We start from the raw sequence: 120,803 nt of genomic DNA on the forward strand, positions 1-120,803 counted from the left end.
CCTGAAGACCCCCTTACCTCCTTGTCCTTTGAGAGGGCTCAGGGAGATGTGACTCGTGCTCATCTCTCAGCCCACCTTGACCCTTCTGCCTCTGGCCCTGTGGCTTTGATCCTCAGCTGCCCAAGCACCCCTCATCTCTGCCGTAGCAGTGGCAGGTGAGAAGGGCTATGCCATCAGCATAGTCCACCTTTGCTGCTCTTCTCTGCAGGATCTGATAAGCCCTTTGCTTTCTGTGCTGGCCCCCAAGTCTGCCTCGTTCACCTTGGTGCTCTGGCTCTGGAAAGCATGGACTTAGAGAGGTACTGCAGCTGCAGCTGCCCTCAGCCTCTCCTCTGGTGCCATCTCTGCTGCCTAGAAGCTCGTGCAGTGAATTAAGGGGAAGTGAAGGCAGTGAAGGGGACTTCGAGCTGCCCACCTGCAGCTGGCCCCTTGCGGAGGAGCCCTGTGCTCCCTGCTGATGGAGGCCAGGCTGTCAAACCATGCTTACCAGCCTGCTGCCCCATCCTCTCTCTGCTGCTGATCTCCTCCTGGGCATGGGTTCGATCTGAGCAACCATCAGCCTGACTGTCCGCATTCTGCCTGTGCGAGTTCCTAAGAAATGAGGTATTTCATGTTTGCCTGCTGAGCCCCCACTGAGCGGCACGCGGAAGCCCAGCCTGAGCTATGACTCCCCATGTGCTGTGCTTCCCCTTTTCCAAAGGGTGTGTTTTCAGGGATGGCCAAATATGAAACGAGCCATAGGGCCGAGAGGCAGCGAGCCCATGCCTGAGCACCTGGACATCACCCACCTGCACTGGGAATGTGGTCGCTCCCCTCCCCAGGCGCCTGTGCCTGCAGCCCCTTGTGCCCTCAGCCAGCCCCGGCTCTGCCACAGCGCTTAACATGGGATCAAACGGCACCAGCATGTCCCAGCAGAGCACAGGAGTGTTTGCATGTGTGAGGCTGGAAGGAGCGCAGTGTCCAGCTGTGGGGAGGGTTACTGTAAACATGGAGTGAAGCTGATTTGAGAAGGGATGCCAGCTCCCTGGGCCAGGCTCCGCTACAGCCAGCTGCAAAGAGGTACTGGAGGGCCATCGATGGCTTCCTTGGGTTTGCACGTCTCGTTTGCCAGCTCTGTTAGTGAAGCACAAGCTCCTGCAGCCCTGCCACCGTCAGGGCTCCAAGTGCAGGCTCCTGTGGAGGTGTGGTCTCCTGGGGGTGCCGTGAGTCTCCATCTTCCCTGGGGTGACCCAGCACCTCCAGACAGGAGGAATCCACTTGCATCCCAAGTCAGTATGCTCCAGGGTTGCCTGCTCTAGATTTGAGCACTGCTTGGGCTCTTGGCTGCTTTGTTTATGGCTTTGTTTATGGCGTTGATAATTTTCTCGTGTCAGGTTTAGGCGCAAGCATTCTTTCCGCTGCTGCATAAGAAAGTAATTAGGTGAGGATGGAAAGGACATTCTTCTTCCTCGGAACAAAGAAATGAGCCATGGTTGTTATCGGGCACTCACTGCTCACAGCATCCAGGGCCATGCAAGCTCCTGGCCAAGCAGTGGCTCTGCCCTGGCAGGGTGGGCTGGTGAGCTGGTGGCGTCCCAGGAAGTGCCAAAGCACCCGCTGGTATTTCCTCTGACATCGCTGCCCTGTAAAGCCAGCTGCCAGCGCCAAGGTCAGAACCCGAATGCACTCAGCCCTATCGCTTCTGTTGCGCTTGCTCACCTGCCAAGTTACCTCGCCTCTCCCTCTCTTGCAGGACCCCAGCCAGAGGGGATGTGATCCATCTGGAACTCCGGTCCAGAGCCAGTGTGCTTTTGGGGGACTCATTCCCTGTGCTTCTACTCCTTTCCTGGCTTCTGTGCGCCCTGGAGGGCAGGCAGCAATGCCCTCATCCCGAGGAGGTGGGATGGCTGCGCTCCGAGAGGGCCTAAAAGTCAAGGGGCGATGGGAAGAAGGGAGCTGAAGCCACTGGTTTCAAGTGGGAGAGGCTTTAGGAGTGCAACTGCTGAAGGCCAGGGCGGAGGCAGGAGGTGCTGGGGGAGCTGGACATCTCTGCCACAAAGTCTTTGGGAAGCAGATGGCTTGGTGGGGGCTAGGGGAGGCAGCACCAGCAGTGGAAGAGGCTGGAGGAAAAGGAGCATCAGTGGGACTGGGTGCTGTAAGGGGCTGGGGGTGCAGTGGGCAGGGGGCAACAGCTGGTGCTGGTATGACCATTTCCCTTTTAAACCTGGTGAGTAAGCTGCAGCATCTGGCTGAAGGAGCCCCTACCCCATGGGCTGCTGAAAGACGTGAAGGGTACACCTAAAGCATCACTCAGTGCGCACGCAGAGTTCCTCATGTTCTCCTGCAGGCATCCAGACACAGCACTCAAGGTTGGGACATCAGGTGAGCTGCACCATTTGTCTGCCTGAGCTTGGCATGGGTTGGTAAGTGTTACTGGCCACAAGACCCTCTGCAGGGACACAGGCCCAGTGAGCATCTCCTTTCTGTGAGCACCTGCGTTGCCCTCTGCCTCCTTGTGTGCAGAGATGCAGTGAGAGGTCTTTACCCACCCACCAAGCTCATAGATCCTGCTGCTGTGGGCCAGAATGAGCCTACTCCAAATAGACAGAGCCTGCACTCCTCTGGGAGGACTTGCTCCCTGCCCGAGGTGGCCAAGGGCAGAAGAGAGCAGCAGAGATGTGGCAGAGGACAAGGCCAAGCTCATGTCTGTGGCTGAAATGGGATGTGTGCCCCTGCCTTCGCCCTCTTCCTACCCTTCCCTCAGCCTTTCTCAGTGCCTATAAAGTAGTCATTTGAAGTCATCCCTCAACTTCCAGGTGCCCACGCAGGGGGAGGGATGGACTTCTACTCTAAACTGGCTGGATATGTCTCCTGAAAGATCTCTCTTAGCTGAAGGGCCTGGGGCTTCTAGGTGGGTCCTTGTCTAGCCTGCACCTACACAAGGAAGAGCATAAAGCCCGGAGTTGGCTTGAGGGGATCTGAGAGCTGTGTAGTCAGGGCAGGATGGCAAATAAGGCTCTTCCCATTGCCGTGGCTTTCTCCTGTGAGATGCCATCAAGCGCAGCAAGAGGGCTAGCGGTGCTGATGCGGCTCCAGAAATCCCCGCTGCGGGGGGCAGCGGCGTATCCCCCCAGCCAGCACTTCCACTGCGGCGGCAGCCGGCGGCTCGCTGCGGGCCGAGCGCCGGGGGGGCTCCGGGGGCGCACGCCGACTGCCGGGCAGGCAGCGGCCGGGTCTCCCCGGCCAGGCAGGCAGGGGTTAAGGCTTCTCTGTTGTAGTTTGTTTCCCTTTGCCAAAGTGGGTGTTGCTGGAATGTCTCCTCTCCTAAGGAGGGGGGCCGAGCCGTGTCCTCTGGAGAGGGGGGATGTCAGCATCAAAAAGACACAAAAGGGGGAGGTTTCCAAAAATAAAACCCTCCATCCCCTCCAGGCGCTGCCAGTGCCAGAGGCAGGCGCGAAGGTGCTCGGAGCTGCCTGCGGAGCGCGGGAGCTCGCTGGCAGCCGGGCGAGCTTCCTCCTCCTCCTCCTCTCCCTCCTCCTGCGGGGGCCGCCCGGCAGCCCCGCGCCCCCGGCCCCGGTGGGCGGCGGGTCCCGGCGAGCCCCGGCGCGGGATGGGGCGCTGAGCGCGGGGCGAGAGCCGGCGGTGCCCGCGGCCCCGCACCATGCCCGCCGGGCGCTGAGCGCCCCGCGCCGCCCGTCCGCCCCCGCCGCCGGCTGACACCATGCGGGGCGCCGCCGCCAGCCTGCTCCCGCTCACCTTCGCCGTCCTCCTGGGCTTCGCCGGCTGCCGGCCGGACTCCGCGGCCAGGCTGGAGCCGGGCACCGGGGGCGCGGCGCGGCCTCGGGGCCGGGGGACTGCCCCGGCGGCGACGGGCACGGCGCAGCGCCTGTCCCCGGCGCCCGGACCCCCCCCGCCGGTACGGCCCCTCCCCGCCGCCCTCCACGTGGACCGCGGCTCCGCGGCCGCCGCGGGGAGCCCGAGCGGTGGCGAGGGCCGGCGGCAGCGTCCCGAGGGCGGGCTGCCAGCGCCCCGCGGCCAGGCGGGTGATGCCGGGCTCGGGGGGCAGAGGAGCCGGCCGGACGCCCCCCGCCAGCGGCAGGGCAGCGGGCTGAAAGCCCGGGTCGTGGCCCGGGCGAAGGAGCCAAGCGGCAGAGGGAGGATGGCAGGGTAAGTGCTGCGGCCGGGGGTGGGGACTCTGCTGGGGGTGCGTGGCCTGAGCCCCGGTGGTCCCGGCGCCGGGGAGCCCCGTGTGAAGGGGCCGGCTGCCCGTCCTGAGTCCCGTGCTGCGTCTCGCTGCATCCCACCTTTCCATCCTCACGAGAGCTGCCCCACTGCCTGTGCCGGGACAGATGCAGGGGTGATGCGTGGGGGGCTTGGGCCATGCTGCCCCTCGGCTGGCTCCAGCCCCGGGCTGTGGAGGGGAGCAGGACCCCCCTCGGTGCTCGTTCCTGTGCCGCGCATCTGTCCCGCACGTGTGGTGCACGATCCGTCGGGCGCATGTGTATCCGTGTGCGGGCGCGTGTGGGTGGGTGTGATGCTACGCTGCCGGCTGCCTGTCGCATGGGGATGTGTGGCTGACAAGCGTGTTGGATGTGATGCCCTTGCGCTGACCATCAGGACTTCGGCAAGTCGGGCCGCGGTGGGGTGTCGGTCTGCTGCTCTCTGGGGCTGCCCACTGCCATCCCGGGAAGTGTGTGGGATGGGGGCTGCCAGGGTAGGGAAGCGGGTTGGCCATCGTATGCGTGTGGAGAGGCTGGAGGTGCTCGCTTGGCTCTGCAGGATGGAGCCTGGTTGCTGCCGCTCTTGCTGCAGGTACCTGGCCTCTTGGCTCCTGCCTCCCGTAATGGGCCCCTTGTAAGCACTCCGCGCGGCAGCTTCCCATGGCTTCAGCTGGCTCAGCCGGGGGAGGCTTCCTATGACTTGCCTGGCAGGGCCGCTTCCAGCTCCAGTCTCTGGCTACGGCCCTGTGGAGGTGGAGGGGAGATCATATGGCAAGGCCAGCTGCTCTGCTGCGAGGGGAGCTGCGAGCGGGACGTTTGGCGCAGTGCTGATGTACCCTTGGGCCCTGGGGGCCCCCTCCTCTGCAGTTCCCTCTCTGCTCCCCCGTGGCTGATGCCCCTCATGATGAGCTGCTCGGCCAGCTGGGAAGGGCTACCGAAGCTGTCACGCAGGCAGTTTGGCCAAACCATGCGGCAGCATGTGTCTGCTTTCTGTGTAAGCCCTGCCAGGGGGATGCCGAGGGCCAGATCTGAACATGGGCTGAAATGTCTTCTGCTAACATCAGGTGCGGAGCTTCGCTACAGTACAAAAGGCGGCTCCATCTCTGATGTTTTTCTCTCCCTTATACGCTTCCTTGAAAAATTTCAAGAGATGTTCTCTGTGCCACTCTGTGTGCTTTACTTCAACAATCCGCAGAAGCACCAAACTTGCTCTACTTCCATTACGTTTGATCCCTAAAGTATTTATTGCTAATAGCTAGTCAATGGCAGGTAGGCACTGAGCAGATTTTGGCTTACCCAGTCCATTAGCCTTGGTTTGTCGGCCACCCAGAACAAGAGTCTTGGGAACAGTCAGTCCTGCTCAGTCAGGTTTGGGGTTTTTTGGGCTCAGAAAAATTTTGTAGTCGGAGTGTTGTCAGCATTGCTTTGGGGTCATGTGGCAATTCAGTTAGATTTGAGTCATCTGAGATGTAGCCTGTTTCTTTTCAATGACTACCCTGAACTGTCTCCACCAGGTTTTCAGGCTGCAGCTGCCTCTGGTGACAACAGCTGGCCCGCGCTGCTATGGGGAGCAGGTGGGCAGCCCCACGGTGCAAGCTATGCTCGAAAGAGTGCTGGACCTCTTTGCAAGTAGCCTGCTTTCATCCCTTAATCAAGGGTGTAAACGGGGATGGTTGATCCAGCACTCACACGCTGCTGACCTGTTACCAGCTAGATTTGGCTTCCTGGGGTATCAGAGGGTGCTGCTCCTCCAACTTAGGGGAAGGAAGAGCTGTGCCTTGGTGCTGTGCTCCCCACGCAGGCTGTGCTGTGCTGTCTGCCGCTGCTCTTCCCTGGAAGATGAGGGCTGGGGATGCGGGGCTTGCTCCCATCCCCAGGAACCTGAACTCTGGAAAGCGCATATAATGGTTTGTCATCAGTAGCTTTCCATCTCCTCTGGAGTCCAAATCGGCACTTTTTAAACTTCTCTATGACCTACTGTCTTTGGAGCTTATGAGAAAGTCTAGCTGAAATAATTGTCCGTGAGTAACCACATGGCGTTACTCCTCATGGAAAGCTAACTGCTGCTGCCTCCAGCCATTTGGTGAGACTCTGTCCTTCCACCTCATCCATCTTATTACGCCCCATGCTGCACCGGACACGTTTCCATCCAGGAAATTCAGGGCCCCTAAAAAACTTCATTTCATGATGTTTCATTTTTTTGCCAGGTGGGATATTTTCTGTTCTGCTATTTACACTGAACTCTTACTACTCTCTAGTATGACAACCTTCATTTTCCCTTACTCAGGTAGCTTTGCAGGCTGCACTAAACCCTGGTGCTATTTATTTATACAGTTACTTTGGCTTAAAATCTCAACTTCTGCGTGGGTTGCTTTTCCTGATTCTCCAGTCAGAGTTCTCTGCTGGTACCTCCAGGGGCCTTTCACAGTCCTATGGTTAAAAAACCCGTTTATTAGCACTATATCCTTTTCTGGATAATTATTTTCTCACTTTGTTTGATAGCGGAATACCCAAAATAGAGTTTCTTTCCTGGGGACCATTTGGATGTGTCTGCCACCCTGCTCGCAGCTGACCTTGTTGCAGGTGGGACCGCTCACACCCTTTCATGAGTGCGTCCAACTGCAAGCCTTGCAACAACCGGATTTTAGTATTTGCTCCTGGAGGTTCGTTGTGAGGCGACTCCTGACACCACAGCAAATACTGCAAAAAACGACCATTTTCTAATACTGAGTGAGGAAATCAATCCAGCCCAAAAGCATCTCTGCTTTGCTGTGCTCTGCTTAACTTGCCTGTTTCCCCAGCCAGGAAAGATTTTCCTTGTGAGTGTGATGGGGTAAGGAGCTCCCAAGCCCTGCCGCGTGCCAGCTATGGTTTTACTCGCGTGCTGGATGCATCCCTGATTTGGGCTGTCCAGTCCTGCTGGGAGGATGCTGTAGGGATCTCCCTCCACCTCTGTGTCTCCCAGGATGTGACCCACCTCATTCCTCTGCCCCGTGGCTGGAAGGGTGGGTCCCGGTGATCATCCTCAGGTGATGTACACAACATCAGGAAGGTGGGTAAATGGGGGAGTGGTTTGGGGAAGTCTCCGCTTCTGGTGCCTGGGTGGACAATTTTCAGGGGCGTGTGAGGCTCCCCAGGTAACAGGCTGGGAGTCCCATACTCTCTCCTTCTCCCTCCCGCTTTCTAATTATGCATTCGGCACCCCAGTTCTTTGCTTAATTGCTGTTGTAGACACCATCTGTGGCTATATAGTCCTGCTTTACCCAGGCTTCGTAGGACATAGGTTCTGGCTGCAGTGTGTGTATAGGACTTCTCAGGAGTGGAAGCAGTTAATGCTGATGTGGACTTGGCAGAAAATTTTCAGTGGTTCATCGATGCCAGCAGCCTTTTGCTAATGTTCTTCATTGGGTCTGACTGCAAATATTTCATATGTAGTTGGATGAAGTTCACTGTCCTGCAGTAGAAAGGCAGACCTGATGATCTAATGGTCCCCCTGGCCTTCTGTGAGGGTGCTGTAAGTGACCTGAATGGAGTCAGTGTATCTGGCAACACTGCCGCATGAAGTTGGAAGATGATGCATGGGTTGCTGTTAAAATAAGTGGTGAAAAAAAAATGGTTGTACTGAATGCTTCAGAAATAGTATGTGATCATCGCTGGGGCTGTGCACATGCTGAAACTATGTGAAGCCATGATCTTACTACTGTTTTCTTGTTTTCCATCCCCCTAGTGCTTGTTACAGTTGCTTGGCTCTGGTTTTGGATAACACTTGCAGACTCGAAAATCGTGCAGATTGTTCTCATCTTGGGTACCACTTTGCACAGCGGGGGCCTGATCCTGAAGGTGGCCTCTGGCCGCTGTAACAAAGCAGGTGGTGAAGGACTGGCTTGCTGCAGCTCCTTTGCTCAGCTGCAGGTGGTACAGGCACACCCAGTCAGGGCCATGAACGGTACATCGGGATGTAGGGAGGCTTCACGGCGCTGGCTTCAGCTCTGCAAGGAGTGTCAGGGAGATGTCTGTCCCAGCAAAGGAACAGGCCAGTGAGTACTGCCTGACACCTCCTGCGCACCAAGCTCTCACGACCTGCTGGGGACTATACCTGGGCACGGATGGTGCGTGCTAGCTGTGGAGTGAGGTGCAAGATTGGTTTGCTGTTGCTTACTGCCCGTGCTGTTTGGAGACCTCAGGGCATACCTGGCACTTGAAACAGGGGCTGAGATGTGGATCCAGTGCCTCACCCTGCATTTTGTCAGAAAGGCAAACCTGAAGGCCCATGCCTGCACTAGTGAGCTATACCTTAGGGCTTTCTCTGGCACTGTGGCTATTCAGCTGGCTGAGCTGTTCAGCCCCCTTTCTCTCCAAAAGGGGAAACTGGCTGTTGGAAATGGTCTCTCTCTGCGCTGGTCTGAGCTGGGCTGGGAACTATTTTGGAAGGTGCTAAGTGGCCCATGAGCTTCATAGCAGTCCAGTGCTACAGGCAATCAAGTCCCAGCACCTGGGAACTTCCTCAGCAATGTTTGTTTCATTTCCTAGGAAAGAGGGTGTGCTAGCTGACCTGGCCCTTGGGAAGGTAAATACGTTAATTAACCCATTCCACTTGTAAGGAGACAGAGATAGGAAAGACAGACAGTTTGCCCAAGGCTTGTTCTGGCATGAGTGGCAGCGCTGGGAACAGGGCATCCCCGTGCAGCATGACATAGTGTGAGTGTTCAGTGTGACTTCAGCTTGGGAGACCTGTGTGAGGACTTGTCTTCTGCTCTGCTCTGATCTGGGGCTGTGTTGAGCTTCTTTCCACCAGGAAGAGCTGCTGACCCCTCTATGTGCCCACCCAACCTTTGGTCCCTCTGCACCCCAGGCTGCCTAGGATGAGGGCAAGGGTCCTGTTCCCCTCTCCCTGCTGCTGTGCTGCCAGTCTCGAGAGCTAGGTAAGCAGGAGGCAGCCTGGGTGCTCAGCCTTGCACAGCTGCTGACTGCTTCGAAGTTACGAGCATGGCTTTGGCTTGGTGCATCATGGCACCCAGCAGGTCCCCTTGCTGGGAAGCTCTGCCTGCTGCCTTGGAAAGCCCTGTGTGATGGGAGGTGGCCACTGGCTGTCTGGTGTGTACAGGTAGCTCCCCAGCAGCCACCCCTGGGATGGTGACACCAGACCTGTAGGGACCCTGCTGCTTGTTTTGTTCTCCACAAGTGGCACTGGATGGAGAGCCCCAGGGCTGGATGTGCCCCACAGGTGGCTCACACCTGAGCTGCGTTTTTGCCTGAAGCGTTGGTGATGGCACTGCAGCAGGACAGATGCAATTGCAGGCTGCCGCTCTCTGGGGCACTGTCCCTCCGTGCTGTAAAGGTGCCATGCTCCTTAAAACTCCTGAGATTAGTTCTGAATTCTTTGTAAGGAAGTGAAAGCCACATGGTGTTTGAGACATGTAAATGTCAACTAAAGGCTTTAAGTAGAACCACATGTGCTCAGGACTGGGTCCTACGCGGCAAAGCCCCCATAGCTCTTTTCCCACTTCTGATGCTCTTGCTTACCTGAGACCCCATGCTCGGTGAGGTCCTGCTTACTGGGCTTTCATCAGGAAACAGTTGTGGTCCTTCTCTGCCTTCCACTCCTACCTACATGTTGCTCCTCCCAAGTGCTCATGCCCAGTTCTGGGGGTCCTCCCTGCCTCCATCTCTGCCCACCCTCTCATCCAGAAGGTTATGGAAGGAAGAGACATTCCCATCCAGGCACTCCCTCTGCCCCTGCCTCTGAGGGCACCCCTGCCAAGCTGCTCCCCTCTGCCCATGCTGGGCTGTCCTCGTTCAAGAAGCATCGCCCTGGTGCTGGCATCTCCCTTCACCTGGGGGTTGGCAACTCATGCCTGGAGCTGGCAGTGACACAGAGTGACTCTGTAAATGAGAGGTTTGTGCCAAACCCAACAGGGTTTTCATGCCTTCAGGAGTGATCCTATCCAGGCTTGGGCCCCTCTCTCTTTTAGTCTCATACCTTTCTTCCCATAACCTCTGGCTTGCTGTTGGCATTGAGAGCAGCTAGCAGCATGCTCCCTCCAGCATGCATGTGAAAGATGTAGATAAAATTTGAAGTTTAATCCCATGAAGAACTAATAGCGTGATTCAAGGCCAAAACAGCTTCTCTGGAGAAGGCAGTTATTTTGCCTTACAAGAAACAACCTCTGATTATGGGAGTAAGTTGAGGTGGGAAAGGGCAAGGGCTTTGCTCTTTGAACAGACTGGCTGAATATGATTTGCAAGGTGTGTTTCAGCCATGCCGAGGAAAGAATGGGAGCTGAGACAGTCTAAGCAAAGATGCTTATGCTGCTGCTTGGAGTGGAGTCCCTCAGCAGACCTTAATTACTTAAAGACCTATTCCAGCTCAGTGGTTTTCTCTCTTTACTGATCTGGACATCTTTGAAAAGTTTAAGGTCTTTGGTGGGCTCTTACGCAGTAAGTGAAGGAAAGTTTGCTTTCCTTGGATAGTTTCTGGGGATGTATTATAGAAGAGACCCATAGATCTCTTTGGGCTGATGGACAAAAAGCTGGAAATTGCTGCTGTAGCCCAGCCAGAGCAAATGTGAGTGGATGCAAGAATTACTTTGGCTTGTTCTGTTTGCAGGAAGTCACTCTGAGGGATTTTAAGTGCTTTCTCCCTATAAAAATCTACCCAGGTTAATAAAATGTTGATCCTGAAGGCTGGATAATGCTTTAGGAATGATGTGGCTTCTCAGACCACTTCCCCTTCCCACATGGAGAGATTGTATCTCTGCAGGCAGCTTCATTCACGAACACCAGAATAATCCTTGGCAAACTTGCTACACACCATCTTTGGCTCTCCTAAAACGTGAGCCCCACAGCTTGAGCTCTGGCATTTATGGAGTCTCATCTCATGCCATGTGGATTCAGAAGTCACAAGGATGCTGGTTCAGAGCAGGATCGTCTTCTGACCCTGCTGTGCTCATGTTAAAGTCAATCCAGAAGACAAATGTGCATGTTTCCATGGTTCCTGTAAATTCTGTCAGCAGCTCTGTCTGCCTTGTCCAGCGTTAGAAATAAACCATACTCCCCACTTGGTTTCCAGAGGCTTTCCAGAGTGTTCAGGCTGCCTGTTTCTAACTTATTATCTTCTGATGACTGTACTCTCCCATCTACTTAGAAATGTGAAAGTTACATATTCCCAAAACCTTCCCTCCATGACGAGTAAAGATGCTTGGAGAGCAACCTGCAACTTGTTATTCCTTCTTGTTAGAGACATATAAATATGAGGTGTGACCAGAGGAAGGTTTAGCTTAGCTGCCTGCTTGGGCATTGCAGAGCCCCTCTTGGAGGCACAGCACTGTCTCCAATAGCTATATGTTGGCAGTGATCGCCACCTGAAAACACGTAATATGGGAGAGGTGAGGAGGACGTCATTTATGTAAAGGCAGTCAAAAAGTTGCTGCAGCAAAATGCTGGAATTAACAGCCATGGAAATTATTTGAGCATCCTGGAATTAGTGTAGCACTGTGCGTGTTGGGTAGACACAAATTTTACAGCATCGGAGAGTCCCCAGCCCTGGGGTCGCTGCACCAGAGGCAGGTAACGACCGTGGGACTGGAGTGTTCGCAAAGGGAGAGCAAGTTGGCGAGCGGCCGGTGCGGCTGCTGGCGTGCCATCCCTCCTGGGGTAGGGCTGTGCAATGAACAGCAACAGGCGGCAGCAGTTAGGTGGAGAGTGAAGCGTTGTCTTCGGCCAGAGCAGCTCGGGACATTTGCGGAGGCGAGATGCTATGACCAGGGTTGGAATTGGGCCAAACTTACACCCCAATACCACAAAGTGCCATGAGATCTTTAGGAATTGCAGGCTGCCGGCTTCCAGTTGCCCTCAGGAGGAAAATGGTTCCTCTGAGTGCGGTGCCAGGAACCCAGCCTAATGACAGTTCAAAAGGGAGATACTCCCTGAGGGATCGCTCACACTGCAGCATTCACATCGTCCTTAGGGTTTTCTTTTCCAAGCACTTAAACAACTCAGCCCTTGTCCCATTGGTTTTGATCTCAGCTGCTGGTCCATCTGGAAGGAAATATCAGATGCTGCAGGAAATAATTTTACGGGTGACTCAGAGGTGCTGGCTGCAGAAAGATCTCGGCTTCCCCTTCTCTTAACCACACTGCTTTGTCTCTCTGCTTAGGCCAAATGTCTGCGGCAGACAGTGTTGCCCAGGATGGACCACGGCTCCCGGCACAAACCGCTGCATCAAACGTGAGTATGACAGTCTCAGCTGGTGCAGGTCTTGCAGTGCACCCCTAAAAAGCGCTCAAGTATTGCTGTGATCCCGCACACATCCCTTGCACCACGGCAGGAGATGGACTGCGGGGTCCCCAGGGACAGGGCTGCAGCCTCCCCATGGGGTGCTGGGCTGTGGGTCAGCAGTCGTCACCTGCTGGCAAAGTCTGAGCATGCTGAATAATTATGGCTTTACTTTATTATCATTATTAGTGTCCATCCCAAGCAGGGTCTTGTTGAGGCAGGGCATTGCAACGGCATGTTTGCGGGTGAGTTTCGAGCCCTGGGGTCTCATCGTCTTGCTTGGAGCAAAAGGCAGGTCTGTGAAAATCCCAGGAGGTGGGAACAAGCGGAATAGGGCTGTGCTCATGTGGGTGAGTGTGGCTCATGCTGAGGGGGAAATCAGGGCTGCAAGTTATGAAAGTGCTATTAAGGAAAGCAATTAACGGGCTTGGCACAGCGGCTGGGACAGGTGGGGCTGGAGCATGGTGCAGCATGTGGGATGTGTACAATGGCAGGGGGCTGTGGGGAGCTCCTGCAGTGCAGAAACTGCGCAGCCAGGGCCCTCCTGCCTGCCCACGGAGGGGTTAATAAGGGATCTGCTCCTTCAGACAGCTTTGCGACAGCCCTGGGGACTGAGATCATTTTGGGCTCCCTGACACAGCACTGGAAAGGAAGGGGTTTGGGCAGGCACCAGTGTGACACACGCCAAGGGCAGCTGCACTGTCATCTCCATCCCCAAGTGCTCCAAAACCACAGCCCTGTCCTTAAAACCATACCTGCCTTTAAACATCGGGGTTACACCGCCCAGCCCACCCGTGGGCATTCCGGGGGCGGCTGCTTGCCCCGTGCACCTGCCCGGTCGCAGCCCGGGATGCTCGGAGGGCAGGGAGCGTGCAGGCTATCCGGGTGGGAATGCCCTGCCCAGAATAGCCGAGAGCATCTGCCTTCACTCGAGTGGCAGCAGCTGCCCAGATGTTCAGCGGGGAAAGAGGCTCAGCTTTGTTTGCCGCAGGATCTCCCAGTGCTTTGGCCGTGCTGGGATAATTGCATTAGCGATCGCTGTTCGGGAGCAAGGGGCCAAGGGCTGACTCACCTCCCTTCGCCCGCTCCCCCCTGCCGACAGAAGCCAAACGGTAGAGAGCGTGCTGTGCTGCCAGACAGCGTTCGTAAACAGCGCGGGGCCAGCCATGGCAGCATCTTTCTCTCATTAGGGGTTTTCATAGGAGTGGTAGATCTGGGCTCGCAGCCGCGCAGGCTGCCTAGCCGTGGCTCAGGTGCTGGGCTTTGCTCCCAAGGGTTCATTAAAAGGACGCTGTCAACATGGTCAGGCCTGACAGTGTCCCCCCGACAGGGGATGGTAAATCTCCTGCAGGACTTAGACGGAGGCTGGGGACGTGTAGCCATGGTTTCATACCCAGCTACCTCCCTTGCCTGGCTTTTCTGCTGGAGTTGAAGCTGCTGCAGACGTTTGGCTGTTTAAAGCTGCCAAGGCAAGCTGGCCCATCCCAGTTAGTTTCAGCACCATAACGCTGTTTAGTGCCTGATCCCATGGTCTTTGATATGAGGCGTATCAGGGCAGTTAGTGGGGTAGAAATGCAGCCAGAGGGAGCCTCTTAGCGTGATGAAGCAGGGAAGAAGCTGGCATTTGGATCTCGAGCAGGACCTTGGTTTTCATGGATTTGAGCCTGGGTACAGGAGAGAGGCCAAATTGTTGCTGTAATCTACTTCCCATCACCTACCGAGCGTGGTGATTTCTTCCATCCATGCTTTTCCAGGACTGTCCTCTTGCAACATCTCTGCATATGACTGAAATCAAGCCATGGACAGGTGTCTCTAGCCTTTTCGTCTGTTCCAGCTTCTAGGACTTAAGTGCAGTGAGGACCTGGGGAGTTTTCAGAGAGTCAGTGACTGGGAAGATGAAAAGAAGAAATCCGTCTATTTGGGACAATGACGTTTCCTGGGAAAATGGGAGTGAGCTAAGGGAGTTTAGGAGGAAGACCTTGCCTGCTTGCAGTGGGCTTGGTTTCTACCCACATGCTACCTGGTCATCACACCAAACTGCGTACAGGGGATCCTGTGGGGCTCTGGAGGTCTTCCCACAGGAGGGGACATTAGGGATAAGGAGCTACATCTGAACTTGGGCCCAAGAAGTGCATCCAACCTCCTGCGTGTTTACCTTCATCCTGGGGTGGCAGGCCTTTATGTCCTGGGTTTGGTGGAGAAGAAATACGTATACACAGGCTGGCCAGAAGCCCCCTTGCACTGCCCATATTTCGGGGGCTGCAAGGGGCTGCAGTGTGATAACTTAGCTTATATATATATATATATATAAAATATATAACTGCCTATTGGCTCATCATCCTTCCCCTCTGCTTAAGAGCAAGGGAATCCTCTTGCTCAGCCTCCTGATGTTAGTTTGTCAACCTCCACTTTCACCAGCATTATTCACTACGGTTCTTTGCTGCTTCCCAAGATAGCAGCCTGGGCTGGGCTGGTAATGCAGGGTGAGCTTTTTTTCTGACATGGATATTTTAAAGTTTAAAAGAAACACTTTTAATCAGCATGTTGGGAAGGGCTAAATAAATTCATGCACTTTCTAATCTCATACAGATGGTCTTGCGGTTAAGATACTGGATGAAGGCACAGGGATTCCAGGATGAGTCGCTGACTCTGCTGTGGTCTCACAGTGTGGCTTCAGACAGTCACATTAGCACCTGGGGCTTTTCCACATCTGCAAAATGGAGATGACATTCACATGCTCTCTCCTTTTGTCTTTCCTCTGTGCATTGACTGTAGGGTTTTTTGAGTCCAGACTGTTTTCTATTGAAGTTCTGCTTTCCTTCTCTGTTATTCCCGCATTGCTGTTGATCTCCCTGCCTGTTAGCCTGCACGGATCTCTCACTTGTGTTTAATTATCCATCCCTTTTGGGTGTGCTAACACAGTCAAAGCTTTAAGTTAGAACTGAGATTACATATCGCTCCGCACCAATAAACAAACTTTTCCATGAGAAAGTGGAGTAAATCACCCCAGTGGTACAAGTCCTTCAGCATCTTCCCAGTTTTCCTGTCAATACCTAGCTGGATGGACAGGTTCCCCCTCATTTAAATGGAACTGAGCAGGAGCTGCTTACACTGAAGATCTACATCACTGCCCTAGACCAAGAGCACATGCAGGGCAGCGGGGACACAGTAACTGGATGTCACCATGCAGTGTCATTGCTCAGTCCTGGGCTGGATGAGCCTGCAAAGTGATGGGAGGCTGGACTTGGTGGCCTTCCCCTCTGACAGCCCTGCCTGCCTGGGCTAGGTGAGTGGTCACAGTCATGCCACCGTCATCCCTGCAGCATGACCTTGCAGGGAAGACTCGCCTCATGCACTGAAGACTAGACAGTACCAAACGTGATCTGTGAGGGCACTGCCAGATGCTTTTGAACAAACTAGCATTGCTACTAACTACTTCAAATAGTGTTCCATATCTTATCCTTTTATGAAGAGTTTTGAGATGACCCTTTTTGCTTTCCCTAAACCCAAGCTCCTGGAGCAGGTGATTACATGAGACTATAGTTAGAAGAAGACAGTGGCTGTCTTCCTAACAGAAACTGTTCATAACCCCCACAGCTGGGAAGTGATGTCTCAGAGTAGCCCCTGGGCTCAGAAAGCAAAAAGAAAGGTTCCAAATGTATATATATATATTTAACCATCTTGTTTCTTCTGGTAACGCTATGGTTTTTGGGGGTCTGACTTGTGCTTTCACACACTTGGCACTGGCAGTACTTCCACGAACGATCTGCTCTCCCCACATCGCATAGCTGGACTAGGTGAAAACCAGTGACTTTTTAAAGCTCTTTCAAGCTCTTCCTGAAACTGCAAAGGCAACTGGGAGGGGGATTAATCCTAGAGCTGGAATACTTCAGCTAGAGCTGTTCCCCACCCATCCTGCATGGAGGGACCAGAAGACTAATCCCATTCCCTTCCTCTTCTCTGTATCAGCTGCCTTAGGGGCTTTTTAGAATGACTGGTCACTTATCGCTGCTTTCCTGCTGAAGAGCACAGTCTAACGTGACTACAAACATAGCTGGTGGGTGAGGCTGTGAGAACTGCTGTGGTCCCAGGTCTCAGCATCATGGCTCTGCAGTATTTCAGCACGTGAAGCGGTTGTTTTCAATGGCAGCCTTCCTGGTCTGGTGGTGTGTGTTAAAACAGGCATTGATTAAGAGATAACGGTAGGGACTGGCAGTCTATTTAAATCACAGCTGAGTTTTGTATTATAAATCACATCAACTTTTGGAGTGCCAGACTTCCCAGAGACGGTTAATTCCTGCCTGACTAGGACCCTGTCTCTGTTCCAGGGTCTGCAGTGGTGGCTGATTTATTTTACTGGGGGATTTCATCAAAACCTCTGGCTTTAACCTATACAGCCATACGTGACTTGGGTTTTCCCTTTACTTGAGATCTCCCTCTCTTCCTGAGTGTTAACATAGTAATAAAGGTCAAATGAAGCATCCCAACCAACATATCCCTGATCTAGTTAGGAAAAGGCTGATGGCAGTCCAGTTTTGGGGTGAGGGAAGGGTTGTGCGGGCTATGCTGCTGTGGAAGGACCTCAGAGTCTGCACAAGGACTTCTTGTCCTGCTTGGTGACAGCAGGATGACGTGTTGATGGCACTCGAGGAGAAAACTCTCTGTATGTTTGTTGCCCAGAAGCAGCGTTTCTCACAGGCGTGCTTGGATCTCATGGGGACGGAGAGCCCAGCCAGAGAGGGAAGGATGTGCTCGTGAAAGCCCAGCAGCTGTATGCAAAGGTGGTGGGATGTTAGATGCTCTGCAGCCTCCCTGGGGCAGTCCTGGGGAACGGGCCCTCAGCAGGAGCGGTGGCTGCATGTTTCAACCCATCCACAGGGTTCCCACGTGGCTGGAGGTTAATGTCCACCTTGTGTTGTACAATGAGGTTTCATTACCTTTCAGCCAGCTGGCCCTTTCCTGCTTTGAAGGACGACACTGTTTTCTGGTGCCTTTTCAATTACTCTTGCTCAGAACAACAAGCCTGGTCCTACCAGAGCGAGCTGTGGTTTCCTGGCTCTCGCTGGCTGGGTTATAAACCCAATTTGGCATCTGTTGACTTGGGAAGTGTTAGGGTCCGGCATATAATTAATAGCACTTTCCTCCTAGGGTGCAAACTGAAGCTGATGTGCTGTAATTAGGAACACACACAGGCTCAGAGGGTGATTTGGGCATAAAGTTAATGAACTGTAAGTCCCCATAGCTGCACCCATCACTGCAGAGGAATTTGAGAGCAGAGACTCCAAAATCATCTGTAGAGGGAGAGCTGGAAAGCTCTGCAGGGGACAGACAGGGGGGGGACCATGCAAATCAGACCCCAAAATGGACTAAAGGTAACAGGCAATCCTTTGCTTTGGGATTGAGGTCCTATTCAAGCCCAGAGCGCTATGGGCAGTGCTGGAGGCCATATGCTCTCTGCAGACCATGCTGCTCATTTCTGAGCTTTCTGAAGTGAGTGTTGTTGGGGAAGAGCTCTGCAGCGGGGAAAAGTGGGAACAGAAACAAGTCTCTGGTGGTCACCTTGCATTAGGGACCCACAGCAGCAGTAACACCGAGACTTTGAAGGTCACCTGTCTGCAGAGAGGAGATGGGACCGCTCCAGTTGTGCTGCCCCAGCTGGGTGCCACCACCATGGGACTAAGCTTCGTGTCCACTAACCACCTTTCTGTGTCTCCACAGCTGTTTGCGACCCACCGTGCCAGAACAAGGGCTCCTGCAGCCGCCCCCAGGTCTGTACCTGTCGCTCGGGCTTCCAGGGTTCCCGGTGTGAAGAAGTCGTTCCCGAGCAGGAGTACCACCCGCCTGGTGCTGCTGCTGCCTTCCAGACCCCAACAAGCTCCCTGCGGAGGAGGACCAGCATGGCAGGGCGGGATGCCTCCCTGCGAGGGGCTCAGGTGCCTGTCCTGCGGCACGTCCCAGCTGTGTAAGTCAAACCTGGTTCCCGACAGGATGCTCCCCCAAACCCACAGGCAGCTAATGCCATGCTCAGTCAGGCCACAGCCTCTGCTTCATGAGACCAGGCGCCTTGGCTCCCGGTGGAGGCTTCTCCCTGGGCTCTGGGAGCTTGTAAGCGGGTCAGGTCCTGCTGTCCCTCCAAGGGACTCAGTTTGTCCCCAGCACTGTGCCATGGTCCCTAGGCACATGCAGGAACAGGACAACCTAGTGATGGTCCTGTGGGGAAGGAGGACTGGGAAGCTCAGCAGTTTGCCCTTGTCCAGCTGTTGAACAGCCTTTGTGGTAGCAGCAGGGTGGATGGAGGAGCGGGTGTTAAACTTCTTTCCCAAGAAGATGTGTTTAGTGCAGTATGTCCGTGTAGTACCCACAGAAGAGTACATAGATCTGAGGTGTGCTATTAAGTGCTGGTATGAGCAAAGCGATGATACTCAGAGATGTCTGCTGGCAGACTCTAGTTGTTACTGAGCCATTTGTTCCATATTTTTGTGTCACCTTGCTGTGGTATTGGCCATTTTAGTACCCAGCCAGGTGCCTGCTTATTGGGTACGGAAGCAAAGATGCAGCTGTTGGAGCTCACAGAGGCTCCGTGAGTACATGTTAAACTCAGGGTGACAGCTGTGGCATCATCTGGTCCTTTTGGATGAGGAAAAGCTTATGGCTTCAGCCAACCTGCCTCAGGTCGGTGCTGAGGTGCTCTTGTACTCAAGGTGCAACTCCTCCACACTTTGTGTTTTGCAAAGCCCCACCGGGGTTTTTCTGCTGAAGGAGGTGGTGAAGGTGGGAAGGGTGGCTTTCCCGGGCAAGCACCGCTACTGTGCTGGCAGCTTGATGGGGATAGAGATGAGAATGATGCTTGCTGCTTTACAACAACCTACACATGTTATTTTTCTTAAAAATCACCTCTGCTTTCCTGTAAAGGTCCATGGATGCAGGAGCGAAGTGGCAGGCTGCACCACCCCTAAAAGTCCATGTCTTTCTTGCTGCTACTCACTCAGTTGCTGGGCCAGGTAGACTGGCTTTGTTGGTAGGCACCACAGCAGACAATTTGCATGTGGCTTCCAGCAGAAGTCCCTCAGTCATAGTCAGTAAGTCATTACAGGGGAAAAAAAAATGTTAGGTGTCTAACCAGGAGGTAACTTCAGTTTCTTCTTTTCTCCTCAGAGCTGTTTTGAATTTTTCTGACAGCATCACTTTGAACTGCCTGAGAGGGCAGTTCAGCCTTTGTTTTTCTGTACTCCTGCAAGTTGCTTTTAACGTGCCTGTTGCACCTAAAGTAGCTGTTGCCTTTCTGCCTCTTCTGAAGCAGAGGCAATGCATGGGCTGGAGACATTTCTAGACACTTACTCTCAGCCATCTACAATTTTGGAGGGGTTCAGATGACTGACGAGGAATTGACTGACACGAAGCAGTTCACTGAAGCCAGCATATCTTGATGCCCAAATGAAAGACTATCTGATGGGAACCAAATTCAGGCAAGGCAGAGGTGATGCTGGCAGGGAGAGGTGGCTGAGCCTCTGTCATTGCTGCCCGGAGAGAGGCTTGGTGCCTGAGCGAACATGCAGCCCTTGCATGTGCCTGCAATCCTGGTCATTGCTGACGAGTTTCCCCGCAGCAATGCCACCTCTCTGTGTGGAGGGACTGGAGGGGAGGGAGAGCAGTGCCCTTGGAGATACAGCACCTGTTGAAGGCTTTCCCAGTAAGGAACATGACCTCAGGCTCTGCACAGAGGACAGGGGGCTGTGCAGGCACTGGCAGAGCATTCCTGTCCAGAGAGTCAGACACAGCGTCTAGCGATCGCTGAGCTGGGATTGCTGAATGCCCAGCTGCCTGCTGTACCTTAAACCCTCTGGCACTGTCCCAGGGAAATAGGACTCCATTAAGGACCATGCCGTGCCCTTCCTCCTTCTCTCCCCATGGAGGCCATAGGATGTCACCTTATCCCATGTTTCAATGAGAGCATTTGATGTTTGTCCTTTGCAATAGCTGCAGGTAGAACCCTGGGACGTGTCGACCCCTGACTGCCTTCTGGAGCCATCCTCAGATTTGCCGAGACCGCTGTGCATGTCTCCAGGAGTGAGCTCTCACTGCCCCTCTGGGTGCTGTGCTGCGGGGTGCTGCCTTTCCTGCCCAGGCAATGCTTTGCAGGCAGGTCTGGGGCTGCCTGCACCCTGGCACTGGTCTGCATTGAAATGCCTCACTTTAGCCCCTGGACATTTTCCCGTACAATTCAGTTGCTTGGGTTTTGCCCACAGACCATATAACATATGGCGTGCAACTGGCATGACCTAAAAGTCTTGCTGCTGTTAGATGGGTTGTTTCCAAAATACTGTTGAGTGGCCGCTTCAGCCTGCCAACTTCTGGGCTAGCTGTGGAGCCTGCTGGAGTGAGCATCCTCAGCCGGAGGTGTGCTCTTGCTGCCTTTGCACCTGGGCGTGCCTTCCCGCTGCTTCCCTTGCACTGGTGTTAGTCTTCGTTTGGCCCCCCGGGTAAGTTGGCTCGGTTTAATAAACCAGCAAAAAAATTAACACAGCAAAATGAAGGATAATTTTTTTACCCTTCACTTCAGTGGGCTAAATTGGCTTTTTGAAAGGTGGTGAGGACCAGGAAAATTGGCTGGAATCACGAGGCTCGTGGTGGAGGGAAGGAAAGGAGCGGGCTCCCTTTTGGGGGGAAGCCTCTTATTAGGTTGGTCATTTGTCTAATGAAGCCATACGCTCAGACTTGTCTGAACTTGGAGCCTGCCTCTTGCAGTTACAACATCATCTCTTTCTGTGCTACCGCTAAAGTACTCTCTGTGCTTCTGCATCGGGCTTTCTCTGTACAGCTGGGCTGTAGCAGCAAAAGCAAGGAGCAGATTTGTCTTCCCAGAGCTACGTAGGTCTTGCTTATACTTGCAAGTATGAGGATCTGTTTAGGCAATGCAACCTCAGGGTCACCTTCACTGGAGTTCAGTTTGCTGCCAAATCTGAGAGGAACACCTTGGGCTTTCCAGTCCTTGGTCTTCTCCTGGATAAGGATGGGTTGTGCTGGTGAGACACTGACTTTTTCTAGTCAGCCCACCACGATCTCACAGCGGCTGGCTTGCTTGTCTGATTTGTCAGTAAGGAAGAGGTAGAAGAAATTCTTGGTGGCTCGGTGGACAGAGGACATTGGGTGGTTCCAGGTCAGTGGTTGTGAGAAGACTATGAGATCCAGGACAAACAACCAGTCCCTGATTTCCCTGCACATTCGCATTGCTAACAAGGAGGAGTTGCACAAGAGCGGGAGCTTATAGACCTCTAAACCTCATCTTGCTGTGCCAAGACAGGAAATCAGTTCTCACATGAGTGAATTTGCTTTCTCCTTTTGTTTACTTGTGTGTATATTGGCTTTATTTGTGTTTGTTTGTACGGAGGTAGCAATCAGGAGCTCTGAAGTCATGCACTACAACAGTGCTGTATTAGATGCTGTATAAACATGCAACAAAACCCATGAATCCTCCCTGGAGATCTGCTCTCTAAGCAGAGATGCCTTTGGTCTCAAAGTGTTTTGAACTGAGTCTTCACAGAGAGTTAGGAGAGCAGCCTCCCAGGTTATTCAGGAATTGCCCGGTCCAAAATATCCCCCACTTGCCTGAGTGATGGGTCTGCTTTAGAATTATTTATCTGCAGCTAGATGGACTTACTTATAATGACTGCCCTTTCACCATGGAGAGTAGCCTGGTCTGGGGGTAGGAAGTCTTTAGAAGTCTGGATGAGCCTATAAAGCCTTGGTGAAGGGCATGACCAGGCAGCTGCCTGTTTTCATGGCCCCATCTCTGGTACATATGCTCAGGCTCTCCAGAGCTCACGCCTGGAAACAGAAGCAGCGATGCCTTCTGTGGTTTCCCTGCCAGGAGAGCCCGGGAAGAGCAACTGTGACAGCAGGAGATAAGTTACTGTCTTCTGCCCTCTGCCTTGGTGAGAAGTAGCAGCTTCTTGACCAAGGGTTGTACCAGTCATACACAACTGGTTGTACGGGCTGATTTGTATTTGCAGCTGGTGGATGTGAAGGTTAGCAAATGGAAATGTGGGCATTCCCAGTGTAGCTGTCACAGATGCTTTTCCAGGCATGCAGGCAGTCCTGGGAAGATGTGGACGTGGACATCAGCCTGAGTGTAGTGCTAGGCACAGATATCTGTAGTGCTGCAATGTTACACGTAGTCATCAATGGCTCTGTTTGGAGAGGTACTGGGGAAGAATTACTGCATCCTTGGCTTGCCTATATGGTGCACACTATCTCTTCTTCCTGGGACTAAAGAAAAAAACTTGCCCAGCCTTACCTGAGCTCAGCACTTTCCCAGGGGTAGACATGGCTAGGAGAAGGGCAGCTCCAGGTTTACTTTGCTGACACCAGAGCTGGTGACGCTCCAGCCCTCATCCCTTCAAATACAGGCTGAGCAATGAGTACCACTTCCCGAGCCCCTTCAGCAGGCCATGGCGCAGCAGAGGTTTCAACTCGGGTGTCTGAGGGAGCCTGCGGGGACTTGTTAGCTGCTGCAGAAGCCGGGAGGCCCTCATGCTGTGCTGCTTGGAACAGGGAGTGCTCTGGAGAGCAGAATCCTGGGGGTGTTAGAGGCCCTCCCAGCATGGACTAGCTGCAAATCCTCCCTCTTCTTGATCTCAGCCTGAATCTCTGCCCGGAGAAGCAAAGCCCCGACAACGGATGATTGTGCGGGTGGAGCTGCACCTCAGCCCAGAAGCCGAGCTAAATGAAAACAGCTTTGTTTTCCTAAGGCTGGAGTATCAGCAGAATTCCTGTTTATTTAGCAGGGAGTGGAAAGGGCTTGCACCCCTGCCCTTCACCGTCAGGATGGACAGCCTCTGACCCCAGGCAGCATGTGAGGAGGGTTCTGCTGCTGCCACCTGAGCAGGTCCCTCCTGCAGGAGTGCCAGGCATAAACCTGCAACCAGCGTCTATGCAAGGGAGCCGTGCTGCCCAGATGGGATGTGTGCACTGGATGGGGGCAGCCTGGGGAGCAAGGCATCCTTCCTCTTCACAGAAAAGAAGAGATGACTGGGACCTGCAAAGCATTTTCCCAGCATCCCAGGCAAGGGAAAAGGACATAGCTGTGGTATAAGGTGCTGAGACACTGTGAAGGCAGCTTAATGTGGCTAAGCTCTTGAGGGCAGGGAGCTTCCTCTGAGAGGGCTCTGTTTAGGCGGGGCAGTTGCTGGGAGTTGCCTGGTGTTTTCGGGATGGAAAAGGAAGAAGGCTGAGTTGTGACATGCCCACCCCACTGACTCCTATCTCAGAGCCTCCTCTCCAGCACCCTGGAGGAAACATCTCCTCCCTTCCTGATGAGAGGAAGGGCTATATGCAGCCCTCAAGGAGTTGTGGCAAGCACTCCTGGCCTGGGGACACTGGGAACCTCATGCCAGCAGGGAGGTTCTGCCAAAATCGCTATTCTCTCTCCTGGAAGCAAAGGATGAGGAACAGCAGAAAGCAAGCAGAAGGCAGGATCTTGGGTGTGCAGCAGAGGTTGCTGGATGAAGTATATTTCTTCCCTTTTGAATATTGGCTGAAACCAGCTCCTGTTCTGATGTCAGCCAAGTATCTAGCATGGTCCTTTGCAGAGGAGAGCAGGGCCCATGGCTGGATGTAAACCTCTCCACCCTCGGGTGGCCATACAAAACATGGTGTTGAGAACTGTGGCTTAGCAAAATCAGCTTGATTAGCTTGTTGTCATTGAGGACTAGCAGATAAAATGAAAGTTCATTGCAAGATCACTTGCTTTTTAAAGATGCTGCTCCAAACAGAGACAGATTTGTCTGAATTGTTAAAGCAGGATCTGGGGCCTCTTGTCTTGCCAGCTTTGAACTTTCCACATTTATGAGAAAAAGGCGAGCTTTCTTACTGGCTTACTTGGGTTGCTGCCAAATGTCCGGGACTGTTTGCCCACAATATATGTAGTACTAGAGGGAGGTCTATACTAGCCACATACTTCCTGAACACACCTCTGTACACTTCTGCTGGCTTTACATTTATGAGGGGTACAATTTATTGATACCCAAACAGCAGAGAAACTAAAAGCTGACCCTGGCTGAGAAGCTCCCCTCGTGTAGGTGCATCCTCATGGCACGGGCTGTGCCAGGTTTCCTACTTTGCTTGGGATGGGTCCAGCCCAGGAGATCCATAGTGTGTGATGTTGAATTCCTTGGGTAAAACACTGGTACCAGCCTTGCCTTCTGCCACTGCGGTATCTATATGCCCATTACTTGAATGACATATTTTCCTAGTGCAGATAAGCCCTAACTGCAGCTTTCTACCTTTGACAATATATTTTTCACAGGATGGCCAAGCGTTTACATTCCTTGATCCAGAGCGAACTTTGAGTAGATATCCAAGACCTTGTTAAAAAATTGAAACTAAAAAGCTGGTGCCAGTCTGTGTGAGAATATGTGAGAAGAAATTCCACTCAGGGCAATGAGATCGCCATAAGCTCTAGATCTCGGCCCCCCTCCTGCCTTGACATAGTTGAAAGCCCTTGGCAAGCTGGCTGGGAAGCCTAAAGGAAACACTCAAGCTACCCAAGAGGAGCATAAATGTAATTTTTCTTATATAAAAATACTTCTATTTTTAAATTACATGATACACCTTCTCTAGCCTGGCACCAGCTACAGTTGCTCTACTTTCTAGTGTTTTAAAGCTGTCAGCACCATTCTGGTTTATGTGTTTTATGTATTTACTTTCTAGGGGGTTGCGTACGCTTCAGAGCAGCAGGAGGATAGCTGGCTTTTCAGGCTCCTTTTAAAACTCCAAATATGGGCTTTATATTAGGCCTGTTCATCTGCACCTCCTTGGGAGCCATTCCTATAGCTTAATTCAGGCTCTAGGCTTTGCGAGAAAACGGTCAAATGCACTTTTCCTTCTAACTGAAAGAAAAGTCCTGCTACTGTCAGCTTAGCTTGAGAGTACATGCAAGAGAGCAGGGTGCAGGGCAAATGCATTGTATGTGTGGTGGGTGAGGTAGTACAGAAAATCCAGTTTATAGCCTATTTTATATACTATACATATAGCATTTGGGACCTTTATGACAATACCATTTATAAAGCAGTTGTATAAAAAAGAAAGATGTTAGAAGAGCGCTAACACCACACGATCAAATGCTGGAGAGCTTTTCCCCAATGCCTGAATTAGGATTGTCATCCAGCTTGCTTTTAGCTCCCTTGTGCACATGAATTACGCTGCACTTTCCCATACCTGACTGTGTGCTGCCTTATTTGGTTTAAGCTGGTACTTAAGCAAAATCAAAGCTGTTCTCTTTGGTTTCAAGTGCTTTCCACAAATCACCAAGTGCTGGCAGGACACAAGGGGTGAATTGAAGTTGATCTGGTACAAGGAGCGGTTGAAATGCAGGTGTAGAATTCTCCATGTAAAATATGCTCGCTTTCTTCTTTAGTCAGAAGCATCCTGAGAAATGCTTCCCTGAGCGCTTGGTGCTGGATGGGATTGGTATCCAGTTCTCCGCACCACCTCATTATTGTCTCACTTGCGTGGGGACTCTCTTCGGGGACATACAGAACCTAAACATATAGGCAGGCATTAAGAAGAGATTCAGACTGGAAAAATATTATCTGTTACAGCTGAAGGAAAAAAATTCTCCATGGGAGGAAGAAATATGGAAGAAGGAGAGGCTGAGATTTTGCAGAGTAGGATTGAACAGCAAATTAGGCAGCAGAGAGTAATGCGTTGCGGCTGCATGCTGGAGGCCGGTGGTGCTTAGGACTTTGGAGGCAAAAGCCCTGAGTCTCATGGGTTTTTTTCCTGTGTACCCTGGGGTCCTGCACTGAGTCAAGGTATTCTTTGTCGCTAGAAAAGATCTTGACAAATTGGAAGGAATTCTGAGAACTACAAAAGGAGGGAGGGAGGGAGCTGAGGGGAATGGTTAACAGACCCACATCTGCAAAACTGAGCCAAACGCTGGCCTTGGAGGATGGGGAGCATACTTGGAGGCTGAGGCTATCTAGAGGGGGCAGGTAGGGTGTATTAGGTTGCCTGTGGCCTTGGCAGGGTGGCCATGCTAACTTTTCAGCTACGAGGCTTTCTATGACAGCGAAGTGCCAAACTTTTCCAGGGATGTAATGACAGGTTGATAACGACACTGGAGCTTTGCCTTCTCCATCGCTTTGGAGCTGTGCTGCTGAGGAGCTGGAGCCCTGGCACTGCCAAGGCAGGCGCAGCCCTTCTGCCTGCTCCAGATCCCTTCCCACTGGGGATGCCATAAAGCCTGCTCCTTCCTGCTGGTCCTTGGTGTGGCTACTGAAGGCCACGAGGGAGAGGTGTGAGAGCAGATTTGTGGTCACAGTACTCTGGAAGCACTGGCTTTGCTACCAGGCATCATGCACACGTGGCCAGGAGCACTCCTGGTCCCCAGCCAGGCTCTGACTGGTGAGCAACTGGAGAGATGGAGCCAGTGCAGAACAGTACAGAATAAAAATCACCAGGATGGTCGTTCCCTGGCAGGGCTAAGACTTCAAGAGTGGGCGGCAAAGTGTCACATCCCAGCACAGCTCTCATGGCTGGAGGGCTTCAGGTGAGGGAATCCTATGTGTGGCTGGGGATGGAGAGATGTGAGGGGACCTAACTACATTGAGCTAATAGATCCGAAGGCCAGGGTGTCCTGATGGCTGTTCAACCATTGTTTTAGCTTAAAATATGTCTCAGATCTGCAGCGTTCCCAGGGTGAGTGGGAGGCTTCCCGGCACCTCCTGCTGCAGGTGGAAAACCTCCGCTTCTCCAGATGAGAGGACTACACACATCTCTTCTCCACCCTGTTGCTCTCATGCCCTCTGTGTGTGTGTGCAGCCACCAGCTCTTCACCCCCCTCACACGCCTGCGATGAGAGGCTTTGCCTGCCCTCTCCATGTCCCGTGTAACGCAGGGGGCAGGCAGCTGGCTCCCCTCGCTCCCCGGGGTACGTGTGGGCACGAGGATGAATAGGATAAAGTGTTTCTTAGGGCTTTGAAGCTGGCAGCCCAGTGGAGGGGGTGAGTGTTTCTAGTCAACAAGATGGAAATGAAACTCAAGTGCTTGTTTGCTCCCTGCTGTAGGGGGGAGGCGAGTGACCTCCCCGCAGCTGGCGGGCAGCTTTTCTCTGGCTGATGTCTCTGCAGCAGGTTTCATTAGATGGAGCCTGGTCCTCAGCTTGCAGCTGTTGTGTCTTGTGGAGACAGAGGGCCTTTTGGGCTGGAGACCTCAGTGTGCTTGTGGGCACAAGGGCAGGTTGATTTGTTGCCCTCTCCTCTTGCATGCCTCTGCTCTAAACACAGCTCCCTCCCTTGCCAGGCAGGACCCTGCTGCTCACTGTGCTGGAGAGCACAGGGAGGAGCAGAGGGGCAGTGAGGGCATTGCTGTGGCCAGTGCTGGTGGCTGAATCCTCTGTGGGGTGGTCACGTCGCACAGCAGACAACTCAACTCTCCAACTGTGCCAGCATCTTACGCCCAGTTTTGTAATGGTGCAAAAGCTGTGGCTGTGGGGTGATGCCTGCAGTAAGATGGTGCCACTGATGGAGACCTTCATCTGATGGCAGTTGTTAGGACAATCCTGGATGGGTCTCTTCTCACCATGGTGTGAGAGCAGCTATGCGACTGCCTCTGGCAGCAGTGCTGTGCCTGTTGATCACGGTGCCGAACACCAGCTGCTGCAGGCAGGCAGGGGAGCCAACTGGAGCAGCTTTCTCGCTGTTTCAGCCCGAAGGAGTGTGCGGCTGAGCTGAGGAGAGCAGGGCTGCACAGCCGCCCGTCTCGCCTGCCACTCACCGCACACGCCGCGGGCCAGCCTGGGTGGTTCTGCCAGAGGGGTGGTAGCTCGCCTGGCCTCCCTCCCTGCTTTAGTCTATGGAGTGTGCAAGGTTTGGCCCAGACGTGGCATTTGTAATCAAGTAGCCTGGCCTGGTTCCTCTGCTGGCTCCACTTGAAACTCAAGAGTGGTTGCAGGCTGCATTTTGATTTTTCTGGGAGGCATTGGCCCGCACTTCAGCTCCGGAGACGGGAAGATTGCAAACAGCTCTTCATCATGCTTGGTATTTGGAAATCACAGTTCTGGTGATTTTATGGGTCAGCGCTAAGGTCTGATGGATCCAACCAGGGGTGCGATCTGCCACTCCTAGTGACAGCCTGGTGCCGTGCCCTTGCTCAGGGCATGTTCCTGCAGCCTTGCTGGGCCAGGCAGATGCTGTTCCCATGCTTGGAGAGCTGGACTTCTTCCAGGGAGTCAGTTGCTCACTCCCTAATACATGAGAGCAAAGAAAAGCACTCACAAAGTGGTGGGTGGCATGTGTGGCACGTGTGGCAGGGGAAGGGCATTTAATGTCAGCAGAGAGCAGTGTGGAGATGTGTGAGCAGCCACTTTGGCTAAGGAGAAAATTAGACCCCCAGAGACTGGTTAAAAAGAACCTGTTAGCTGTCTGTGTGCTTAGAGAGGTTCACTTATGTGGTGTCTGGCAACTCCTGAGCAGATAAAAATAGAATTCACAACCCATCTCCTTCTCCCTATGTGTTCTCATGCACTACATGGTGGGCTGGGAGCTGGCTCGGGTGGCCCTAGAGCACTGGCACTGCTCTGGGGGCCAGAGGAAGGAAGATGCCAGGGTGACGGTGGTGGAGAGACTGAACTTGGTAGCATGGGACAGACACCTGGTGACTTCACTGTCTCACAGACTTGCACATCTGTTGCTGCGATTTGTAGTGAGAGATCCAGAGAGATATCAGCCAGCTACTGGCACATATATCAAGCAGAGCAGGGAGCTGGAGTTGCCACTGCAAGGTGGCACAAGAGACAGCCCAGAACGAGAGCCATGTGGGCTCTGGGGGAGCCCCTTGCTAGCCATGGTGAGGGATAGTGGTGGCATCCAGCTGCTGGAATGACATGGCTCCTGGGCTCGTGCCAGCAGCATTGAGTGTGCATGTGGGGCAGGGAGTCTGACATGTGTTCCTGCCTGTGCAAGCCCCGCTTTAACAGTGCTCTTTGTGCCCAAGGCAAAGGGTGTTGTCATTGGCATGTCTGTCCACAGGAGCTCTGGAGGCATCCCAGGGGAGGGAGGATTTCCATGACTTCCTGCTTGCCTGATGACCTGACTGTGTGTGAGTTGTGCCTGTGGCACTACAAGGTGTCAGGTGAACATTCCAGGGGACACCTTGGCAACTGAGATCTGTTGTGGTAAGCAGTAGGGTTGCCACTGGCTTGCATGTCCCCATGAGGGTCCATACGCCTGTGTCTGGTGTCCCATCTGGTATGAGATCTGGTTGCAGGTAACTGTGAATCGGGCACGAAGGTGCCTGGATGGTCATTGCTGTGGCCTTCATGGTACACAGGTCCTGCGTGGCTCAGCCAGGAAGGTCTCCTGCCTGGGCGAGGCTGGTGGCAGCTTCTCCTGGGCAGGAGACCTTCCTTTGCCTTCCACCAAACCCTGGGGAACAGGGGGCATCGGATGCCGGTGTCTCCCTCACTTGTATGGGGGGTACCGGGGCTGAAGGCAGCCGCAGGAGAGATGGTGGGAAGCCTGAAGCGGGCAGGTTTCAGAGCTATCTCTGCTGCTCCTGGGGAGGATAATAAACTGAGCCAGGATTTATGGACATAATGTGGGTGGGCTTGAAGTCAGGTGTCTTGTATGGTGTGGTTTCCCCACTCCTCCCTGAGCCCTAACAGAGCTGTCTTCCTTGTCAGCATGTTTGTGAGCTAATTGATAATAAACTTGAGTGGTCTCTAAGCAATGCCTCTCCTGTGCTCTGGGGCCTGCAGGCTGAGCCATGAATCCCATCTGCCTGCTGGGGAACCTGTTTGGAGTCCAAGAAATGGGAAGTTTCTGGTCTGTGGTCAATTTGCTGCTTTCCAAGGCTGGCTGCTTCTCTCTCCCCCTGTAGACACAGACGCTGGTGTTGAGGCTGCCCATTCTTCTGCGATGCTTTAGTGGAAAATCAGCAACTGCCGAGCATTACAAAGGGGGAAGTGAATCACTGATTTTGGTCCCTGTGGCCCCAAGCAGGGAGGGCGTCTAGCCAAAGGGACAGGCGGATGGACAAGACAGACACCGAGTATATTGTTCGACATTTTAAAACCAGAGGAGAACTCGCCTGTTGTCCTGGCAGGTTATCAGGGGCTGAGCATGACTCAGCCCCCGTCCTGGCTGAGCCCTCTCGCCTTGGAGCCGTGTGTGCAGGCTTCGGGCTGGAGGAGCTGGGGTGGGCTTACCAGTGCCACAGCGGTTTGCCTCCGGGGGACCCTGGTCCCAGCCCCGCAGGCACATGCTGCCTCGCTGGGTGGTTAGAGGCAGCAGCTACATCCCAGGCAGCAGGCTGGTTGTGTCTGGAGAGATGGAGCTTGCTAAGCTCCGGCCCTGGGGTGGGCATTTCTGGACCCTGGGAAGATGGTTTCTTCTCTGAGGTCTGCTTATCTGCAGCTTTGCTTCGGCTAGCGCTGCCCCACTCCGTTGTTGCCCTCCTGGGAATTGCTGTATGGTCTCTGACATCTCTCCCTGGTGCTTAGCAAGGTGTGGGTTTGTTTCCAGCTGGGAGGGTGACTTTCCAATCCCCATCTGGCCAGTCCTTGCCTTGTCTGGGGTTAACACCCCTCCCCGCTGACTGCCCCGTCCAGGATTCACGTTCTCCGCAGCGCCTCGGGCCGCCCACCCCACCATGGTCAGTCAGGCTTTGGCTGGGGAGAGGGCGAGGCAGGCTGGATGAAAAACCAGTAATACCCCTGTGGCACTTGGCTCTGCGTTTCCTTTACGCAAACGCGGAAAAAACACCATTTCCCAGCTCACGAGCGATCTGGCCAAAGTCAACAGTTGGATGCAGAGCAGCCGATAGAAACTAAATCCAGGAAAGACTGAGGTGTTGCTGCTGGGGAGAGGGAAGTGCTTTGAAGACTTTGCCACCTTTGCCTCCAGTCCCAGGGAGGACGGCTGGCCTCAGGTCACTAAGAGAAGCCACAGCTGTGTACCCACCTGGATTCCCTGTGGTTTTTGCTTACCCAGAGAACCACGGTCACCAAAAGAGTTCAGAGGTTTGAAAAATGCTTTCCATATACAGTGAGTCAGAAAAACTGTATTGTCTTCCGGAGCCTGTGGTCTCAGTGACTTTGTTATTGTGATTCTGTGTACTTAGTCTTGAAATGGCAGGCTTTTTTAAAAAAATGGATGATTCAGAAAACAGTGGTCCTCATGTTGACCTGTGTGGTTGCCAGGAGCCTGCTAGCTCGGTCTTCTGCTTGCTGTCCTCAGTGGGGTGAGAGATACCTCTCATCTCCTCTGGGCAGGGAACAGGCATCTTGCAAGTTCATCTGGGGGAATACAACATTTTTGTAACTGTCTCAGTGGTGCCCAGTGACAGGACAAGGGGCAACGGGCACAAACTGCAGCACAGGTGGCTCCACCTGAATATGAGGAAAACTTCCTTGCTTTGAGGGTGACCAAGCCCTGGGACAGGCTGCCCAGAGAGGCTGTGGGGTCTCCTCTGGAGGTGTTCAAAACCCACCTGGATGTGACTCTGTGCAGCCTGCTCTGGGTACACCTGCTTTAGCAGCGGGTTAGACTAGATGATCTCCAGAATTCCCTTCCGATCCTGACCGTTCCGTGATTCTGTGTTTCCTCTAGCCTGCTGTCCCTAAAGCAAATACAGTGCAGAGTGCAACTGATAACAAAACCTATTTAAAACAGAGCCTTTATACACAGACAAAGGTGCAGTGGCAGGTGTGCAGATCCCTTGCTGGATGTCATACAGGTGTTATTTGGATCCTGCAGGAATGTGTAGCACTAGAATGTAAGGAACCAGGTCTCCCTCAGTTCTCCTAACTTCTGTCATGTGTCCTCAGGAGCTTATGGGGAGTTCAGGTCCTTGACCTGCATCTCAGAAGAGAGCAGCTACGAGTGCTTTATTGAGTAGTTTTGAACGGCTGCAGGTGTGGGTCAGCCTGCTTGCACAGCTGCCTTCCAGCCCAAATCTTTTTAAATTTTAATTAATGCCTAATACCTATAGGAGTGAAACTTTCCACATGCTGGTGACTGAGGTCTCTCAGCCAGTGACCTTTCAGCTGTCAGCCCGCTAGAGATCAGCAGGAGCACACACATTCATGCACCTGGAAGGAGATCACTTTTCCCTCTACCTTCCCTCCTTGACCTGTGTTTTCCCCTGGACCGCTGCTGCTGTTAGCTGGACACCACAGAGGTGGGTGCCCCAGGACAGCTCAGAAGGAGAGGTGTCCTAGGAGTCTGCACACTGTTTCTGCCCCACAGGCTGTGCCTGACACGGAGAAAGCTGTCAGCAGCTCTGACAGATGAAGAGCAGGGAAACCAGCTGCTTGGCAGGCGGTCGCCCGTAAAGGAAGAGACCACTGCCTCTTTGCAGAGATCTGTGCTGGCCATGTGCCTGGCTGGAAGAGTGGAAGTGAGTAATACCATGCTGAGGGAGGCTGTAAGACTGAATGAATGTGAAGCCCTGGGACTATTAAGTGTCTCAGAACATAGTGCTTGAGGTGTCAACCTCCTCTGCCTCCTCCCCGAGCAGGTGGAGGCATGGGGAGTGGTAGCACAAGCTCCCCACTCTGCTGGTTTGGAGCTGCCCCGTCTGTTTCCCATCCTCGCTGTTACCCCTAGGACAGCCACACCAGTCAGAGAACTTGTGCTAATGCGGATCCCTGGGAACTGGACAAGCTCCAGACAAATATAAAGATCCACCAAATGGTATGGGATTGCTAATGCCTTCTGGCCAGGTCTGTACTGATGTGGTGCGCTCAGGTTCGTTTCCCAAGACCCTTCAAGCAAGCCAGTCCCCATATGCCCGGCGTGGACTGACTGTGAAGGTTTGGAGAGGAAAAGCTCTGGTTTGCATTCCCTGACCATAAGCCAGCTGCTTGGCGTGACTTGGAGATGGATTGGGACTGACAAACTGAGATGGAAAGATGCCTTTTGCCATTGATTTCTGTGGCCCGGGGTTGGATGGTGTTACTCAACACAGTCCACAAATCCCAGAGCTCATCCGCCTAGAATAGAACCAAATAAACAAATTAATTCAAAGCAAATCTGCTTCCCCCTGCTGTGACACACACTAGAAAGCTTTGCCAACAGGATCCCAGTAGGATGGCTTTTCCTCAAGTGTTGCAATCTATGGAGTAATGTTCTTCCTCCATTTTTCCTTTGGGAAGTTGGCACTGCCCCTCATAGCAAGCACACATAATCCACTTTTCTTTGTAACTGAAATGCTAATGATTGTTTTATTTAAAGCTGTTTATATGTTGGGTTTTTTTGAAACAAAATCTGATGATCCTGGGAATGACAGGAGTTGTCCCTAAAGCCAAAGGGTGGAATTCCTTCAGGCAGGCAATGGGTAGCCTCCAGCCGAGCCCTGATACTTGCACGTAGCATGCTGCCATCCTCAAGGATAGATACGATGTACTTTCAAGCACAAGAGCTGCTATTTCCCTGTCTTATGCCACCAGTCACTTCCACCCAGTGACTCTTCAGAACTCGGGGCTGAAGTTGCCTTCAAGTGACCAGCACTAGGACAGTGAGCATTGCTGGACTGGGGAACTCTCACTTTTTTCCCTTGGGGTGCTTCCATCTATGCAGTAAAAGGCCTTGGAACCCCAGCCACGTTGGGGTCTGTCAGCAGGCATCAAAGAACAAATGTGCCTGAGCTTCCAGGGTTTCATAGCTCTCACCTAGCCTCCCTAGAGCTCCACACGGCTTTTCCTTTGTCACTAACAAAACCAGCAGTAGCGCACCAGGCAACAAAGCAGTAGGCAACAGGCACCAGAAGTTCCTTCACTGGCAGCAGGGCTGAATTAGTAGCTCAGAAATGTGTGAGCAGGTCATGCCTGACCCCCATGGCCATCAGGGGTAGGTGGTACTCCTGCAGAATCTCAGGAGACCTTCTGAAAGAGGCTGGCAGGGACTGAGGTAGGACTGAAACAAAGTTCACTTTTCTGCAATTATTCTGGTTAGCTTTGCAGATTACTGAAAAACAAGCAATGTTTGCTGCCCTCGTCTCAGTTTAGAGCTTGATTTTAACAAGACAACGAACACTTTTATCAGCAGGCATCTGTGCTCTTTGGCCAATCCCACTTGCTCAGTCTCCATCCCTGAATGACCAGACTCCAAACAGCATACGAACCTCCAGCCTGCCAAGCTGGGTGTCTGCCCAGCAGCAGGGGTTACCTGTGCTGCTGCTTCTCAGAACTCCCACTCGTGCCCCCTCCCAGCAGCTCAGCCCTCATTTTCAGGGTTTTCCTTCATTAGAAACAATTAGGTAATGCATGTCCAGACCGGGGACCTCTGTCTCTGAAATAAAACTGTTCATTCTTGGATTCCTACAGCTCAAGGCCAGAAATGATCAATAGATCAATACATAACCTGAAATTGCCTTCAGGACAGCACAGATTATGCATCTTTATCTAGTTATATTTGCCCTGTTCCAGTGATGTCTCATCGCCCAGCAGTATGCTTTCCTCTCCTGAAGCAATGATATGGGGAGCTGGGGAATCCACTGCTGGGGTGTTTTTTGCAGAAGGAAAACAGCTACGGTGCTGCGTGTGGGTGTGAATTCTAGTAGGGAATCATTTGGCTTTGGTTTGCAGATGTTGTTATATGACTTGCCTTTCTCGGTTAGATTACAAGGCTCTTTACACCCAGCATTTTGTTCCTGTGGAGAAACCTGTGCCCTGTAATCAGAGCACCTCTTCATCTTCTTTTTGCTAAATTGAAGAGATGGAATACTTTAGGTTTCTTGCAGAAAGGCATTTTCACCAACCCTCAAATTACTTTTGTCATGTTTTTTCCCATATCCTCTCCGGTTTTTCAACAACCCTTAGAAGATGTGACATACTTAGTTCAGATCAGCACTAGATGTGATATTTTAGCATATATACACCCTGCTGAGATGAGGATGTGTAGGGAGGCAAAAATACCTCCCTGTTCCTGCAGTGTTTCACTGCCCTTATATCAGGGCATTGAATTGACAGTTCATATTTAATAGCTTGTCATTACCCCCCAAAATCGTTTCAGAATTGCTGTTTGCCAGGATTGCCTCCTTCTATCTGCAGCTGCTGCCTGCATTCCTTCTTCCTTGAAGTGCAATTCTGCATTTGGCTCTATTAAAATCCCATATTGCTTGGATGGATTTGCCCTCCGCAGTGATCCAAACTTCTCTGTGCGATTGCTCTGTTCTCATCACGATACACCACATTGCAAATTTTTGTGTCAGCAGCACACATTATCAATGTCGTTTGTATGTTTATTTCAAAATGAAAATATTTATTTCCAGATGAAATCCTTGAATCTTGCCAGGCCTCGTACGGATCACCCTGGAACCCATCTAACTCCCTCCCCGGTGACAACTGCTTCTTGTGTTCTGTCACACAGCCAGTTTGTTATTCATTTCACATGTGCCTGATTGACATCGTACTGCCCTGTTTATTTTTTTATCGGAATAGCATGTCTCTCAGCCTGCCGGTGTGCATGCATGTATGTAATTCTATTGAATTATGAAAACGGACTCCTTTGACAAGTGGTTCTCCATAGACCCCACTGACTAGACCTCACTTCTGTGTGCCTTTCCTTTAGTTCCCAATTAATTGACCCGTGTGTCATCTTTTCCATTCCGTTGTTCAGAGCTGATTTTGGGCTCACTGGCTTACAGCTACCTTGTGTGTTGTGCTTGACCTCTTTGAATACCGGCACAGCATTAGATCCCTTTCCATCTCCCCAGATTTTACTGTTATTCCAAGCTATCCAAGCCAGGAATGTCAGTGAGCCAGAGCTGCTGTAGCCAACTCTCGTTGGATCATCCAATCCTGTTGGGTTTAGAAATCTGTGTTCCCTGTAGACACTGTAACACCTCCGCTGTGCCCACTGTGACAGGGAAGTTTATAAAAACCATAAAATGGGATGGACCTCTCTGGGCACTTTGGTGGGACAGGGCTAGCCTCTTTGCCCCAGCCATTCCGTCAGAGATGGAAGTGTTGGATAGGGTATGCAGAAGACCTGTTGGTGTAGTTTGGTTTCAGAGGCATCCAAGGCTGGGACTTTCAAAGAAACTCAAGGGGTGTACAGGCAGCCAACCTATTTTGGCCCATGGTGTAGTAAAGCCTTTTTCCTTGAGTGAGGAAGACATTTGCTGGTAAGTGCAAAGCATCTTCTTGGAGGTTTAGTGCTGCCAGTCAGTGAAAGGGAATGGGAGCAAGTGCAATGGAGCACAATGTGCTCTTCTGATGGTTTGATTCAAAGAGCTCTGCCTAGCAGTCTACATGGCTTTATGAAAGAGTGTAAGAAGTGTGATCCTGTGAGCTGTTTTCCCCAGAAAACACCAAAAGCCATAAAAGCAGTTACTGCAGAAAATTGTACTCTGCACTTACAGGGCTGAGTTCTTCGTCATTCTCTCATTTGTGACTCTCATGGGCCAAGTTTTGTTTATTTGCTTGGCCTGACTTCTCTTCTGAGTGCCTCACTGGTTCTTCAGTGTTCATTTGGGACTGGGAAGGCAGGCCCTGAGAAAGATCCCACCGCAAGAACAAGTGTATTTGGAGCTGCTTGTGTTTGCTGGAGAAGGGATGTGGTGGGGCAAGGAGCAGCCCTTGAGTGTGATGGGCAGGTGGAGGTTCTTCAAGGCAGCCCGAGTGTCCCTGTGGTGGGGCAGCCTGATGTGTCAGTACAGGGAGGGTATCTTGGTGAGTACTATGCTCTGCCAGGTTCAGGGCATGGGGCATGGTCCTTAGAGTGAAATGGTGCCATTGTGATGACCGTAAGCAGGTGAGGAGTGGGGCCCTGCTCAGGCAGGCAGAGGGCTGTGTCCAGCTGGTGGCTCAGGCAGTGAAGGCTGATGCAGGGTATCCTGGTGGATAGGCACTGTGGGTCAGCACAGTTACTTGTGAGGAGTATCAGTTCATTTTTTCTCTTCCACAGGACTCAGAGCAGAATTGGCTCTCCTGTCTCCCCCCAGCACACAGGGCTGTCACGGACTGTCCGGCGCTACCCAGCCAGCAATGGCCAACTCACCTCTAATGCACTTCCCAGCGGGAATGGACATGAGCAGAGCAGCTCTGGGCCACACATGGTTTCTCAGGAGCATACCTTGTCTGCAAGGGGTAAGACCTCCAGGGCTGTTTTGGGGCTTCTTCTTGGGGTGCCATGGCAAAGGGCAATGATGTGACTGGGGATCTTCGAAAAACCCTGGACTCCCAGGACTGTGCCACTGGGTGGGATGGAAAGGGCGGGTCAGCGTGGGCATTGCTGGGATTAGTGAAGAAAGAGACCCTACCGAAGGAGGACAGATCAGTGGAGCAAAATGCTGGCAGCAGGGGAGAGGATCTAGAGGGATGTGGCAGATGCCTCCCAGAGGTGTTGAACATCACCCCAGCATGCTGCCCTGAAGGAGGATTGCCTCAGTCTGTAGGGACAGTGTTTCCCAGCTTCCTCCTCGGTCTGAGCAGCCCTCGAGGTCAGATTGTGCAACCAGTGTCTAGTTGTTCCCTTTGGCTGCTCCCTTGGCGCCTTCTGACATGAGCGGGGATCAGGCCAGGCTGCTGGGACGTGCAGTTGCTGATCCTCAGTGCCTCCCCAGCTAGGACAGATGCAAGTTGTCTTCTGCAGCTTGGCTCCCCCTGAAGCTGCGAGTCCCCAAGGAGGCACCATGTGGCATCTCAGCCCTTATGAGTAGGGCTTTGAGCCTGACTGAAGCTGTAATCTCAAAGTGGGGGTTGAAATGAGGAGAAGAGAGGCTGAGCACAGCAAGGGGGCTGTCTTGGTGGGCCGGGGTGGAAGGCTTTGGTGTCGAGCCAGCTGGTTCATGGTTACACAATAGTTCTACCTGTTGTCCATTTTCCACAAGCCCCCAAGAGCTCTGAGTGTGATTTCCCCCCGTATCTAATGTGAGGGTGGTGGGGGACCAGCAGGGGACTGCAGGTAACTGTAGGAGGTCAGGGGGTGCTTGTAGGGAGACACTGGTTTTCTCAAGCCCTGATGTCCTCTTTGATGGATACCAGCGTGTCTGTTCTTGTGGAAAGCCTTCCAGTGGTTTAAGGGCAGCCAGTCTCCCGGCTACTGATGTGGCTGGAGAAGAAATATTGTCTAAAGCAGAAAAACGCCCTTTATACTGGAGTTAGTGTGTGTTCACAGCGAGTTATGCCACTCTGACTGGGCAGGCAGAGCACGCTGCTTGCTGTTTTTCATGTGTTGACAAACCTTTACCAATGCTGGTGCAGAGGACAGGCTGGAGCAAGCAAGGGGCAAGGAGAGGCACTACCCCGGGGAGGGACACGGACCCCTCCTTGCTCTGGGAATGCTTCAGAGCTTGACCTGTGAATTACTGGCCCCCTGGCCTGGAGATGCTGCTTCCACTTTGCACTATCCTTGTTTTTTCATAGGGGCCAACCTGACAGAGAAGATTAGGAAGATAAAAATTGTCTTCACACCCACCATCTGCAAACAGACGTGCCGGAGCGGACGCTGCTACAACAGCTGCGAGAAAGGAGACACCACCACTCTCTACAGCCAAGGGGGGCATGACCACGATCCCAAGTCCGGCTTCCGCATCTGTGAGCACCCTGAGGCCCCCAGCCCACCTTCCCGCCTGCTCCCTCACTCTCCTCCTTCTGCCTTTCCTGCCTTTACAGACTGATGGCTTGGGCTCCTGTAGGGATGGGAGGAGATGGCCTCTCTCAGTGCCTTGGAAGACATCTCCTGGGGTCTTTGGGGCTTACTCCATCTCTGTCTCTGGGGGAGGAAGACAGACCGTGCCTCATTGCTCTTTCCTGGGCAAGCAACTTCTGTTTCCATCCCACCCCAGGTAGAGGGGACGCGTGTGTTTGAGTCAGGCCTGCGGCCAAGCCTCACCACCCCCTCCTTCTCAGAGCCAGCTCACTGCTTTCATTGGCATCCAGTCTTGGGGCTGACTTTCATCACCTAATTTCCTCCTGTTCTCTTCTTTCACTCACGTGGCAGCCAGGAGAGCTGGCTGCAGGTTGCACGCTGTTCTTATAAACAGGGCTGCTGAAACCTCTGCTCTCCTTTCAGAGCTTCTGGGATTGCTCCTCAGGTCACTGGGATACCGAGCTTTGGGTTGGGCACGTCCTCTTGGAGCCGGTTGGTGGGAGCAGCCTGCAGGACCTGGTGGGACTTGTCCTCTGAAAGCCTCTGTAACTCTCAAATTCTTCTAATGCTGAGAGAGTGCAAAGTCTGGCTATTGTGGACACTGACTGATGGAGGGTTCATGGGAATTTCTGCCTAGATCCCAGTCCAAAGATGCATCTCCTGCCCCCAAAACTGGTTGCTGGGCTTGAGCAAATGAACTTGGAGCAGAGTGGGAGCTCATCCCCTGGTATGAACCTAACAAGCCATCCAGGGATGTGCAGCAACAGCGTCTCATCTCACACTGAAATGAGTCAGGATGATCTGTCAGGGAATCCCGTGCCTTGCCCAACTGTTGCTTACACTGAGAGACGCTCTGGGTTGCTCCAAGCATCTGATGAGGCCAGAAAAGACGTGACTTCGGTTTCATCTGTGGATGCTTTTTCGGAGCCTGGGCAGATGAATTGCTCCTGGTTCTTTTGTCCCACTCCACACTTCTCCCACTTGAGCTGCTGGCAGGGCCAAGGCTGGCCAGGAGACAGGCTCTGAGGACGTGGCTCTCTGCCCGTTCTCTCCTTCTGCCTCTCCCATCCCCGCTGAGTTCCCTTCTGGGCTGGGAGTACAAACCCTGCCAAGCGGGGAGGGGGCGATGCAGAAGAGAAGGAATTGTGCTGACTCAGCCACATGCAGCTGCCATAGCTCCCGCCCCACTCTGAGGGATCCTGCTGTGCCAGCAACACCACCTTGGCCCTGGGGGGCTGCCCTGCAGGGCGTGGGACCCCCAGGCTGGCTGTGGACCCAGAGCCCACGGGAGGGCTCATCATCTTCAACCCATGACTCCGGTCCTGAGCAGAGCTTGGGGAAAATGGTGGTGCACAGCAGGGACCTCAGGCTGCCTCCAGGCTGCAAGTGCTGACCGTAGCCCAGTGCTGGGCCTGGTCCTTGGGCCACAGGGCTACTGCTGGCCCAGATCCAGGTGCCTGGGCTCCCACGGCCGCCCCTTTGGCTAGAGCCAGCGTCTCAGCTTCTCTGCTAAGCAAACCTCTCTTTGCCTTGCAGACTTCTGCCAGATCCCCTGCCTGAACGGTGGGCGCTGCGTGGGCCGGGATGAGTGCTGGTGCCCCTCCAACTCCACAGGGAAGTTTTGCCACCTGCCGGCTCCCTCTCTGGAAAAGAAGCAAGGAGGGAGAGCCCCCAAGACCCCGGCCAGCAGCTCCATGAAGCACTCCACCTACACCCTGCCCTTGTCCAACCAGCTGGGTGAGCGTGGCCGGCAGCTCCCGACCCCACATTTTCCTCCTGCTTGGGTGCTCCTCAGATCTTCATTAAGAGACCCGAGGAGGCCACTACGTCCTTATGCTTGCCTTTTCAGGCCAGGTGGTTAGAAAAGTGGTTCCTCTGGTTTCTGAAGGGCTCAGGTTGCTGGGGAAAGTTTTTGATGGGTTTGTCCTGGTTCTGGACTAAGTATTTTCCCTTAGATGCAGTTTTCCTCTAGATTTGCTCCTGGAGTTAGTCTACCCCTCCTCCCTTGTGACTTTGTGGATGACAACGATGCTCCTCGGGTGCCAAATTGCTGCCAGATTGTCACAACTGTGGTATAAATTAATCTTTCAGCTTCCCTAAACCCTTCCCTGGTGAATGTCCATATCAACCACCCTCCAGAAGCCACCGTGCAGATTCACCAGGTGGCCAGGGTACGGGGTGATGCAGAGGTGTCGGAGGAGAACAGCGTGGAGGCGGTCCTGGTGCCTCAGCTGGCCGCCGTGCCCTGGTACACCTATGCCAATGGGAATGGCAACAGCATCGCCACAGAGGGTGGCCAGCAGCAGCAGCGAGCCCCAGGGTTGCTGGGGAGGTGCTTTCGGGAGGCTCTCCATGGGCAGGTAAGGGGTCACCTGTGTGTAGATACCTTTCTTCTTCTGGGGTACACATGCAGTGGCTTATGGGCCAGGGAGTGTGGCCTTTCATTGTGTGAAGCTGTTCAGCATCAGCATGGGCATGGGCATCACCCAGGTGCCATGGGCATCACCCAAGTGCCATGGGCATGGGCATCACCCAGGCGCCATGGGCATCACTCAGGTGCCACGGGCATGGACATCACCCAGGTGCCGTGGGCACGGGCAGCAGTGTGTTAGTACTTGGGGGAAAAATCCCTTTTTTTGGCCCAACAGGGAGACCTCGCTGCCTTGCCCTGACCAGGCTGTGCCCTGGAGCAGTGCAGCTCAGACTTGATGGCTTTCACACACAGTCTCATTTGAAAAGGGTGCCCTATTTATAGCAACATTTACAGCCACGCTCTGCGATTATTGTAGGAAGCGTATAAAACATAGGAAAATTCCTTTCCCTCTCAGACGATAAATGAAAGTCTGATTTCCATGGAACGACGCCTTCCTGGGCAGCTCGGTTGGGGCTTGGGAAGCAAACGCACGTGAGGGGCTTTCTCATTCCTGTCCCACAGTCATCGTAATTTCTTATTTTGTCTTTCCCCATATGTTTCTCTTGCGTCACTGGAAAAGCATTGGAGGTTTTTGGCACCCACTGGAACACCTGTGAGCTCCCTTGGAGCAGCTTGTGCTGAGCGAGAACCCCTGGCTGGGCAGCCTGGGACTGAGTCCCCTCCCCACCGCTCCCCAGCCCTTTCTGGGGGGCTGATCCCGGTTCCCATCCCGTCCTTCAGTCACTCCCATCCAAGCCGTTTCTAGCGGGATAAGTTCTCAGCTATTCCCTAGTGCAAAAATAAATGAGATCAACCCCTGGGGCTGGAAAAGCCCCGCTTCTATGTGGGGAGACAGCATCCTTTGACCCTGGGAAGGGATGATGATGCACGGAGATGCTCGTGGATGCCCAGACAGGCTGTGGGAGATGCTTTGGTAGGGGCGAAGTGGGTGGCAGGGGGTACCCTTGGTGTGCTTGCACCTCACACAGCTGGGGTGATGCCGTGCCCGGGAAAGCGAGGAGCCCGGCGGGGAGCACTTGCCTCTCCCCGCTCAGCCGCCGCCGAGCCGATCGGTATGTGAGCGCTGGGCAGGCGGCCACGCGTGCCTGGACTGGGGCCAGCTCTGGCCTGTGGGCTGCAGCAGCTCCGCTCTAATGGGGAAGCCTGTAATCCAGAGGGCCTTGCCAGGGGGGGCGAGGGGGCCGGGAAAGAGAGACTCATTAAGCAGAGGAAAGTGCCTGACCGCAAGCTCCCCGCCGGGCTGGAGTGGTGCACCCATTTTGCTGGCTAATCAGCCAGCCACGGGGCTGATCCCAGGGCTTTGCTGGGTGATATCATCTCTGGTTCATCTCCTGCTCTGTTTGATGTCCCCTTCCCCCTCCGAGGGGTGCAGTCGAGGGAGCCTCATGTTTTTCTGTCTGCACAACTGTTGACTGTCTTAATCTGCGTCTCTGGTCCCACCACATCCCAGTGGGGAGCTGTGCCAAGGGGGCCGTGCCAGCCTCTGACCCCAAACCATCATCCCCAGTGCTGGCTCTGCCACAGCCGTGCCAGCTGGCCGCAGTGCCGGCCATGCATCCCCTCCCCATGCCACAGAAGCCTCACCCTCTGCTCCTCTCTCCACAGTGCACCAACCCCCTGCCAGGGCTGACCAAGCTGGAGGACTGCTGCGGCAGCGTGGGGCTCTTCTGGGGTGCAGACCACTGCCTGGCCTGCCCGCCCCGGCCAGGTGAGTACCGCCACTGCCCAGCATGGCGTGAGGGATGGCCCGCACACTTGGCAAGCCAAAGTGTGGCTGAGGAGACATGGAGCAGAGCAGCCGACCCCCTGCTGTGTGACTCTCCTTTGCCCAAAGCCCCTGTGGACAGGTCACGCAGCCCTGCTGCAGCCCATGCACCGACAAGCAGCATCCTGCTTTGGTGCTGGGTGCAGGCTCAGCGCTTTCTGCCTAAGCTGCCACTGTGAAACCGCAGTGCGGCCGGTGGCTCCCAGCGTGCTAGCCCCACTTGCAGGGAAAAGTGGTAAAAGAGAGCCGTGGTTTTAGGAGGTGCAGTCCTAGAGCGGTGGCGGAGGCTGCAGACTCGGCCCTATAGAGTTACGGGCTTGCTCTGGGCCCGACACGGGCTTGGCAGGGTCTCTGGAAATAACACTACATCAAACAATTGGCAGGAGTGCACCCGGGGTCCGTTCCAGGGGCACGGGCGTCCAGCTCCGTTTCTGCTGTGCTTGGGAGCTGCACAGACTGATCCAGCAGGAGACGGGGATTCCTCTGCCGCTTTGCTCGGGGTGCTCTGTGATGGGCACGGCCCCTTGCACTGCGGCCCCATGCCGTGTTGTGGTGGAGAGGCTGTGCTGAGGGCCTCCTGGCTGGGGGGAGGCAGCCTCGCAGTCACGGTGGCTCTGGCAGCTGGTGCTGGCCGAGTCTGGTGCAGGGCAAGGTGCCCATGTCCAACACAACGCGGGCAGGGGGCTGCTCACCTCTCTGCTGCCTGCCTGCCCCCTTTTGTCACTGCCTGGCTGCTCTTTCACTTGCTTTTGGACCCCATGGTCCAGGAGATTTTGACCCCTGAGGAGAGTGGAGATGTCCAAGGCGGCAGGTTTTGTGCAAGAAGTGTGGTGTCGATGCCTTCTAGCTCTGCCCAGAGGCTGCCCCGCTTGCTCCCACACATGTTCCCAAGAGCTGTTTGCATCTCGTTATCCTCCCTCAATTCAGTTCCTCCTCAGCCAGGGGTAAGGCTGGCTGGAGCCAAATTCCTCACAATCACAGACGAGGTTGTCAGCATCCTGGAACCCAGCGCAGATCTGGGGAGCTTTGATTGCTGTCATTTTCCTGCTCTGCATGGCTCTGCTGTGGCCCCAGGCCACACTGCTCCTTGCTTGCCCTTATCCACATGCCAGCCCCAAGGGAGCCTTGGGCACATGTGGTATGGGGGTGACCATGGGGTCTCCAGGTTCAGCACAAACAAGGAAATGCCCCACACAGGTCTCAGCCCCCGCCTGTTCATCCCCAACCTTTGCATCCCCAGTCATGGCTTTTTCTTCCCCACCCTGCAGCAGTCTCCCTGTTTCTCACCTTGTCTCTGTGCTCCCCCCACTAGGAAGCAGGGGGGCTGCTTAACACTTTGGTTAGGCTACAGATGGCTGCAAAACCTCTGCACCTCCTTTCTCTTTCTCTGTACCAGGATGCTAGGTATCACTCAATGGCTAGAGCTGCAGCAGTCATTTGCTCTGCTGGACTTAGATCTTCAGGCTTCACAATGTGTCTCTATCACAGGCTTCCAAGACATGAAAATAAGCATTAAATACTCCCGTGTGGTCCTTGCAATCAGCCAGCCAGTAGAGCATATGCACTTAAGAAATGCCTCCTAGCTGCCAGCAGGTCCCATTTCCACAGCTCAGCATGTCCTGTGTCCCAGCAGCAGCTGAAACTCAAGTGAGGTTGTCACTGCTGGTCTTCATTGAGTGGACATATGCTTGTCTGGCTTTTTTTCAGATTAATTCCATGGAGATATGAAAAACGTATCCCCATGGATCTTCTGTCTTCCTGTGCCACAAGAAAATCCCATTCTCAGTCCCTCTGGCTTTGGGCAATAAAGGTCCCCTTTGGAGACCAAATGGCTCTTGTTGATTTTGGCAGGAATTCAGGCTAGTTGAAGGGGCCGTTTTCATTCTCTTTAATCGTGTACAAGTATCTTCCTCCTTTGGCTATCTCTGATTGACTGCCCTGTAACCAGCCCCACATGCTGGAGACCACACAGTGCAAGTGAAAGGAGCTGTAAAGGAGACACTTGATGGAGGCAGCCTAAGAGAGCCCGGCTGTTGCGGAGTAAGAAGCCCAGATGGCTGGCATGCTTTCCTCTGGCACGCTGTTTTCACGCACTAAAGATCTCACCCCAGAATAGAGTAAGGGAAACAGTCCTTTCTCCATGATCTTACTGCTCTAATGGAGCCATTGAGCACTGTGACCCCTCATCACCCTGTGCCACCTCTGCCAGGGCTTCCAGGTCCATGCCTGTCCAATGTGAAGGCATCCCTCCACGTTGTTCCTGCCTGTAGACCACATCCCACACTCACATTCCTTCTGTCTCCTGGTCTTGCTGGCTTGTGTTGCACTCACTTAGAGTCACTGGGCTGTAGTTCAGTGAACTGGTGTCTCGTGCACAGAGATAACATGTCCAGTGGATGTTTCCAGCTTTCTTCTTGGCACTGTGGTCTTCGGAGAGAACTTCTCCTTGCACTCGTGTGTCCCGGGGAGGCGTGCACCCGAGTAGACTTGACAGTGCTGGGAGTTTAATTCCAGCAACCAGAGACAGAAATGGCAGAAGCTAGTTCAGTGTAAACACTTACAAATGTACAGAAGTGCAGCCAGGCAAGAGCTAGACAAATGGAGAACTTGTTTGGATTGACTGTCTGCCCGAGACACTGATTGTTAGTAGAGTCTGGATATGTCCGGATGTCTCCATCGACTGCAGCTTTCATGTTTGGGACGTGTTTGTGTGCGGAAAGACATCAGAGAAGAAGAAGAATCGGAGGCAGGCATCTGTCCGAGAAAACCTGCCATGACCAATCCCTGCTACTATTTGTGTTTTGCCCAGCGTCAGAAAAGCCAAGGCACTCGAATGCTTTCTCTGCATCCTGAGACCATGTTAAAAGCTGAGTTCAGAATTAAGGTAAGGTGGGTGTTGACCTGGCCAGGACTCTCTGTAGTGGGTGTTACATTAGTCTCAGAGGCTTCCTTAGGCTCTGCTCAGGCTTTTGGCTGTCTGGTTTGCTGCTGGGAGGGTGTATATTGTTAAGCCCCTTCAGAGAACCGGGCATGGATATGGGTGTTTGAGCAGGGTACAGCAGAAGTCATTGGGAGTTTGCTGATGCTGATGTGAGAGCTGAAGATGGGACGCTACGATATGTCAGAGACAGCTCCGGGAGAAGGGGAGAGCTGAGACCTTGCTCTGTGAGCTGTTGGGATGAAGGCTGTCACCAAATCACGGAGAGATGACCCAGAGACAGGGCCCTGGACAGTGGCAGGACACCTGTATGCTGTTGTGTGGCTGCAGTCCTTCAGCTCCAGACAGAGACGGCTGGTTGAAATGTGCTGCACTGCAAGATAGGATAAATCAGGTGGAGACATCCAATGACCCTCCTGCACCTTTAGTACTCCGAGAATGCAGTGGAGCACTTACTGAGAGGCTAGAACAGAGAGGTAGGAGCATATGGGAGCTGGAAGGTAAAACCTGGAGAAGACTGATAGTGGGAAAAGGCAATTGGAGGCTGAGGAAGCAGCTGAAGTAAAGACACTTGGACATGGCTGGGAGGAAGCTCAAGGACCGGCAGGGTATTTGAGCAGTGATGGCGAGGCAGCTGTGCAGAAGGAATGTCCTGTCCTGTGGCAAGCTCAGGATGTGCAACTAGTAGCAGGCATACTGCTGAGCAGAGCTACTCCTGCTTACCTGCCAGATCAGATACTATTTGGGGTATACAGTGGTCTGTGAAGAGGAACATGCTGGAGTAAGTTCAAGAGATAGTCTGTGGAAACTAAACCCAACAAGACCCAAGCTGCAGGTCGACACAGACCCCAGGGCAAGTGTGGATTTGGACACTGGTTTCCCTGAAGCCTTGGTCCCCCTGAGGCCCATGGGGATAAAGGAAACTGGTAGCAGAGAGTCTGCCCAGAGGAGGTCATAGCCCTCCTCCTCCACCTCCTCCCTGTCCCTGAGATCACACACCATCTGCGACCAGCAGTGCTCCAGGAGAAGCCCATACTGGTGATGGACACCACCTCCAGTACTGCCCAGGAGCTACAAGTTTCACCTTACTATGTGGGTTTGGGGAAATTTCTGGGTGCAGCAGCAAACCTGCATCTTCCAGGCCCTGGTTTGTCAGTGCCCCCTGTCCCTTATTTCAGGCTGCAGTCAGCCTGAGCGTGGGCTGGGCTGCACACCCACCGTCTGTGCTCGCTGCAGATCTTCCTGGGCTGCTTTCTCTCATCCTGCCTATGGGTTTTAACTGCATTAAGAAACAAGTCTTTGAAGGCTATTGTTTTGTTTTTATTCCCACTCCCCGTGTTTTTTCAAGTTTTTTGTCCTAGAGAAAAGTCTGAATTTCACTGGAAAGTTGGATCTCGTAATGTCTGGCTTGGCGGCCGCAGCACTCCCCAAACAGACCTCCCACCGTGAGAGGGGTGGCAGCTCACCCATGGAGCCCTCGTCATCAGAAACACCGAGCGGCTCCTCAAGCCGTGCGCTGTGCCTGCAGGCATCGGAACAGCCACAGGAAGCCCCTTGAAAATCAACCCCCTGGTCTGCTCTTGTTGCGATTGAATTAGGGAGGATACAGGGGAAAAAAAACCCTGGAAATATGGGAAGGAGGTTATGGAGGGGGCTGGTTCTGCTGCCACTACACCATGTGCCACAGGGAGTCAGTCCAGGACGGTAAAGAAGGGCTGGAGGTGGGGAAAGTAACTGAAACCTCTGCAAGGTTGTGGCAGTACCACAGAGAGCAATGCTTGACTTGGGGAAGTGCTGCATTTTCAGGACCTCCTTGTTCTGTAGAGTGCTTGTTTTGCCCATCATTCATGTGCAGCGCTGCGGTCTAGGCACGCAGCAGCACAGTGTTGCAAAAGTGAGGGTTTTTTTAGGTGCGGTGGTATCTTGTCCCAGCTGGAAGCCACTGTGGGACAGAATGAGGTTCCCTCTGTCAAAATGACCCCAAGGGCCGACAGTAATTACCAGAGTCTTTTTCCTTCGAGCACCTTTTTCGCCTTGAAGCAGAGGGCTTAGTTTCATATGGCACATCAGCACGGGTGCATGCCCTCCCCACCCTGGCTACCACAGCCTTTGCTGGGGCACTGGAGAAAGGCTTGCTGGAACCTGCCTGCCACATACCACCCAGAGGAGAGGAGAGCAGTCATGAAAGATCTGGACTGAAGCATTTGTGTCCTTTCCCTCTTGTCTGTTCTGCCTGGGAACAGCTTATCCCCACAGCCCTGCCTACTTCTTGGTGTGGCATGTCCAATGTGTTTTGTCTCTGGAGGCTGCTGTGGGGTCTGAGCTGTTCTGGTTTTCTTCCAGCAAGTTCGGCAGCTGAGGTCCTCTCTGCAGTGGAGGCTGATCATACTAAACAGGCTGAGGTTTGACTGGGTCCACCACCCCCACCACTACAGATGCCACGAGACCAGGCACTCTGCCTCCTTTCACCTCCCACGTGCTGGCAAACCCAGGGCAAGCAGAGGCAGAGCAGCCACCCACCTGAATGCACGCTTTGTGCCCACTGCGGGCATGGGGAGATGCCTGGGGTCCAGCCAGGGTGGAGGTTCTACTGTGGAGCTCATCCAAAGCCTCCAGAAATGTCTGTGAGTCCTGAAAGTGGCAAAGGAGTTTGGCAAAGGTGTCTCAGAGGGATAATGGCCTTTGCGTGACAAATGGAAAGAGCTGAAAGAAACAGGCTAGCTTTCGGCAGCCAAGCATTTCCTCACTTCTCATCTGACTGCAGCCTTGCCTCTTCCCCTTTTAACAGTGATATTGGCTGGCCTAATGCAATGTATTATCTTATCCTACAAACCTTGGCTCGCCCTTGTGTTCAGGCCCTTGTGGCTACCACCACTAGAAGTCTTTTCTTTTCACTTCACCATCAGCCTGAGCTTCTTCATCTCATCTTCAGACAGTTTTTGGGGAGCCAGGACCCTTGGGTAAAGCCCCTTCTCCTAGGAAGTGATGGAAAACTAGTGTAGCTGCTTAAAGATCATCCTGCTAGGCTGCAAAATCCTTCTGCCTGATTTCTGTGCATTCATTATCCTTTTGATTCTGCTGTGCTCAAGTATTGCTCTGGCTGGGGCAGAGGTGCTGGTGGGAGTCCTGGGCCATGTGCTTTGTGCTCACCTTTCTGGGGCTGTGATCTTCCTGCTCCTTTCTGTGAGCCCCATCCCAGTGGGGACCCCTGGTGCCTGAGGAGCTTGCGGAAAGCAGCACTAGGGATGGGATGAAGCAGAACTGGAGGGAGCAATGAGGAGAGCCGAGGGGGGCTGCTAGTGTGCAGATACCTGGTGAGCACACTGCTTCGGCACAGCACCCTTGGGGCTGAAGTGCCCAGGAGGCGAGGCTCTGAAATCACACCCTTGAATCAGGAGCCAGAGCTTCCTGCCTTCAGCAAGCCTGAAATCCTTCTGCCTGACACGTGTAGCTCAGCTGCTCTATCCCCAGCTGCAGGCTCTGGGAGAACCCCTTCCTGGAGAGACTGTGGACAGACAGACAGACCCAGGAGGCTGGGACCCCTCTGGCTGTGGATGCTGACAGATTTCTGCCCTCTTCGATCATCAGATTGGCTTTTTCCCTTTGCTAGTTTCCAGAGGAATAGCCTCCAAAGCTGGTCTCCCACTCCTACCAGCTGCATGGGAGAGGGGTGGATGCTGATCTCCTTTGCAGGAAAGTCAGGTGTCCTAGCCTGGCTTTTCAAGGGGTTTGGCCATCTTTGCTGTAGTTCAGCAATATCAGAGCTCATGGAAGGAAATGGTCCTCTCCTCAAGTAACCAAGTACAAAGCTGAGAGTTAATAGCTTACATCCTCCTGCAGCCACATGCTGTCTTCCCTCGAGGCCAGGTCCTGGCAAAAAGAGAGCAGCCTCCATCCAGGACTTCAGACACCGTCTTGGTTCCCCTTGGTACAGAGAGATCTGCTCACGTTACATTACAGTTATTCTTTCCAGGAAGCACGTGTTTCTTTGCAAAATGCAGGCGTTTGTCCGCAGCCTCACGAGTGATTTGCTGCAGTAAGGAGCTGCAGGTTTCTGCAGGCTGGAGTCATGTGAGTGCTGATGTGGCACGAGACCTGCTTACTCACCCCCCATCACTGGTATTTTCTGCTCTGCCCTCTCCTCAGCAGCATCTGGCAGAGGGATGCTCCAGGATCTGTTTCTCCACAAAGGCTTTTCACAGAGGGAGTGGGGCTCTGACACATATCGTCGCTGTTTGATCTCTGGCACGCTTGGCTCCCCATCGGAGGGCTCACACATAATGATGTTGCTTCATTTGAGTGTCTGTTACCATATCGTGCTGAGACTGAAGACGCTTCCAAGCACAGCTAATGCCTGTCGGCAGCCCCGAGCCCACAGACCACGGTCTAAGAAGACCTGGAATCCCACTGGGGCACTAAGCCTGAAGCCCATGAGCCAGAGGTTTTTCTTCCTTCCCAGAAGGCTGGAAATGTACCCAGCAATTCCCAGTATCACCAGCAACACCCTTACCCCTAACACGCAGACACTTGTAAGCACTTTCTGCTTACAATTCATAACCGAACTGTTGAAGAGGGTGAACAGATTTTTTTTGTCTCAGTCATTCATCCAGCCACTAAGGATCTCTCTGCACCTGGAAAACCTTGTAGCTTCATTTAATGTACCTGGGGAAGTCAAGCTTTCTGTTCTCCTCCCTGGTACAGGCTGGTGAACAACTTGTTCTCCTGTCTTTTATTTCCCAAGTGCCTTTATCCTAGGAGGCTGGTCTCTTGCCTTTCAAGATGTGTCTTAGAATGGCTTTAAACTGCTTTATGGAGTCCAAGTGTCCAGGACAAAGAGTAACAGACACGCCTGTTTTCTATCCCCAGCGTGCTGTTTGAGTTCTTAACCTCTGCAGACTCTTTCTGACCATCTCCTGCCACAAGGATGGTCTCAGTTTGTCCCTGGTTCTCGAACGCTGCAATGCATTGGGAATCTGCCAGATCCCCAGTGTGGCTATTGCCATGGAGGGCTTTCCATGTATGACACCAGGGTGTGAGCTACTGATGCCAGGCAGGAGGAATTCAAGTGGTGGGAATACAGCTGGACAGTCACTTCGCTGATACATGCACTTCTCGTTCCCAAGTGTACAGTCCAGAAAATAAAAAAGAAACCCCACCCTGGGAAAATCCCATCCCTAGGCAAAGCATCCTTCTTTCTACCCCACCCCACGCTTACTCACTTCCCAGCCTGTCACCTCCTGGATTCCTTTTCCCTTGCTCCAAAATACGATGCCTAGATTTGACCTCCTTGGAATTTATGGGTGCCATTATACTTGCTTTTAAAAAATTTGAAGAGGTTTAATTGTGCAGGTTATAGGGCATTTTGAAACCCACAAAACTATTTTAAGCACCAATTTGAAATTCTCTTTGATGAGAGTGATCAGGGCAGGAAATCACATGCAGTAAAAAAGAGGGGAACATGATAAACAGGCCCTGGGCTGTTATTGCAGCATCTTGTCAAGGACCTCTGTCATTCCTTTCACTCTGATCCCCCTTGTCACATGCCACTTGGCTATCCAAGCTGGCCTGGGAGCAGGTGACATAGTGATAGACATGAAGTGCAGGCAGCACCTCTGGGTCATCATGTTGGTACCTGCCAAGCAGCAGAAGACACTGCTTGGGAAATGTGGCTGCTCCCACCTTTCCCTCTTCCCTGGGAGTCATTGGAGACCCATCCAAGGGAGACCTGGCGACCCTTTCCCCTCTGCAAGAAGGGCAGAGACAAGATAGGATGCTGGTGGCTTGTTCTACTGCTGATGTCCTGCACTCTTTTCTTTCTTCCCAGCACACCCTGTGATTGAGAACGGGCAGGTGGAGTGTCCCCAGGGATATAAGAGGCTGAACCGGAGCCACTGCCAAGGTAAGGATGCTGCTTTCATATCTCTCTCTCCCTCCCACATCCACTCTCAGAGCTGTAGTTATCTACACAGGCGAAGTACAATTATCCTGCTCCCTGACGTAGATCTGCAAAGAACACACCTTATAAAAATCTCTGTGTTTTCACCAAGAATGAAAAAAAAACAGGTAACATGGACTACATGACTCAGCTCATAAGCATAGTCATCAGATGGTTGCATCAGCACAAGAAAACTCACCTGTGTAGCCCTACTGACCCAGTCAGGACATGTGCTGCTGCTCTGCTAAGTGTCAGCGCAAAAACACTTCTCCCATAGTCTGAAGCAACAGAAATTCTGTTGCCTGAAAACATTTGGGAAGGTTGTCAGCTTGTTCAGTTACAAGTGGGAAGGTGCCATAAGAGTGATTCCTTCTGTTCTGAGTGTGCCACTTGTCTGTGCTGACAGGCTGCCCTGTCTGCCCCACGCTACTGGGGTCTATCCATTGCTTACTCCCTCAGTCCCTCAGCTCCATATGAGGAAGGTACCAACTCTCCACTTTTCTCTCCGGTTCATGTTTATTTGCCATGTCTTGGACCCACACTGCTTGTGTTTTTCCGTGCTCTGGCTGAAGTGGAATTTTATGGTTCCCTCCTCATGATTCATGATAAGCTGAGAGGTGTCATCTCGAAGATGCAGCAGGGAGCCTGGGCCCCGTCCACGCAAATCCAGGGCTGGCAATCCAGTGACTCATCTCTTTTAGCTGGGACTTTCCACCATGCTTACTTAATTAATGATTCAACCTCCCCACACTGTCCTGAGGGAGAACTTTCAACAATGCAATGGCTTCTATTCTCCTTGGTGCTCAGATCTCATCCCTTAAGTGGCCACAGACAGCGCTATGGGTATGAGGAGCTACCCCGAGACATCGAATAGGAGTCAGAGGAGCAGAGCAGCTGGAGGGACTCATGTCAGCAAGCAGAGACCTGCAGTGCTTGCTCTGGATTTGTGTCCCCTCTGGAGCAGGGAGAGGCTCGGAAGAGCAGAGGGAGATGGCAACATGGAATTGGCTAGGAAGATGTTTTTGCACAGGAAAAAGCACGAACCAGAGAATTGTGCTTCTGCGTGCTCCTTCTTAAGCTGGGCTGGAGAAGTGCTGTTCTGCAGACGTTCTGCTGCCTCAGGGTGCTTTTCCCAGCTCTGCTGTCACAGCGGGATGTGTGTCAGGAAGCCCAGCACCTCACTTCAGGGTCCAGAGTGAGAAATTTAGCTGATAGACTGTGGGAGAGGCTACATGAGGTCTTCTCTTGCCAGCCCAGGTAGGAGGGGAGCCAAGGGGCTGGAGCAGGGCTGATGGTTCCTGAGGCCATTGGCTGTAGGAAAAGAACTGAGCTGGAAAGGAGCTGAGCTCTGGCTTTGCAGGCTGTTGTCAAAGCATGGGTGAGTGATGGGAGGAGGGCCCTGGCAGAAGCCCACTTTCCTCTCTTCTGTATGGACAGAAGGGGTTGTCTGCTGCCTTTCAGCAGGGGAATAAATGGCTCATCTCTGCAAGATGTACTTTTCTTTCCTTGCTGCATCCCATTGACGAGGAACAAGGCTGCAATGAGTCAGAGCAGACTGGCAGATCCAGCTACGGAACCTCCCGGTACTGCTGGGACCAGCAGGAAAGATGGCACTGGAAGTGATAAAGCGGTTGCTAGACATGAGGCAAAGGTTGTCTTGGAGGCTTAGTGGCAGGGAGGTGTGCGTGCACAGTGGTCACTGCGCAGGACACACACAAAGCAGCTGGGTGTCCATATATCCTTGGTCTCTATTGCTGGCTCGGGTCCTTTCTGCTCACCAAACACCAGGGAAAACCAGCCTGCAGCTTTCCACCACAGGCTGCCTGACCCAGCACGTCTGTTTCTGAGGAGCACCGGCAGGCTTGTGTGGGGTGGGAAAAAGCAGCTGAGACAGCGTATGGATCTTGGTTTGTGGTCCCTGAGGCTTTTTCTTGTGGGCTAGCCCCATCCCTGGCATGCTGCAGGGGGTAGGAGCACGTGGCCCCAAGCACACCTGCCTGCTTCTGTTCCCCATGGGGATTTCCACTGCGGGGGGCTCCTCTGCTGCCAGTGAATAGAAGGGGTTGGACTGAGGCTGGGACATAGCCCTGTTTTAAATTAAGCTCATAAAACACAGCCCTTGGTGCTTGTTTGTTTTGTGTTTTCGTTACTCTAATCCCTTCAATCCCTTTGCTTATGCGAAGGCCAAACAATTCCTCCAGTTGGTGTGTTGGAATGACACAGTGCTCTGACCATGCCGGGGAGTGACAGCGATGAGCCCCGAGGCTCCTCCAGAGAGCCCAGACCTCTGAGGGGGGTTCCCAGCACATTTCGGGGTGGCCACTGGCTGCTCTCATGAACTCTGACCTGTGCTTGGTACGGAGCAGGAAACATTGCGCAGCCAAATCCTGTTCCTCCCCAGCTTGCTGCACATCCCAATAGCGTTGGTACTTCCAACTGGCTGAACATCATGACCTGGTCTTGATGGCTTCTGTGTGCCTCAACCATCTATCTGTGGGGCAGCTGGTGGGGTGAGCAGGGGGAGTTTATGAGCACAGGACTAGGGAGGACCTCTCGGGTCACGAAGCCTGAACTCCAGCTGTCATAGCTGGCTCTATGACACCACCAAGCATTGATGCTTCAGCTCTGAAGAATAAGATACTGCTGGGAAAGCCCTTCCTGAGCCTAGCTGCTCTCAGTCAGGCTCTTCGAGTATCTCCATTCTTCCAATTGTCTCAGAAGCCTGCCTCTTCACTCCTTCCATCTTGAGACAGTCTCTAGAGCACCACTGGGTGCTGTCAGGGCACCTGAGGTCTTACTAGGGCCTCATACGCTAGCATTGGGATTGACTTGTGTCTTTGGAAAGTGTCTGGCATGTGCTGCCTAGCATCGTGTTGGCATTTCTTGGTCTTGGCAGCTTGCAGCTGTCCTGTGAGCAGTGAGTGTGCCCAGTGCCTCTCACTGCCTGTTCCCACCTCTTGTAGTATACGTTTCTGTGATTCGTCCCAGGGTGGTACTGAGGTTCATCCCTCTCCTGCCACTCTGTGCTTCCATCCAGCTCTTCCTGCACTGCTGGTGCCTCCTGACACTGCACATTCATCAGCACACTGACCTTTCTAGGCCAGGCTCTTTAGTGAAGATACAAAGCTACATCAATCCATGAGGAGGGCTTCCTCCTCGCTCACCACCAGGAAAGCTCCCCCTATGAACTTTTGCCAGTTTCTGTCTTCTCCAGCTTAGCTCATTGTTCCTACGTGGTGCTGTAGGAAAGGCTTTACCACAGGCCAGACGGGTGAGCCTGGCAGTGTTTCCCTGGGATAAGCCCAGCTCGCTTCCTGAAGGCTGTATCTGATGCGTGCTCCGTCAGGGGCAGAGCAGAGCCTGAGGCAGGGCTTGAGCTTGGCAACTTCCCGCTTGCTCAACCTGTTGCTAGAAGATGACACTAAAGCGGTGAGCCACAGCCTGGCCCACCATCCCTCCACCTCCAGGAGCATCCGTCACCGCCCTCCCTGCAAGCTGGCACTGAGTGTCTCAGCAAGGATCCTCCATGGATGACAGCCCCATAGAAGAAGTACCAGGGACTGGGTGAAAGGACAGGACCTGCAAACAACAACCGTGATGGCTGTAAGAGTGATGCTGTCGGGGTGGCTCATCATAGGGGCCACATCTGTTTTCCATGAGGATCACAAAGCAGAGCAGTCATTCACAAGCCATCCCTGCAGCTGCAGCAATCAAGCTCTGCATCACAGATGTGAAACTGCTGTCACTGTGGAGGTCCCCACCACACTGCTTGGTGCGGAAGCTGCTTTGAACACCAGCCTGGCTGAGACCACCTTGGTCTGCAGCACCTGCATGGGAGGCACTAGGTAGGGGGCTCAGATCACCCTCAGCTTCCTCACATCTCACCAGGCTCTCTCCTGTCCACAGATATCAATGAGTGCTTGATGCAGGGCCTGTGCAAAGATGCCGAGTGTGTGAACACCCGTGGCAGCTTCCGCTGCACCTGCAAGCCTGGCACCATGCTGGACCCGTCCCGTAGCCATTGCATCTGTAAGTGCTCCAGGGAACCCCTCAGTTTGGGAAGGGGCCTGAGCAGGACCCCACGTGCTGTCCCACACTTGTGTGCAGGATGGGTCCCCTTCTTCTCCATGGACATCTCACGGCCACTGCGGAGCTGGAGGGGGTGTGCCTGTGGAGCAGCATCAGAGGATGCAGCCTCCTGGGTTGCAAGAGCTCCCACAGGAGATGGATTGGCTTGGGGCTGGCTCTGCTGGGGGCATGGCCTGATGGCTGGAGCCCAGGGGTGTTCTGGGGAGAGGATGGGGCAGCCCTCGGGACAGGACAGGGGTCACAGACAGAAAAAGGCCAGATGGGGAGAGACCAAGTGTCCCCATTCCCTCTTTGGAGAGGATGGAACTTGGCCTCCAGCACTGACCCTGCTGTTGTGTTTCAGCGGACAAAGCGGTGTCAATGGAGCAGGGGCTGTGTTACCGCTCAGCAGCTGGAGGCGTGTGCTCCTTCCCCCTCTCCCACCACATCACCCAGCAGATCTGCTGCTGCAGCCGTGTCGGCAAGGGCTGGGGGAAGAACTGCGAGGAGTGTCCCCTGCCCGGCTCAGGTGAGATGTGCCCACTTCAGCTTCGCCTGATCTGGTTGGACTGGGGTTTGGGCTTGTCGGAACTTGCTGTCAAGCAGATGGACGCAGGATGATCCAGAGCTGAGCAGTGCAAATGCTGGCCTGTGAGATGGGTATAGCAGCCCAGGAAGCAGACCTGGGTAATACTGGGAAGACAGAGAAATCCCTGATGGAAATCACTCTATACCAGAGGGAAAGCACAGCCATGTCTGTGCCTGGCTTCGCTTGACAACCCTTTTGTCTCTCATACGCTTTCTGCTGGGATGAAAGCCAGGTGAGGATGTTTGGCATATCTCAGCATGAGGTAGCATGGAAGGGAAAGCACTGAAATCCTCAGGGCTGGGAAAAATCTTCAGATGGTTTGTGCAGAGCATCTTGAGTGATGTGTAAAGCACTCAGTGCTGAGGTACCAGGGATTTGGTTTATCTGCTGCCTCGCTCAGCTCGGACCTTCCTGCAGCATGATCTCTTCCTAGCAGTACTGACCCAGGGGAGAGATTTAGTTTATCGCGTGTGGGAGTACCATCCAGTGCCTGCTAAAACCCACCCTGCCCTGTAAGCAGATTCCTTCTGCTCAAAGCATCCACCCACTGCAGCCCAGATGTGTTTCTATAAGATTTAACCCTTAGAAATTTCCAGAAAATGATAGGATGGGTGAAACTGATATCTGCATTCGCATACATGCCTGTCCATCTTCACTCCTTTCTTCCACTTGTTCCACCATCACATCTGGGTGCGGTAAGACAGGTGACACCTGCACCAGTCTCTTCCTTCCAACCTCTGCCCTCTAAAGCTTTGATTTGATTTTCCCTTGCAGAAGCTTTCAAGGAGATTTGCCCAGCAGGACATGGCTACACCTACTCCAGCTCTGATATCCGCCTGTCGATGAGGAAGGCAGAGGCAGAAGAGCTGCCCTTCAGCTTGGAAGAGCACGGGGAGAGCAGCAACTGGTCATTGGACTGGGCAGCAAGGAGACAGCAACTGCAGGACAGCCTGCGTGGGAGCATCCTGGAAGCATTCCCCCACCCTGGCATCTCAGCAGGAGAGGGTAGTGTGGGGTCTACTGCTTCAGGACGCTCCATCTGGGCCCCTAGCAAGGGTGGGCAAATTTCCAGGTCCTGCCATGCCCCCATGGATGGACTTCTGGTTGATAAGGGCTTTCTACATCTGTATGAATACACAAGGTGTTCTTCAGCCCTACTCTTGTTCCTGGGGCATGAGACACCACGTCTTCAAGCCTTTGGAGAAGAATTTGAGTGTTTCAGGCTCCTGCAACCGCGTCCTTGCAGTTGGTGCTGGCTGGCCAGGCTGCTGCCACTGGGACCTCAGGTCTGCGTGGCAGCCCTGGCACTGCAGACCTTGGGCTTTTGGCCAGCCCAGCTGGAGGGAAGTGTGACCAACTGCTTGTGCCAGCACCTGCTGGAGCAGAAGCTCCTGGGGTCTGTGCAGTGCCAGGAAAGGAATCTGGGCACGTTGGCTTTGGGAACAAGCTCTTGTGAAGGAGCGTGAGGGACTGAGCAGCAGTGTCTTAGAGGTGGGGTGAAGTTAGGGCAGCCAAGGTTTGAGGAGGATGCCTACCTGCCTTGTCTCTACTCACCATGCACTGTTTTACTTTCCAGATGACATTTCTTCTGCTGCGCAGGTGAGTAAGGTTTGTCTTGTGACACCTGGGTGCATCCATGGTGGGAAGTGGGATGTCATACAAATAGGTGATGGGAGGTGTGAAATGTGGTCAGAGAGAGCACTGAAGGGACAAAGTAGCTTCAGTTGGAGGGAACAGCATACAAACTGCAAACCCTATCAGCCTGGTTGAGTTGCCATGGCTGAAGGACTGTGCCATGTGCCCACTCAGTCCATGCTAAGAGGCCATGAGCTCAAACCAACAAGAGCTGAGGGCTCTGCTGCACTAGTTCATGGTCAGAGTTGTCTCCAGCTGGTGTTCACCGGGGCTGGGGTAGCACCTGAGGCTGAGGGTGCAGCTGGCTGAGGAGTGGGTGCTCACTCCCTGCTCTCAGCCTGGCTTGGCTGTAGGGCTGATGGGCAGCAGGGGAAGGGGAACTGCTGCAGTCAGCTTGGGGAGTGCTCCTCTCACAGAGCCCGGGGTTGTGATCAAGCCGAGCTTACAGGCAGGTCTCCCCATGCTGGTGTGGTTGCAGCAGAAACTCTAGTGGAGCAGTCAGGGTGGGTGTCTCCGACACTGGCTGTGTGAATGCACCCTGTCTGATGGGAGCAGCCTGGGGGCTGATGTTCTGCCAGGCTTTCCAAGGACTGGGTTTCTTTATTATGAATCTCACCTGAAAAATGTGTCTCTTGATCCCTGCTGTCAGTAGAGGTTTGGCTATACCTCACCTGAGCATCTCTGTGCCCCCTTGCTATAGTAGCCCAGCCCTCAGAATGTACTTGCAGCCCCTCTGAGAGAGGGGCAGCAATGCCATCATCACTGCTTCATAGACGTGAAGTGACTTGGCCAAGCGCACTTGAGAAATCTCAAGACGGGGCAGAAATTTGAACCAAAGCTTCCAAATTTGAAGCAGAGCTAGTCTGGGACTCATGTTGCTCAACTGCCTGTTTTCTTCATCCACTGAGGAAAGATCCTTGGAGCAGAGACCCAAGTTGTGATCCAACATCTCCTTTGGCAGCCATAGGTTTGCCAGGAGGGGATGCTGAGAAAGAGCATCTAGCACCAAGCACCCTTCTAGTAGGTAGCACTCTTGAGTCAGGTCAAAGTGGTGGCTGCCCTCAGCCCTCCAAAGCTGCCAGTGACTGGGGCAGGATTTACTGTGCCCTTCCTGGCCACCTTGTGGAGATGCCTCCTGCCCAGTAGCCGTGCCCTGGGTCTCACCTGCACGGTGTGCTGGCATGGCCCCTCTGCGGGCAGCCCCCCGGGCACAGCCAGGAGCTGTGTTTTGCTCAGGATGATGTGGTCAGGACAGAGTGGCCCTACCAAATGTACCCAGCCGTGGCAGCTTCTGCTCCCAGGACAGTGCCTTGGGGAGCAAGAGGAGCCAGGAGGTGGGTGGGAAAATGTCTCGGGGATGCTGCATCCCAGCTACATGCACATGGATAGAGGCAGTCCTGTTTCTGTCCCTCAGGGCGCTGCTGATACCACCGCAGAGCCTGCCACGCGCAGAGGTGAGCGCCTGGCTGGCGGGAGGGCAGGGACATCATGGGGAAGAGGAGGGGGCAGTGAGGATGGAGGAGGCAGCCCTAGCGCTGGGCAGGACGGGCTCCTGGCTGGGCTGGCTGTGGGGTGGCACGGGGGACACCCCACCACGCTGGGGTGGCTGATGTGGGGCTGTAGGGATGCGGGGAGGTGGTGGATCTCCAGAAAGGTGGAGGAGGCTGTGTTGAATCACAAGATGATGAGGTTGCTGCAGCCACCCTGTGGCCCCTTCCCATGTGCTTTCTCAGGGCTGCAGTTGTGGGGACACCCAGCGTAGGTAAACTCTGGGCAGGCACCTCTAGCTGAGATCATGGGCTGGATCTCATCTCTCTTCTTCCTTAACAGAGGAAGAGCAGTCCTGGCATGGTCCTCCCCAGTCTGGCCCCACCACCACCTGGGATGCTGCTGCTCCAACAGAGATGCCAGCACAGAGCTCAGGTGTGTCTCCACCGCTCTCAGGGATTTCTCTCCTCTCTCTGCCTGGCACTATGGGGATATTACGCCCTAAGCTCTTTCCAGGGGCTCTCCCCCTTCCCCAGCCCGCTTGTCTTCCCACATGCCCCCACTGATTTTCCAAATACAAGTCCCCACCCCACCGCCCTGGGGTGTTATCCCCGCCTGGTCCTGGCTGCTGCCAGCCAGGGAAAGTCGCCTGGCCGTGGGGAGGCACGAGGGCGATCCCACACGCGGGGAGCAGTGTTTGGCTTTCCGGGTCCTTCCCTGCCTGCAGCTCACTTGCCCAGCAACAGTGGCTGCCAGGCGAGGGGGATCACGCGCCCGCTCCGGTGGCTTTGGCCCCGTTTTCCCCCGCAGCGGAGCTGACTCATCGGGAAGGGGGAGCGCAAGGGGAGGCATGTGGCTCCCAGGGCGGCTTGTTTACTGTGCTGGAAACAAGGGCCCTGTTGTTCCAGGGTTGCTTAAGTGTCTGGGAGCGTGGCCCCTGCCCTCCGCCGGGGGCTGGAGCACCTTGGGGAGCAGGCCTGGCCGAGGTACCTTGCTAAGGAATGTCTCTTCCTCAATAGTCTTTTGTTTGGGGTTGGGCTGACCCCCCCTCACCTCTGGCCAGCTCAGTGCCGAGGGGTGTGCAGTGCCCTGCTGCCTACCCACTGCTGCCTGCACCCCACTTAGCAGGGCGGTGGGTGGTGGACCCCTGCTGTCACCCTAAAAGGAGCCCCCTCACAGGTGCCTGGCTCTACTGCCAGCCCCACACCTTGGAGGAGGCTTCCTTACCACCCTTTTGTGGGGCTGGGGCTCAGCTGAGCCATGCAGGGGACAGGGGCTTCCCAGCTAGGCTCAGGCTGGAGGAGGTGGCAGGGTCTGCCGGGTCCTCCCTGCAGCCCTATGGGTGCAGGCTGCCTGAAGACGTGGAGGAGCAGGCTCAGCATTGCTCTCCAGGAAGGGAAAAGCAGCCTCCCTGGCATGGTGCTGGGGACAGAGGGCAGACACTTGACCCCGTGCACCGTTTTGGTGCTGCCCCCAAACCCATGCTCTCTCCTCCCAGGGGTCAGCGGCTGCGCCTCTTCACCCCTCTCCTGCGGAGCCGGCACTTGCGTGCTCACCCCAGAAGGATACAGCTGCTTGTGCCACTCCGGCTACACGTTGAACCCCAGCCGACTTCACTGCATCGGTAGTTGGCATCTCCTCTGCCTTCCGGGCCTCAGTGGACCATTTGGTCCTTCAGGCTCCTGGGAGAAGGTTCTCTGGCAGCTCTGCTGAGCCCCTGCCCACCTGCTGCACCACGGGGCTGGCAGGGGGCTGGCAGGCAGCTGCGGGTGGTGACTGCCTGTCTTCCTTCCTTGCCTGGGCACAGATGACGATGAGTGCCTGAAAGATCCTTGTGCTGGAAAAGGTCGCTGCATCAACAACGTGGGCTCATATTTATGCCTCTGCTACTCTGGGTACATCCTGGCTGTCTCAGAGGGCAAGCAGAGCTGTGAGGGTAAGTGGTGTCCACCTGGCACAGGGCTGTCACCTCCCCAGGGTCTCCCCAGCCTCTTGCCCTCTCATGCACGTGCACACACACGTGTGCTCATGCACACAGTGCACACGCACCTGCACACACACACATACACCTGTACACCCTCCTTCCCTGCAGACCTGCCCATGGACAGCCTGATCTATGGGGATCACCCCCTCTTGCTCACTGAGGGGCAGAACCTTGCCCATGGTGAGCTGGGCAGGAGCCCGTGATGCCAGCCCTGATCACTGCTTCACAGCATGACGCTGGAGGGGGAAGACTTCCAGACTGTCTCTCTATTTGTTGCCAGATCGAGATGAATGTGAGCAGCCTTCTACCTGCCGAGGACAGCGGTGCATCAACACCCCTGGCTCCTACCGCTGCGAGTGCAAGGAAGGCTTTGCCATGGGCCCCAGAGGACAGTGTGAAGGTGAAGCTTGCTGCTCCCTCTTCCCCTGCCCCTCCAGCACACCCTGTGCAGGGCTGAACACCTTTCCTCACTGCTCCATGTCTCCTCCTGGAAGGGAGGAAGGACCCCCACGGTTGTCTGCCCTGTGCCCTCCCTGAGGATGGCATGTCCTCTCCTCTGCCTGCAGGAGGGACAACCTTTCCTGGGCAGAGAGAGCGGAGTTCTCCCAAGACCCTCTCCCACCTTCCCAGGGAGATGTCCCATGACCGTGACAGCTTCCCATTCTGGGAGGAGATGCCCGTCCATTTTCACGCTGCCTTGACTCTATCCCCAGCCCCTCATGCTGGCAAGTGGACCGCAGGGACAGCAGGCTGCAGAGACCCAGGCCACCTGCCCCCACAGCATCCCATTCACATGGCATGACCTGGGCCATCCAACCTTGTGAACTTACAATGTGCCCAATCAAAGATCCCCCTTTCTCAGTAGCTCATCCCCAGCAGAGAGTGGGAAACTATTTTAGGAAGCAGTATGGAAACAGGGCATGCACAGAATGCTGCTCCCCCCCCCATGGCCTCCGGAAAGCACTTGCCTTAAGGACTTCCTGAGCTGGAGGCTGCATCCTAATCATAGTTATGAAAGTCCCTGATGAAACAGCCCTGCAGAGATCTTCTCTGATCCCTGTCTCTGTCTATGCACATTCCTGGCCTTGGCAACATCCTGCAGCAGTGAGTTTCGCTGCCGGATTGTGTCAGCCCTTAGATGTGGGTGTAGGATCCTAACTGATAAGTGGAACTATAAGAAGTGTTGCCCAAGCCCTGGCAAACTCGTCTTACCTTCTCTTGGTCATTGCTGTCCCCTGGAGGGGGAGATTCTGAGGATCCAGCTGGAGGAGACATCCTGAAGAAGGCTGCACTCTTCACGTTTGGGAGCCTGAAAGGAGTGTGTTTCTTGGCAGATGTCAACGAGTGTGTGGATCCCAGCCCTTGCCGCAGCGGGAAGTGTGTCAATACGCTGGGATCCTACAAGTGTGTCAGCTGTGGAGATGGCTACCGGCCCAGGAATGGGAGATGTATTGGTGAGGAGCTTGGGCTGTCCCTGGGAAGCACCCTCACTCCTCGTGGCAGTGCTCCCTGCAAGCCTCAAAAGGAGCAGGGGCACAGGCAGCGCCCCTCTCCCGCAGGCAGCCAGCCTGCATGGCCAGGGCACAGCACCCTGGGGCGTGGGTGGCAGGGATGGCCTTGAGCATCCTCCTGTGCCATGTTGCCCTTTGCTGTGTCACACAGATGTCGACGAATGCCTTGTGGAGGGGACTTGTGCTCATGGACGGTGTGTCAACCTGGATGGCTCCTTCCGCTGCTCCTGCCACCGGGGCTACGAGGTGGCACCTGACGGAAAGAGTTGCCAAGGTACAGGGGAGCTGTGGGTCCAGACCATCTGCGGTGTCACACACCCAGTCCAGAGGTTTCCCTAAGCTCTTCCTGAGCGCTTGGCTCAGCCTGAGTCCTGGTCACCATGTTGGCTGGTTCTCTCAACACACCTGCCCCCCTTCATGGTTACTCCACATCCTTCCCATTCATCCCGCTCTGCCTTGTGTGCTTATGCAGACATCAATGAGTGCACGGCCCAGGCTGCGTGTCCCTCTGGACTCTGCCTCAACACCGAAGGCTCCTACTCCTGCATGGCTTGTGATGCTGGCTACACCGTCTCCAGAGATGGCAGCACGTGTGAAGGTATCCCTTTCCCAGGGACAGAGGAGCGGGTGCTGGAGGGAATGAGGGAAGAGATTTCTGGGTTATTGGTGGGGCCTGGGGACTTCTTTGGCATCAGAATCCTTCTCCAGCTCTTTAGCTCTGTGATCAGCAGAGAGCATGGGGGGCTGCAAGCAGATGCCACCTAGAGCATCAGGGAAGTGATCTTCCTCATGCAGAAAAGGGACGGGGGGGAAGGACTCATTGACGAGACTCCAGGACTAATGATGACCTGGGGAATGCTGACAAAGGCCAGAAGAATACAGGAGGCCTGGAAACATGGGGAGAGAGGAGCTGTGTGTGGTTCAGTTCAGAACTGTGTGCCCCAAATGTAGGTCCTCAACAGAGGGAGAAACCTTGAGTCCACAGCCAGTGGAAAGACTGTAGGCACCCAGGTTTCATCATTTTTCCCCAACCTCTAAGGTGACTAGGACATGTTTAAAAAGGAAAGCTTAGTTCAAGGGCTCTGCTGTGCCAGGTATGCACGGCAGAGAGTTAACACCAGCGTCGATCTGCGTCGGTTGCGTTGCTGAGACACGAGAGTGTTCTGTCCCAGCCTGACAGCCCAACTGCCCCAGTGCAGGCAGGGGAACTCCCTCCTTGGTGGCTGTCCCCAGGAGACATCCCAGGCTTGAGATGGCTGGATGCAAATTCTCTGTTTGGGGTAAGGGGAGACAGCAGAGCTGGCAAAGATATTTGTTTAAAGATTGGCTGTGTGCTGTGAATTTCTCTCTGGAGCACTGCAGGGCTCTGCAGCCTGCATATAGCTGGCAAACAGAAGAACTTGCCTTTGATGTGACTCTCAGAAGACCCCCCTGCATGGGGGCCTCCAACGGGGGAGGAGAGGGAGGTCTTCCTCCCTCTATTCTCCTCTGTTTTGGTGACTGAGAAAGCCAGTGTGAAATGAGCTTATTTTCCATCTGATTTTTGGGTGCAGGGAAAGAACCATGGTTTGATCCTTTCCATCTCCCTCCCCCCTTCCCAGGGATTCACATGAGCCCTTCCTCAGCCACCTTGGCCAAGCTGTGTCACAAGGGCACCTTATCAGGGTTTGATACTGTTTGGGTCACACTGACCTGACGGCAGGATGGCACGTTGTTCCCTGCCTTGGCTGATGGCCTTGTCTGTGGATCTGGGTTTCATATTTTAAAAAAAAGGATAAGGGTTTCGTGATAGTTTTGTGATAAATAAACTAGGTTATGGTTCATCTCCAGAGGGATTCAAGAATATTGCTACTTGCAACCCTTTGAGACTGAACAGCTTGGAATCCTGCCCTGAGGCATGAGGGGGGCAATGCTTGTTGATGCCTATAGCTTGCTCAGTCCGCAGGAACCGTCATTCTCAGGGCTTTAGCTCCTGGCAGGGGAGTAGAGCAGAACCTTCTCCACTAGGATGTCCTCTGCTGCCTGCACACCAGCCCATCCTTCTGATTAGCAGCGTCCTCCAATGTTTCCTCCTATTTCATGGGCCTGCAGGCAACAGCCGTCTGCTGGCATCCTGCAGCCCTCTTTTAGAGGGAAGGTACCCCTCTCTCATCTGCTGTGAGCAAAATCCTTGGAGTTCCAGCAGGCTCTGGCCAGGGCCTGGGGGCAGTTGGGTGGGAGAGAGATTGTGGGGAGCTCTGCAGCTGGGTAAGGGCTGATGTAGACCCCCAGCCAGCTTTGCCAGGAGAAGGACATCGTAGGCAAGTCTGGCATATAGGAAAGCAGAGCTGCAGAAGGTACGGCTGGTGCTGGGTTACTTTCCTGATGTTTGCTCTTGTGCAGTTGGCTGAAGAGAGGGTTTGTCAGCAACCGTCTCTGCGCTGGCCTCTTGGTGGTTGCAGTACCCAGTGCAGAGCTCTGCTGGAGGTAGACACTGGAGTCAGCAGTACCCCTGCGTTCACAGAATCACAGAACGGTTGAGGTTGGCAGGGACCTCTGGAGATCATCTTGTCCAACACCCCTGCCCAAGCAGGGCCACCTAGAGCTGGTTGCCCAGGACCATGTCCAGATGGCTTTTGAATATCTCCAAGGAGGGAGACTTCACAACCTCTTTTGGGCAACCTGTGCCAGTGCTCAGTCACCCTCACAGTAAAAATGCGATTCCTGATGTTCAGATGGGACCGCCTGTGTTTCAGTTTGTGCCCATTGCCTCTGGTCCTGTCACTGGGCACCACTGACACGGTGCTGGGATCCAGTTTATCCTGGTCCCTATGATGGAGGGGAGTGAAGGGCCTAGGCTGACTCCTCACACCCCAGTAGCAGAGAGTCTCTGCCCCCATCTCACTGTGACAGGATGGTCTGGGAGGGCAGCTCAAACCCACCTTGCAGGCCAACAGCTGGGTGATGGCTTTTCTGGGTGGGGATGTTCTCTGATGGTGGGGGTCTTCTCCGGTAGCGGTAAGAGCCTCACTCTGTGCTGTGCCCTTCTGCTTGGCAGATATGGATGAGTGTGAGGACCCTGCTGTTCAATGCCTAGGGGGAGAGTGCAGGAACACCCTGGGCTCCTACAAGTGCCACTGCCAGGCTGGCTTCGAGCTTATCAACGGCACCATGTGCCAAGGTACGAACCCCGTCCCTGCAGCCCTGTGGGTCCAGGACGTACAGCCTCCCTATGGATCCCCCTTTTTTCTTAGCATGGAGGATGCCACTGCCATTGCAGGCGATCACCATGCATGGCATAGCCATAAGGCTGTAGCCAAATGCAGGATCACCGTGGACAGGGAAGATCTCTGTCTCCATGGCGAGAAAAACAGGGTCCAGGAGCCCTGTGAGGGCTGCCTGTAAGAGACTGGAGAGAGGGAATCTCTGTGGCTTTGGTGAAGGATGTCTCCCAGGGCTGGGTGCATGGCCCTGACTCTGCTCCTTCTGCAGATGTGAATGAGTGCCTTAACAGCGAGGTCTGCAGCCCAAATGGTGAGTGTCTCAACAGTCATGGATCCTACTTCTGCATTTGTGCTCCTGGCTTCTCCAACGCAGCTGGTGGAGTCAGCTGCCAAGGTGAGCTGGAAGACGGCGGGGATATACCTTGGGTCCTGCCCTCTGTCCCTCTGTTCCCTCCTCTGCTGTGAGATCCAGGTTGACGATTTTGGCCTTATTTTGCAGATGTGGATGAATGCACAGACAAGTCCCGGTGCTCGCAAGGCCAGTGCCTGAACACAGAAGGCTCCTATCGGTGTCTGTGTGAAAATGGGTTCAAACACTCCCAGGAAACTGATGACTGCGTGGGTGAGAGCTCATCATTGGGGAGATAAGCCCCCCAGGATCTGGGGGGATGGATGCGGCCAGGACAGGGGGGAGGGCATTTCTGCTCCCAGCACCCAAAGTTGCTAGTGACTTGTAAGGAGCACTAGCAATGGCTCAGGCTCAGGGCCTCTGCCCAGCTGAACTTGACCCAGCTGCTACAGTGAGCATCAGTTGCTACACTGCCGATCTTCATTCCCTTGCCCTCCTCCCTGCAGATGTGGATGAGTGTAAAGAATATGGGGATGCTATCTGTGGCACGTGGCGGTGCCAGAACAGCCTGGGCTCCTACCGCTGTATCATGGGCTGCCAGCCCGGCTTCCACTGGACCCCCTTGGGTGACTGCATTGGTGAGTACAGCCCCGGGTGTCCCTGCCCCTCCTCCTGGCAGGGACAGGGTGGCTGTGGGATGTCTCTGCCAGGGATGGGGGGGAGAAGGAGGAGGAGGAGGAAATGTGCGGCTGGTGGAGAGGCAGATAATGCTGAGAGTTTGTTTTCTTGGCTGAGTTACTTGCTTGTGTCTAGACTTCTCTCTTCCTGGCATCTGGAACAGACACCACATTGTGCTGCTTTCTGCTCGTGAAGAGTCCTCGGCAGGTTACAGCTATTCCAAGCTTGGAGCTGGACCACAGCTCCCTGTAAGCTGTGCTTGCTGGGGCTGCTGCCTGTGCCAGTCACCTGCCTGGCAGGGCTGGGTGAGCAGAAAGGCTGCTGGTAGCACTGTGTGCTAGGCTGGGAAGTCCGGGTTTGGAGTTCAGGCTCCAGCAAAGAAGAAAGATTAAAGGGGTGTCTGCAGTTTTTGAGGCTCCCCCAGCTCAGGGAAGGCTGCAGGAGCGAGGAGCTGCTGCCAGCTACTGGGCTCTAGCCTGCGTCAGGACTCAGACTTAGCATATGGAGTTGCTCCTGGCCTGTGGACTGGGGGCATGCAGCTGCTCCAGGGAAATCCCTCCTGTGCAGCAGTAGGAGGGGAACGGGATGCAGCCAGCAGGGCTGTAAACTTGCCCTCTGTAGGCAGAGGACCCACTTGTGACTGTCCAACCCCACTGGGCTGGGCCAAAGCACGGATTACTCCCTGGCACTATAGCAGCTGGAGAAGGACCAGGTCAGTAAGAACAGGGCAGGAGGGTATCACCCAAGATCTGTCTGCACGTGCCCCACACACTTCAGTTACACTCTTGTATCCCCTGCCAATGTAAGCCTGTAGCCTCTGTGTCCCTTTACACCTCTGCAGGGTCCTATGCTACTCTCAGTCACCCCTGCCAGCCACCTCCCTTGCTTCCCATCCATTTCCCATTCCCACCCTGCTCCTGTCCACCCACATGGCCTCTTTGCAGCTCTGGATGTTGAAGGACCACGCTCATAGCAGGGGAGCGAGTGGGGCAGCCAGACCCAGTCTCTCACATCAAGGGAATGCCTGCCCCATCCCCAGGTGTTGGCATCAGAGCAGAAAGGCCTGGGCAGGTGAGGTCAATTGGGAGAGGTGGGGTCTGGCACAATTCCTGCTCTCCATTCTGCTGCAGACATAGATGAGTGCGCCAACGAGACGTTGTGTGGGAGCCATGGCTTTTGCGAGAACTCAGACGGCTCCTTCCGCTGCCTCTGCGACCGTGGCTATGAGAGCTCGCCCTCCGGGCACTACTGTGTTGGTGAGTCTCCTGTGATCACTCTACCAGTCAGTGTGGGAGAGCTATCGGTGGATGCCAGGCTGGTGTCCCTGCTGCGTGATGCCTCCTGGAGCATGGATGGGGACTGCATTCATGCATGGAGAATCCCAGACATGAACAGGGCAGCTCATGGAGGCAAACCCCCTCCCCTTAGCACAGAAGGTCCTTAGGACTGCAAAGGAGCAGGACTTTACGAAAAAGTGAGCGGCTCCCAGTGAATATGGAGCCCTTCTCTGTGCAGGTGGAAAGGAGGTGCTTGGGGGCTGGAGGCATTGAAGGTGCTAGAGAGGTACTGCAATGGGTGCCTGGAGAGAGCAGGCAGGGTGTAATGTAAGGAAAAACGTATTCACTGCGAAGACAGGCAGGCAGTGGAACAGATGGATGCCCAAGATGGCTGTGCAGTTGCCATCCTTGGAGGTTTTAAAGACCAAATAGGACAAAGCCCTGAGCAGCCTGGTGGGATTCCATACCTGACCCTGCTTTGAGCAGGAAGTTGGACCAGAGACCTCCAGTGGTCCTCCAGACCTGGATGATCCTGTGATCCAGTGACTCACTGCAAGCTGGAGTTCAGGCTCCTTGTATCCACTGAGAGCAGGGCAGGAGGCTCTTGCCAGACTTGTGTTGAGCCATGGTGTGAACACAGCTCTCTGCTTGTCCTTAGCAGCTTCCATCTCCCCGCTGAAGGGTGATCCCATGCTGCAGACCACGCGCAGGCTACCCATGTGGAGGCAAGGCTCCTGCTGCCCACCACTGCCCCTTGCTTTGCAGATGTGAATGAGTGCGAGCTGATGGTCGCCGTGTGTGGGACTGCGCTTTGCGAGAACGTGGAGGGATCCTTCCTGTGCCTCTGCCCCAGTGACCACGAGGAGTATGACACAGAGGCAGGACGGTGCCAGCCACGAGCAGCCATGGGTGAGTAGGTAGCTAGGACCAAAGCATGGGTGGCAGCCAGAGCAGGAGTGAGATAAAACTGAGGGGCTGCCAGGGCTGCATGAGCCCACGCAGGCACGGGCAACTTTCATCTGGGGAGAGCTGAGGAGCCTGAAAGTGGGCAGCTGGGAAGGCCATGCTGCCGGTGATGGGTGTGCTCTGGGACCTCCCAGGCATGGGATGCTGTGTTGGGGTGCCAGCAACCCCATTCCACCCCTGCTCTGCTGTCTTCTAGAGGGCTCCGAGACACGCGCAGCCCACCTCTCTGACAGTGCAGAGCGCAAGCAATGTTACTACCACATCAGCGATGTTCGCCTGTGTGACAGTGTCCTGGCCAAGAACATCACCAAGGAGGAATGCTGCTGTACTGTGGGGGCAGCCTGGGGTGACAACTGTGAGACTTACCCCTGCCCCATCCCAGGCACAGGTAGGACTGCGGCCCCCACCACACCAGGCAAGGCCAGTGCTCTGCCCACGAGCTCCGCCTTGGCTGCACTAACAAGCTGTTTCTTTTGTTCCCATCTCACCTTGGCATTTGCCTCCTGGCCAGTGGAGTACCAGGAGATCTGTCCTCTTGGGAAGGGCTATATTCCCCAGGAAGACCCACTCTCAGGAAAAGTCTCTTTCACAGGTACTAGCACCATTTTCTCTCATTTCTTCCAGGGGCAAGAGGGAGGGAACTGTGCAAAGTCCTGCGTGGAGAAGCATCCACAGAAATTTCTCCCCAGGGCTGCGGTTGTGGGATGCTAACATCCTGCAGCTGCTTTCCTCCATCCAGAGAAATCCCAGATTGCCAGTATCACCAAGCTGGAAGTGCCCTTCCTCCAGTCCTGCCTTACTACTAGCAGTGATTCTTTTTTGGTGCACATCTCCCACGCCCATTTTGAACCAGGGATGGGGTCTGTCCAGTAAGACACAACCCTCCTAGTTAATGACCGGATCTCCCAGTGGCCAGCTGGCTCCGTCTTCCGCACTTCACCTCCAGGGGGTTGTGTTGTTGACCTTCCAGAAGCACACATGAATTTCTTATTTGTGAAAATATCTGTTCCCCGTCATTCCCCCTCTTGCTCTGCCTGTGGGTGCTTCCTGCTCTGCTCCCAGGCTTAGGACTGGTGAGAGAGGCACGGGGCTCGGTCAGGGACCTGCCAGTGATCCAGGCCAAGGTGCCGTGCTGGCTTTCTGCAGGAACAGCACCCAGCCCACCTTGCTTCTATGGCTCTGCTCCCTGAGATGCTCTCTCCCTCCCTCCATCTCTCTTTCAGACATGGACGAGTGTGAGATATTTGGCTCTGAGTTCTGCCGCAATGGACAGTGTTTGAACACAGTGCCGGGCTACAAGTGCTTCTGCCGTACAGGCTACTACTATGACTCCAGCAAGCTTGAGTGTGTTGGTAAGATGGCCTCAAAGACCAGCACCCCACTGTGAATGGAGGGACAGCTGTGCTCCTGCACCCAGAGGTGTCCCTGCTGCCCACGCTACAGGGCTAGGTCTGGGCAACAGGCTTCCTGGGACCCTCCTGGGGAATGAGAGAGGAGGTGGCAGGAGCACCCAAGGGTGTTTGGGCAGGGAAAGGGTCACGTTGTGCACATCTGCCAGCCTGAAACGTTGCTCTGTCCTTGTGCATGGGCAGACCAGGACGAGTGCCAGAATGAAGTGTACTGCATCAACGGCGAGTGTCTGAACACGGATGGCTCCTACCACTGCTTCTGCAGCCTCCCGCTCGTGCTGGATGCCACCGGCAACCGGTGTGTGAACCTCTCCAGCAGGGCAGGTGAGCCTGAGCCCCCGCCACAGCACACCTGAGCCCTGCACATCCTGCCCCGTGGCGGGGTCCCCTGGGAGGGAGCAGTGGGTGAGAGCTTTGTGTCAGGCTGGGGTGTGCCAGCACCAGCACAGTGTGCCGCCAGGGCAGGGGGCACAGGAGCTGGGCTGCACAGCTGTCCCTGTCAGAACAAGGTGGGGCAGCACTCTTCAGGATGATTTTCCTGATATCCTTTGCTTGTGTCTCTCACAGATGCCTTGGAGGAGTACGAAATCCACCTGGATGTCTGCTGGCAGACTGTAGCTGACTACATCTGCCAAGACCTGCTGCACGGCGAGCAGACCACATACACCGAGTGCTGCTGCCGGCTCGGCGAAGCCTGGGGCCAGAACTGCGCACTCTGCCCACACAGGTCCTCTGGTGAGCAGCGTGGCGTGGGCAAGCATCCCCTGGCAGGAGTGGGAACGGGCCGGGCTGAGCTGCTGCTGACCATGTTGTGCAGGGTTGGCTGCGTACAGCTGCAGCGAGGGCTCCTCGTGTTTTCTGCATTGCTGAAACCAGCCCAAGGAGTGGGTGAACCCCAACCTCTCCAGGGCTGAGCTGCACCAGTGGGTAGGATGCACCTGAAACTGGTTCGCAATGAGTCCAAGGTGTTTGAGGGGAACCGTTGCTCTGTGCATCCCACTGCTCCTGATTAGCTTAGGGGAGGTGAGGCGGTGGCAGCCCAGGGTTGGAGCACACTGGGAACTGGAGTTCTGGCAGCTCAAGGACTTGCTGGTCTTCTCAAAGACAAGGTCCTGTCAGCAAACTATAGAGCTGCAGCTTTGGGGGCATTGAACACAGGCCTGGCTCTACTGGCCCAGTGTGGATTCACGCTCTCCAGCAGCAGCAGACCTACGTCTCTCAAGCCAGGCTGCTCTGACCCTTCCTTTTCTCTCACCGCTTGCAGCTGATTTTGCTTTCCTGTGTAATGGGGCCGGTGAAGACAGTGAGAGAGGAGCTGAGCTCCGAGAAAGACCTAGGTATGAGTATGGACCGGGCTTGGAAGACCCCCACTATGGCCTTCCCAGCCCAGATATAGGCCCCTACTACAACTACCTGGAGTCTGAGTATGGAAACCCTGATTCTGGTTTCCCTCGGAGGGAACCCAGCGGCGAGTTTCGTGGCAGCCCTCTCCACCATGGCCCAGGACGGTCCCCCCCCCGCTACCTGCCCAGCCAAACTGGTGAGTACTGGGAGACACAGAGAGGTGCCTTCCCACCCAGCCTGTGTCCATGGGGACTGCCTGGCAGCTCCCACCCTGGCCAGGGTGCTCTGGGCTCGGAGCAAGCTCTTCTCTTGGCTGCTCTGAGTCTGTCCTGGCCCTGCCAGCACCATCGCGCCGCGTGCCTGATGTCCCCTCAGCGGCGGGGTGCAGAGTCGCCCTCCTCTGACACCACCTTGGCCGCCCCACAGGCCTCTACGAGGGCTTCGAGGGGCTGCAGGCTGAGGAGTGCGGGATCCTCAACGGCTGCGAGAACGGGCGCTGCGTGCGCGTCCGGGAGGGCTACACCTGTGACTGCTTCGACGGCTTCCAGCTGGACATGACCCGCATGGCCTGCGTGGGTGAGTGGGGCGGTGCGGGATGCCGGGAGCGGTGCGGGATGCCCGGGGCGGTGCGGGATGCCGGGGGCCCCGCTGCCCTTGGCGGCTGCTGCTCTCTGGCGGTGCCGGCCGGCACAGCTGCCGGGGAGTCCTCGCTCTCCCCGGTGCTTCCTTCCCATAGAGCTGCGAGGAGCTTCCAGGAGGTTCGCTTTCTTCGGGCAGCTTAGATCAGGGCATCTCTGGGCATCCCGGATCGCTCCCTTCTTCGCATAACACCATGAACATCACCAGCTACCGCTACTCTATCCCTGATTAATTTCCTCTACATTCACCACTGCCCTGGTGAAATTCCTCACTTTCCACCCTGCCCTATGAGACACGGTCTCTAAAGCTTCACTCTGCAATTCCCCTACATCCCTGTGCCATGTCTCCATCCTTTTTGCAGTGCAGCTCCCCAAGCCAGCTGAGGCCCAGGCCCCGGGCACTCAACAAAGCAGATGAAGACCCTCTTTTTCCTTAGGCATGGCACTTATTCCAGACGCCAGCACGCTTACTACACAACACAATCATGCAGCTTCTTCATGCAGAACCCATGGTCTCTGCCTCTCCAGATGCTGCTGGGCAGAATGACTGCCTGAGCTGGTAGTCCCCCTTCTGCATCTGTGCGCTGTGTTTCCCTTTCCTTGGCCACAGTGTTGTGCATTTACTTCCAGCGAATTTTGTCTGGTTGATTTTGGCCCACTCCTCTGCTTGAACAGAATGAGCCTGAACTCTGCAAAGTGCTTGCAGCCTGGCATCACACATGTACATTTCGTAAGCACAGGGATTCTTCCTTCATCCACCTTAATGACAACATTTGGATTGAGTAGGAGTCAGGACAGACCTTTGCAGGCTATGCTTTAAATGGCTTTTATTGTAACACCCAGGTATTACTAATTATCTTTGGAGTGCGGCTTTGCCGCCTGTTGTGCAATCGCCACAGTTTCATCTAGACTGTATTCTGTCAGTCTCCTTGAGTGTGTCATGTGAGAGCATGTTGAAATCCTCACAGTGGCCAAGGCACATCATATCCACCGCTGCTCCTTTATCTGACAGACCAGTTATCAGGTCAGTGAAGGGAACCAGAATGGCTTAACGTAATCAGGCCTTAACAGATCTGCGCCAGCTATTTAATGACCCTGATGTACTTTGGAAGGTTATGACCTAATCACACACCAACCTGGTCTGCTTAAGGGAATGGGGGTAAGCAGTCTGTAATTCTGGATTTTCCCTTCTCTGTTTTTGAAGATAGTTACCAGATTTACCCTTTCTGGGTTCTCTGAAACATCCTTTATCCTCCATCTTGGATAGAACTGCCAACAGTTCAGGGACTGCAGGAGCATTAAACAAGCATTAAACAATGAGTTGCAGCAAGCCTTTAGCAATATGAATGTAACTGCTTTATCTATCCAATTGCTGAACCTCCCCATCACAGTACGGCCTTTCCTCGTTTAAACACTTCAAACATGGTCTGTGTGACCATGAGCATTTTTATGATGGCTGGAACAAAGCCTGCCCTGCTCCAGCCAGCTTGGCTGGCTTTTCTTTCTTCCACCGATAAGGACAAGACCAACATTCCCCATTGTTTCCTGCTAACATATTTATGGAGCCTTTGCTTGTTGCCTTTTGTGTCCTGAACTAGCTAGCACTCATTCTACGCTGGAGTCTGGCTCCGTTTTTTTTCCCTTCAGTTCTCCTGCTTGGTGCTTAGGCATCCCCATGTGTTTATCTTGCTGACTTCAGGCCTTTGGAACACTCCTGCGGCTGTGGCAGTGCTTCCCCTCTTGCCTCCATGTTGGGACAGCTTGCCCTTGTCCCACAGGATGAGCTGCCTGCCCCCACCACTGCGGGACCGGGCAGTCTCCAGGGCTTGGTGCACGCCGCTAGTGCTACTCTGCTGCTTCGGGCTTTTGGGTGCCTCTGGACTAAAGTAGCCTTGTTTTACTTCTCCAGACCAGCCTGCTTTTCAGGCTGTGGAGCACCATCTCCCTTGATGTGCTCCCTAACATCTCCTTGGGCTTCTGAGCAAGCCCATCCCGTCCATGGCAATGTTCTGGCCCTGAGGTTTAGCCCAAGTCCGCAGTGCCCATTAAACTATTGCTTTGCCTGTGTACAAAGGCTGCCTTGTTCCTCAAGCTCTCCCATCTCTCGTTTCCCCTCTCCGTCTTCCTCCCGTGACTGCTGTGCTTCCTCCCATCTCACCTGGAGGTTTTGCTTTCAGCCTCCTTCACTGGGTTTGCAGTTCCCTTTCTTTGCCAGATGCCCTCCCAGCCCCATGTGCTAGGGGTAACCCGAGGTCCCCGAAGTGGCAGAACCCTTTAGTCCTCCCAAGGTCTATCGGCCACGGCCGAGGCCTTCATGCTCTCTCAGGAGGTTGGCTGAACCCACCGGCTGCTCCCCGCTCCCCGATGATTTGTGGGAGTGAGGCTGGAGCTAGTGGTCAGAGGGCTTAGACCTGCCTTGGCAGGTGAAGATTTGGGATTTGGGCTCTGGAGGTCCTGTGAGTGCAGGCAAGGGCTCTGGGGTGCGCAGGGATGCGCTGCCCAGCTGGTGGCCCCACTACAGGTTGGGGTAGCCCAGTACATTTAGTACATTCAGCAGAGCAGACCTGTCTCAGTGGGGAAGCTGCTGTGGGGCTCACGTGCACTCTCTAGCCCAGCCGCAAGCCAGCCCAGTGAGCTCTTTGGCACAGTTTGCAGGTTAATAAAACAAACCCGTGTTTGCACAGCACAAGGTTCCTCTGTTCTGGTCCTGAAGGTGATAATCAGCCTCTCAGGGCCGCCATCATCTGCCTCCTCGGCCTTGTCGGATCGGGAAAGGGTATTTTCCAAGGCTGGAGGCGGCCTTTCTCCCAGATCTTACACTAGCACAACTTATTAGCAGAATGCTGCTAACCCAGGGGTATCACCAGCTGCAGAGCTGGGGGGGGCCTTGTCTGGTGTGCATTGCTGGGCAGAGGCGGGGGGGTCCTGTGCTGGGGGATTGCAAGTGTCAGGGATGTCACCCTTGAGGCCTGAGGAGGCTCTGCGGATGTGCTGAGGGGCATGGGAGACTGGTGGGGATCATGGTGAGCATCCTGGAGGTGCTGGGGTGGGGAGCATGAGGCACCTGGGGGGGAGGGCTGGGGGGTGGCAGGGGCACAAGGAGATGTTGGCTATGGGCTGGGACCGCTCACTGTGCCACCAGCTCACCCCAGTCCTCTTCCTTGCAGACATCAATGAGTGTGAGGAGGTGGGCAACCCTGAGCCCCTGTGCCAGGGTGGCACCTGCGAGAACACAGAAGGCTCCTACCGCTGCCACTGCTCACCGGGCTACGTGGCCCTGGCCCAGCCCCACCACTGCGTGCCCCAGACAGCCCAGAGTCCAGCAGCAGCGTAGCTCTAGGGGAGCAGGGGTGAGGGTGCTCTGCTCTGGCACACAGCTCTGGCCCCCAGGACCTGGGCACACAGAGACAGGCCCCCCGGGGCTGTGGGTGCTTTGAGGCTCTTTGCTCCTTCCCCTCCCAAACACACAACTTCCCCGCCACCTCTCTCCACAGGCCAGGGCTGAGCTCCCAGGCTCTGCACCCCATCCACCCTGCCAGCCCCTGCTCCTGCCACAGCAGAGCCCACCCTGGCCCCCATCGCATCGCCCCATGCCACGGAGGCTCACAGGACCCCTTCTCCTGCCACACAGCCCCTGCCTCCCCCCTCGCCCTGCCAAAAAAGGGGGTTCATCTCTCTGCCACTGCTGCACTGACCTAGCAATAAGCCTCACCCACACTGTGGGTGCTGGCCCCGCTCCTCATGAAGCATCCAGCCCCCAGGCCAGAGCTGTGAGGGGGGTTCAACCCCAGCTTTCTAAAGCTGCTGCCTAACCTTGGGGGTGGGGGAGCCGCCGGAGGGGTCGCAGGGTCAGCTGTCCCTGCAGCCAGCCCAGGCACCCCCCCTTAGCCCCGCACTTTGCCTTTGGCTGGGCAGGGGGAGGAGGGGGCACCGTCCAGCTTCCTTTCTGTAAAGTTGTTGGTGACTTTTTTTTTTTTTTTTTTTTTTAACCAAGTCTGCTGGAAACTTCTCTCATGTTGTTAAATAAAACATTTATTTTGGGCCCCTGTGGCTCAAGACACTGGGGCTGGTCAGAACTGTGCTTGTCTTGCCCCTGCCAAGGGATACCAGAGCCACATCCTCCCTGTGGGTCCAGACTGGCAAGGCCACTCCTCTCTCCTAAGCCAATTCTTACCCCTCTCATACTGGCACACAGCCTCCTCCTGCTCCTGAGCCAGAGCAGAGACTCTTGCCAGGCTGAACGCTTGCTTATCTCCCCAGCCCAGTGCCAGCCACAGGAGCCAACTCCAGCCCCCACAGCCAGCACAGCGGTTGTGGCTGCTCACACCCTGCCTCTTCACACAAGGGGGCTGCAGGTGAAGCGTGAGAGCATGTAGGTTTCTGCAGTTGGCAAAAGCCCCCGGGCAGGTTTGGAAGCTGCTTTTCCAGCCTCAGAGCCCTTGATAGAAAGGGCTTTACCTATGCTGCAGCAAGCCACGTGCTACACCACCACCTCCTCAGCAAGCCTTTGCGCAACTTCAGGCTAGCACAGGACCAGCAAGGCAGGAGCACAGCCAGACATTGTCAGCGGGACACCCTGGCAGCCAGTAGCAGAGATGTCTGCCTGCACACCGGTCACCCACGCTCAGGCCAGCGTACCACCTCCATCCCTGCCTTCAGCTGAGAAATAAGACCAGCCCAACCCCAACTAGAAGAAGCCCGGCCACTCTGCTTTTCCTCCTGCTCCTCTGCACTCACTGAAGACAACACAGGAAGATTTTGTCTAGCCTTTATTAAAAGGAAAGTTATAAAAAGAGGTTCAGGAGCTCCCAGCAGCTCTGAGTTAGTAGTAGTGCAAACCATTGGTTAAAGTAAGAATCATCCCTGCAAAGATGTCGAATGCCATTTGGCTTTGCATCCACAAAAAAGAAGTTTTCCCAGCTGCAGCCCTACCAGCTCACGCACGGGCCCAGGACAGAGCAGGCTGCCATGCCAGCTCAGGGAAAGTCTCCTGCCCTCTCCTTCAGCTGCATGGATGGGAAACGCAGGTCCCACGGGCATCCCGGTCATGACGGAGCAGAAGTGCAGGAGGGTGGATGCCGCCGGCATTCTAGAAGAGGCACTGAAGGGTTACCAAATAGCAGCTCAGACACTAGCCAGGTTCATCGAAGAAAAAATCCTTTCTGAGGACAGACAGCTCCATTTCAAACAACTGAAGTGCCTCTGCAGAGCAGCTGGAGGATGATGCGCAGTCACTCCTGCAGCAGACACTGCTCCCCCTTGAGCCGCTGTGATAACACCCCAGGGGGCTCTAAACGGGGTAAAAGCCCTCTGCCTGCAGCTGACCTTGCAGGAACACAGTACTGGCTGCTCAGAGGCTGCAGAGCTCTGAAGGAAGCAGTAAGAAATGCTTATTATATAAAAGAATTTGGCCTGCGTTTTCTTCTGGCTTTCCCCTCCCCAAGCCCTGCTAATGGCAGGGCTCCTCAGCTGGTGATCTGTACTGGTATCTTCCAGCAGAACAACATCTGGTCCTGGTCATCCACCAGCTCCCACTTCACAATCAGCTTAATCTGAAAGAGAGAGAAGAGCAGAAGGAAATGAGAGTGTTCAAGAAACATTAAGGCAAGGACGTGGGGAGGAGGGTTACCACTTGTGTGGAGCACAGAGGTCCTGGGAGCTCTGCACAAAGAGGACAGAGCTGGGGCACTGCCCCCACTGCAGTAGGGAGGGCCACGTTCACGTGGTGATACTCCAGCAGTATCTTATGTGGACAGAGGTTCAGTTGTGTGACACAGAAGACCTCCACGCACTGCACTCAGATCCCCACTCTCCAAGTAAGCAGAGAGTGGAAACGCCCTGCAGACTCCCAGCTGTACTCTGGAGCTCAGCACCCCTAGTTTGGGAGCGTCTGGCTGCATGCAGCAGGCTCTGCAGGGGAGCATAGTACAGGAGGACACTTGGGCAACTGAAGCCACTTCTCAGCAGCTCAAGGCAGGCTGCTTCCTCTGCTGGGTCTGTCCTGAAGTGGGAACTTGAAACAAGAGTCATGCTTATGGCAGAAGTGCCACCAGATAGTCTAAGGAATCTTCTAACCCCTTCCTCACCACCACAGGACAAGATGCCCTTCCCTAAAGGCAGGTGGTGGGACTGCCCCTGGAAGGGTGACAGCTCTGAGGAGTAGACCAGCTGCTTGCTTACTTACACTGGGGTACTCGCTCTTCACAGGGAGTTTGTTCAGGTAGCTGTAGGAATGGCCCTTCTGAATGGGGCACTGGATCCCAGACTTGCATCCATCAGGCTCAGGAATGGGAAAGGGTATATCCACATGCAGCATCTCGCCGTACACCCTCGCTTTGCTGCCCTGGCTCTCGATCTCTGCAGAACACGGGGAAGTACGAGTGTGGCATGGGATCAGCAAACACACTTCTACCTCGCACCCCTCCCCTCCACATACCCTGGGGGCTGCAAGAACATACATCGAAGGGACGCTCGTCCTCCCTGGCCACTTCTTGCCACCCAGACCCCTCTCCAGCCACCCCTCCCCGCTCCTCTCCAGGCAGCGGGCTAGAGAGGCGACCACCCGCCCCGGCCCCCGCGCTGGGGAAGCGATGCTTACTGCTGGCGAAGGTGACGTTGATGCTGTAGGATGTCCCTTTGTGGAGCAGGCAGGGCTGCGTGGGGCAGGGGCTCACGTTCACCTCTTGGATGCTGCCGTCTTTGGAACCTGCAAGGCAGAACCGGGCTTACCGGGCTTTCTCCGCCTGCGGACACCCCCCACAGGTCCCGGGGCCGGCCGGCGCCACTCACCGCAGTCGACGAAGCGAAGGGGCTCGGCCAGGGCGGCGGCGGCCAGCGTCAGGAGCAGGGCGAGCGGGGACAGCACCATGGCGGCAGCGGCGGCGGCTCCCGTTGCTGCGCGGTGTCACATGAGCGCGGCCGCCCCGCCCCGCCCGCCGGTCAGCGGCACCTCCCCGGGGCGGCACCGGCACCTCCCGCTGGCTGCCGCGGGGCCCGGCCCTCCTCCCGGGGCGGCACCGGCACCTCCCGCTGGCTGCCGCGGGGCCCGGCCCTCCTCCCGGGGCGGCACCGGCACCTCCCGCTGGCTGCCGCGGGGCCCGGCCCTCCTCCCGGGGCGGCACCGGCACCTCCCGCTGGCTGCCGCGGGGCCCGGCCGCCCGCCCCGGGGCGGAGCGCAGCGCAGCGGCGGCTGGGGGCAAAGCAGCAGCCGGGCTTAACTCCGGGAGGGGGGTGGGGGTCGCGCTGGGTTCCAGCGCTTGGGCGGGCGGGGACCCCCCAGCAGCGCTGTGCCCGGCGTTCGGCGCTCGCCTCCAGCCAGCGCCGTGGGCAGGGGGGTCCCACTGCAGCTACTGGGGGGGCCGAGGGGAACAGAAATCAAGAGGCTGGCGGAGCAGAGCAGCCTGCGGCCATAGGCGATACTTAGCGCGTACCCCGTGTTCCGCACTCCAAAGCTGGCTGCATAACCCGGGGTTACATCCACTACGTGCCTGGGGTGGCTGCTGCCTTGCACAGAGCACGTACCCCTCGGTCCCGCCTGCCAAACCTGTGGAACGCCACAGGCTCCCAGCTTTGCGCTGTAAAGCGCTGGACCCAAGCAGTTTTTCACCAGTTGCACATGGCAGCAAGCGTCATGACCTTAGCAGGGTCATGTCACGAGCAGCCAGAGGCACATGAGTGCTGATGCGGTAGGGACGTGGCAAAGCTGGCACAGCTTCCCGGCCTCGGCCCCCTGTCCCGGTAAGGTGGCTGCCTACTCAGCGTCAGCTGCCCTGCCAAGTGACTCAGGGTCAACCCCCCCACGCCTGGCTCCAGCTCTCCTCGAAGGCTGTCGCACCAGAAGCCACCGAAGCGTTAGCAGGACTAGCTCTCGTGCATCCCTGCTGAGCGGTTTAGCTCGGAAGAAGAGGGATCCCCTCCTCCCCCCTCGAAAACGGAGCAAGTCTTCCTTTTTTTCTTTTCTTTTAAGATTCTGAATAAGCATTCAAGACCAGCTTGCAGCAGCTCTATCAAAAAAAACCCCAACAAACAACAAACCCCGAAAGACCCTGCTGGGGCTAAGCCACATATTTAAAGCCCATCTAGCACACTTCATAACCAATCCAGATAGTGTCTTTTCCTTGCACGTGGGAACTCGTGCCCTTAGAAGGGCTTTCCTTCTCCCTATCCTTCACATCTTACAGAGCTAACAAAGCCACCTATCTGACCGCCGGGAATAGAAGCGCAGTCGGGTCAGAGCAACACCATAAACTACCGTCACACATTCACAGGATAAGCAGTGTCATGCTTGGGAGCAAATTCCACAACGCATTAAATCGGGATGCCTCCCTGTGAAACGGCTCATCAGATATCTTTGTTTCACAGATGCTTTTGTACGGTGGCAGCAGCTACATACACACAAGTCTACATGTATTTCAAAGGGTTTGAACTAAAAATCATTGAATCTAGGATCAGAATTAACGTGTCTGTACCCCCCAAGAACTGGATTAATGAAAAGCCTAATAAGTATAAGTCTGTAAAACTACAGTCAAGGCCTTTACACAAAAAAGCAGCAGAAACCTTCTGCCCAAGGCTTTTAGCTGATATCACACATTACCATCATGCCAGTTTTGCAATAACAGCTTTAAAGCTTAGATTACCCAGGGCAGCACAAGCATCGTAGGCCAAACAGACCTTGCTTTTAGGCACATGCCCCCTTTGACATCTGATACAAGATGTGGGCCTCCAGGTCACCTTGGATCCCAACATTTCACCAAAATACTTCAGAAAGACTCAGTTTAGTCTGGCCTCCTTATTTTGCAGACAGAACTCCTCCCAGATTACCAACATCATGGGGAGCTTGTGCTGCGGTGCAGAAACCCTGGGAGAAAAGGCTAAGGAAGCCAACAGATAAGTTCTTTCCAGCAAGACTAATACTCAAGTTCTTCATTTCAGTAATCCAACCAACTCCATTACATGAGGTAAAAGTCTCAGGTTCTGCTTCATAGGTTAGCTACACCTGATGAATCCAAATCCCTCTAACAGCATTGCACTTGCGACACGGTAAACAGATGCACCTGCAGGCACTACAGCAGCTGTGAATACAGGAGTCAGGTTCTCAAGAAAATCCACATACAGAGACTAATCGATTTTACTGTTCTTTCAGCCAGAACATGCTGCTCTTGCTACAGATCATCAGAATTCACATTGAAATGCATCACAAAGCCACTCTCGCATTCAACACCATGCCAGAGGTTTTATTATCACCAGTTTCTGAAGCACTACAACAAGCTCAATTTTTCACCAAAACAGATGCAAGATGATTTAAGCGCACACATTGCAGAGGAGAATAAAGCAAAATAGCTAGAGAATTCAGCTCACAGACAAATCTCTTCAATACAGTAATGTGCTCAAAGAGAGCTAGAGGAACTCCCCAGACCCAGATATTGCAGACCAGAATAAGATGGGGAAAACGGAACATAACAAAACCTAGAAACAGATTACGTCAGGCTGTCAGGGACAACCAACAAAATCCCAGCAAAGGGAAGAAGAAAACCTAGACCGTGACTCTGGATGAGAGAAAAACACCACTACATCACATAGCTGGCAGAAGGAAAAAACAGCCAGCGTTAAGAAAGAGGAGCAAAGAAATAGCTGTTCTCCTTAGGTACACTCACCTCTCCTAGCTGCTCAAAAAATTTGCCTGCACCACTTGAGTCACTCAGTGTAGTGGATTATTAATTAGATGAAATTAAGTCTGAGAGGCCAGCTGGCCTCTTTCTCATTCTTTCAATCTGCAGCGACCATCTGAGCAACATGTGAAGTGCCTTGAGGGTACTTGTCACACTTCTGACACTTAACACTGGTAAAAATGAAGGCAGTTAGAAAGGAAGAGTGTCTGTTTTTTGGGGCTGATATCCGTTCTCCAAAAAGCGTTCACAGTGAATGCAGCCACAACATGGAGAAATACAGGGGGATCAGTCTAATACACCTGCAGCAGAGAGAAGGAAAGCTGGCACGATACAGAAAGCAGGCGTGATCCTCTGCCTTTTCTCCCAGAAGTTCTCGATTCACTTCTCCAAAGTTGGCTGCTTTTGGGATGCCACATTGATAGTAACTGGAGAAACACCCCAGTATGTTTTTTTAAAACATTGTGTTCCGATGCACCTGATGAGGATTCAAGTGTTGCAGGTACCTGGATTAACACCAGCCCTCCCGGGATCCGCCTATGATACCTTCCTGGCTTTAATCTAACAGTGCTAGAGTTAACCCAAGAGCAAGCAAAAGTAAACAGCTCAAACCAGTCTTCATCTACATGTGAGGGTGGGACAAATAAGCAAAAGCACGTGGCTGCAAAAGCATTGCCTTGCTTGGAGCAGGACAGTGAGAAAGCAGACTGTCCCAGGGTCTCCTGATGTTAATTCACCTCCTCCTGCTGGGATGACCGGTTTTCCTTCACCATCCCACTGTGTGACTCTCCTCAAGCCTGGCCAGGGGTAAGAAATGGGATTCCTCCCCCAGAAACACATGAGGAAGGAGGAGATAAAGACTCTTTTAACCGGGGATGCACCTGTGAGCAACCAGCTAGACCACTGTCACATGCTGGGTGAGGAGGAAGAGGTGAAACCACTGAGGGAAACGTGTCTCAGGCGGCTGTCGGGAATGTATGGGGGGGCCACGGGCCTGCTGGTGCCGTGGGGCCCTGCTGTGGTGGGGAGGCGAGAAGATGGCAGGAGGCTGAGGATGCACCTGCAGCACCAGGGCCATTAAGCACCCACCTAAAGGAAAACCGGCCTGTGCAGGGATTTCCGAGCTGCCCCCAGCCTGGTGAAGGAGAGCGCACCAGAAAAGCCAAGGTCAGGGAAAAGCCCTAAAGCCCCAAGCACCGTGGTTTCGCCTCTGCTTGCCTAACACCCCTACAACTGCACCTTGATCCCTCTCAGGGTCTCTGGGATAAACAATCCTCACAGCTAATTCCAGGACAAACACACGCGGCTGGAGGGCGCTGCGTTATTTGTTTTATTAATCTTTATTCTTTTATTGCCGTTTATTTCCCTCTGTGAGCATCGCTGCTCAGGAAAGCAAACACTCCCAAGGACGAACAGCGGGTTCGGTGGCTTTACCGAGCCAGAAGCCGAGCCGTGCCCGCGGAGGAACGCTGCCGGCGGTACCACCCCGGCCCGGGCGGGGCGGGCAGCGCGTTGCCTGGCAACCCCCCCCTCCCCCGCCCCGCTCAGCACTTCCGCCTCGGCGGGCGCCATGACGGCCCTCGCCGGAAGCGGCGGCGGCGGCCAGCCAATGGGCGGCCGGGGCGGGGCGCTGAAGCGGGCGTCGAGGGCAATATGGCGGCGCCGGGGGCGCTAGGGCGCCGGTGGCTGCTAGCGCTGGGAGGCCGGACGAGGTACCGCTCCGGGGTGGTAGTGGGCCCGCTTGGTCCCCTTGGCCCCTCGGAGGGGCTGTCGAGCGGCAGGGGGTGGCGGCCTTGCGCAGGGTCGCGCCGGCTGTTACCGGTGGTGTGGCGGGGCTCCCTCTGAGGCTTCCTCCTTTCCTCCCTTCTCCCTGAGGCAGCTGGTGTCCTGCTCCGCTGTGCCGAAGGCGAGAGCTACCGAGGTCCCCGCCGGCTCCTGCGTGTGCAGTTGGCCGCTCGCTGCGGTGGGCGTCATCCTTCTCCCAGCCGGGCCCGACGGAGAGTGACCCCAGCGAGGGGCAGGTCTTCCTCAGTGAGAGCTGTGTGAAGGTAGGGACCCCAGGAGGCAGCTCGGGTGCCTCTGGGAGGGATTTCCAAACTGCCTGACTTGCCCTGGGTATGTAGGCAAGGCATTTGAGAGTTTGCCCATTTGTTCAGCAGGTCTTTTAATCCCCTTTTTTGCAGCGGCTGCTGGAGATCATAGAAGGCTCAGAGTTTCTCAGGCTGCAGGTGGAAGGAGGTGGCTGCTCTGGATTCCAGTACAAGTTTTCCTTAGACACAGTTATCAATCCTGATGATAGGTAAGGACAAAGGTGTGTAGTACTGATCAGGTGTGACTGTTCTTTGCAAAGATGACAGGAAGGGTGTGCGTGATGTGATAGTATCTTGCATTGAAGGGAAGAAGCTTGTGAGGTAAGGAAAGTGCTCTGTTGGGTCTGCAGCACAGCTAATGGTTAAATATGCTGCTTTTTCTGCAGGGTATTTGAACAAGGTGGTGCGCGTGTGGTCGTGGATGTGGACAGCTTGGCCTTTGTGAAGGGTTCTATGGTGGACTACAGCCAGGAGCTGATTCGCAGCTCCTTCCAGGTGGTGAGCAACCCCCAGGCAGAGAAGGGTTGCTCATGTGGGACTTCCTTCTCCGTCAAATTCTGACTGGACTTCCCATGGATGGACACTGTCTGCAGATGCTTCTTGGTAGTCTTCAGAGGGTTTTTGCTTGTTCTTTTCCCAGCTACATCCTCTTGTCTGCCTTACCCTATAACACAGCTGTCACGTGACTCCAGCTGTGTGTGTGTCTGCACTGAGCCTAACTCCAAGACTTGTTGGCATTCCCATCAGAAACATGAAGTAGCTGTGAGCACACATGGGAGCATCTTCAGTGCTTTGTGAACTACTGGCCAGGTTGTGCTGACTCACCAACCCTGTCCTGAGTGTGGAACCACTTAACTGGTTGTCTCTGCAAGAGTTTGCTGTATATATGTGTGTGTTTATTGAAAGTTCTTACTAAAAGTCTTTGATTGTTATTGCTTGTGCATTCCCATGTGGGTAGAATCTGGGTTCTTTCAGGCTGCCATTTCTTATTCCTTGTCTTCCAGGTAAATGGGACTTGGAGTGTTTCTCCCATATACCTTCCAGTGTTGCTGGCTCTCTGCTCCCCAGCTCAGTGGGCTTTTCTTGAGACTTCACTGTTCTCTTACCTAGCAGGCTTCTCTTGGTCCCAGGAACCTGCAGTATTTTTGCTGTTGGTCCTTGGGATGAAAGCTTTTACTTGTTCAGAGTAAGTGAAGCTAAAAAATTGAGGTAGAAGAATTAGTAGTTTGTCTTTTACATTTAAAAAAAAAAATAAAAGCTTGTGTATCTATATATAAATAAAAGACACAGCCCTCCATCCCCCCGTGCTATTTTAGGCTGTTCCTAAACCTGACTTGGAATCGCAGGTCATACAAACCCTTGGACTTTGTGGTGTCTGCTGCTTTCCCAGCGGGAAGGGAAGTTCAGGTTACGCAGGCAGAGAAGGATCTGGAGTATTAGTTAAGGGTGGTCGTCAAATCCTTTTGTCTTAGTTGTCTGATTTTCTGTTTTCCATAACTTCCTTCACCATTTAATCCCTGTCTAACTTGTGGTTGGTTTGATGAAAGAATAAGATAGCTCCTTTCCTTTCTGAAACTGCCATGGAATAGGACATCTAGAAGTTTCCAGAAAAATATCCTTTTGATTAGTTGTTTCCTGTAGTTTTTTATCTGCCACTAGATGTCTTTTAAATCAAAATGACTCACCTGCTTCTGGGTGAAAGGAGAGATGGGGAAGCTATTTTTGTTCCCTCTTGTATTTTAATCTGATCATAACCAAATTGTCTAAGACAGTCTTTCACGTGAGTGTGTGGATACTGCATGACTCTGGTCTCAAGGAAACTGCTTATGGCAAACCATGAGCCTCTTAACACTCCATGCTACAGGCATTTCTGTTCTTAAGCTTCCCAGGTGCCTTTCTAATCAGCAGTGACTACGTACAGCACTGATTTGCCTGTTGATTTCCAGCACTTAGAGTTGATAGCTAGTTTCACTTTCATCTGTAGATGTTATGGGAGTTCATATGTGATCTGCTCTGACTTTGCCACATGGGGGAAAATCGATGGGATTTGGAGCAGCAGCTCTTTTGATTTAGCCCTTTCCATTTCTGTTTCCTGCAGTCAACAAGTTCTACCTAGTTATGTCGCTGTTGAAGGGAGCTGAATGGAGGACTGTCCTGTTTTGTAAAAGGGGGTAAAAGTATGTGATTAAAAGACTTGTCTAAACCCCTGCAGGATGTTTTGGCCCTGCCCTTACGCTCCCAGATCCTGAAGGTGATGTCAGCCAGAACTGTGTAAAAGTGTAAGGCCTAAAAGTTTTGTAGGTAGAAGACATTAGATAAACTTGATTTCTTTCAGCTGGGGTAACTGAGCAATGAAAGTTGGTGGGAGGAATTGCTTTCTGAATCGGGAATTGCAGATCCACTTCACAGTCTGACCTTGGTCAAGTCTCTTGGGATCTTTTACAGGAAATAAAAGTGCAGCAGTAGTGGTGGGGCGGTAGCAAGCTAGCAGCTACCAAGGTGGTTTTTTTTCCACCCTCAACTAAAGCCTGCTTTGAGCCCCTGTAAGCATGCAGCCTTTGTCTTGGCTTACTGTTCTTACTAAATGTAAACGTGCCATGCCTGTTCAACCTAGCCAGGTTCCACCTGCCTTCACTCACTCAGCATTGATGAAGTAAATCAAGCAAGTGCTGTCCATGTGGAGCGCCACCTTTTTCGGAATATGTATGTCTCTCTCCCAGGGCCTGTATCTATCTATGGGATGTGGCTGGTTGTGGCAGTACTGCTCTAACTGCACTAGGTGGACCCCTTACTCCTTGGGAGTTGCTGCGCTGGACACAAGTCTCTATCTGGGGTGAAGTTGGATCTGCTTTATATAGGACCTAGGCAAGAGCAAAAGTTTCTTGGCAGCTGCCTGTTTTGGAGGCAGGCTGGCGCTGAGTTCTGGTATTGCAGCAGTGTGGTCTCTAGATCAGAGAAAGTGCTGGAAGCTGGAGAGGTTCCAGCTGCACATGTTGCTCTTGGCCTCCTGGTCCTGTTTCCTGGGAGCAGCTGTAATCCACTGGCCAAAGCTACTAGTCTTCCAGTTCCCAGTAGGGAATGGGTGCAAAGAGATGTCTGTCCTTTAACAGTCCTCCTGATTCTTAAAAAAAAAAAAAAGAAATCCTGTCAGCATATTAGAAATTGAAAACTGTCCATGTTAGGAAGTCAGCAAAGGGGGTCGTGTAGCAGAGGGGGTTGAAGGCTGACGTTGGTGAATTTTGGCTGTGTAGGCAGAAAAGGCTAGATCCTGACTCATATGGAAGAAAAGGGGAAAATAACCTGTCAAGGTTTGTACGCTGAATAGCCTTAGGGGGCAAAGATGGCATCACACTGTAAACTGTGGGGCAAGACCAGTGATGCTTAGAGAAGGGTGCAGAGGACTAGGCAGGGGATTCGGTTCTGCCTGGGCTGCAAGGGGACTGTAGTGTGGGGGAGAGGTAGGAGCCCTTATACCGAGCCACCAGGAAAAAGCAGGAGTACAGAGCTGGAGGTGCTGCTTTTGCTTCATGGCAAATGAGAAACTGCAGTGGAAAATCTTTCTCTGCTCCCACATGAAGAAGGAGGATTCTCTCAGTTCACCCACCTGACAAGGAATGAATGATCAAAAAAGATATTTATGGAAACTTACGTTAAGATGAAACTTCAAGGGAAAAGGGCACAATCATCAGTGTCACTGACAGGCGGGTAGAAGAGGATGGAATAGAAATCCTCACTTTGGTGAGGGCATGTTGGGGCTCTGCAGGGACCTGTTAGTAGACGACCAGCGCATCCTCAGCCTGTGACTCTGGCTCCGTTCGTCAAATTAGGTATCTGCCATCACCTGTTAACTGTGGGTCCCTCTTCCAAGCTTCAAGCCAGGCAGTGGTAGAGAAATGGCAGATTTTTGTCATGCCCCTTTTCTTATGGCTTAGGAATATGCATGAGAATGCTGTGCTCACCTTGGTGGGCTTCTGTGTGGTATTACTCGCTACAAAGAGCGGTTGGGATGAGCGGCTCCTATGAGACCGAGGGCCAGCCTAGGTTGGATGTTTGAGGAACAACTGGCCCTCTCACCCCCAAATCTTCATCTTCAAAATTTCACTAAGCTCAGTTCCTCTCCCTTGTGAAATCCTGCATCTGTACAGGTGTTGGGTCAGTCAGGAAGACAGCTAGGGGTGAGGAGCCAGTACCCCCAGATGACACCTGGGGGTTGGGCTTCTGCTTCCCCTACACAGTAGTGTTATTTGCTGCTGCTTTGGGGCTTGCCTGAATCCAGCACCTGAGGGAGGAACCACTGAGCAGCAGAGAGGGCAATAACAGGAAGGCAGAAGTGCACACAAGGCGGCTTCTCTTGCCTGTGTGCCACACCGTAAAGGCAAATGCTTTTGTATCAAGGCTGTTCTTCAGCCTTGCAAGTGTTTTGAACATCTGCTGGCAGCCAGATGTAAAAGAACAGAGTGGTATAAACCCCACTGTTCACACTGGTAGCTGGGCCTGCCTGGAGGAGTTTACCGAATTCGGAGCAATTGTATTTTGTACTGAATACAGGGCATGCTGTATTTCAAGGGTGAGCTGCTAGTGGGGACCGAACCACTCACGGTCTCCACTAGCAAACGCAGCAGTTGGGTTTGTTAACAGAGAATGTGATAGGATGTGCATCATTTTGGTGCTTTGTTCTCTTTGCCTGTTTTCATGCCCAGCCGAAGCTTTCACCATGCTCCTCTGGAACAGGCCATAGCTGCCAGAGACACTGGCAGCAGAGAAAGGTATAACCCTGCATAATGGTGTGTTTAATACGACTGTCAGCCAACCTGGAAAAAGAACCATGATTCAAGGAGACTGAATATTGATGAGAATAAACTGCAGCCACCTGTATTGTATCAAACTCTTCCATTTGGGTAATCTTTTTATGACTTTTTTTTTTTTAGAGGATGAATCCTTGAATCAAGCGCCGTAGGGGCTAGGTATAGGATTAATGGTGCAGTTTGGATCTTGCTGGGTTCTGAAGAATATGTTAGCTCTGCATGGTTTCCAGGATTAAGCTGCAACTGGCTTTGATCTGTGCAGATACCTGCCCAGGAAACAGCTCAGTAGATCATGGACTTGGGGTGAGTTTAGCATCCAGCTGTGGACAGAAATGCCATGGTGAGGCAGCTGAAGCTGTTCATGACAGCAAGATGGGCCATTACTCCAAGGCTGTGATTCCTCGCCCTGTGGGGAGCAGTTTGTGTGCAGTGCTTCCTGCCTCTGGCCTTCCCAGCACTTGTATGGCTCTTAATATTTCCTGCTTGGGCAATAAGAGTTTATGGCCCTAGTCTTTGTGGTTGATTAGAGCCCAAGTTTGTGCCCCTGTTTTAATCAGTGCTCATTTACCTTTGGCATCCTTCAGAGGAACAGAATGGTATGTCTTTCAGTTGCCATGGAAACAGCGAGACTAAATGCACATTTCCATGGCAACCTGCCATTATCTTCAGCTCTATCTGTGGGTCTCATTTTCTGACCATGGGGGTGGGGTGGTGAAAATGGAACTTCATCTCTTAAAAAAAAAAAAAAGGGAAAAGAAAGATACTACCACCACCATCATCGCCACCCCCTTTCCTCCTCTGGCTCAGGCTTGGGGCTGAGAGGCCCATGACTACTGCCACCATCCCATGCGCTGGGGCTCCGAGGTATTGTCTTCAGCTCCTTCTCTCCTTTACCCTTCTAAAAATAGAGACGTTCAGAACAATTTGATGAAAATGTTCCAGCACTTCTCTGAGCTCTTTGTTTCCTCAGCTAACGCTCCCAGAAAAGGCCCTTGAAGTTAATTGAACTTTCCAGTGGGTTCCAAAGGTCAACGTGCCTGAGCTCCTTTTGGTTTGAAGGGCTAAGGGTTAATTATGGAGTCTAAGACTCTGAGGAGAAGTTTTTGTTTGCTGGGACTGGAGGCACCAGGGCACATCATATTAACCTCAGGAGTGAGGGACCTGCTTGCAAGGGGGGCAGCACAGACTGTTCCAGGTCACACCCCTCAGAGAGTTGGGGGTCATAGGCGATGCTTATTTGGTTTGTGTGCATCTTGGGGAGATGCAGGGCAGAGAAACCAGGTGTTTGCTGTGTGATGGGTCTTGCAGCCCCCCAGCCAGAAGTGGTCTTGGCCACTGCTAGCATCTCTGCCTCCCCCAGCCACTAAGTCAAGAAACTGACAGAATCTGTACTTTGAGCAATTGCACACAGCTGTTCCTTAAGCCTGTGTTCATTATTCTTTTTCTAGCTGGCTTGACCTTTAGCTAATTCCTCTTATTCATGGTCTAATCTTGGTTACTGAGGAAAAAAGCTTGCGTCTTGAACTGTTCTAGCCTGATGCAATAAAGTCATCCATGGAGAGGATGTGGTAGAGCTCTCCCTCCACATCTGCCCCACCAGCCTTTTTCAGGTGCTGAAGCAGAAGGTGATAAAGCTCTGGCTGCTCAGGAGTGAGCATGGAGACAGATGGGGTCCACAGAACAGGTGAGGCAGTTGCTGCTCAAGCACAACTCTTTTCCTTGCTGTAGGCTCCCACAGTGCTGATTGCACGTGACAAAGAGCTGCCACAGTCAGCCTGGGTTTGTATTGTCTCGTCAAGGAGAGACCAAAGATCAGAGAGCCCTGTACATTGCTGAACTTGCAGGATTTCACCCTGGAAGAATTACTGCCTGGACATACTGCCAGCGTTTGGTTGGGAGCTACTGCTTGGAAGGTTCTGAGACGTGGGGATTGCTAGCAAACTCAGTCGTAGCCCTGCTGCCATGGCTCACAGAGCTGCACAGCCAGAGTGGTGTTAAGCTCTTCCCCTCTTGTCCGTAGCAGCTGAGCAGGCGCTGACCGAGGGAGCCACACGGCCTCTCGTTCAGCTTCTCCTTGGCATACAGTGTCCGTTCTTCTCACCAGCATCCTGCACAGTGTCCAGGCGAGGGTGGCCGTACTCTGGCCGGTGCATCTGGTGGGCTGCATGGCAGTCTTCCCTTCGCCTCCCTGCATACCCACGCATGCCTGCCTCAAACTTCAGACCGGGAAGATTCACGTTAAATATAGAAACTTTTGAGGGAAGAGCTAATAGCATTTGGAAAAGAGAATTCAGTAGCTGCCTTTGGTGACAAAGAAATAATGGGGCGATGCTATTGTTAGCAGAACTTTATCTACCAGCTCCTGCAAAAGCTTAATGGGGAGCAGGGAAGCAGTGGGACTGTGTGGCAGATCCCTTGGCCTCTTAATAAAATGCTTCCCCCTGCTGCCACTGTCCTACGTTCCCAGATAACAGGCACAGGACAGAAATAGGACTGCTATGGTGAAAGAAGTTACTTAATCCTCTTTGGGCTAAGTAAAATATATCAGCAAAGAGCCAATTCACAGGGCAGAGCTGAATTACACAGGAGAAAATTGTGTCTGCAAATCAAATGGAGCTCCAGCACTGTGAGAGAGCAAAGACAAAACAGGCTGGCATGGGAGAAGGGGGAATAGCCCAGAGAGATGCTCGGGGAGGGAAGGCAACAGGAGGTATTTGCTGAGCCTCCCCCAGCTCCACTGCAGCAGCATGAGTTTGTGAGTGGATACGGCTGTCAGAAGGTGGGAGGGTGCTTACAGCTGTCCAGGTATTGTTAAGAGGCAGAAGAATCTGGTGAGACCTGGGAACCTCTGAGAAGACAAGAACTGGTGAAGGGGGTGGGGTATAGCTGATGTAGAAAAGAGTAAACAGGATGGAGGAACAAAGAGTAGGCAGCTAGACCAAGGGGAGGCAGGAGCTGAGCTGAGTACGTGCCTGTGCCTGCTGGGTGGCCGCCCACCCGAGATTCCGCCGTGGTGTTGCCAGATCCACAAAGACACTGACCTGCTCTGCTTTGTGCTGGCTGAACCTTGGGTGGCAACAGCCTGCGAGGAAGGATCCTCAGCAAACTGGAAGTGCCAAAGCTTCAGAGATAAAACCAGACCTGCCACAGGACTGGGAAGTTACCTGCTTTTCAAGGGCTGGGCCCTGCTGGTGTGGAGAAAAGGGAGCAGGTCTGAAAAGCAAGGGTGTGCAGGGAGCCCCGGTCAGTTGTTGGACACACAGGCTAGTTCTCCAAATGAGTAAACGCTCATGTTATAAAGAGTTGAGTAACAGACCTCTGCTGCTTGAGGATGCCCTCTTCTACAATGCGCTGGGCATTGCGGGTTCGTGTCCTCTTGATCCATGCTGGATGTGATCATTTTACAGGGTAGATGAGAGCACTAGAAGTGTCAGGTTAGGAGGACTTCCTAAAAACTGGGGTAAGCTTGAGTGGGGGGAAAGGGATGTCCTAGATCGCTTGGGGCTGGCCCAGAGATTAAGTTGTTCAGCAAAAGGACAGCTTATTGAAAGAGTTGTTTTTCTCAAGACAAAATGAGGGCACACCTTGTACAGCGTATGCTATGCTGGACACAGAGGTCTCAGTCACAGCCTGAGCTCCTCACCTAATGCTCAGGTGTGAAGGGCTCGATAGACATGACCCTGCAAGCTTCTTCTGGCCCAGGGGAACCTGATCGCTTCCTCCCAGGGATGCTGATTTGTGTCCCTTCCTTTGGAGTCTGTGCTTCCTTTGCCCCCTCCCCTCCTGCTCATGTTTTCCAGATGCATTCGATTTATACATACTCGTTCCCTTCCTCACAGGAATGAGTTTGGTGCGTGTCAGTTGTGTGAAAGAAAAATTGATAGAGCAGGCTGCCGAGCAAAGCAGCTGGGATCTTTCTTAGGAGAGCTGCAGTCGTTAATTATAGGAGTCTAACTAAACCCTGGCTCAGGCAAGAAGCATTTTCTAGATCTCCTTCCTTTCTTTTGTACCTTCCTGCACAGGTTGTCACTTCAAAGGCAGGATTCGGGGACAAGTCAAAACGACACCCACCTTTTTGAATAAAAATGGGATGCCGAGTGCCAGGGAGCAGTTCCCGTTCTGGCTCCCTCCTCTCCCAAACTGATGTGAGGGGCACTGCACCTCTCCCCAGCGAGGGCTGCAGACAGCACTTGTCTGTCCCTTGGGCTTTCTCCTGCTTCTTCCCTGCCTCGGGCGGCGCAGTGAGTCAGCTCCTGCCTTACTAAAGCCTCTCCTGGGTTTGATCTGAGCACCAGCTTCCTCTCCCTGGCTCAGGTCTGTGCATCCTGGCCGGTACCTTGGCATGGCAGGTTCCCCAGGGGTCCATTTTATTAAAGTCACTGCAGAGCTGGGTATTTCAGTCCCGAGCAGCTTCACATGTGCATCGCAGACAGAGCCAGCAGCACTGGAAAGGATTTTCTCTGTATGAGTTTACCCCCGGCAAAAGACAGTGGGAGAAGAGAGGGAGGAAACACAGCCTGGATGTCCTTAAAAGCCTGATACTGCCTGTGCATGTGCCCCTCTGATATGTTTCTGGCTGATGATCCCAATACAGGCCGTGCTACTGCCCTGTTTCCGAGACTGCCTACACAGATAACCTCGTCTTAACATCACCGACTTGCTCACAACCTTTGCTCGTGTCACCTCATGATCTGTAATACTGAGATAAGAGTGCTTGCCACAGCAGGAGGCTGCCTGCATTAACAGCTAAAAGATACTAAGAGGAAAGAGGGCTACGAACATGCTTAGGGTAGATAAAGCCGATTTGGTCTCTTTACAGAAGAAAGTTGTTATGTGTTTTCCTCAAAGTTTCACAGGGCTGCCAGGAGATGTGTGCCTAGCCAAGGGAGGTACTGTCATCAGAAGCTGATTTTGGTGCCCCAGATGGATGCTCGTGGCCTTATGCTGGGGCTTGGGCAGGGAGAGAAAGGAAGGGGGGCACTGGCTTGCTAATTAAGAGACTTTCTGCTGCTTTTCTGCTACTCAGAGGGGGAGGCAGGACCTGTGCCTGATGTGAGCCTCTCGCCTGTGCTGGGGCCTTTCTTAAAAGCTGCTAAACCTTAAAAAAAAAAAAAAAAAAAAAAAAAAAAGAAAGAAAAAAAAATCTGCAAACACTTTGATAGTCCTCACAGGAAAGTGAAACAGAAGAGCCTTTGAGCTGCACGTATAAGAAAAACCTCTGTACATTGCTGTGGGAAGAAAGGCTGGCAGAGCCGAAATTTGGCAACTGTCCCCAGCTGGTGAGGGAGGTGCTTTTCTGCTGTGAGCTCCTGCCATGACTGATGCAGAGACAGAGAGTAAAAGCGCAGGTTCCTCTGTAGGCAACAATTAGCACCTCAAAACCATCAGGGTGCCAGTGGGATGGGGAGGGTGAGCCAGTGATTGTCCTCTGCCTCCCTACAGGGGCTTGGTCCTGGGCTCACCCTGGCAGAGGCGCCCAGCCTCTCCATGTCACACCTCCTTCTGCAGGACACCTTCCTGCTGCGGAGGCCTCCTGGCCAGGCAGCATCTCCCTGCTCCGCATTCCCATGGGTTTCCATAGCAATCGGTGGTGTCAGCTGCACGAGGAAGCCAATGGAGGGAAATGAAGGTTTCTCCCTATCCTGGGCCAGCGTGGGGTGAGATGAGAAAGGAGCATCCTGATGGAGGTAACAGCACTTGGGCTGCCCCAGTTTACTCCTGCCAGGCCAGGGCATGAAGATGCAATGGGAGTGTGTAGACCCCAGGGAACTTGCAGGGCAGGTTTTGGGGGACTGCATGCACCCCAGAGCCAGCCCCACACACCCTCTGCCCTGCCAGGGGGCTACCGATACCAAATGAATGCCATCCTTTTTTTTTTTTGTGGATTTTGTGTCCTTTCCTTTTGCAGCCTCCATCTCTTTTCCCCCCCAGCCCGCTCTGTTTTTCCCCCTTCAGTGCATTGTCAGTCAATGAAGTCAGAAATTAATCTTTGGATTTCATGGAAAATACGTTGCGGAGCTGGAGAGGCTCAGGCAGCCTTGAAAACAGCATTTTTATTCCCAGGATGGGGGAACGGGGCACTGGAGTAAAACTCCAGGGAGGGCGAGAGAGGCAATGGAGGGGAGTATGGGTATCAAAGGCCGTTCCCAGCAGGAATAGAAGAGTCCTGGGAGAGCTCCCTGTACCCTCGGCACCATGGGAAAAGTGGATTTCATCATCTGCTAACCATTCCTCTCCTGCCCCAGACAGGAGGAAGGGGGAGACCTGCCCATTGGAAGCAAAGGGAAAACTTGGGGGAGACTTTCAGAAAAAAAAATAAAAATGTCAATCCAAACCCCAAACATTTTGTACTATTGAGCATTTTAAAAAAAAAATTGAAACATAGGTCAGCTTTGAGATGGAACTGTCATGTTGAAAGAAAGCCAAGCTACTTCATTTAGAAAATGTCTAAACAAAATGTTTTGACATTTTCAGGAAAAAATTGTCCTATACATTTTCAGACAAAACTTGCTAACATGTGATTGAAAAGATTGGCATCCTGAAAACTATATTTTGAGGCAAGCTTGGCACATGCCAAATACGTTTCATCGCACTCCTGGGCACAGTCCAGGCACCCAAAGTGCAGCGGTGCCAGGCAGAGCCCGGAGAGCTGCCCAGGGATCGGAGCTGCCCAGGGAACGGAGCTGCCCAGGGATGGAGCTGCCCAGGGATGGAGCTGCCCAGGGATCAGAGCTGCCCAGGGACGGAGCTGCCCAGGGATGGAGCTGCCCAGGGAATGGAGCTGCCCAGGGATGGAGCTGCCCAGGGATGGAGCTTCCCAAGGATGGAGCTGCCCAGGGATGGAGCTGCCCAGGGATGGAGCTGCCCAGGGAACGGAGCTGCCCAGGGATGGAGCTGCCCAGGGATGGAGCTGCCCAGGGATGGAGCTGCCCAGGGAATGGAGCTGCCCAGTCATGGAGCTGCCCAGTGATGGAGCTGCCCAGGGAATGGAGCTGCCCAGGGATGGAGCTGCCCAGGGATGGAACTGCCCAGGGAACGGAGCTGCCCAGGGATGGAGCTGCCCAGGGAACGGAGCTGCCCAGGGATGGAGCTGCCCAGGGATGGAACTGCCCAGGGAACGGAGCTGCCCAGGGATGGAGCTGCCCAGGGAACGGAGCTGCCCAGGGATGGAGCTGCCCAGGGATGGAACTGCCCAGGGAACGGAGCTGCCCAGGGATGGAGCTGCCCAGGGATGGAACTGCCCAGGGAACGGAGCTGCCCAGGGATGGGAGCTGCCCAGGGATGGAGCTGCCCAGGGATGGAGCTGCCCAGGGATGGAGCTGCCCAAGGATGGAGCTGCCCAGGGAATGGAGCTGCCCAGGGAACGGAGCTGCCCAGGGAATGGAGCTGCCCAGGGATGGAGCTGCCCGGGGAACGGAGCTGCCCAGGGATGGAGCTGCCCAGGGATGGAGCTGCCCGGGGAACGGAGCTGCCCAGGGATGGAGCTGCCCAGGGATGGAGCTGCCCAGGGATGGAGCTGCCCAGGGATGGAACTGCCCAGGGATGGAGCTGCCCAGGGATGGAACTGCCCAGGAATGCTCAGTGCAGGCTGGGCAGGTCCTGGCTGAGCCCAGGGCAGCTGCCTGTGGCTGCCTGAGGGTTTTGCCTGTCCTGGCTCCTGCCAGCACCTCTCTGCCTGCGGTGGGAAGGATGCCACAGGTATCCATGGGTTGAAGTGCCTGCTCCTGCCTTTGGTTCAAGCCACAGCTCTGCCTCAGGGATGAAAACTGGGCCCCTGATAATTTTTAGGATATGACAGCGGGGAAGGGAACTATAAATAAACCAGAGTCATTCTTCCATGGCTCGTGCAGCGTGGGAAAGAGAAACACAAAGGTTTCTGGCATAATCGTGTTCCTGAAAGGGGATTCTTGAAGAGCCTGAGTGCCTGATTTCCTGATCGGAGAGGAGCAAGCACAGAATACTGCGTCCCTGCCTGGCCTGTTGAGAAGTGAACACGCTTTTCAGCAGTGAGATTAGATGTCAAGAGGAAATTGCCATTTACAGTGCAGCACACCGCTGTACGCTGAGACCTCTGTGCCTGGCACCAGTTGCGGCACAGCTCTGGCCACCTACACCCCTGTCCCCAATTCCCACCCCGGGCTCCTGGCAGGTTAGAGAGGCTGAGGGCACATGTCACGGGGAGCTCACAACTGCCCACACCAGGCAGGGCTGGGCTTGTTTCAAGCTTAGTAAAGCAGACCTTTACAAGGTATGTCCTTGAGGTGGGAGGATGACCAAAGCTTGTGCCAGGCAGGACCCTCTGCATCATTTAATGGTTTAAACAGCTTAACGCTTGCCCATCTCAATAACCTGTTCTGGCATACTGGAAGACCTGAGAGTATCTGACCTATTTCCATGAATTCAGCATTTTTCTGTCTTCACCAGTTCAGCTCCAGCAGCCCAGAGAAGGGAGGGAGGGGCTTGGCAGAGGAAGGGTAAGGAGCATGCATCTGCAAAGGTAAGGGAGAAAAAAGCAAGCAGCAGATGTGACTCAAGCTGCCTGCAAATCCCCAGAGGGACCGGCGGACTGCTGAAAGCAGCTCTTCTGAAGCAGCTCACTCCTGGGAATGCATCGTCTCGCTGCAACAGGCTGCACACCAGCGCTCCCAAAACAGTGGCTTCGGGAAGGCAGTGGAAGCATGACGCGTGCCTTGAGGACCTCTCAGCCCTGACAGCTGCCAGGAACTTTTTCCTCAAGTCAAAGCAGGCTTCAGGGTGAACATCCTTCCCTTCTGGGGAGCTGAAATGTCCCCCAGGGCCTGGCTGCTCCAAACCAAGCCATATGTAGCAGCAAGATAGTGATAAAACTTAACTCCAGGGCACAGGTCTCTGTAGTTATTCTTGCTTTCATAGAAAATAGCCCAGAAATAAAGCCGGCTCCTGCCCACAGCCTGGGCCAAGACTCCTTGCAGCAGGTGGCAGCTGTGTAACCTGGAGCAGAGGGATGGAGAGGCAAGAGCAGCTGCGCTCACTGCCTGCCCGGCTCCTAGCACCGCTGCCTGCAAAGCCTTTTGGAAAAAAACGCTGTTTGTTCTGACATTTAGAATAGATTAAAAATCGTTACAGGCTCTTCTGGAACGTTTTAGAAGGTGAAGCTATTGATTTAAAAACTCAACATCAGTATTGTAAGAGAGGTGAAATCTCCCTGGCTTCCTCTGGTGAACATCAGCGCCTGGTCCTGGCTGATGGCAGGAGGATGTTTATCACCGTGCCAACCCTCCACCCCCGGTTCATCTCTGCCCCGAGCCTTGCACAGGGTTGTGTGAGGGGGCACTCAACTCCCCAAAAGCCTTTCGGTATGTGGAGGATGCTCAGTCTCTTCCATTTTGTGGATCCATCAGGGACTGGTGCTGGTTTTAGGCATTTCACGTGCCCAGAAACAGCACCACGTGAACCTGCTTGCTGCTTTTTGCCACCTGCTGCTGACTGTGTTGCCGATGCTCCTGGATCACAAGAACAGGCCACCTTACCTTAGCCAGACTGCTGCCCTTTCCTTCACCAGCATTGCCCACGATGCAGGATGCAGCCCTGCCAATGCCCCCCAGTTGCACAGTCCCAGCTTACTCTCTGACAGGCTGGAAACCAGTTTTATTTTGAAAATATTGAAAAATATGTGAAAAATATTTTTATTTGAAGCTTGCAGAAGCATGCCTGTAGATACTGGGCCCCAAGGAGGGGTGTCAAATGCCATAAGCTTAGGAATGAAGTTGTGAGGGCTGACGGCACTGCCTGCATGCCAAGTGTTCATGCCATCAGGGAACCAGTGGCCTGGTCCTCGGTGCCCCACATGGCTCCTCCTCCCCTGTCCCCTGGCTTTTGGCACACTGAAAACCCTGTGTTCAAGGAGCAGCTTCACACTCTCTGTTATTTATATCTCCTCCTGACTTCACCGCCCCAGCTTCAGGTGCCATTTCCCTCAGCACAGCGTAGCATCCAGCTCTGGCTCATCGTGCTGATGGCAATTAGTAACTTCACTGTTTTCCATTTAAACACAGGCAAAGGTCCTCCTCTAAGTGTCTCCTCTTCATACCTGCACACTGCTCCAGCTTTGGTTGCAGAGTTTGAGAACTGCCCACATTTTCCCCGTTTGAGCTTTGCTCTGTTGGCTGCCAGGACTGCTGGGACCTCATCTTTCCCCACCAGCCAACCTCTCTGGGGGCTGAGAGACACCCAGCCTACCCTGAGGAGTACGTGAACTCACTGGGTACCTCTGACTGCTGCTGATGACAGAGGTGCTCAGGTGCTCAAGAACATGTTGTGCCTGCTGTGACATGAGTTTGTGTCCTGACCCATCTGCAAGAGCTGGCTGTGCTGTGACACAGCCCGTTTCACATGGCCCTGTGGCAGCCAGACAGCCAGAATGCAGGGGGACTGGTGGGGACGTTGGTCCTGAGGGATTTAGGCAGTACCTCTAGCGAAGACCTTTTGTTGTGCCGAGATGAGGCACCAAAGACATCACAGCAGTGCTACACCTGGCACAGGGTGACAGCCAAGCTGTTGCCAGCTTAAACAGACCCATGTGCCATGGTGGCTTCAGCTTGACTCTGATTTCCCTTAGCAGTCTGGGTGTTTTGCATTTGTGACGAAGGAGCAGAGGCAGAGAGGTGCCAGGTACTGCCAGCGCAGGCAGCAAGGGCTCAGGACCCCCTGCCCTCCGGGTGCTGAGTGGGAGGATGAGCATCTCACACCGTCCCAAGTCCCCTGGCTGTGCTCACTGCCAGATGCCTGCCAGCTGTGCTTGTGCACTGCAAGGGGCTCTCTGGGGGCACAACACCTTCCCGGCTGAGCCCCCAGCCTGCTGGGAGCCAGCAGTTCCCCCCTGCAGTGACAGGAATGAAGGGAACCACAGCAGCGCTCAGCCCCTCAAACATCTTCCCCCTGTCAGCAGAACTGAAATGAAATTGTCTCTGCTGCTGGCTCCGGAGCGAGCGCCTATCTCTTGGCCCCTAATCAGGGCAGATATGAAATTTCTTATCTAAGTAAAATGGTGCTGCACTTCAATCCATCCAATTATTTTTTCCAATAAGTGTGAGGGGTCTGGCAGGGCCGGCTGTGGGAACTCAGTCAGCAGCATGCTGGCAGTGGGGGGGACCTTCACCCTGGTGGGCACCTCAGCCCAGCACCCCACAGAGGACCAGTCAAAATCATGTGAAAACACGTGTTCTCCCAGCCAGCATGACCCAGAAAGGGGCCTGGGGTGGGATGCTCTGGGGGTCAGGCTGGCAGGCAGGATCTTTGCAGCTTGCTGTCCCCCAGGGCCATGTCCAGAAATGCCACCCACATGGCCGCGGACTGGTCCCCCCTCTTTGGCCCAGAGTGGGGGCACTGTAGGCTGTGGGCACTCTGTTCCACACTCACAAAGCTGAGATTATAGGTTCTCCATCAAACATCAGTCTGTCCAGAGGACACCCATCCACCTCTGAGGGGGTGCCTGTGCTCAGCCCCAGAGCCTGGGGACCACCTGTAGCAAGCACTTAGCCGAGACTCTGGGAGCCAACCCAACAGAGACAGCAAAAGCCAACAGCAATGAAGCAGATTTTCCATCCTGGGTCAGAACTGAGCTTGATGCCTGGATCACCCACCTCCAGCACTTCTCCATTCCCAGCAAGGCAGCTCTCCACCTCCCCTCTTCCTCATCCCTTAGAAGTCAGCAATGGTGTGGGTAAGTGTGAGGGAGGATCAGAAAAGCTGGCCTGGCCGAATGCGGCGTTGATGTGTGGGTATCTGGAAGCTCCAGGTGGGGATGGGCGCACAGAGGCAAGGGAAGTGGCAGAGGAAGAGGAAGAAAGATGGGATCAGAAGGTGGGAGAAGGGACACAGGAGTCCTGCAGAACGGAGGAAAGGGAGATGAGCCGGAGGAAGAGCTTTTGAAGGAGAAGTGACAGGGCAAGGCAGCAGAAGAGTGATAAAAATGAGACAAACAGAGTCCTCCCAGAAGAGTCCTCCCTGCACCATCCTGCTTGCAGCCATGCTGAGGAGCAGCCCTGGCATCAACTTACCGGGTGCTGCGATGGCTGCAGCCCCTCACTGTTAGCCCTCTAACTGTCCCTGCACCCCAAGGCACAGGCCGGGAGGGGGGAAGGCCTCCTTTCCTTGGCACTCCTCTGCGGGCTGGGCAAGCTCCTTGGAGGGGTACCCAGAGCCTGGCCTCCTACAGCAGTGGGGCTAAATACAGGGTTGGGGACAGCAACATCAGCCACCAGGGACGTGGGTGCTCCTTAGGTGCTCAGCGCAGCCCCAGCCTGGTTTTGCTTCCCTTCCCCTCACCCCCCGTTGCTCACTCACTGCCACACTTCCCCGGCATCCCCCTGTTCCCCCAAATCCCCTGCACCACTCCCTCAGCCAGGGCTCCCCCATCCCAATGGCTCTGACAAAGTCACTCCTGGGCCCTGGGCCCCAGCTCCTCTAGCCCTTACCGGGTCACCTCCCAGGGCCGGTGTGCCATGCAGCGCCCTGCACATCCCAGGCAGCAGGCAAAGGGGACCAGTCCTCCCTGCAGTCTCCTGGATCCTTCCCAGCACCTTGCTGGACCAAAACAGTTCAAACAGCAACTGCAGCCCCCGTGCTGGGCTGGGGGAGCAGGCAGCAGCCTCAGCTTGTGCTGGTAAACTCTGTGTTTCCAAGGAGGTGATGGTGGAGACTGCAGCAGGCTGGAAACCAGGGACAACCCCTGTGACAGCAGCTCCTACAGTGAGCACCTTCGCAGACCACCACCCCAGCAGCAGCAGAAGGATGTTCAGAAGAAGAGACATGAATGGCCCCTGCTAGCTCTGCTCCCCTTCCCAAGCCATCGGACTCTCTGTCACCTTCACCACGTCCACGTAGTTGCCTGAGAAGATGAGCAGCCAAAACACCGGAACGTAGAAGCTGAGCCTCAGCTTCATGAGATGACAGCTAAATTTTTAATGATGACACTAGAAAGTGCAAAATAATTCAATGCAATTCAGCAGTTAACATGCATATAGTCACCGGTTAATTGGGAAACCGTTTACAGGCAGGAATTTGCAAACTTTATCTGTTTTTTATTAGCAGGGGCAGAAAGAGAAGCCTGTTCATTTCAGGCATCTCTATCTAAGTGATAGAAAAGGCGGCTGACCCTTTTTTTTCTCTAATTTTCTGAATCCTTGACTTGGAGTGAAACACGGAGTCTTTCCTTTCTGACTGAAATTGTATGAAAAATTCTGGGGTAAACCCCAGCATCTTTACCCTCTGAAATAGGCAGGAGGGTAGGAACCCGGACCAGTGGCTCTGGCAGGATGTTCAGCACTACCCTTGAGCCAGCCCCCACAGGGAAACCTCAATTTAATACCTGTTGCACCCGAGGACCAGGAGAGCGAGCAGCAGCAGACCACCCTGAAAAGGCAGCCTGATTCCTGGGAAAAGCACAGCTGGGCGATACAGACTTTCTCTGTGGTGACGCTGGTTCCCACCATTTTCTAAAAGGTTTTCTCTATTTAAATGTTAGCTGCAAAGTGGATTTGCTCTTGAATCCCCTGAATGAGCAGCAGGGAAATTAATACAATAAAAATGTAGCTATGCAGAGCAGTTCTCCGCTGACCTCTCAGCCTTCCTCTGATGGTAGGCTTTGAGTCTGAGTGGGATTAATTGGGTTTCCTTCCCCATTAAAGGGGTCAGCTCCTGCTCACCCCCTGCCCGCCTGTGGCAGAGCTGAGCTTACGCCGTGTCCTGCCTGACGCTGCCAACACTCCTGGATGGAAACAATGGGCTGCAGAATATCTGATTTGGGGGAACAGGCAACTCGTCATTTTCTGTGATGAAATTTCAGCCAGGGTGCTCATTCAGACCCAGGGCTATGCATCATCCCTCGTCTTTTAATACTTCTGGACACTTCACCAAAGCACCTCACAGGGATGAAGAATTTTGTGGGAGTAGGGAATGAGGTGCTGAAACGTGTCTTTAATATCCGGCCATGGCTGCCTGAGTCATGAGAGGGGCTTCAGCAATTTTTTCTCCCCTCTTTTTTGTTTTTCATTACTTTGCAACACATTATTAAAGCAAAACCACCCATGAACGAAAGGGAGTGATTCAATACCTTGAAACCTTAGGCCAGTTCCCCTGGTGGAAGAGCACTTTAAGTGCTAAGGAAATATCCCATGCACTGGCTTCATTTCAGGCAGAACCCCCATACATACATTATCAAAAGTAACCAAACAGCTATGAACTGGCTTGGCCTATGGAAAACAGACAAAATGATAGAGACAGCCCCTTCCCCTGGGAGACCAACCCCTAAAAAGAGCTAAAACAGCTGCACGCTTCCAAAGCGGCTCTTTTTCGCACACAGTGCTTGCTGGTAAAGGTCCTCCTGACATGACATTTCAAACAATTGCATTTTAGACCAGCCCGGCTGAAGAGTACACAAGGGAGGCATCACTCCAGGTTTCGCTCTAAATAATGCATGTGGGTTACTTTGCAAAATAACTGCAGATGACCTCCCGTTTGTCAGCCTGGCAGCACCGCGTGTGTGATGGCCCCTCAGCTGCTGCTGGTGGGGCCATCCTCATCCAAAGGAATCGAGGCCACAGTGTAAGAGCGTCCGCATCGTCAGGGAAAATGGCGTGCCAAGAATTGTTGTCCTAAATTAAAAAAAAGGTTTAAAAAGAAAGATTTAGCTTTAATAAAAAAAAAAAAAAAAAAAAGGATGTGACCTCTGGCTAGTAGCCACTTCGAGGTACTGCCCAGATTAGGGAGCCCATGGATCTGATGCTCCATGCCCAGTCCTCTCCTGCTGTGCTTAGAGGTGATGCAAGCCAAATACATGGCTTTCCAAAAAATAGGGTGCAGACACGTGGTGGACAGACACCCCACACTGACTACCTTTACCCCTCACCAAGCAAAAAAGTCTTTGGTGAAGCGTCCAGGGCTTCCTCCCGCCTGCGGCAGTGCCCAGCAGCCAGCTCGGAGATGCTCACCCTCCAGCAGCGATGCTGCGGAGCTGGGACTCTGTCCTGTGCTGGGCGGCGGGGGAGGGGGGATGATTCCTGATTCCCCCCAGGCTCCGTTTTCATGAGCAGGAGCTGCACTCCTCCTGCTGCTTACAGGCAAACAGGGGTTTGGGGAAACACTAACCACTGGCTTGTCACTTTGACAGCAATGTTTTCTTGATGGCCCGTCAACTGCTGATAACAGCAGTGTCCTCACGCTTAGGAGCACAAGTCCCAGCATAATAAATCCCACGCTCTTGTCTAAGGGCGAGTGGCGGAGAGAGACGAAATTGGGTCATTGCTGCTGCAGATTTATCGGCAAAGTTGGGGGTGCATTCAGCAGAAAGCTGGTGGCTTGTGAAGACCCTAATCCCACTACTTTGACGGGCCTCACAAACAGTTTCATGGCACTGATGAGCTGCTGGGCTGGGGCAGCGAGGTGTGCAAATCTCTGACGGCAAAGAGCAGAGAGGAAACAACAAACATCAGTGTCCTCTAATGGAAGTGCACAGGAGGGACTGTTGCTCCTGTTACCAGGTTGGGTGGTCAAAAAGCACTGGGTTTGGTGCCGACCATGCCAGAAAGCATGGAAAGCAGATCCAGGTAATGCTTCTGCATGCCTCAAGGAAATAGTCTCAGGAAAGGATGGATCCTGCACTGGCAGTAAAGGCAGAATAGGGAAAGCAGGGGAAGAGTGCACAGAGCCAGCGGGGAATTGGTGCAGCAAAGAGCAACCTGGTCATATACATTTTCACAGCATTGGGAGCTTCCCAAGGATTCAGGATAATTCTGCTTTTGGAAAGGCAATGATCAGAAGTGGCTTTCCGAGTCTGTTGTGTCCTACCTGATGAACCCCTTCGCCTATTAAGGCTGTTTCACCAGTGTACAAGGGAAATCAGTGAGTGAGAAGGTGCCCATGGATACAGAACTTAATTTTCTGAAAATGGCTGAGGTTGGATTTTCAGGACTGAGAGACAATTAGTCCAACCGGCCCTGGAGCTCCACCACCAATCCTAATCAAGTCGTCTGTTGCCGCTGCAGAACCCAGATGCAAAAATCTCTGAGCTAGTGTGCCCTACTTTAATCCACCCCCAGCTTCAGACACCCCTCTTTCTACTACACTGGTCCACCCCAGGCTGGAAAGGGTTAAATAAAAAAGTTTTATATGACAGACATGTCCTTTTCTACTTGCCAAAGCATGTTTCAGAGGAACCCAGAGACCTCACAGTCTCTGATAGTCTATACGGACTTTGAATCTTATGGGCTCTGATCTATAATAAGGGCTCTGAATCAGAGAGCCATTCCCGCTGTGTATGGAGGCTATTTCTGCTCCTTATAATTGTTTCCTGTGCCCCATGATGTCCATCACTGAGTTCACATCAAAATTTGTTTTGATAGTCAGAAGCCAGCCAGGGAAAAATGCAGCATCCCAGGAAGAGAAGTGGGGCTGAATAGCTCTAGCTTTGGGTGTCCCACCTTGAAGGCAAAGAATGGGTTGGATTATAGCTTCATACACTCTGCATGCTTGTACCAAAGGAAAAAAAAAAAAAAAAAAAGATGGTGTAAGAGCTGGAGAGACTTTGGAGAGACTGTAAATCCAGGAGAATAACCCTTCTTTTCTATATTGGCGCTCTCTACTTCTCTGCAAGTGGCCAGGATTTCAGCAGCACAGAGCTGTGCTGAGCCTAGGAATGAGAGCCCAGGGAGCCAGCAGCATGAGCCTGTGCTGTGGTGGTGTTGTCCTTGATGTTTAAAGCTTTGAGCAAAAGTCTGGAAAAGTACAAATGTGTTAATAAACCACTAGAGCCTGTCAGATATGAAATAAGGATCCTGAAAGCCTGGGTGCAGCCAGATCCCATGTGAAGAGCTGTAGCTTTTGGTTTCACAAGCACAAGTATCAATTTATCAACTTTTTATAGAGAATTTGATCCGTGTGAATGAAGGCACTGAGCCTCCAAGCTCCAGTTTGCTCTCCTTCCAGAAATGCAAGTTGTTTCGGAATACACTCTCTTTTCACAGGGATTCCTGAAATTAAAAAAAAAAAAAGGCTTGGAAGTCTTCCACTCTTTCATTCCTCCCCACCAAGACCAGGACAAGGCTGACCAAGATTATACCACATGGTACAGCCAGCAACAACCTGCTTTTTTGAGTTGGCCCATTAAACCATGGCAGTGTCCATCCTTGACAGGGTCACCTCACGCCTGGGCCACTGCCATGAAGATGACCTGCTATATGCATGTCACACTGCACCTTTGCAGAGATCTGTGTGTGCTTTCCAGAGAAGAAAGAAACCGGAGGACTGGTCTATGTGCTCCTGAGAGCCAACACAACAGTGACCACTTGCTTTGTGGGTCTCAGTGGTGGCCAGATGCTCCGCGGTGTTGCAGGGGGAGTGGCGGGGAGACATTGAAATGAGGAGTGGGTGGTGACCTCCTGGACCAGCTCAAGAAGTTTCCTTTCCATCCACTGAAGGCACTCACTGGGAAGTGTGTCTGACTCAGCCAAAAAGACCTCAGTTAGTAGCACCCAACTTGGAAACTGTTATGAAGATGAATGGTACACGTCACATCAAATCAGCACCTTAGCAGCTAGTAGCGGCTTAGCAGAAAGATTTGTTCAAACAATGAAGCAAGCCCTGTGTTCTTCAGAAGGAAGAGCATCTGTTCGTGAACGCTCGACTAATTTCTCATTATCTTATCGAAACAGCTTATACCACTGGAAACGCATCTCCAGCACGGCTAATGTTCAGCCAACAGTCGGCTACCTGCTTTGATTTACTGAGATCATCAAGAATGACACATGCGATTTAGGCACAGACGCAGGTATTTCAAGAGGAGAGACAGATAAAAAACATTTGAAAAGGAGAGACAAGTAGAAAGCACTCCTTTAAAGTGAGGACAAACAGAATGAGCCGGAGCAGAGCTGGTGGCTCTGTAGGGCCTGACCTGGAGCCATGGAAAAGTGAGATACTGGGATGAGTTTGTCCAGGGGTCGCTTGGATCAACTTCCAATAAACCTACCTGCTCCCTGGGGTCTGGGTAAGGTGAAGGTGGGTGTTTCTGTGTGGGGCTATGTGGGCTATGCCTGTCTCTCATGGCCTTTGCCATGCCATGATCATACCCATCACCATGTTCACCTGCTCCGTCAGCTTCCCAGCCATCAGGCTTCTCCCCCCAGCCTCCCCTGGTGTACTGGTCCAGGCTCTGCCTGCCCTCCCCACTAGTCTCCCCTGCCACCTCCACAGCAGGTTGGAGGCAGAGGAATGTCAAACTTTGGGCTGAATTTTACATTGCAGACTCCAGATCTGCAGTGAAAAGGTTTGCTACCGCTCCCAGCGGGAGACTCAAGCTCAACTATGGCTGGTCCCTGGGGCCAGACCCCTTCAGTGATATTTTCCTTCAAAGCATGAAGGGGGGGGACTCTGCTTGTGTCCCTCTTACTCATGACAGAGCCCAGTGATTTGTTTCAGCTTCTCCATCTGTGTCACAGAGATAAAGCGATTTGCCTATCACTGCAGAGCACTTGGTGATGGCTGGGTGGAAAGCACTCCGAGAGCCAGCCCTCACCTTGCTCCAGCTGTAACATCACGGCTCCCAGAAGGAGCTTAGCTGGGGGAGCTGGCCCTTTCTGCCATCCTTCATCACTTTTGCATCTGCTGACACGACGCGGATGCTCCCCGGGCAGGCTGGTGCTCCGCTGCTCTGGCTGCAGGAGAGCTGGAAAAATGAAATATGCCTGGGGTGTGCGGGGAGGGGGGAAGGGGCAGGGAGGGAACTGGCGCCTGCTATTTCCACATCTTGGGTCTTTCATCATCATTACAGTTGTAAATGACAGTACACAATTTACTGAGAGATAGGAGTAAGGAGGAAGCAGAGGGGAGAGGCTGGAAGAAGAAAGCGAGAAGAGGTAGAGAGCAAGAAGTAAAAGAAACATGGGCGCAGCTGAGGGAAATACAACAAACACAAGGAAGAACAGTGCTAGAGTTTGGGAACGACAGAGGGTCAAGGGAGGGGTGGAGAGAAGCAGGCTCCGGCAGGGCAACAGGGGAGACAGGCGAATGGTTCTCTGGGAATTTGCTCGAAGAGGCAGAAGCTGGCTGCTTCCCTGGTGCTCAGGAGTACTGATGGATTATTGATCAAGGGAACCTAACATATTTCATCCAGCAATATTTTATGGCTGGGAAACCAGCTGATGTTTGGGAGGAGAGGGAGCGGCGGCTGTTGGCAGCCTGCTTCTGGCTTCAGGCGGCAGTGGTGCTCGTAGGGTTAAATCTGGGTTGCAGAATAGAGAGAGGGAACAGGGATTTAGCAGTCATCCAGCCTGATGGGACAGCTTTTAGAAATAAAAATAAAGGAATTAACAGATGCAGAGAAACACAAGGGACAGAAAAATAATTTGTCTAACATGTGGCAGAGCTGGGCTTCTCACAGAGGTCTAGAAACCACCTAAAGCTGCAGCCTGTGAAAAATGCACTCATACTTATTTGATGAAGAATTTCTTTTTTTTATTTATACAAACCTTATGAAGACACATATGAAATCACAGCATCCGCAAATACAGGCAGAGAATCTCAGATGCCTGCACTGAAATGAAAGTGACCTGACAGACAGACCCAAAGCACTTGATTAACATTTTGAGAAAATACTTTGGTATCTGGGGTTCAGCTCCCTGATTGAGGTGCTTCATTAGCTATTCGGCCAAGTGTCTCTAATCCCATGATGGGATCCCAGCCCTTGGACCGGAGAAGTGCCCGGCTCTCCTGCTGCAGCACGATACGGTCCTCACAGAGTTCACCTGGCCAGCTTCTTCCATTTCATTTCTCTCTCTTCCAGCCTCTGAGCCATTTCATCTCTTCAGCAACCCTCAGGATTTTTATCCCAGCCGCTAATGTCAGGTCTGGGAGCGCTGGCTCTCCCTGCCAGCTACCTGCTTGCTGCCAGACGGGGCTGGTCTCCTGGCAGGTAATGGCAAACCCTTGGGCAACTTCTCGGGGTGTTTTCTCCATGGCTCGGTGAGTGTGGGTTTTGAAGCCCAAAGCACCGTCAGATGCCAGATGCCAAGTCACAAGCAGCCTGTGGGGCTTTGCACAAGTGTGCAATGAAGCGCAGGCTGCGGCAGGGATGGAGGGTCTCGTTGGGTGAAGCACAGAACCAGGTCTGGTTTTCTTCAGGAATATGGTGGCCTCTGGGTGACTTGGGGCACCTCGGGGACCCTCCTGCTGCACAAGCAGAGCTGCACATGGCTGCTTAGTGCGCTGTCTGAAGCCAGGCAGCACGCTGGAGGAGGGTGGGCAGCAGCCACCCAGGATGGCTACCGTGTTTGCCTACCACCCTCATCCTCCTTTCACACAGGCTGGATCCAGCCTCCGGGATGCTTCTAGCCTGGAGGGGTCTTGGGAAGCCGAGCACGAGCCAGATGCTGCAGTATCCCAGTGTCAGGGTTACATCTGGGATCCTTGGGAGGGATACCTGTGGCAGCCCCCACAGCTGGTAAGGAGCTGGGGTAGCTCTCACATGCATAGAATGTTTTCTCTTTTGCACCCCCAGCCTCTGAAAGCAGGGAAGGGTGGGTGGTCACCACTGGACCCCTGGCTGAGTGGAGCTGTTGGTCTTCTACCCCGGCGCAGGACAGCCAGTCGTCACTCCCTGCTGATGGCTGTGCTCCTCTGAGGCTTTTCTGGGGAGGGCCTTTGGGGGACAGCAGATGGACATGAAACAGGCTGGGATGGTGAAGATGAGCCCTGTGGGGTCATGGGGACCAGGCTGCCCTGTGACCGCAGCGCGGCTGTGGGCTGAGCTGCTGGGGATGGCAGGAGGGGGAAGCACCCACAGGCAGGAGTGAGCCCCTGTCTGCGTGGGTACGTGAAGGATGCTGAAGGAAGGAGAGAGGGTGAAGCAGGGGGAAGGGTGTTAGCTGGGCACTTTGGAGCAGCGTAGCTCCATGCTGCCTCCTTTGCCTCCCCCTCTTTGCCTCAGCACTGGGACCCTTGGAAAAGTCAAGGTGCTACCAAAGAGAAGTCATGCGGAGCTGGAGGGGGCCCCGCCAGCTCCACAGCCTTTCACATCCTGGGAGCTCATGTTCCCAGTGGGCTCCAGCACCAGGTTATCCCACTCCTTGGACCTGTCCTTAAATTGGTGACATTCCTCAGCCTCTACAATGAGGCACTTCTCCTGACTGGGTACCTTCACGCTTGCTTTTTATACAACTCTTAATTAATTTCAGGGTTTGCCCCTTGTAGAGCCTGGATTAAACAGAATTTTAATGAACATTAAAGAGTAATACATTTAATTGAAAGATAGCCTCCGTCTGAGGTGAAATCTTGGCTCCACAGGAGTCAGTGAGAAGCTTGCCAATAACTCGCTTGAGCCAGGATTGTACCCATTAGTGTTCAGGGCAATTTCAGGGCTCTAGCTTTTTTACAGGTTTAAAAAGAAAATGCCACAATTTGTTGTAATAACTCAGCTCCCTTTAATGAGCAAATTAAAGGAAGTCGGTGCAGAGCAGGAGGGAAAAATGGGATTGTGAGAATGCTAAAAACCTACCGTACCAGCAGGTTGACATTCTCCCCGTGATGCTCCTTTCCCTGCGACCCAAGCTTTGAAGCCTGTGTGGGCACCTTCATTCCACCTCCATCCCTCGCCCTGCACACCCAGCCCATGTCCAGCACTTACCAATCTGTTGTGCCTGGCTTTTCTAGGGTCTGGCTTGCTCTGCTGCACGGCCAACTCTCACTCTAACCCAGTTGCTGGTCAAAGTCATGTCCTGACAGCCCCTGCCCTGCAGCCCCCAACCGTGCTCTTCTATCTCTGCCTCCTTCAGCCTATGCCAAATGGCACCTGCTTCTGTCACCATGATGTGACATCAATGGCTTTCCCTCTGTTGGCTACTTCTTGAATCAGGTTTAAACTTCTCATCTTCACCTCCCGGACTTTATCCTTCCTCCCTCTTCTGTTTAGCTCCTGATTGCCCTTCCTGACCACTTTAGCTCTGAGCTCTCCTGAAGGCACTCCTCCTGCGGCTGGCCTGGTGCCGTTGTGTGCAGCATCCCAGACTTGCACCCCACATTTCCCTCCTTCCTGTCCATGCAATACCTGCTGCCAGCATACTGCCTGTCACTGGCATCTTGGTGCGTTAGAAAATGGTCTTTACTGAAGTCCCTATCTCAGCCAGGTGAGTGACAAGGATAATGCCAGACCTTCTTGCTCTATAGCAGCACTGCTGAAGCAGCAGAGTAGGCTAAGGTGAGGACAGAGGTTTGACAAGATTTGGCAGGCAGCTCCTGTGTGGATGGTGGACAGGACTTCAGGACATCCACAATAAACATTGGTGAAGGCTTTAAGGTCTAGTGAGGCCAAGTCAGTCAATCCAGTGCTTTAAATGCAGCAGAAGTGACAACGATATGATCATTGCAGCTCCAGCCAGCAAGCCAGCACGCTGCTGCTTCCAGAACAACCTGCAAGGCACGACGGAGAAGCCCCGTGGAGAAGGAATTACAGTAATTGAACCAAATGGCCATGCGGGTGTTTACTGCTCTCACAAGGTCATCGATGGGTGCAGTAAATCAGGGTAAAGCCTGTGCAAATTGCACAACCAGGGGAAAACAAACAGAATGCTCTTTGGTACCCCACCTCCCTGGGTTCCAGGGCTGGCAGAGCTGCTGCAGGACCCCCATGCTTTGAAAGCACGCCGGTGTGGTGTGATAACTAGCTGTGAAGACCCTGGTCAGAGTGAATTTTCAAAGCTGGCCCATCACCCTGCAGCAGAAGCTTGTTTTTAAAAATATTTGACCTTTGGATAGCTGAGAAATGTTGCAGTTGGGAACAACATCCAGCCACATGTCCTGGACATGTCGTTATGAGACTGGGGTACCTCAATCCGGAAGCTACATGGTCATTTTGGTCTTCAGGCCTTACCTGCTCAGGCCCAGAGCTGTGGCCCTGAGCCCACAGGGCTGCCTGTGAGGGTCCCTCCCGGTCGGTGCAGGGAGGTGGAGGAAAAGGGCAGACAGGCGGGCAGGCCCCTTCAGGCCAGCCGTGATGCTATTTGTGCTGATGGATTTAACATGCTGTGTTAGAAATGCATCAATGGCTTTTGGAGAGCCAGAGGGGTTTGTAAAACATTTTTATTTTATATTCTTACCTTTTAAAAATGTGCTTCTGAGTTTGCATCTTTAACCGTCTCACAGATAACAGTATCTTGTCAATTGATTATGGCACAGTCCCTCCAAACTATTACCATTTATGTCATAGCCTGGCACACTCAACACTTTGAAATACTTTCCTGTTTATAAATGATCTTTAGTCTGAGGTTGAGGCAGTTATTGGTACAGCTAAATCTATAACCCTGAAAACGGACCCAAATAAAAAATAAGCAGCTGCACAGACTTCATGCACAGTTGGCTGTTACAGCTGAGCATCCACAAGAAAACAAATATATTGGCTACTTCTCCTTAGATTAAAGCTCCCCACTACAGCCTGCTTGCTTGTGAAAGTACCTCGGAGCTGGTCTGAGCCAGCGTGGTACCAAAATGGTTGCAGATGCTGTCCTTGTCACAGGTCCAGCTTGGGAGTTGTCCTGGGGTTACAGAAGCGAAGCTGAATGGGCAATTTATACCACCACTGTCTCCCTCTGAACCCTGCTGCTATTGTATTTTTGCCTCTAACTCCAGGCAATCTCACCTCCCAAGGTTTGTAAGGCTCTTGCTCCTGTTAATCTAGCCCCTACAAGGTATTTCAGCAGCTGATGTGAATGATTATTGGCCTACCATGGATTTCAGATGGTGCATCAGTACCACCCATGGTAGCGCTTGCACTTCAGCAGGGAGAGCACTGTCCTTGTCCTGCTGCAACGATCGAGAGGGAGCTTCTGTTTTAAGCACTTTTCTTTTGGTAGTTCATCCTTTCCCATACAAATACTACCCTTTGGGATGCATTTTCTCTTGCTTCCTTCGGCCCGTAGGTGGTATGTTTTGTAAAGGTTGATAAAAATCTGGCTGGCTGGTGTGTATTATTCAGATTGGAGGGGGGTAAAGTGATTTTAGCACACAGATATCCTCCAGATTGTGGGGTTTTTTCTCTTCCTGCAGTTCGATACAGTAACTCCAGCATATCCCTTGGCTACTCTGCTCGCACCCAAGGTCCAGCGTTGTCGTTGTGCTGGAGGAAAATTTGGTTATGAAGAGTGGTTTTAAGCTGATGGCACAAGCTTTAGCAGGGCCCAGAGCCTGGAGGAGTCATTGCCCTGAGAACATGAGACTCCATGGATGTCCATAGGAAGTTGCTCTTTTGCTATAGGCACTTCTGCTGCTGCTCTGCACCAGGGCTTCCCACCCGTCCCATGGACCAAGCTCTCCAGAGCCTTATCGCAAGGCAGGTCTGAGCAGGAGGGCTGTCTCCCAGCCATGCAGAAGTGTTTGCACAACGTCTTGTGGTACCCAGCCTGCTCATTGCAATCCTCCACGGAGGGCTCCAGCCCGGAATGGGTGCAGTAGCTCTACCAGCACTGAAACAGGGCAACCATGGCCAACAAGTGACATTACATGTGCCTCAAAGCCCGTGGTGGTCCTCTGGGAAGCCGACTTATGCTACCACCAAAACACAGCTGTGGCATAGGAGCCTGTGCATCCCTGGCTCGTATCCCAGAGCTGCATCTCTCCCATTTTTCCCTATGACAGGTTGCTTCTGGTGGTCTCCTCACCTTCACCTCCTCTTTTCTGGCAATTTCCTCTCACCACTCATCAATTTTTGATGTAATCTGAGCATTTTGTCATCAGAGCAGAGGCAATATTCCACAAGCACTGCCTTGGCTGGGCTCACCGCACTCCAGACCCACCCCAGCAGAAGGAAACCAAACCCCAAAATTGCCTCACTGAGCTCACAGGGCAGCAGCAAGGCTTTGATGCTAGAGGAGGCTGGCCTGGCTGGGGGAGGTGGCATCATCCCAGAGCCTTGCCACCTCCCCTGGCCAGGTACAATGGCCTGAGCCCACAAAAGCTGCAGCTGCTGCCCTCAAAAAGCTGAGGTTGTCCTCAATTAGCTGCCACTAATTCATTCCCTGACTCCCCCTGCATTTCTCCCTCCCTGACCCATCCATCCTTGTATTGCATCTCTTGCCCACCATTACCCCTCCACCTCTGTCACCCCAAATTCTTCCAGCTTCCAGCCCCGTTTCGCAGGGCGAGGGGTCACTGCTAGCTCCGGCTCCTGGCAAGCACGGGCAAACCAAGAGGCTTGGTGGGACACAGGCTGCTGTGGTTGATGCCGCTGGGGTGGCTTGGGCTGCAGGAGGTGACATCCGTGGCTTGCTAGAGGGGATTTACTCAGATCAAAAGATTTGTTGGGAGGAGGGTGCTGAGGGGGCCATAGGGTTATTGACAAGGAAACCAAGGTCCTTCTGTGGAGAGACAAAAAATGGAAATTTTGACCTTGTATGAAGATCAGAAATGGGCTGCAGAGCCCTGCTTGACATTAATGAGCCAAGAGCAGAAGAAAGGCCTCTCTGGAGGTGCCTGCCCTCAATTTATCCATTTTCTTCCTATTAAAACCATGGCGCTCCCTGGGGACGGCAGCTCCAAAGACCATCTCATTTTGTCATTTGAATGAAGTGTTTGATCTGAGAATTATTATTATTATTATTATTATTATTATTATTTAATATTTGATGGCTGATAATGGCACTCAGCCAGAGCATACGGACAAGATGAGTCCCCAGCCCAAGGCTTTAGGACCACAATTCCAGCTTCCAGTTAGTCACAGGACACCAGAATGCTGCTCTTAATGAAAAGCGATGTGACGCATATGTGGTATGAGTCATTATAATGTTAACTACTGTTACTTCAAGCCCAGACATCGCCAGGATCGCTTTCCTCCCTGAAGATGATTCATGTGCCTCTTGCATGACAGTTCAGTCATTTTTTTGCTTATTCAAGTGAATTTCAATATTTTTTAAGTGTTTAGGGGGCAAAGTCCTTCTGCTTGCTGAGCTGAATTTCCTTAAAATGTTCACAACCTGCTTCCCAGAGGCTTGATACCAGGAAGGAGGAAAAAAGGAGAAGCCCCAAGATCTGCAGGTCTGTGCACGGGGGTTTGTGATGGGAGTGAAGATCTGCTCCCCACCCCAGCGGTGAAGCACCCCACGCACCCAGCTGCCCGAGAGACAAGCACGAGCTCTTGGGAGAGGGCAGGGGGATGCTGGAGGGTCTGCAGGAGACTGCGGGATCCTGCAGACAGGGATGCAGTCCACCCCTGCCCCTCCTCAGAGCCAGCAAGGGCCTGGGCACAAACAGGGAAGGTCGCTGTTGTTTTCACGCAGCTGCACCTCGGTATGTTCTCCCAAACCCTGCCGCCTGCCTTTCACTGGGGCTTCGGCAGCCTTGGAGAGGTTCGTTTCCAGAGACTTTGCCTCCTGCCAATAGCTGAGCCAGGAGGTCCCCAGGGATCAGTCTGCCAGCCTCTACAGAGGCTTTATTCAGCCATCAGTCAGCATAGGACCTGCATTCCAGCAGGTGACTGCCACCGCAGGTAGTTGCTGGGGTTGGACTTAAACCCCCCGCAGTTGCAGCGCGGCACAGAGGAGCCTGAGAGCCCCCAGCAGCTTTGGCTGCCCCTGTGGGCACAGGCTGGGGCACAGCCTCACTCAACACGGGCCTTTTTTGGCAGAGCAGGACTCTGAAAAATGACAGAACGGGGAAAAAAAAGTAGATGAACCTTTGAGGAAGCGAAGCATCACAGATCAGGCCCTTGTGGGATTACAGGACTGAATCCTGTTGGCTCAAAGGCAGCTGTGGGACATGAGGAGTTCGCTCACCATTATCTCCTCTCAAAACATGGCTCGGTCCTGCTATTTTCTCCTTGCCCTCCAAGGCCCAGGGGACCAGTGGCTGCAGCCTGTACCAGCAGCAGACCAGCCCTGGTAGCAGGAAGGCTGAATCATGTCCGTCAGCCATTGACCTCACTTCCATCCTGACCGGAGCTGGGCAAGGTTTGCCAGACCAGCACGTGTCACAGACTTCTGTTCTTGGGAAGAGCTGTCTCAGAGTGAAGCCTTCAGTTTATGCCCTAAATCCAACATAATAGGATGTAGAAGTGCACAGACAGGTCTCAAACACTCTTCCCTGGCCCAGACACATCCACACTTTTTACAGCTGAAGCTCACTGAGCTTTTTTGGTATCAGCCACAGGAGAACAGGTTTGGGGTTGTGTGGCTTTTCCCCTTGATTTTCTTCATAACTCAGAGTTTCACTTTTAATGGCAATCTCAGCTCTGCCGTTCAATGACACCATCTGCATGGTTGCAGAACCACAGTGCAGCAGGCTGGAAGGACCGTACCAAGGTCAGCCATGGCAGACAGGTAGTCCCACCAGCTCAGCTTTGTTTTTTTAAAAAGACTGTTTTCTTTCATGGCTGGATTCTCCATAAGGCTCTGGCTGCGGGTGAAAGCAGACAAAGCATATGGACCAGCTATTCTGGGTTTAGAGCTTGCTTTGCTTTGCCAGAGCGATGCAAAGCAGCTAGACAGCACACAGGGTTCCCTTCCTCATTCCACTCATCCTCCAGATGTCCGCTACATCTCCTACATAACGTGCACACACCCGTGCCGTACACACCACCTCCTTCTCCCTCCTTGCCCCCCTTCACATCCTTGCACATCCTGCACTGCTCCCCTGCCCTCCCAGCCTACACCTTGGCTGGCTCTGGTCCAGGAGCACCAACTCCATTTGAGATTCATGGAGGTCTCTTGCCCTCACAAGGACTTGCCCTTTTCCATAATGATCTCCATGTCCTGGCGTCCCAAGTGGGACAGGCATCCAAACGACTGTCCAGGAGGATGGGAGTGTTTCCTAGAGGAGCTGGAGATGCTGCCACATACCTCAGGCATCCAACAAGGCTCCCTAGCCGAACCGAGGAAAAGGGCCCACTGGGTGGCTATTCACAGCGTGTCAATCGAGAGCTTAATTACCGCAGAATTCAGGTGCTTTAGATAGCTTTCCAAAGGCACCTGCCTTGCCCCATCCATCATCTGCTGAAGTGCCCAGCAGCCTGAATACTGCTCCAGCACCGCTGGCAAGGGGTAGGGAGAATTCCACTTTGGCATGGCTGCATGAGATGCTGTCAGGGCCATGGGCGACGTGGGGCAAGGGATGGGTGAGAAGGGACTTCCCCCGTGGATTCTTCTGCACTGAAGCATTTTGGTCTTCAGCCCCCTCAGAAGCCAATGTTTACTGAGAGGGAGGAAAACGACAGTAATCCCAGAAGGAAACTATTCAAATATATTGCAGACATGGGCTTCTTGGGAGCTTTAACTACATGGGAAGTTGGAGACGTCTGTGTTATCAGGTGTTAAACATATCAGAGGCAGGACAAAATCTGATGCTGGGTGCTGGCTATGTTTTGTAAGGCACCTGCAGCTTATGCCTTGCTTACTGATGCCTCCTAAATGGCCAGATTTTCTTGTAAATGCTTAAAAACTTCACTCTGCACTCCGGGGCTTGGCGCTTCACTTTTACAGAAGACTTTAGGGGGGTTTAACTGTATTTCTCACTATAAATGATCTGATTCTGTCTGCTAATTGAAAAACTTCAACTTATCTGTAACAGCTGAGTCACTACCAACACGCTACTGTAATATTTTTGTTATTTTCTGTATCCCTCTATCAAAGCAATCTGACAGCATGTTGGTTTTTTTCCTCACCACTGTACATTAACCAGATGGTTTTCACTCTATTGTCCACAGATACACCCACATCTTTTTTTTTTTTCCTTCATGCTTCCAGTTAATTTAGAAATCACTAGTGATTATGAAGTGTTGAAGCTGTTCCTTCCAATATGCTTTACCTTCTCCTTGTCCACGCTTAATTTCTTCTCCCATCACGCTGCCCAATTAATTAGCTTTGGCTGATCCCTGTGAAGCTTTTCTCTCCTCTCTAGATTTCACTAATCTTATCATTTTTAATAGCTGCAAATACAACTTTAATCTGTTCAGTGGTCCCCCAGTCATCCTAAACAAGTACTTCAAATCCCCCCACTTATTTTGCCGGCGTAAGGGACATCGGGTGCCTCTGATGAGCAGGTCCTGCCTGATGTCCTCTGGTGCCACTTGATGCAGCCAGCCGAATGGCAAAGTCCAGTTGCCTCAAATATGATTTGTTTCCCTTTCGTCGTGTCTCCACTCTCTGTCTCTGCTACTCTGAGTATGCTCTGCAGCTGAGTCCCTCACCTTTGCAGATGCCTTCCAGTTATTGGGGGTTTTAGTAGTTTCTGTCCCTTTCTGGCGCGAAATCTTTCATCTCAGCTCTCTGCTTGAGACTGTTTGGCAGGAGTTCAGGCTTTCAGTCTCTAGTGATCTGGGGTGGTTTTTTTTGGCTGTCAATAAAGTAATGTTACCAAATTTGTCGTGGCATATTTATCTGTTGCTATGTCTGTAGTTAGATGAAGCATGTGAAGCTCAGGACGCATTGGCAGGGAGGCTTTAATGTTTGAGAGAACATAATCAAAAACAAAACCCCACCTTCCCATGCGAGGCAGCCCTGAAACACAAGCACAGCCTTTTCCTTGCATACTTTATGTCTATGGCAACATTTTTCCTAATTATGTTTTGAGGAGGGACATCATTTAGCTGGTGTAACAAGTCCAGTGTGATACTGCGTCAGCTAATATTTCATGTAATGAGATCTCATTTCCTTCTGCTGGATGGGCTTTTGCCAGAGGTCTCCCTCGCAGCTGAGAGCAAAGGGCCATTTTGATACCATTTTCCTTTCACTTGTGCCAGCAGATGCACAAATATGACAAGGAGTTTCAGTGGAACAGGAGGCCCATGCATTTTGCTGCACTCCCTTTGGACTCTGTCCCTTTTCCTTCTCTAGGCAGGAAAGTTTCCAACCCGCAGTTTTTCCTCAGTGGCCCCAAGGTGGTTTATCTCTGACAAACTCTTCTAGGTCACACAGCCCTTGTGCCTCATGTCACCTCCCAGAGACACTGCCCTTCTCTAATCTGGACTGAGTGGCTGTAGTTACAAAAGCAAAGCCCCAAACCACATCACTTAGGCTGGTTTTTGCCATCCCTCCATAAGCAGTAGCATGCACGTATAATATCTGTGCATGCATGCATTTCTTAGAGCCACTGGAGGTCTGAGAGACTTTGGTTTAGGATGCTAATGTTGCCTTATCACCATTAAAGCAGGAGAAACAGCACTGCAGCTCTGCTGCTAAGCACTATATCTGTATAAGTTGGCAAGGGCTAATCCCCTGCCCCGCTGGGCAATCGCAGAGCCTGCATGTTAATCTAGCGATGTGTGCAGCCCCGGTGAAGGACAGAGCAGCCACCCCAGGCTGACGGAAGCAGGTGGTGGGGACCGCGCAGGGGCAGCTGTGGCAGAGGTGACTGTGCACGCCATGGTGTCAGTGCTGCCTCCATCAGCCATCCTCCCTGCTCGCCCACTCACCTTCTGCAAGGTGCCTTGGCACCTCAGCACGAGGTGAAGCTCTCTGGGCCTTGCCAAGCCGTGGATGAAGATGATTCATCCAGCAACTGAGTTTTTTTCTCAGGGTCCTCCATGGCACAGAGAGAAGGGGTTTCAAGCCCGCATTTCTCTTCCCTTCACCTCCACAGCCCCTCCAGCCTTGCCAAAAGGCTGTCTGTGATGAGGCCCAATTGGTTTGCCTTTAATTAGTGCACGCTGGCTGGACAGGGCTGCGCGGGCTCTGATAACTGAGGCAAACAACAGGACCCAGAAAGTGGGCAGCCGGCGGTGGGCTGAGCTCCAGCCCACCACACGCCCACAGGCTCCAGGGACGCAAGCAGGACTCTTAAAGGGACTTTCAGCAGGGGAAGGTGATTGCCATCAAACCTCCTTGTCCCGGGCTATGCAATGGCAAGTCCTGCTGCCTCCCCTGCTTCCTCACAGAGCTGCAGCTCACCCCACGCCGATGGGGACTGGGGACCAGGGCTCTCCTTGCAGAGAGCCCGGTGTCCTGGGGTGTGCGCAACTG

The 120,803-nt window shown here is 53.5% G+C and overlaps 3 protein-coding genes across 3 annotated transcripts; 2 read left to right on the top strand and 1 right to left on the bottom strand.

Annotated features, from left to right (window-relative positions):
• The first annotated feature begins 3,437 nt into the window (after positions 1-3,437).
• Positions 3,438-77,341, top strand: LTBP2 (latent transforming growth factor beta binding protein 2). Its single transcript, XM_027795976.2, has 35 exons — positions 3,438-4,146; positions 12,355-12,425; positions 18,192-18,435; positions 37,382-37,563; positions 38,842-39,012; positions 40,604-40,804; positions 41,159-41,427; positions 43,107-43,209; positions 52,029-52,103; positions 56,046-56,168; positions 56,572-56,736; positions 57,571-57,801; positions 58,373-58,395; positions 59,846-59,885; positions 60,262-60,354; positions 61,418-61,543; positions 61,727-61,855; positions 62,184-62,303; positions 63,238-63,357; positions 63,566-63,688; positions 63,887-64,012; positions 66,452-66,574; positions 66,886-67,011; positions 67,117-67,239; positions 67,473-67,604; positions 68,775-68,900; positions 69,687-69,830; positions 70,084-70,275; positions 70,399-70,479; positions 71,111-71,239; positions 71,480-71,620; positions 71,864-72,031; positions 72,561-72,836; positions 73,067-73,216; positions 76,446-77,341. The coding sequence occupies exons 1-35, from the start codon at positions 3,701-3,703 to the stop codon at positions 76,610-76,612; spliced, it is 5,259 nt and encodes a 1,752-aa protein (XP_027651777.2). The 5' UTR covers positions 3,438-3,700; the 3' UTR covers positions 76,613-77,341.
• A 689-nt stretch (positions 77,342-78,030) lies between these two features.
• Positions 78,031-80,218, bottom strand: NPC2 (NPC intracellular cholesterol transporter 2). Its single transcript, XM_013304391.3, has 4 exons — positions 80,068-80,218; positions 79,877-79,984; positions 79,463-79,635; positions 78,031-78,830 (listed from the first exon to the last, which is right to left on the bottom strand). The coding sequence occupies exons 1-4, from the start codon at positions 80,144-80,146 to the stop codon at positions 78,744-78,746; spliced, it is 447 nt and encodes a 148-aa protein (XP_013159845.2). The 5' UTR covers positions 80,147-80,218; the 3' UTR covers positions 78,031-78,743.
• A 4,101-nt stretch (positions 80,219-84,319) lies between these two features.
• ISCA2 (iron-sulfur cluster assembly 2) lies at positions 84,320-86,271 on the top strand. The gene is made up of 4 exons (XM_055790639.1): positions 84,320-84,655; positions 84,823-84,991; positions 85,127-85,242; positions 85,420-86,271. Exons 1-4 carry the CDS (start codon positions 84,597-84,599, stop codon positions 85,592-85,594), a joined length of 519 nt encoding a protein of 172 aa, XP_055646614.1. The 5' UTR covers positions 84,320-84,596; the 3' UTR covers positions 85,595-86,271.
• Positions 86,272-120,803: the final 34,532 nt, after the last annotated feature.

The sequence above is a fragment of the Falco peregrinus genome, chromosome 1 (assembly GCF_023634155.1).
Source record: "Falco peregrinus isolate bFalPer1 chromosome 1, bFalPer1.pri, whole genome shotgun sequence".
Lineage (NCBI taxonomy): Eukaryota > Metazoa > Chordata > Aves > Falconiformes > Falconidae > Falco > Falco peregrinus.

Coding starts and splice junctions, on each gene's coding strand:
- ISCA2 (XM_055790639.1), top strand. CDS start 84,597: ATGGCGGCGCCGGGGGCGCTAGGGCGCCGGTGGCTGCTAGCGCTGGGA. Junction 84,656..84,822: donor GCGCTGGGAGGCCGGACGAG/GTACCGCTCCGG, acceptor TCCCTGAGGCAG/CTGGTGTCCTGCTCCGCTGT. Junction 85,243..85,419: donor GTTATCAATCCTGATGATAG/GTAAGGACAAAG, acceptor CTTTTTCTGCAG/GGTATTTGAACAAGGTGGTG.
- NPC2 (XM_013304391.3), bottom strand. CDS start 80,146: ATGGTGCTGTCCCCGCTCGCCCTGCTCCTGACGCTGGCCGCCGCCGCC. Junction 79,985..80,067: donor CCTTCGCTTCGTCGACTGCG/GTGAGTGGCGCC, acceptor TCTGCCTTGCAG/GTTCCAAAGACGGCAGCATC. Junction 78,831..79,462: donor TGAAGAGCGAGTACCCCAGT/GTAAGTAAGCAA, acceptor TCTCTCTTTCAG/ATTAAGCTGATTGTGAAGTG.
- LTBP2 (XM_027795976.2), top strand. CDS start 3,701: ATGCGGGGCGCCGCCGCCAGCCTGCTCCCGCTCACCTTCGCCGTCCTC. Junction 41,428..43,106: donor GGGAGGCTCTCCATGGGCAG/GTAAGGGGTCAC, acceptor CTCTCTCCACAG/TGCACCAACCCCCTGCCAGG. Junction 56,737..57,570: donor GTGTCCCCTGCCCGGCTCAG/GTGAGATGTGCC, acceptor TTTCCCTTGCAG/AAGCTTTCAAGGAGATTTGC.